This window comes from Opisthocomus hoazin, chromosome 34 (assembly GCF_030867145.1).
Source record: "Opisthocomus hoazin isolate bOpiHoa1 chromosome 34, bOpiHoa1.hap1, whole genome shotgun sequence".
NCBI classification, from domain to species: Eukaryota; Metazoa; Chordata; class Aves; order Opisthocomiformes; family Opisthocomidae; genus Opisthocomus; species Opisthocomus hoazin.
The window spans coordinates 3,482,772-3,626,950 of record NC_134447.1 but is presented as its reverse complement, the minus strand read 5'-3'; positions in this window follow the sequence as shown (position 1 = coordinate 3,626,950).

Genomic DNA, 144,179 nt, shown 5'->3' with positions numbered 1-144,179 from the left:
AGGTCTGGATGGAGATGCTTCTTGGACCATCCGTGGAGCACCATTTGCAGCATAACAATTCTGTAACAATTTTATCTACAAATGGAAGGGCAAGTTACCTACAGTACTTCTCAAAATATGCAGAAATAATAACAGCTTCTGACCAGTGACAAAGACACCGATTACTTGTTCAGTATTAGAAAAGCCTGACGTCAAAGTACCTTCCATTATCCTAGGAGCCTAGGCCAACTGCAGCTTTTCAGTACACAAAGAAAGCACTATATATTTTCTTATCAATAAGAAATCATATTTCTTACCATTCTGGTAAGAATAAATATTGCAAGGTGGAAAAAAATGTATACTTCCATCACTCACGCACAGGGAAAAACACCCAGCTTTTGTCTGTCAGAAATTTCATACAGGACTAATTTAGACTCAGGCTTTGAGGTCCCAAGTAAGGTCATAAAATTATTACCTTCTCCCCAGACTAGCTCAGGAACTGAGAGTAAGCACGCTCCCTCACATCCAGGAAAAAGGCATCGTCATTTAAAATACTCCTACTGCAAAACATTAACAATTTAACACTGAGCTTCAGGAGTCCCTGCTATTCTGCTCTGGTAAACTTAATTTACAAGCCACATTTTATCTGGATTTGTCCTTGCTGTGTTCCCCTAAGACACAAAAAACTCTCACGTGGTAGGTACTCGTAGTGGTATTCCCACATTCACCATCAAGACAGACAACTACTGCCCACGTCCTACAATTATTTTCATTGTCTTCTGCTGAGTTTATTCTTGCCAAAGTTCAGAGGGGGAGAGAACAAATAATTACCTGTTTGCTAGCGCTACAGCGTCCCTGCTCAGCTACTGGCTGAGAGCTAGCTCTACCACACTTCGCCTCAAGAGAACCTACATCACCTGTATAATCCCCAAACCACAAAACACTTCCAGCCTATCTTGCTTGGGAAGCCTACAGGCGTACCTTTCACAGAAGCTTTCAGTAACTCCATCTTCTCCATCAGGCCTGCAGTCCTTCCATTCACATCTGTGCCCTCTAACTGTGAATCGCTCATATCAGCACCCCAGTAACAGGCTTCCTGGTCAGAGAAAAAACAGAAAGGTCATCTAGTTGCCAAGCAGGTGTATTTATTTTATAAAGCCTTCTCAGAACTGCCCTGCTGCACAGCCCTTCCACCACAAAATCCTTGCTGGGAGATCCAGTACCATTACACAGAGCAATACACAGACCCAGCGGACAGAAGAATGGCTGAAGCCTCTGCTGTCTTCACTCCTTCCATGCTCTGCTCTGCTCAAGACACTTGGGACTTACAGAAATATTGAGGCTATGTCCTAACAGCAAGACCCCAGCCAGCTACAGACAGCCACGCTGCCTCTAACACCGACAACCGAGCGCGCTGTCCCGCTGGCACCTCCGCTCCCAGGACGAGCCCAGGCAGTTTTCAAAGGCCACAGCTGCCTCACGCAGACCCTGCGGTATAAATCCAGGGCTGCCAGCACCTGCCTGCACAGCTACGCAGGACCTTGGTTTATGTTCCTACGGAGGAACATTTGCACTAGGACACTTCTGCTCACGGGCCACTCTTTGGCAGCTTCCAGCAGTACGGTCCCCAGCCCACACACGGGATCCAGCACAAAGGCACCCACCTGCACAAACAAAGGGGTTACGGCGTCCCACGCAAGACAGACTCCTCTCCCGGGACAGAGCCTCCTCAGGGACGCACAGGTCACCTACCAACTCCCACTGAATCCAGCCTAGGTAACAACCACCACTGGTTTACCGGGCCAAACCTGCCCATGAGAGAGCAGAGCAGAAAGCATCGACAGTTTCGCTAAAGCCAGTGCATCAGTGCCTCTAGCCTGGAGGTGACGTTTAGGGAAACAAATTACAAGCGGACTGCAGACAGGTAATGGCACCAAATTCATCCGTGGAAAACATCACACTTGCTTCTGTTCTCTTTTGGGAGAACAACCCCAAACACGGTTTGAAGCCCGCACAGTGAAAAACTCTTGCCATTTAGACATACACACCCATACAAGGATATATGGATCCTGAGGAGGACCCGGGAATACAGCAGATATCTGGCTGAACAGCAGGTGACAGCGCGCTCTGACCACAGGTAAGGCAAACCCTGCCCACAGCCATTAGAGCGCGGGGCATTAAAATCACCACACTTCTCCCAAGCTTCCAGCACCAGCCCTGACAAGCAGCAACCCCCTTCTTCATTCAGGACTCCACATCTTTGCCACAAGCACCCACTGATGCTGATTTCAGCCAGAGATGCCATGGCCCACGCAGCTGTGGACCGCAGCCCTGCCGGTTTGATATACTCTCCGTTTGCCAGCGGAAGCCTGCAGACAGCAAAAAATCAAGGGAAGATAACGGTACAACCACCCAGAAAAGCCCCTGTAATAAGAACGACCAAATGAACTGGACAGATCTGCAGACAGACAGATAGAAACCACAGTCTGCTTTTATCCATAACTCCCTGCAAAGTCTGGCCTACGTGCTCAGCTCAGCTCCAGACAGACCACAAGACCAGTGTGACAGTCCAGTGAATATTAAACCAGAAGACAAATACTCACAGCAAGAGCATTTAGAAATTATGCCCATTCTGACACTGCCGAGACAAATCCGGTGAGGAGAATGCCCACCTGAAAAGAGGAATCCCCACCACAGAGTGAATGTCATTAAGATGTACAAAGATCGGAAAGAGGAAAAAAATTACATTAGAAACCCTCAACCTGAAACAGCAACAGCTTTAACTCATTTAAACCAGACACAGAAGATGTTTCTACAAACTTCTGATCCTACTTTTTAAGAACAAAAACGCACACTTTCGACAATTGTGATTAGCTGGAAGAAATCACACTAGGTAACCTGAAGGCCACTTTAAAGAGGATTTAATATCCAAGCAAGCAGGGAGGGGGATTTTGTCAGCCAGGAATCCATCAGCAAGCACTTGAACCTAAGGGAGCCGAGTTTTGTAACACTGAATGGGTATTTTTAATTATAAAACCACTCACTCTAAGCAGGAGAAGATTCTTCACACTATGCTAGCTACTAGCACTGAGCTGTTCACACATACACCCCCTTTTCAAAAAAACACACAAAACCCCAAAACAAACCCCCATCAAAAAGTGAGTGCCACCAAGCCATATTTCAGATGGAAGGCAGGTGTGGGTAATCCTTCCAGAAGTACAGGCACCTCAAAGAAATTGTCCTCCTGTGCCGTTCAGAGCATCCCAAAAGCAGACTGAGCTCCCCAACGCGTCTTGCATGACCGCAGTCCCTCCCCGGGAAGCCCACAGAGAAACACGATGCTTTTGAAATGTCCCAGTCCTCAGCACCTGAACGTTTTCAGAGCAGAAACGTGGACAAGACCAAGAGCCCCACTTGAGGCTCAGCAAAGCCGTATTTGATGCAGAGCCTGGGAAAACCGGAGCCAGTGGATGAACTCGGAGCTTTCACAGGCGGCCTCAGCATCAGTGCTGAGAGCAGCTTCCACACGCCAAGCACAGGCATGGAGAAACAGCTTGTCACAAACAGCCAGTCCTCTACGAGGTCTCCAGGCAGCTTGGCACCAGGGAGGGTTCCTCAAGCAAGCTCCTTGTCGGGGAGAGGGTCTAGGAGGAGGCTCTCCCACCATGGGCATTCTCAAGTCCAGCTCCTCGAGAACATGGCCTTGCTGCCCGCTCTCTTCCCCTACAGAGGCTGAACCAGCTGCCCAGTGGCTCGGGCCATCTCCGTTTCCAGCGGAGCCCAGCAGTCCGTAAGCATCCCAAGACAGCGCCTGTGTGGATCCTGCCCCTCTCGTACAGGCCCACGCTGGCCGGGCTGATGTTTGAGGGCTCTGCACGGCACGCACACAGCGCCTACCAAAAAGCTCTGCTCAGCGCTACCAGATCATTTCTAGCTCAACTCAGCGGCACAAAGACAAACAGGGAGAGGCCACGGCCCCACGTGCAAAGGGAGCAGAACACACAGCAAGAGATGTCAGGGGCAACCCTGGAAGCAGCCACAGGCCGTCCACCACGACCTCCAGATCGGGGTCCCGCAGCTCAGCCCGCCACCCACACTGCTTCGAGAGCGCTGCGCCAGCGGCTCTTCCCATCTCCTGCGAGGGGAGAGAACAGGCACAGGCAGCAGAAATAACGGGGTCAAGAAAACTACAGATCACAGCCTTGCCTGCACCATCCTCACAAACACCTGGGGAGAGAAAGGGTCTCTTTTATCCCTACAAGAACATTGGTACAAAGACCAGAAGAGGCACCCCAGGGCACAGCCAGCGAGCCAGGGGCAGAGCAGAGGCACGGCAGGACAAAACGACGGTCACTCAGCTCCAGCGCAGGAGGCCGAAGTTCAAGTCCTGCCCAAGCTACAACAAAAGCTGTCATCGTTTTAGAATTGTGTATCGCGCACAAAACATTTCTGGCGGCTGTAACCCAGAGAACCTAAGAGCAAACTTGTGAAGGCACAACCGCAACTCACAATTTTAATGCTGTTACGGTGTAACCAAGGTGATGGAATTAGTTAATCATAAAACATGAACAATGCTGCTATGTCCCTTGTACAGCCCTGCCCATCTGGACATTAGGTCTGGGAACAGAGGGTTTAGTCCCTAAGTAATCATTAATGTTAAACAATAATGGTGAAGGGGATTTTTAATAGAAATAGTGTTACCAAAAGGTTGCAGGTGTATTTGTGGTACCTATCTATTGTGTGAATTAATTGAAGCAAAAAGTCATACATCTCCCCCCAAAGAAGTTAGTTTCAATTAAAACCAGCAGGTGCCTAGAACTGGTCAAGACGACCCGTGCTGCAGGGACAAGAGCCAGAAGAGGACTGAGTTTGCGCAGAAACTGTGACGAAGAGGATAAGCCTTCATCTTGGGACCCCCGACGACCACCACTAGGAGGCACTGCGCAAGCGCGGGTGGGAGGAGTGTATGAAAATGGACTGATTTGACTACGAAAGAAAGGGCTTATGTAATCAGATGAATATGTATATTTTGATCTGTATAAACTGCACAAAAAGGGTATGGGGTATGCACGCTTGGTGGAATTATCCCCCGTGCATCCAGCGCTGCAATAAAGAATGCTGCCTTTTAACACTACATTGGTGTTACGACGTTTTCTTCCCGGATTTTCGGTGACAGTTTCTGGCACCCCAGATGGGACCCTGCTTGTGAAAACCGACGGATCCACGGGATCACGGGACCTCCAGCCGGCATCGAGGGATTCTCGAGGAGAACCTCTGATCCCCGGACCAAAGGATTCCAAGTAAGTCCCCTGGAATTTAATTAAGGCATTCTTTAAGTATAATATACGCCTGCTCGTAAATCGCGGTGAAAACCTCGTAGAGTTGGGCTGAAAGGTACCTTTGTGGAAAGTCTCTGCTCGGTGAAAGCCGGTGGAGCGGGGCCCAAGGGGGAGGTCTTCAACAGGGGGTTGAAGTCTCCAGGATCTCAGCAGGGGTCTGGGATCCCAAAAGGGAGCTCCAACAAGGGTTGGGGTCCCTTTGATTAGTGTTTGTGATATAGTGCACAATCACTACCACTGGTCACTTGAAGGATGGGCACCTTTCCGAGTAAAAGACCCATCCCAAGGGGCACGCCTTTGGGATGTATTTTAAAACACTGTAAAGAGCTGGGGGGGGACCCTTTAACTCGGAAACAGTTAATTGAATATTGTAATCCTTGGTGGCCGTTATATACTCTGGATGACGGGGAGAAGTGGCCGGAGGACGGGACACTGTGTTATAATACCATTTTGCAATTGATGTTGTTTTGTAAAAGGGAAGGTAAATGGGAAGAAATGACATATGTAGATTTGTTTTTCTCGTTGAGAAATCATCCGGAATGGCAAAGGCAGTGTGGGATACATCCGCATAGTTCTATGGTAATGGCTTTGGGAAAGGGAAAATGTAAGAAAGGTTCAAAGAAATGCTGCGCCGCTTGTAGCGTCGGGAAAGAATGTTTGAAGTTTGAGTCCGAGGAGGATGATGTCGAGCTAATGGTGGCACCGCGTCGGAAATGGGGGGATAATCATGCAGAGGGATCCGAGATCGGTAGCCCTTCCACCTCCCCTCTGGGGCAGGGTGCGGGAGAATTTAGCCCGGTTTCGGGAAGAACGCGGGGAAGGACAGGGGGGGCAGCGGAGCCAGCTCCCCTCCAGGCCCCTCTCCGAGAAGCAGTAGGAAATACTGGTCCGGTGACAGTAAAGGTTCCGTTTTCAATAACTGATTTAAGGTCGTGGAAGGAAATAGCAGGCACTTATCGAGAAGACCCTGAGAGAGTAGCAAAGGTCTTTGAGACAATAATTAGGACCTAGGATCCTGACTGGAATGATTTGCAGGTGATTTTAGATACTTTGCTTGATGGCACAGAGAAAAGGATGGTGCTGAATACTGCTAAGAAACAGGTAGAGGGAGCTCACGCCCACGGAGATTTGCAGGGAACGGTAGATCAGAACTTTCCCTCTTCAGATCCTGACTGGGACCCGAATCAGCCGGGACCCAGAGGAATGTTGACCAGATATCAGAGGTGGATTTTGTTCGATGTTAAACATGCAATGCCAAAGGCGATAAATTGCTCAAAAATTTATGGAATAAGGCAGGAGCTAAATGAGTCTCCTTCAGCTTTCATGGAGAGACTGAAGGAAACTGCCCGAAAGTATACTAATTTGGACCCAGAACAACCAGACGAAGCAATACAATTGGCCTCCATATTCATGGGTCAGTCGGCTCCCGATATTAGGAAAAAGCTCCAAAAACTGGAAGGACCTGAATCTAGAGATTTGGGAAAAATGCTTGAAGTAGCATGGACTGTGTATAATAATAGAGAAAAAGAGAAGGAAGGAAAACAGGCTCGGAGAGATGGAAAGTTATTGGCGGCTCTAGCTGGGAATAATAGAAAAGGCAGAGGAAGAGGAAGAGGAAGAGGGATGAATATTGGAGAAAGGGAAAGGATAAATCTTTGATTAGCACCAGACCAATGTGCTATTTGTAAGGAACGTGGGCACTGGAAAAGAGAATGTCCTAAGGCCGGGGAGTTAGATCCGACTCTTCGCGCGATTAAATTGATGACTTTAGATGAGGAATCATGAAGAGGACCGGGGGAGTCAACCATAGCTGAACCCCTGGTTACACTAGAGCTAGGGAATGAAGAAGTAGAATTTTTAGTAGATACGGGAGCCACTTATTCGGTATTGAACACATGTAGAGGAAAATGCAGTCATCATTTGGTAGATGTCGTTGGTGCGACAGGACAAAGGGAAAATCGGCCTTTTCTGGAACCATTAAAATTTAAATTGGGAAAACAGTGGGTAACACACCAGTTTTTATATATGCCTGAATGCCCTTTGCCTTTGTTAGGGCGAGACTTGTTAAGTAAATTGGAGGCACAAATAACTTTTAAAAATGGGGAAATTGAATTATTGATACCTGAATCAAAAGCCATAGAGGCGAAAGTATTTATGTTACAGGATTCTTTTAAAGAGGAACGAATTCCAGAAGAGGTGGAAAATGCTGTAACCCCCTTGGTTTGGGCAAGTGAGGTTCCAGGACGATCGAAACTGGCAGAACCGGTAAAAGTGACCTTAAAAGCCGGATCCAAACTGGTAAGACAAAAACAGTATCCTATTAAGTGGGAGGCACGAAAAGGATTAGAGGGGTTAATCATGAAATTTTTGGAATATGGGCTTTTGGTAGAATGCGAGTCAGAATATAACACACCTATATTACCGGTAAAGAAACCTGGGGGACGGGAATATCGACTAGTCCAGGGTCTAAGAGCTATAAATCAAATAGTTCAAGATATACACCCAGTAGCAGCCAATGCCTATAGTTTATTGACATCCCTGAAAGAGGAGCATAAATGGTTTACTGTACTAGATTTAAAGGAGGCCTTCTTTTGCATACCTCTGGATGCACAAAGTCAAAGCATATTTGCTTTTGAATGGGAGAGCCCTGCAACAGGACGAAAGATGCAACTGACGTGGACTGTACTTCCACAAGGATTTAAAAAGAGCCCCACAGTATTTGGAAACCAGTTGGCAAAGGAATTAGAAATATGGAAGAGACAAAACCAGGAAAAGGGGACATTGTTACAATATGTGGATGATATTCTGATAGCAGCAGAAAGCAAAGAAGAATGTTTTGAAATTACTATCAGTTTGTTGAATTTTCTGGGCCAAGGAGGATATAGAGTCTCCAGAAATAAGGCCCAGATAGGAAGAGAAGCAGTGATTTATCTGGGATTTGAAATATCTCAAGGGCAAAGGCAACTAAGCAACGAAAGGAAGGAAGCCATTTGCCAAATCCCAGAACCTAACAGTCCAAAGGAGCTGAGAACCTTTTTGGGAATGATTGGATGGTGTCGGCTTTGGATTCCAAACTATGGACTATATGTGAAGCCACTCTACAACGCTTTAAGAGAATCCAAAGACTTGTATCTGACATGGACACCTGAATGCCAAAAATCATTTAAAGAACTTAAAAAAGCATTGATGATGGCCCCTGCTTTGGGTTTACCTAATTTAACCAAACCTTTTGAACTGTTTGTCCATGAGAGGCAGCATCTGGCCCTTGGAGTGCTGGCACAACGTCTGGGATCCTGGAAGCGGCCAGTAGGATATTTCTCTAAACAACTTGACAACGTGAGTAAAGGATGGCCGGGACGTTTGCACGCTGTGGCAGCGACGGTATTGCTGATTCAGGAAGCTCGAAAATTGACTATGGGCCAAAAGATGGTGGTGTATGTACCACACATGGTGGTAACTGTTCTAGAACAAAAGGGGGGTCATTGGCTGTCCCCCAGCAGAATGCTGAAATATCAAGTTGTCTTACTGGAGCAAGATGATGTGGAATTAAAAACCACAACCATCGTAAATCCAGCAATGTTTCTGTCAACGGAGAATCCGACAGAAAATCTAGAACATGACTGCCTGCTAACTGTTGAACAAGTCTATTCCAGCAGACCGGACCTGAGGGATGAGCCTCTGGAGAACCCTGATCTGGAGTTGTTCACGGATGGAAGCAGCTTTGTGAAAGAAGGAAGACGAACGGCCGGATACGCTGTTGTCACCACCACCGAGGCACTGGAGTCAGGAACGCTGCCTGCAAATCCCTCGGCACAGAAAGCAGAACTGGTGGCGTTGAGGCAAGCCTTGCGAATGGCAGAAGGAAAAAGGGTAAATATATGGACTGACTCTAAATATGCATTTGGTGTGATTCACGCTCATGGAGCCATCTGGAAAGAAAGAGGACTGCTCTCAGCCCAAGGTTCATCGATAAAACACAAAGAAGAAATCCTTCAGCTCCTCGAAGAGGCGCAGAAACCAAAGGAAGTGGCAGTGATGCACTGCAAGGCTCATCAATTTGGTCAGACAGCTGTAAACATAGGTAATCGATTGGCAGACAAAACAGCAAAGGAGGCTGCTGAACAAGGTATCCTTGCTCTAGTACCAGTAAAACAAATAAAAATCCCAAATCTGAAACCAAAATACAGTAAACTGGATGAACAATTAGCAGAACAATTGAAAGCATCACAAAATATAGAAGGGTGGTGGGTAACGCCAGAAAAACAGGTAATTGTAACCCCGCAAGTTATGTTAGAACTTGCGAAAGAAAAACATGCACAGACACATTGGGGTGTAGATGCTATGGTCTCGAGCCTAAAATCATCTGTGGTGTGTGTAGGAATGACAGGAGTAATTAAATCCATAGTAACGAAGTGTCCAATTTGTCTCAAAAATAATTCTTTAAATCGGAAAAGGGCACCCCTAGGAGTAACAAAACAGGGTAACATTCCAGGAGATTACTGGCAAGTTGATTTTTCTGAACTCCCCAGGCAGAATGGATTCAGGTGTCTATTAGTATTCATTGATACTTTTTCTGGATGGCCGGAAGCCTTTCCTTGTCGCACCAGCAAAGCGAGAGAAGTAGTTAAAATATTGTTGAAAGAAATCATACCAAGGTTTGGGGTACCAATTGGCATGTCTTCCGATAGGGGACCACATTTTGTAGCAGAAATAGTTCAGCAAGTAAGTAAAATTTTAGGGATAAATTGGGATTTACATACCCCCTGGAGGCCACAATCAAGTGGGAGAATTGAAAGAATGAACCAAACATTAAAGCGACAAATAAGTAAAATTTGTCAAGAGGTGTCTTTGAAATGGCCACAAGCTTTACCATTAGCACTTCTGAGAGTCAAGAGTTCAACCTAGATCTAAAGATGGTGTAAGTCCATACGAAATTCTGTATGGCAAACCTTATCAGACTCCTCTAATCCCAGGGGATACGAAAATAACAGGGGAAACAGATTTAAAGATGTATTTGATTTCTTTAGGAAAAACACTTGAAGCACTCCGAAAATACGTTGTGCTGACCAGATCGCTTGCTTTGGATACACCTGTGCATCAATATCCACCTGGTGATTTCGTGTGCATAAAGACTTGGAACTCTGAACCACTGCAGGTGAAGTGGAAAGGACCTTTTCAGGTACTGTTAACAACTGACACTGCGATCAAAGTAGAAGGGGTGGAACCGTGGATACACTACACCCGAGTGAAGAAGGCCCCTTCGTGGAGAGTCATCAGTAGAGATCCAGAGACTGCAAAACTGACTTTGAAATATATCTAAAAAGAGTAGCTATTGCTGCAAAATGCGGGGAGACTGTATCTCGATCTGGAAACTGATGATAATAGGAGCACTGTTCAGTGTATTGGAAGTAAGAACAAAAGACATTACTACGCTGCCAATAAAAGCAGAACAATTAATATACCTCCCAAGGAGGACTCCAGAAGAAAATTTGATGATTGGGCTTATAAAAGAATTTGCAAATTTACAAAACGTGACCCAAATAACTGCGTGTCTTCCAATCCCAAGGGCAGTAGGAGAATCAGTTCCGTGGGGAATCTTGACAACAAATCGAAGTAACAAAGAACCCAACAAGAACGGTACTCATTGTGAACAAGTTCCCGTTGTTGAGTGGCAGGAACGAATAGATTGTGTTAGAAAACAATGGAAAACCCCTGGAAGTAAAGCAAATTGTGAGAAGTTACTAAATTATGTTTTTGTCCAAATAGTTTTTCCCAATATAGGTTGGTGTGCTCATGATGAACCCGTTAAGAAAAATGTTACTCGAACAATCATGAAATGGGAATGCAAAGAGCCCAATCAAACTAAACAAGAGATAACTTTGTGGGATTCAGTATGGTCAATGGCCATCACATCTCAGTTCCAGTACATGGCCAGTGCCCCCTGGTGTTTCACCTGGGATGGGATGATTTTTGCAGCTTTCCCATCGGTCGATGACAAAGGAAGTACTTCCCGGGAAAAGGAAATTGTAGTACCCTGGTGGAATTGTACAAAAATGTGTAATTGCAGTACAGTTAGTAAAGCAATCCAAAGTGTTCCACCTTTAGCAGCTGCCTTGAAATATGGATGCCAGTGTAGGGGACTTAGAAATGATTTACAGTTGACTGATACCTATAAGCCCCAAAGAGGAACATTCTTTAGTTGTAGAAAATCTACAATTCAAAGTCCAGGACACTTAGTTTGGGCAATGAGTGATGGAACCTGGTCCACTCACCTACCGGTTGATGGTAAGGTAAAACAAATTACTTTAGGAATGCCAACATTATGTCCAATTTGGAAAAAGACTCCCTTTAAGGGGAACTCTGAGAATTTGAAATTATTACGAATAAAAAGATCAGAAGTTGAAGAAGATGAAAACTGGAATGAGCCTTCAACAGGAGTAAAAATCGGACGGGCCTTAGAATCTTTATTGACTCCCTTATCGACTTATAGGAATAAAGCCTGGTTATATAAACTAACTGGTCAAGTAGAAAAATTAGCAAATGTAACAAGGAGAGGATTCAGACAGTTAAACCTACAGTTGCAAGCAACCTCAAGAATGACGCAGCAAAATAAAATGGCCTTAGACATGCTCCTGTTAAAAGAACATGGAGTATGTGAGTACCTAAAAGGTAGGAGAGATCATTGCTGTCTACATATCCCCAACGTCACTCAGGATGTTGAACATGACTTAAACTTACTAAAACAAATAGAAAAAGACACTCAGGAAATCCAACAGGACATGCAAGAAAATTGGCTTGATAAAATTTTTAACGGATTAGGGTGGAATAGTAGTTCTTGGGTCAAATCTTTAATCGGTACCGGACTGCTTTTACTGGTAGTAGTTTTAATAATACTGCTCATATATTATTGTCTGAAAAAGGAACTCACCAGCAGAACAGCTTTTAATCGAATGATTATTCAGGCTATTGCAAGAAGACAAAACCTTAGTGAGTCGGTTGTTACACTTCCACCACCCTATAGCGAAACAAGTGGACTATAAGTGTAGTGTTGTGATTCTGAAAAAAATATTATAATAATATTTAATCATTATATGATTAAGAAAAATTTAATTATGGAAGTATTGAAAAGAGAATTATTTCAAAACTTCCAAAGCGGGGAAATGTAACCAAGGTGATGGAATCAGTTAATCATAAAACACGAACAATGCTGCTATGTCCCCTGTACAGCCCTGCCCATCTGGACATTAGGTCTGGGAACAGAGGGTTTAGTCCCTAGGTAGTCATTAATGTTAAACAATAATGGTGAAGGGGATTTTTAATAGAAACAGCGTTACCAAATGGTTGCAGGTGTATTTGTGGTACCTATCTATTGTGTGAATTAATTGAAGCAAAAAGTCATACATCTCCCCCCAAAGAAGTTAGTTTCAATTAAAACCAGCAGGTGCCTAGAACTGGTCAAGACGACCCGTGCCGCAGGGACAAGAGCCAGAAGAGGACTGAGTTTGCGCAGAAACTGTGACGAAGAGGATAAGCCTTCATCTTGGGACCCCCGATGACCACCACTAGGAGGCACTGCGCAAGCGCGGGTGGGAGGAGTGTATGAAAATGGACTGATTTGACTACGAAAGAAAGGGCTTATGTAATCAGATGAATATGTATATTTTGATCTGTATAAACTGCACAAAAAGGGTATGGGGTATGCACGCTTGGCGGAATTATCCCCCGTGCATCCAGCGCTGCAATAAAGAATGCTGCCTTTTAACACTACATTGGTGTTACGACGTTTTCTTCCCGGATTTTCGGTGACAGTTTCTGGCACCCCAGATGGGACCCTGCTTGTGAAAACCGACGGATCCGCGGGATCACGGGACCTGCAGCCGGCATCGAGGGATTCTCGAGGAGAACCTCTGATCCCCGGACCGAAGGATTCCAAGTAAGTCTCCTGGAATTTAATTAAGGCATTCTTTAAGTATAATATATGCCTGCTCGTAAATCGCGGTGAAAACCTCGTAGAGTTGGGCTGAAAGGTACCTTTGTGGAAAGTCTCTGCTCGGTGAAAGCCGGTGGAGCGGGGCCCAAGGGGGAGGTCTTCAACAGGGGGTTGAAGTCTCCAGGATCTCAGCAGGGGTCTGGGATCCCAAAAGGGAGCTCCAACAAGGGTTGGGGTCCCTCTGATTAGTGTTTGTGATATAGTGCACAATCACTACCACTGGTCATTTGAAGGATGGGCACCTTTCCGAGTAAAAGACCCATCCCAAGGGGCACGTCTTTGGGATGTATTTTAAAACACTGGAAAGAGCTGGGGGGGGATCCTTTAACTCGGAAACAGTTAATTGAATATTGTAATCCTTGGTGGCCGTTGGATGACGGGGAGAAGTGGCCGGAGGACGGGACACTGTGTTAGAATACCACTTTGCAGTTGATGTTGTTTTGTAAAAGGGAAGGTAAATGGGAAGAAATGACCTATGTAGATTTGTTTTTCTCGTTGAGAAATCATCCGGAATGGCAAAGGCAGTGTGGGATACATCCGCATAGTTCTATGGTAATGGCTTTGGGAAAGGGAAAATGTAAGAAAGGTTCAAAGAAATGCTGCACCGCTTGTAGCGTCGGGAAAGAATGTTTGAAGTTTGAGTCTGAGGAGGATGATGTCGAGCTAATGGTGGCACCGCGTCGGAAATGGGGGGATAATCATGCAGAGGGATCCGAGATCAGTAGCCCTTCCACCTCCCCTCTGGGGGAGGGTGCGGGAAAATTTAGCCCGGTTTCGGGAAGAACGCGGGGAAGGACAGGGGGGGCAGCGGAGCCAGCTCCCCTCCAGGCCCCTCTCCGAGAAGCAGTAGGAAATACTGGTCCGGTGACAGTAAAGGTTCCGTTTTCAATAACTGATTTAAGGTCGTGGAAGGAAATAGCAGGCACTTATCGAGAAGACCCTGAGAGAGTAGCAAAGGTCTTTGAGACAATAATTAGGACCCAGGATCCTGACTGGAATGATTTGCAGGTGATTTTAGATACTTTGCTTGATGGCACAGAGAAAAGGATGGTACTGAATACTGCTAAGAAACAGGTAGAGGGAGCTCACGCCCATGGAGATTTGCAGGGAACGGTAGATCAGAACTTTCCCTCTTCAGATCCTGACTGGGACCCGAATCAGCCAGGACCCAGAGGAATGTTGACCAGATATCAGAGGTGGATTTTGTTCGGTGTTAAACATGCAATGCCAAAGGCGATAAATTGCTCAAAAATTTATGAAATAAGGCAGGAGCTAAATGAGTCTCCTTCAGCTTTCATGGAGAGACTGAAGGAAACTGCCCGAAAGTATACTAATTTGGACCCAGAACAACCAGACGAAGCAATACAATTGGCCTCCATATTCATGGGTCAATCGGCTCCCGATATTAGGAAAAAGCTCCAAAAATTGGAAGGACCTGAATCTAGAGATTTGGGAAAAATGCTTGAAGTAGCATGGACTGTGTATAATAATAGAGAAAAAGAGAAGGAAGGAAAACAGGCTCGGAGAGATGGAAAGTTATTGGCGGCTCTAGCTGGGAATAATAGAAAAGGCAGAGGAAGAGGAAGAGGAAGAGGGATGAATATTGGAGAAAGGGAAAGGATAAATCTTCGATTAGCACCAGACCAATGTGCTATTTGTAAGGAACGTGGGCACTGGAAAAGAGAATGTCCTAAGGCCGGGGAGTTAGATCCGACTCTTCGCGCGATTAAATTGATGACTTTAGATGAGGAATCACGAAGAGGACCGGGGGAGTCAACCCTAGCTGAACCCCTGGTTACACTAGAGCTAGGGAATGAAGAAGTAGAATTTTTAGTAGATACGGGAGCCACTTATTCGGTATTGAACACATGTAGAGGAAAATGCAGTCATCATTCGGTAGATGTCGTTGGTGCGACAGGACAAAGGGAAAATCGGCCTTTTCTGGAACCATTAAAATTTAAATTGGGAAAACAGTGGGTAACACACCAGTTTTTATATATGCCTGAATGCCCTTTGCCTTTGTTAGGGCGAGACTTGTTAAGTAAATTGGAAGCACAAGTAACATTTAAAAATGGGGAAATTGAATTATTGATACCGGAATCAAAAGCCATAGAGGCGAAAGTATTTATGTTACAGGATTCTTTTAAAGAAGAACGAATTCCAGAAGAGGTGGAAAATGCTGTAACCCCCTTGGTTTGGGCAAGTGAGGTTCCAGGACGATCTAAACTGGCAGAACCGGTAAAAGTGACCTTAAAAGCCGGATCCAAACTGGTAAGACAAAAACAGTATCCTATTAAGTGGGAGGCACGAAAAGGATTAGAGGGGTTAATCATGAAATTTTTGGAATATGGGCTTTTGGTAGAATGCGAGTCAGAATATAACACACCTATATTACCGGTAAAGAAACCTGGGGGACGGGAATATCGACTAGTCCAGGGTCTAAGAGCTATAAATCAAATAGTTCAAGATATACACCCAGTAGCAGCCAATGCCTATAGTTTATTGACATCCCTGAAAGAGGAGCATAAATGGTTTACTGTACTAGATTTAAAGGAGGCCTTCTTTTGCATACCTCTGGATGCACAAAGTCAAAGCATATTTGCTTTTGAATGGGAGAGCCCTGCAACAGGACGGAAGATGCAACTGACGTGGACTGTACTTCCACAAGGATTTAAAAAGAGCCCCACAGTATTTGGAAACCAGTTGGCAAAGGAATTAGAAATATGGAAGAGACAAAACCAGGAAAAGGGGACATTGTTACAATATGTGGATGATATTCTGATAGCAGCAGAAAGCAAAGAAGAATGTTTTGAAATTACTATCAGTTTGTTGAATTTTCTGGGCCAAGGAGGATATAGAGTCTCCAGAAATAAGACCCAGATAGGAAGAGAAGCAGTGATTTATCTGGGATTTGAAATATCTCAAGGGCAAAGGCAACTAAGCAACGAAAGGAAGGAAGCCATTTGCCAAATCCCAGAACCTAACAGTCCAAAGGAGCTGAGAACCTTTTTGGGAATGATTGGATGGTGTCGGCTTTGGATTCCAAACTATGGACTATATGTGAAGCCACTCTACAACGCTTTAAGAGAATCCAAAGACTTGTATCTGACATGGACACCTGAATGCCAAAAATCATTTAAAGAACTTAAAAAAGCATTGATGATGGCCCCTGCTTTGGCTTTACCTAATTTAACCAAACCTTTTGAACTGTTTGTCCATGAGAGGCAGCATCTGGCCCTTGGAGTGCTGGCACAACGTCTGGGATCCTGGAAGCGGCCAGTAGGATATTTCTCTAAACAACTTGACAACGTGAGTAAAGGATGGCCGGGACGTTTGCGCGCTGTGGCAGCGACGGTATTGCTGATTCAGGAAGCTCGAAAATTGACTATGGGCCAAAAGATGGTGGTGTATGTACCACACATGGTGGTAACTGTTCTAGAACAAAAGGGGGGTCATTGGCTGTCCCCCAGCAGAATGCTGAAATATCAAGTTGTCTTACTGGAGCAAGATGATGTGGAATTAAAAACCACAACCATCGTAAATCCAGCAATGTTTCTGTCGACGGAGAATCCGACAGAAAATCTAGAACATGACTGCCTGCTAACTGTTGAACAAGTCTATTCCAGCAGACCGGACCTGAGGGATGAGCCTCTGGAGAACCCTGATCTGGAGTTGTTCACGGATGGAAGCAGCTTTGTGAAAGAAGGAAGACGAACGGCCGGATACGCTGTTGTCACCACCACCGAGGCACTGGAGTCAGGAACGCTGCCTGCAAATCCCTCGGCACAGAAAGCAGAACTGGTGGCGTTGAGGCAAGCCTTGCGAATGGCAGAAGGAAAAAGGGTAAATATATGGACTGACTCTAAATATGCATTTGGTGTGATTCACGCTCATGGAGCCATCTGGAAAGAAAGAGGACTGCTCTCAGCCCAAGGTTCATCGATAAAACACAAAGAAGAAATCCTTCAGCTCCTCGAAGAGGCGCAGAAACCAAAGGAAGTGGCAGTGATGCACTGCAAGGCTCATCAATTTGGTCAGACAGCTGTAAACATAGGTAATCGATTGGCAGACAAAACAGCAAAGGAGGCTGCTGAACAAGGTATCCTTGCTCTAGTACCAGTAAAACAAATAAAAATCCCAAATCTGAAACCAAAATACAGTAAACTGGATGAACAATTAGCAGAACAATTGAAAGCATCACAAAATATAGAAGGGTGGTGGGTAACGCCAGAAAAACAGGTAATTGTAACCCCGCAAGTTATGTTAGAACTTGCGAAAGAAAAACATGCACAGACACATTGGGGTGTAGATGCTATGGTCTCGAGCCTAAAATCATCTGTGGTGTGTGTAGGAATGACAGGAGTAATTAAATCCATAGTAACGAAGTGTCCAATTTGTCTCAAAAATAATTCTTTAAATCGGAAAAGGGCACCCCTAGGAGTAACAAAACAGGGTAACATTCCAGGAGATTACTGGCAAGTTGATTTTTCTGAACTCCCCAGGCAGAATGGATTCAGGTGTCTATTAGTATTCATTGATACTTTTTCTGGATGGCCGGAAGCCTTTCCTTGTCGCACCAGCAAAGCGAGAGAAGTAGTTAAAATATTGTTGAAAGAAATCATACCAAGGTTTGGGGTACCAATTGGCATGTCTTCCGATAGGGGACCACATTTTGTAGCAGAAATAGTTCAGCAAGTAAGTAAAATTTTAGGGATAAATTGGGATTTACATACCCCCTGGAGGCCACAATCAAGTGGGAGAATTGAAAGAATGAACCAAACATTAAAGCGACAAATAAGTAAAATTTGTCAAGAGGTGTCTTTGAAATGGCCACAAGCTTTACCATTAGCACTTCTGAGAGTCAAGAGTTCAACCTAGATCTAAAGATGGTGTAAGTCCATACGAAATTCTGTATGGCAAACCTTATCAGACTCCTCTAATCCCAGGGGATACGAAAATAACAGGGGAAACAGATTTAAAGATGTATTTGATTTCTTTAGGAAAAACACTTGAAGCACTCCGAAAATACGTTGTGCTGACCAGATCGCTTGCTTTGGATACACCTGTGCATCAATATCCACCTGGTGATTTCGTGTGCATAAAGACTTGGAACTCTGAACCACTGCAGGTGAAGTGGAAAGGACCTTTTCAGGTACTGTTAACAACTGACACTGCGATCAAAGTAGAAGGGGTGGAACCGTGGATACACTACACCCGAGTGAAGAAGGCCCCTTCGTGGAGAGTCATCAGTAGAGATCCAGAGACTGCAAAACTGACTTTGAAATATATCTAAAAAGAGTAGCTATTGCTGCAAAATGCGGGGAGACTGTATCTCGATCTGGAAACTGATGATAATAGGAGCACTGTTCAGTGTATTGGAAGTAAGAACAAAAGACATTACTACGCTGCCAATAAAAGCAGAACAATTAATATACCTCCCAAGGAGGACTCCAGAAGAAAATTTGATGATTGGGCTTATAAAAGAATTTGCAAATTTACAAAACGTGACCCAAATAACTGCGTGTCTTCCAATCCCAAGGGCAGTAGGAGAATCAGTTCCGTGGGGAATCTTGACAACAAATCGAAGTAACAAAGAACCCAACAAGAACGGTACTCATTGTGAACAAGTTCCCGTTGTTGAGTGGCAGGAACGAATAGATTGTGTTAGAAAACAATGGAAAACCCCTGGAAGTAAAGCAAATTGTGAGAAGTTACTAAATTATGTTTTTGTCCAAATAGTTTTTCCCAATATAGGTTGGTGTGCTCATGATGAACCCGTTAAGAAAAATGTTACTCGAACAATCATGAAATGGGAATGCAAAGAGCCCAATCAAACTAAACAAGAGATAACTTTGTGGGATTCAGTATGGTCAATGGCCATCACATCTCAGTTCCAGTACATGGCCAGTGCCCCCTGGTGTTTCACCTGGGATGGGATGATTTTTGCAGCTTTCCCATCGGTCGATGACAAAGGAAGTACTTCCCGGGAAAAGGAAATTGTAGTACCCTGGTGGAATTGTACAAAAATGTGTAATTGCAGTACAGTTAGTAAAGCAATCCAAAGTGTTCCACCTTTAGCAGCTGCCTTGAAATATGGATGCCAGTGTAGGGGACTTAGAAATGATTTACAGTTGACTGATACCTATAAGCCCCAAAGAGGAACATTCTTTAGTTGTAGAAAATCTACAATTCAAAGTCCAGGACACTTAGTTTGGGCAATGAGTGATGGAACCTGGTCCACTCACCTACCGGTTGATGGTAAGGTAAAACAAATTACTTTAGGAATGCCAACATTATGTCCAATTTGGAAAAAGACTCCCTTTAAGGGGAACTCTGAGAATTTGAAATTATTACGAATAAAAAGATCAGAAGTTGAAGAAGATGAAAACTGGAATGAGCCTTCAACAGGAGTAAAAATCGGACGGGCCTTAGAATCTTTATTGACTCCCTTATCGACTTATAGGAATAAAGCCTGGTTATATAAACTAACTGGTCAAGTAGAAAAATTAGCAAATGTAACAAGGAGAGGATTCAGACAGTTAAACCTACAGTTGCAAGCAACCTCAAGAATGACGCAGCAAAATAAAATGGCCTTAGACATGCTCCTGTTAAAAGAACATGGAGTATGTGAGTACCTAAAAGGTAGGAGAGATCATTGCTGTCTACATATCCCCAACGTCACTCAGGATGTTGAACATGACTTAAACTTACTAAAACAAATAGAAAAAGACACTCAGGAAATCCAACAGGACATGCAAGAAAATTGGCTTGATAAAATTTTTAACGGATTAGGGTGGAATAGTAGTTCTTGGGTCAAATCTTTAATCGGTACCGGACTGCTTTTACTGGTAGTAGTTTTAATAATACTGCTCATATATTATTGTCTGAAAAAGGAACTCACCAGCAGAACAGCTTTTAATCGAATGATTATTCAGGCTATTGCAAGAAGACAAAACCTTAGTGAGTCGGTTGTTACACTTCCACCACCCTATAGCGAAACAAGTGGACTATAAGTGTAGTGTTGTGATTCTGAAAAAAATATTATAATAATATTTAATCATTATATGATTAAGAAAAATTTAATTATGGAAGTATTGAAAAGAGAATTATTTCAAAACTTCCAAAGCGGGGAAATGTAACCAAGGTGATGGAATCAGTTAATCATAAAACACGAACAATGCTGCTATGTCCCCTGTACAGCCCTGCCCATCTGGACATTAGGTCTGGGAACAGAGGGTTTAGTCCCTAGGTAGTCATTAATGTTAAACAATAATGGTGAAGGGGATTTTTAATAGAAACAGCGTTACCAAATGGTTGCAGGTGTATTTGTGGTACCTATCTATTGTGTGAATTAATTGAAGCAAAAAGTCATACATCTCCCCCCAAAGAAGTTAGTTTCAATTAAAACCAGCAGGTGCCTAGAACTGGTCAAGACGACCCGTGCCGCAGGGACAAGAGCCAGAAGAGGACTGAGTTTGCGCAGAAACTGTGACGAAGAGGATAAGCCTTCATCTTGGGACCCCCGATGACCACCACTAGGAGGCACTGCGCAAGCGCGGGTGGGAGGAGTGTATGAAAATGGACTGATTTGACTACGAAAGAAAGGGCTTATGTAATCAGATGAATATGTATATTTTGATCTGTATAAACTGCACAAAAAGGGTATGGGGTATGCACGCTTGGTGGAATTATCCCCCGTGCATCCAGCGCTGCAATAAAGAATGCTGCCTTTTAACACTACATTGGTGTTACGACGTTTTCTTCCCGGATTTTCGGTGACAGTTTCTGGCACCCCAGATGGGACCCTGCTTGTGAAAACCGACGGATCCGCGGGATCACGGGACCTGCAGCCGGCATCGAGGGATTCTCGAGGAGAACCTCTGATCCCCGGACCGAAGGATTCCAAGTAAGTCTCCTGGAATTTAATTAAGGCATTCTTTAAGTATAATATACGCCTGCTCGTAAATCGCGGTGAAAACCTCGTAGAGTTGGGCTGAAAGGTACCTTTGTGGAAAGTCTCTGCTCGGTGAAAGCCGGTGGAGCGGGGCCCAAGGGGGAGGTCTTCAACAGGGGGTTGAAGTCTCCAGGATCTCAGCAGGGGTCTGGGATCCCAAAAGGGAGCTCCAACAAGGGTTGGGGTCCCTCTGATTAGTGTTTGTGATATAGTGCACAATCACTACCACTGGTCATTTGAAGGATGGGCACCTTTCCGAGTAAAAGACCCATCCCAAGGGGCACGTCTTTGGGATGTATTTTAAAACACTGGAAAGAGCTGGGGGGGGATCCTTTAACTCGGAAACAGTTAATTGAATATTGTAATCCTTGGTGGCCGTTGGATGACGGGGAGAAGTGGCCGGAGGACGGGACACTGTGTTAGAATACCACTTTGCAGTTGATGTTGTTTTGTAAAAGGGAAGGTAAATGGGAAGAAATGACCTATGTAGATTTGTTTTTCTCGTTGAGAAATCATCCGGAATGGCAAAGGCAGTGTGGGATACATCCGCATAGTTCTATGGTAATGGCTTTGGGAAAGGGAAAATGTAAGAAAGGTTCAAAGAAATGCTGCGCCGCTTGTAGCGTCGGGAAAGAATGTTTGAAGTTTGAGTCTGAGGAGGATGATGTCGAGCTAATGGTGGCACCGCGTCGGAAATGGGGGGATAATCATGCAGAGGGATCCGAGATCGGTAGCCCTTCCACCTCCCCTCTGGGGCAGGGTGCGGGAGAATTTAGCCCGGTTTCGGGAAGAACGCGGGGAAGGACAGGGGGGGCAGCGGAGCCAGCTCCCCTCCAGGCCCCTCTCCGAGAAGCAGTAGGAAATACTGGTCCGGTGACAGTAAAGGTTCCGTTTTCAATAACTGATTTAAGGTCGTGGAAGGAAATAGCAGGCACTTATCGAGAAGACCCTGAGAGAGTAGCAAAGGTCTTTGAGACAATAATTAGGACCTAGGATCCTGACTGGAATGATTTGCAGGTGATTTTAGATACTTTGCTTGATGGCACAGAGAAAAGGATGGTGCTGAATACTGCTAAGAAACAGGTAGAGGGAGCTCACGCCCATGGAGATTTGCAGGGAACGGTAGATCAGAACTTTCCCTCTTCAGATCCTGACTGGGACCCGAATCAGCCGGGACCCAGAGGAATGTTGACCAGATATCAGAGGTGGATTTTGTTCGATGTTAAACATGCAATGCCAAAGGCGATAAATTGCTCAAAAATTTATGGAATAAGGCAGGAGCTAAATGAGTCTCCTTCAGCTTTCATGGAGAGACTGAAGGAAACTGCCCGAAAGTATACTAATTTGGACCCAGAACAACCAGACGAAGCAATACAATTGGCCTCCATATTCATGGGTCAGTCGGCTCCCGATATTAGGAAAAAGCTCCAAAAACTGGAAGGACCTGAATCTAGAGATTTGGGAAAAATGCTTGAAGTAGCATGGACTGTGTATAATAATAGAGAAAAAGAGAAGGAAGGAAAACAGGTTCGGAGAGATGGAAAGTTATTGGCGGCTCTAGCTGGGAATAATAGAAAAGGCAGAGGAAGAGGAAGAGGAAGAGGGATGAATATTGGAGAAAGGGAAAGGATAAATCTTCGATTAGCACCAGACCAATGTGCTATTTGTAAGGAACGTGGGCACTGGAAAAGAGAATGTCCTAAGGCCGGGGAGTTAGATCCGACTCTTCGCGCGATTAAATTGATGACTTTAGATGAGGAATCACAAAGAGGACCGGGGGAGTCAACCCTAGCTGAACCCCTGGTTACACTAGAGCTAGGGAATGAAGAAGTAGAATTTTTAGTAGATACGGGAGCCACTTATTCGGTATTGAACACATGTAGAGGAAAATGCAGTCATCATTCGGTAGATGTCGTTGGTGCGACAGGACAAAGGGAAAATCGGCCTTTTCTGGAACCATTAAAATTTAAATTGGGAAAACAGTGGGTAACACACCAGTTTTTACATATGCCTGAATGCCCTTTGCCTTTGTTAGGGCGAGACTTGTTAAGTAAATTGGAGGCACAAGTAACTTTTAAAAATGGGGAAATTGAATTATTGATACCGGAATCAAAAGCCATAGAGGCGAAAGTATTTATGTTACAGGATTCTTTTAAAGAAGAACGAATTCCAGAAGAGGTGGAAAATGCTGTAACCCCCTTGGTTTGGGCAAGTGAGGTTCCAGGACGATCTAAACTGGCAGAACCGGTAAAAGTGACCTTAAAAGCCGGATCCAAACTGGTAAGACAAAAACAGTATCCTATTAAGTGGGAGGCACGAAAAGGATTAGAGGGGTTAATCATGAAATTTTTGGAATATGGGCTTTTGGTAGAATGCGAGTCAGAATATAACACACCTATATTACCGGTAAAGAAACCTGGGGGACGGGAATATCGACTAGTCCAGGGTCTAAGAGCTATAAATCAAATAGTTCAAGATATACACCCAGTAGCAGCCAATGCCTATAGTTTATTGACATCCCTGAAAGAGGAGCATAAATGGTTTACTGTACTAGATTTAAAGGAGGCCTTCTTTTGCATACCTCTGGATGCACAAAGTCAAAGCATATTTGCTTTTGAATGGGAGAGCCCTGCAACAGGACGAAAGATGCAACTGACGTGGACTGTACTTCCACAAGGATTTAAAAAGAGCCCCACAGTATTTGGAAACCAGTTGGCAAAGGAATTAGAAATATGGAAGAGACAAAACCAGGAAAAGGGGACATTGTTACAATATGTGGATGATATTCTGATAGCAGCAGAAAGCAAAGAAGAATGTTTTGAAATTACTATCAGTTTGTTGAATTTTCTGGGCCAAGGAGGATATAGAGTCTCCAGAAATAAGACCCAGATAGGAAGAGAAGCAGTGATTTATCTGGGATTTGAAATATCTCAAGGGCAAAGGCAACTAAGCAACGAAAGGAAGGAAGCCATTTGCCAAATCCCAGAACCTAACAGTCCAAAGGAGCTGAGAACCTTTTTGGGAATGATTGGATGGTGTCGGCTTTGGATTCCAAACTATGGACTATATGTGAAGCCACTCTACAACGCTTTAAGAGAATCCAAAGACTTGTATCTGACATGGACACCTGAATGCCAAAAATCATTTAAAGAACTTAAAAAAGCATTGATGATGGCCCCTGCTTTGGCTTTACCTAATTTAACCAAACCTTTTGAACTGTTTGTCCATGAGAGGCAGCATCTGGCCCTTGGAGTGCTGGCACAACGTCTGGGATCCTGGAAGCGGCCAGTAGGATATTTCTCTAAACAACTTGACAACGTGAGTAAAGGATGGCCGGGACGTTTGCGCGCTGTGGCAGCGACGGTATTGCTGATTCAGGAAGCTCGAAAATTGACTATGGGCCAAAAGATGGTGGTGTATGTACCACACATGGTGGTAACTGTTCTAGAACAAAAGGGGGGTCATTGGCTGTCCCCCAGCAGAATGCTGAAATATCAAGTTGTCTTACTGGAGCAAGATGATGTGGAATTAAAAACCACAACCATCGTAAATCCAGCAATGTTTCTGTCGACGGAGAATCCGACAGAAAATCTAGAACATGACTGCCTGCTAACTGTTGAACAAGTCTATTCCAGCAGACCGGACCTGAGGGATGAGCCTCTGGAGAACCCTGATCTGGAGTTGTTCACGGATGGAAGCAGCTTTGTGAAAGAAGGAAGACGAATGGCCGGATACGCTGTTGTCACCACCACCGAGGCACTGGAGTCAGGAACGCTGCCTGCAAATCCCTCGGCACAGAAAGCAGAACTGGTGGCGTTGAGGCAAGCCTTGCGAATGGCAGAAGGAAAAAGGGTAAATATATGGACTGACTCTAAATATGCATTTGGTGTGATTCACGCTCATGGAGCCATCTGGAAAGAAAGAGGACTGCTCTCAGCCCAAGGTTCATCGATAAAACACAAAGAAGAAATCCTTCAGCTCCTCGAAGAGGCGCAGAAACCAAAGGAAGTGGCACTGATGCACTGCAAGGCTCATCAATTTGGTCAGACAGCTGTAAACATAGGTAATCGATTGGCAGACAAAACAGCAAAGGAGGCTGCTGAACAAGGTATCCTTGCTCTAGTACCAGTAAAACAAATAAAAATCCCAAATCTGAAACCAAAATACAGTAAATTGGATGAACAATTAGCAGAACAATTGAAAGCATCACAAAATATAGAAGGGCGGTAGGTAACGCCAGAAAAACAGGTAATTGTAACCCCGCAAGTTATGTTAGAACTTGCGAAAGAAAAACATGCACAGACACATTGGGGTGTAGATGCTATGGTCTCGAGCCTAAAATCATCTGTGGTGTGTGTAGGAATGACAGGAGTAATTAAATCCATAGTAACGAAGTGTCCAATTTGTCTCAAAAATAATTCTTTAAATCGGAAAAGGGCACCCCTAGGAGTAACAAAACAGGGTAACATTCCAGGAGATTACTGGCAAGTTGATTTTTCTGAACTCCCCAGGCAGAATGGATTCAGGTATCTATTAGTATTCATTGATACTTTTTCTGGATGGCCGGAAGCCTTTCCTTGTCGCACCAGCAAAGCGAGAGAAGTAGTTAAAATATTGTTGAAAGAAATCATACCAAGGTTTGGGGTACCAATTGGCATGTCTTCCGATAGGGGACCACATTTTGTAGCAGAAATAGTTCAGCAAGTAAGTAAAATTTTAGGGATAAATTGGGATTTACATACCCCCTGGAGGCCACAATCAAGTGGGAGAATTGAAAGAATGAACCAAACATTAAAGCGACAAATAAGTAAAATTTGTCAAGAGGTGTCTTTGAAATGGCCACAAGCTTTACCATTAGCACTTCTGAGAGTCAGAGTTCAACCTAGATCTAAAGATGGTGTAAGTCCATACGAAATTCTGTATGGCAAACCTTATCAGACTCCTTTAATCCCAGGGGATATGAAAATAACAGGGGAAACAGATTTAAAGATGTATTTGATTTCTTTAGGAAAAACACTTGAAGCACTCCGAAAATACGTTGTGCTGACCAGATCGCTTGCTTTGGATACACCTGTGCATCAATATCCACCAGGTGATTTCGTGTGCATAAAGACTTGGAACTCTGAACCACTGCAGGTGAAGTGGAAAGGACCTTTTCAGGTACTGTTAACAACTGACACTGCGATCAAAGTAGAAGGGGTGGAACCGTGGATACACTACACCCGAGTGAAGAAGGCCCCTTCGTGGAGAGTCATCAATAGAGATCCAGAGACTGCAAAACTGACTTTGAAATATATCTAAAAAGAGTAGCTATTGCTGCAAAATGCGGGGAGACTGTATCTCGATCTGGAAACTGATGATAATAGGAGCACTGTTCAGTGTATTGGAAGTAAGAACAAAAGACATTACTACGCTGCCAATAAAAGCAGAACAATTAATATACCTCCCAAGGAGGACTCCAGAAGAAAATTTGATGATCGGGCTTATAAAAGAATTTGGAAATTTACAAAACGTGACCCAAATAACTGCGTGTCTTCCAATCCCAAGGGCGGTAGGAGAATCAGTTCCGTGGGGAATCTTGACAACAAATCGAAGTAACAAAGAACCCAACAAGAACGGTACTCATTGTGAACAAGTTCCCGTTGTTGAGTGGCAGGAACGAATAGATTATGTTAGAAAACAATGGAAAAACCCCTGGAAGTAAAGCAAATTGTGAGAAGTTACTAAATTATGTTTTTGTCCAAATAGTTTTTCCCAATATAGGTTGGTGTGCTTATGATGAACCCGTTAAGAAAAATGTTACTCGAACAATCATGAAATGGGAATGCAAAGAGCCCAATCAAACTAAACAAGAGATAACTTTGTGGGATTCAGTATGGTCCATGGCCATCACATCTCAGTTCCAGTACATGGCCAGTGCCCCCTGGTGTTTCACCTGGGATGGGATGATTTTTGCAGCTTTCCCATCGGTCGATGACAAAGGAAGTACTTCCCGGGAAAAGGAAATTGTAGTACCCTGGTGGAATTGTACAAAAATGTGTAATTGCAGTACAGTTAGTAAAGCAATCCAAAGTGTTCCACCTTTAGCAGCTGCCTTGAAATATGGATGCCAGTGTAGGGGACTTAGAAATGATTTACAGTTGACTGATAGCTATAAGCCCAAAAGAGGAACATTCTTTAGTTGTAGAAAATCTACAATTCAAAGTCCAGGACACTTAGTTTGGGCAATGAGTGATGGAACCTGGTCCACTCACCTACCGGTTGATGGTAAGGTAAAACAAATTACTTTAGGAATGCCAACATTATGTCCAATTTGGAAAAAGACTCCCTTTAAGGGGAACTCTGAGAATTTGAAATTATTACGGATAAAAAGATCAGAAGTTGAAGAAGATGAAAACTGGAATGAGCCTTCAACAGGAGTAAAAATTGGATGGGCCTTAGAATCTTTATTGACTCCCTTATCGACTTATAGGAATAAAGCCTGGTTATATAAACTAACTGGTCAAGTAGAAAAATTAGCAAATGTAACAAGGAGAGGATTCAGACAGTCAAACCTACAGTTGCAAGCAACCTCAAGAATGACGCTGCAAAATAAAATGGCCTTAGACATGCTCCTGTTAAAAGAACATGGAGTACGTGAGTACCTAAAAGGTAGGAGAGATCATTGCTGTCTACATATCCCCAATGTCACTCAGGATGTTGAACATGACTTAAACTTACTAAAACAAATAGAAAAAGACACTCAGGAAATCCAACAGGACATGCAAGAAAATTGGCTTGATAAAATTTTTAACGGATTAGGGTGGAATATTAGTTCTTGGGTCAAATCTTTAATCGGTACCGGACTGCTTTTACTGGTAGTAGTTTTAATAATACTGCTCATATATTATTGTCTGAAAAAGGAACTCACCAGCAGAACAGCTTTTAATCGAAAGATTATTCAGGCTATTGCAAGAAGACAAAACCTTAGTGAGTCGGTTGTTACACTTCCACCACCCTATAGCGAAACAAGTGGACTATAAGTGTAGTGTTGTGATTCTGAAAAAAATATTATAATAATATTTAATTATTATATGATTAAGAAAAATTTAATTATGGAAGTATTGAAAAGAGAATTATTTCAAAACTTCCAAAGGGGGGAAATGTAACCGAGGTGATGGAATTAGTTAATCATAAACCACGAACAATGCTGCTATGTCCCTTGTACAGCCCTGCCCATCTGGACATTAGGTCTGGGAACAGAGGGTTTAGTCCCTAGGTAGTCATTAAACAATAATGGTGAAGGGGATTTTTAATAGAAATAGTGTTATTAAATGATTGCAGGTGTATTTGTGGTACCTATCTATTGTGTGAATTAATTGAAGCAAAAAGTCATACATCTCCCCCCAAAGAAGTTAGTTTCAATTAAAACCAGCAGGTGCCTAGAACTGGTCAAGACGACCCGTGCCGCAGGGACAAGAGCCAGAAGAGGACTGAGTTTGCGCAGAAACTGTGACGAAGAGGATAAGCCTTCATCTTGGGACCCCCGACGACCACCACTAGGAGGCACTGCGCAAGCGCGGGTGGGAGGAGTGTATGAAAATGAACTAATTTTATTATGAAAGGGATAAGTTATGTAACCTAATAAATATGTATATTTTGATCTATATAAACTATACGGAAAAGGTATGGGGTATGCACGTTCGGTGGAACTATCCCCCGTGCATCCAGCGCTGCAATAAAGAATGCTGCCTTTTAACACTACATTGGTGTTATGAGGTGTTATTCCCGGATTTTCGGTGACACCCTCATCATCTTCGTAACCCTTCACTGGACTCTCCAGTAGTTCCTCATCTTTCTTGAAGTGGGGAGCCCAGAGCTTGAACACAGCACTCAAGACGGGGCCTCCCCAGGGCAGAGCAGAGGAGGAGGATAATCTCCCTCAACCTCCTGGCCACACTTCTCTTGATGCACCCCAGGATCCCCTTGGCTTTCTTGGCAGCCAGGGCACGCTGCTGGCTCATGGTCAGCCTGTCGTCCACCAGGACACCCAGGTCCCTCTCCCAGAGCTGCTCTCCAGCACGGCCGCCCCAGCCTGTACTGGTGCCTGGGGTTGTTCCTCCCCAGGTGCAGGACCCTGCATTTGCCTTTGTTGAACCAGCAAGGGGGAAAGAAAAGAAATAATTAAAACAATCACCGCACCAGACACCAAGTGCAGGGAAACTTCATCTCTCCTTATTGCCCATTTCCCAGGCAAACCTCCAAACCCTGGGGCCAGCCAAGACAAAGGCGGCTTTGGGAAGCGGCATCTCCCCTCAGGCTCTGGCCACAAGCTCTCTGACCAAGGCAATGCCTTCTGCAGGAGCACTTGAGGAGCACTGCAGAGCTCTCCGGCCTCCACCCCTGCACAGCCAGGGCCAGCAGCCGTAAGAAATCGCAGGCAGACATCTTGCAAATGATCCCCGCGCTTTGGAGCTCCCACTGGTTTTTCCTCCTCGGTGCTAGGTGACACTGCTGACAGTTGTTTCTTCTCAAAGGCTGAAAGGAAAGAAGAATTTAGAAGGAGAAAAGGAATTCTAATCTAGGTGGGGCAATGTTTTCAGGGCTTTTTTGGATGCTGCAATGAAAACTGATGTGAAAAAAATTCATTACAAAAAAAGAAAAAACAGAGAGAAACCACAATCCTGAAAGTTTTCCTTTTCTTCTTCAGAGCACAGCCTTTGTGCATCAGTCATTCACCAGCTCTCCTCTTCCTGGCAAAGGTTCATATTTTCTCTAACCAGACGAGGTACGCGTCCGCCTCGCCACTCGACGCAGAGAGAAAAGGAATTGTTAAAGCAAGAAGACAGTCAAGTAACACTTGTACTTCCAAAAAAATCATCCATCTCCATTGGCTAAAAAGAAAGGAGATGGCCTAGTGGATGTCTACTACTGATCGCCCAGCTGCAATGGAAGCACCCACGAGTTCTTCCTTAGGCCACCAGGAGAAAGTTCCAGACCTCATCCTTACGGGAGATTTCAACCTCCCACACATCAGCTGGCAACATCCCACTGCTCTGACGCCACCAGCGCTGCTCCTCAGGGCTCAGCTCCAGGGCCAGCTCCGTCATGTTTCGTTACCAGCCATCTGGAAGCAGGGGTTCAACGCACCAGGAGCCACCTTGCTGATGGTACCAAACTGGGAGGTGCTGTTGACTCTCTGGGGGGACAAGAGGCCTTGCTGAGGGATCGAGACAGATGGCAGCGCTGGGCTAGGATTAATGGGATGGCGCTGAGCGACTCCAAATGACGCATTCTGCGCCTCGGACGGAGCCCTGCCAGGCACAAGTCTGAACTGGGAGACAAGTGGCTGGAGAGCAGCCCTGCAGAAAGGCATCTGGGGCTGCTGCGCGACACCAGGCTCAGCGTCACTCAGCAGTGTGCCCTGGCCGCAGAGAGGGCAAACCGCACCCGGGCTGCATCCAGCACAGCATCACCAGCCGCTCAAAAGCGGTGAGCATCCCGCGGGATGCAGCGCTCCTGCAGCCTCAGCAGGTCCAGTCAAGAAACAAACGACAACTGGCCTGAAGCAGCCATCGTCAGGGGTTTCTCTGCTTCCTACGTACCGGCTGACTTGTCACGGGAACCCTCTGCAGCGCGTCATCAAGTCCCACATGGCCTGAAATGGGCAGCAGAGCTCGGGGGTACTACTCACTCGATCGTGACCTTCATTCATCTGAAACAAATGACGAAAACTTCAGCAGTATTCCCAACAAAACTGCTTTTCTGGATACCGCTTTGCTACTGAGAAGAGGGGTGGCCTAAGGAGAAAGGGACAACAAACACAGCTCCCCATCATATGTACTTGCTCATGCTCTTGTCCATTCACGGCCAACACTGGGTTTCCTTGCAGCAGGCGTTTCTACACGCTCCTCAGGTTCTACACGACACCAGGGAATTCAGACCTGTCAGGGAAATTCCCTTCCCCAACTCTGCTCTCGGTCAGGCTGTACAGCAGGAAAGTCTCTTACCTTGGTGAACACCTCTCAGGTCCCATCACACCCTGCAAAGTAACGAGCTCGTGGAACTTCCCTGGCGACTCTGCTGTCGAGAGGCAGCGAGGTGGAAGCAGGCCGTCCTGAACACACCCGGGCAGGAGCAGGGCTGCTCTTCCCACCCAGTCCCTCTGCAGACAAGGGCAGCCCCACCTCAAAACTGCCCTTCTCCAGGCTTGGAGGAGAAAAAGGGGATCCATTTGCTCTCCCTCATCACGCAATGCGCATCACTCAGCACTGTATTCTTCCCACTGACTGCAGCCTTTGGTGCCTTTGCATTGACTGAAAAGGCCCTAAAAGCTGCTCTGACCAATTCCCCATCTCACCGGAGGTTCCGAGGGTGCCTCTGTATCACCCGCAAATTTGGCCTAACTCCTGCTCCCTTCGGACACGATCAGCAGCACCTGACACAACTTCCATCCCAGTCGGGCAGTCTGGAGCAGGTCTGCAGACACCCAGGGCCTGACTCCTTCCAGATGTGCCTTCAGCAAGCACTGCAATTCACAGCTGCAGTCTCCATCCAGCACAGCAGACTGGGGACATGTTCACAGGAGCCACTGGAGCACGTGACTCACCAGGGAGGAGCCTCCAGCTCTGGCCTCCAGCTCGGACAGCCACACCGCTGGGGCAATGCAGGGACTGCAGAAAGGCAGACCCCATGCACAAAGGGACGGTCCTGAGCACGAGCAGCTCTGCGGTTGGTGACATGGGCCTGAGAGACACAGCAAACACAAAGACACTGCAAACTGCCTGAAGGCTGCCTCACTTTCTGCTTCTTCTCAGTAACGTAAATGAGGGCTGTCAGAAAACCAGAACAGAGAGTTCTCACGTTAACATGGAAGTCGCGCGGCAGAATAAAATACAAGGGTACGGAATAACAACTGCTCCATCCAGCTAGGAACTGTCACCCCGACGCATCTCTTCACCATCACTGCACCATCAGCTGGCCACCTCTGACACTCAGCGCTCAGCCTGCCTCCAAAACCTGCTTGCTGGTTTGTGTCTCACTGCTCACACACCTCTCCCTTCTCAGAAATATGCCAGGTTCCTGCTGCCTATTTTCCACCTTTCCTACAGCACAGTTTGGCAGGGAAGATGGCTTTTTCTTTAGCGTACAGCTTAACAACAACAAAAATCCATTGCTCTGCAAAGACAGAGAGATGCCACCTGTCCTCGTTTAACCCATCGGCCAGCAACCAAGCACCAGGCAGCCGCTCGCTCACCCCTCTCCTTCCCTCACAGGGCGATGGGCAGGAGAAACGGACACCAGGGAAAGCTCCCGGGTTGAGACAAAGACACGTTAATACGACAACACTGGAAACACTCGTACCAATACTACTGCTGCTAACAACCAACATGCCAAACAAACGCTACACAAGACCGTTTTCTCACTGCCCGATGACTGATTTGCAGCCAGTTCCTGAGCAGCGACAGCGGAACCCGCGGGCTTCCCCGAGCTCACGAATTTCACCCATTTCCCCAAACTCACAAAATCCATAGAGTTTGCCAAACTCTGGGAAAAAGACCAACCTCTCGGAAAAGTTCGAACCCCCACAAGAGAGAGACAAGAGAATTTGAAAAATAAAGGGTTCCTGACCCCCACAAAACCTGCCTTTACCACCCGAGCATGACATCCATGGTACAGACTCTTTCCATGGGCCACCTTGGCCTCGCTGCCTGGCTCTGCTCCCTCCCAGCTCCAGCACACCCGCTCAGCAGCCAGCACGGGAGGCTGCAGAAAGCCCTGCATTTCTCAGCAACAAATACAACCACCACTCTGATCAACACTCTTCTCATACGCAACCCAAAACACAGCAGCTGCGGGGAGGAAAACTAGCTCTAGCCCAGCCGAAACCAGGACACCATCTTTGGGGTCCTGGCCACACGGCGCAGACGCATTTCCCACGCTCTTTGGTAGCAGAAACACGAGGAAGCACTTCTTTACTTTGAGGGTGGCACAGCACCCCAACAGCCTGCCCGGACGCGTTGTGGACTGTCCTTCTCCGGAGATCTTCACAACCCGCCTGGACGCCGTCCTCTGCAGCCTGCTCTGGGGGAACCTGCTTTGCCAGGGGGGTTGGAGCAGATGATCCCCAGGGGCCCTTCCAACCCCTGCCACTCGCTCATTCTGAAAACAGAAACCTCTGCTCTTTGGCAGTAAAGGACCAAGTCGTTTCTCCAGTGCCCTGGGCTCACTGTTGTTGGCCACATTGGTGTGGAGAATGCCTGCGTGTTTGCTCAACAAACTTGTGGTCCTAAAGCCGGAACACGCGTTGGGGAGGGGGAACTGGTGAAATACACTGATACAGAAATGCAAAGCACAAGAGCAGCTCCACCGCTGCTCACAGCGTGGAACTGGTATCCCCCAGCACAGCTGACCTGGACCAGCTACTGCAGGCTGTTCCTCCAGCCAGGCCTTGCTCTTGCCCAAAGCAGGCAGGTGCCCAGCACAGCACATCAGGAGCGAAGCTCAAATCCCTGCTGCTAGAGCAAGAAGCGCAGGCTTTCTTCCCCACGGGCCAGAGCCCTGACAGCAGGGGAACTCCCAGGCCACTCCAAACGGCACAGTGCCCATGCTCAGCTCCCACTGGCACTTGCTGGCATCCTTCCTCTTCCTCCTCGGAAGGAAAGGACAATTCCCAGCAGCACTGCTGAGAAGCAAAGGTGCCAGGTACTGCGTGACGCCATCACGGCCACGGGCAGGCATTTCAACTGCTTTGTTCTGGACACCAGAAAACTCAAGTTTACTCGCACTGCCTGGGCTGAACCGTGCTCCTGCTCCAGGGAGAGACAGTCTGCCTGCGAGGCTTTTCCTGCAGACGGCAGAGGCAGAAAACAACGTGAACCAGAAGCCGTCGGTGACCGCACGACGTCCATACTCATCCCTCGGCAATGAGGTCGGTTCGGAAGCCAGTTGTCCTCGGAAGGGTTTCTCGCAATGCATTTTCCTGAACACACGATCACCTCTACTCCCAGCCCCTTGTACCAAGCTTCTGCAGACCTCCACAATGTTCTAACTCTCGGCCATGACCCCAGCCCTCGCAGACCACACTTACTGGCCCCCCGGCTTCCCTTCCAGAAAGGTCTCCCGGGAGGCTCCGCTGCTCCTCACACAGCTTCAGCCACAGCCCAGCACTCGGTGGCCACAGCTGCCCCAGTCGCCCTCCCTGCCTGGGCACCGGCTGCAGCACGCTCGGGGCACGGGGCAGAGCCCAGCTCTGCACCTCCAGCGCTGTGCCGGGACGCGGCCGAGCACACACAGCCCCAGCACCTCCTCAGCCGACGCTGCGCACAATCCAGTCCGGTGCTGGGAGCACGCAGCGGCGGGTGCCGTCTCCTCCCGGCTGCCATGCACACGGGGAAAGCACGGCCCCTCCAAGGGCGACCCGAAGCTGTGTGCCCACCAGGAGACCAAAAGACCTGGCAGCAGCACTCGACCGAGCGCTGGGGAAGAGCAGGCCACTGATAGAGGGGATTGTAAGAAATGTGAAACTATAACAAAAAGCCTTAATATTTTCTAGTTTTTAGTAGTCTTTAGTACTGTAACTTGTATTCCTGCATGCACAGTGATCTAACGATGTAACTGTTACACTAATCCCTGCTTTCTCATTAAGGAATGTAGTGGAAGGACATGGGCACAAGCTATCACTTAGGCGTTAGACAAAATAATTAAGTGAAACAAAAGTGGTCTTGGTTCTCAGCAAATAATTGGGATAATTGTGGGATAAAAGAGACTCCTAAATAACTCTACTCCAGACAGCTCGGCCTTGGGAGGGCAAATGCGCCAAGCTACAGAGATCAGGAGGCACCAAGAGGGCAACAAGACCGGAGCCAAACCACCTGAAGCACACGATATACGTGATCCTGGAACGGAGTTTGCGCAGAGACAAATGTCAATCAGTGAACAGCGTGATGAAGAGGATGGGCCTTCATCTTGGGACCCCCAAAGACCACCCAAAGATGCTAACAGACATGCGTGAAAGATATTTACATATGCTAATTAGTTCCTAGAAATATAATGAGTATTTACATGTGTGATTGTATTTAACCTGAAGCAACAGGGTGTCTGGTGTGCACGTTTGGAGGAGAAATCCCCGGTGTGCCCGGCGCCGCAATAAAGAATCCCTGCTGAGCAGTGTACATTGTGCTGTGAGGTTTTCCTACCGGATCTTCGAATCAGTTTGGCACCCCAGATGGGACCCATTCTGTTCGGCTGCGGGACCCGGTAAGAAGAGGACCCCCTTGGGCCCTCGGGAGCCTTTTCCCGAAGGGGCTCCTCGCCTTATCTGGATCACCGCGGGAACAGACAAGGACCATCTGTGAGTAAAGGTATTCTTTTACTACTCTTTACTACCGACGGGGTTCGAGTCCACTGAGTCGTAATTTAATTACACAGGGAGAGTATACCGGGCTGCCAGCGCCTTAGAGGTATACAGGGGTTCAAGTCCCCACTGTAGGGGTTCAAGTCCCCACTGTAGGGGTTTGAGTCCCCACTGGATGCGGTCTTGACTGATACATGGATCATTATTCTGGAAATTGCCTACGATTCTGGCAATCGGTTCGGATTGCAGTAACTCCGGATTAAAATTGTGTGACTGTGTGTGAGGCCTCTGTGTGAATGAGACATAGAAACAAGGGTGAGTGTGGAGTTTTGACCTGCGGTTCTGTTCTCCCACGAGGGAAGCAGCCAGTGAAAAACAAAGCGTAAGAAAACAGTGAATGTTTATTTTAAAGTAATTATCCTATGTTGTTATTATACTACTAGTGATAATCATAATAGTATGTTGTATTTGTTATAAGTGTCATACAACATTCCGGTGTAAAATTGCGGTTCAGTAACTATTTCTCGTAGCTTAAAGTATAGAATTTTGGTTAAGTAATTAGAGCTGTCGGCGTCAGAAGGGTTGGTTTAGGCTTGTTTGTTAGGGTTTGCTGTACATTGATTGGGGAACAGAGGTGGACGTGCTGCATAATGGGAACTTCACAGAGCAAAGAGATCCTGAAGAAGAGCCCCTTGGGCTGTATTTTGCATCATTGGAAGGAGATAGGGGGACCCCCGGGAGGTAGTGTGAATAAAAGGACGTTAGTTAAGTATTGTAATCAATGGTGGCCGTTGTACAAGTTAGATGATGAGGCAAAGTGGCCTGAGAATGGCACCCTGGATTATAATACTTTGCTACAGGTAATGTTGTTCTTGAGAAGAGAAGGAAAATGGGATGAGGTCTCCTATGCCAAAATGTTTTTCACTTTGTGAAATCACCCCGAGTGGCAAAAAGAAAGTGGTATAAATCTAGCCCCGCAGACTGGCATTAGAAAGGGATAGAAAGAACGAGCTGGGAAAACTTAAGCGGTGTTGTTCTGCATGCAGCATAGGGCAAAGGTGTCTGAAAACAAAAGGGAATCAGAAGAAAGTGGAGGAGCGCAGGGAGGATTTTGTGTCACCCCCCCCCTCCCCGATGCTGGGTCGGCTGCGGGAACCCCCGCCCGCGCAGACAGGGACGAGGCCTCTGATGAGGGCGGAGCGCCACCTAGCGGTCAAGTCCCGTCACTGCTCGGACTCGCAGTGAGGTGGGACCCATCATCCAAGCCCCTTTAAGACAGGCGATGGGGCCGGGGGGGCCGACCCTGATAAGAACACCCTTCCAAATGGAAGATACAGACAAATGGAGAGAAACTGTAAGGGAATCCAGGGAAGATCCTAGCTGGGTAGCCAAGAAATTTGAACGGATAGTTAAGAATTTGGATCCGGATTGGAAAGATGTGGATTTGATGGTCGAGGCAATGACAGAGACTGAGAAAGGAATTGTGTTAAAAACAGCAGGGGATCATGTGAGGGCACAAATTACTGCAGGTACTTTACAAGGGACCGAGGAGCAACATGTTCCACTCAGAGACCCGGGGTGGGGCCCTAATGATCACACGCAGTATCGACTGTTACAGCAATACGGTATTTGGGTTCAGTGTGGGCTGGAACACGGGATCCCGAAAGCAGTAAACTGGTCAGCCTTGTATGAAGTAAAACAAGGTCCGACAGAGACCCCGAGAGAATTCCTGGATAGATTACGAACAGCAGTGCGGAAACACACAACCATAGATCCGACATCAGATGCAGCTAGACAGCAGCTGGTATCTCTGTTTATAGGACAGGCTGCTAATGATATTAGAAAGAAGCTGCAGAAGCTTAAAGAACCAGATGTAAGGAATTTAGAGACACTAGTGGAAGAGGCGTGGCGAGTGTATCGTAACAGGGATGAGAACAGTAAGAGGAATTACGATCAAAGGAGACTAAAAAGCAATGAGTGCGTTCATTGTAAGGGATTCGGACATTGGCAGAGGGAATGTCCACAGAAGAGAAAGGCACCCTGCCCCACAATAGCTGCTGACCTACAGGACACTGAATGACGGGGACCTGGGGAATCCACCCTAGCGGATCCACTGGTTAATATCAAGCTAGGGAAACGCAGTGTGGAATTTTTGGTAGACACTGGTGCGTCGTTTTCTGTTTTAAATCAACAACTGATGCCTTTGGGTAAGGATTTTATAACCGTTGTGGGCGCTACAGGCCAATCGGAAAAGGCATATTTTCTAAAACCATTAAAGTACAAATTAGGTAAGCAAATTGGAATACACAGATTTTTGTACCTGCCTGGGGCCCCTAAGTCCCTTCTAGGACGAGACATGTTGGAACAACTGAATGCCACAATCATTTTCAGAAAGGCACAAATAGAATTTAAAATTGAGGATACTAAATTAACCAAAATTCTGAGCCTGGCATTGATTCAAATTTTAGAAAAAGGAGAAATACCTCAGGATATACTGGACCAAGCGTATCCAGGGGTATGGGCTTCGGGAACCCCAGGCAGAGCCAAAAATGCAGACCCAATAGAGATAAAATTGAAGCCTGGAGCTCGACCAGTTAAGATCAAACAATACCCCCTTAAGCTAGAGGACCAAAGAGGAATTAAGAAAATAATTGATAGTTTTATAAATTTTGGATTGTTAGTGTAATGTGAATCTGAATACAACACCCCCATTTTGCCAGTGAAGAAGTCGGATGGGAAAAGTTACAGGTTAGTACAAGATTTGAGGGCAATTAATAAAATCGTGGAAGATCTCTACCCAGTAGTAGCTAATCCCTATACCTTGTTGAATAAACTGGAAGATAGCCAGGGATGGTTTACCGTACTGGATTTAAAAGATGCCTTTTTCTCTTTACCTCTGGCCTCAAACAGTCAGAACCTATTCGCTTCTGAATGGGAAAATCCAGATTCTGGACGAAAAACCCAGTTAACCTGGACAGTGTTACCCCAAGGTTTCAAAAATAGCCCTACCATCTTTGGAAATCAGCTAGCTCGGGATCTCGAAAAGTGGAATCCTCTGACACAAAAGGGGACTTGGTTACAATCTGTCGATGATCTCCTCATCGCTGCAGAAACAGAGCGGGATTGCAAAAAATGGACAGTGAGTCTTCTTAATTTCCTGGGACTGAATGGTTATCGAGTTTCTCAACAGAAAGCTCAGATGATTCAACAACAAGTGACTCACCTCGGACTCAAAATCTCAAGAGGACAACGAGAACTGGGAAGAGAGAGGAAAGAAGCAATCTGCCGGACTCCAGAACCACAAACGGTAAAAGAATTAAGAGCCTTTTTAGGAATGACAGGATGGTGTAGACTATGGATATATAATTATGGGCTAATGGTAAAACCCTTGTATGAACTGTTGAAAAATAATGCCAGATACCTGATTTGGACCGGAGATGCAAAAAGGGCTTTTGAACAATTAAAAAGGGAACTTATGAGAGCCCCGGCTCTTGGACTTCCAAATGTTCTAAAACCCTTTTGGCTACTTTCTCACGAGAGACAAGGCGTTGCCCTGGAAGTGCTCGCTCAACAGCTGGGGCCGCACAAGGGAGCAGTGGCATATTTCTCCAAGCAATTGGATGGGGCAGGCAAAGGATGGCCTGGGTGTCTGCGAGCTGTTGCAGCAGTTGTCCTTAACATTCCAGAAGCTCCTAAGTTCACTATGGGCCAGAAAACGACAGTCGTAGTCTCACACACAGTTTCTGCAGTATTGGAACAAAAGGGGGGCCATTGGCTCTCACCATCCCGATTCCTGAAGGACCAGGCTGTTTTGGTGGAACAAGATGATGTTAATATTGTGACAGCTAACATCGTAAATCCAGCATCTTTTCTTAGTAAAGATTCCGCCACTATGGAACCCCTAACGCACGACTGCTTGGAGACTATTGAAACAGTCTGTTCCAGCAGACCTGATTTAAAGGAGGAACCGTTGGAAAGCGCAGAGGACTCCTGGTTCACCGATGGTAGCAGCTTCATAAAAGACGGAGCTCGTAAAGCAGGGTATGCAGTAACCACCGCACACAAGGTAATCGGGGCAGAACCTTTACCTGCAGCTACGTCTGCTCAAAAGGCAGAGATAATCGCTTTAACCAGAGCCTTAGAATTGGCGAAAGGAAAGAAAATAAATATTTGGACAGACTCCAAATACGCCTTCGGGGTCGTCCATGCTCATGGAGCATTGTGGAAAGAACGAGGACTGCTCACAGCTCAAGGTAAACAGATCAAGCATGCCAAAGAAATCTTGCAGCTTTTGGAAGCTATAAATCTACCAGAACAAGTGGCAATAATGCATTGCAGAGGGCATCAAAAAGGTAACACTGAACAGGAACTGGGAAATAAACTGCAGATCAAGAGGCTAAAAGGGCAGCAGACAGAAATTCTGTAAAAACCTTGGCACTGGTACCAGGCGGTAAGCTCGTAGATACAGAAATGGAATTTAAATATTCAAAAGAGGATATGAAATTAGTAAAAGATTTGGGAGCCAGTGAGCAAGGTAAGATGTATTTAACACCAGATAATCGTATAGTTATACCTTCAAACCTATTATGGGAAGTAGTCAGAACAGAACACAACAAAACTCACTGGGGAGCAGATGCATTGTATAAAGATTGAACAAGAGAACAGTAGGCAGAAACCTGTACACTACTGTAAAACAAGCAACCCAAATGTGTGAAATTTGTCTGAGAAATGATCCAAATACAACATGCAAAGTACACTTTGGGAAAACTGGAAAGGGGAACATAGCAGGACAACACTGGCAAATAGATTTTTCAGAACTTCCAAGAAAAGGGGGGTATCGATACTTACTGGTTATAACAGACACGTTTGCCGGATGGCCTGAAGCGTTTCCCTGTAGAACAAATAAGGCTCGGGAAGTGGTACGAATTCTGTTAAATGAAATCATACCCCGGTTTGAGGTGCCAGCAATCATATCCTCGGATAGAGGGTCACATTTTTGCGCACTAGTAGTACAGCACATCAGTAAAATTCTGGGTATTGATTGGCAGCTACACACCCCCTACAGACCGCAGGCAAGTGGCCAAGTAGAAAAAATGAATCATTGGATCAAACAACTGGCAAAAATCGGTCAGGAGGCAAATTTGTCTTGGGACAAAGCTCTACCCTTAGCTTTACTGAGAATCAGAGTAAAACCCAGGAGCAAAGAGGGCATTAGTCCATTTGAAATTTTGTTTGGAAGGCCTTATCAATTGTCATATCAAGCGGGGGACATGGTGCAAATTGGGGAGGGGTACTTACAAGAGTATCTGTTAGCTTTGGGAAAGCAGATAAATAATGTTCAAAAATGAGAAGCACGGGGTAGGAGCCTAGACCAACCAATACACTTAATCAAACCTGGAGACTGGGTTTTTGTTAAGACTCTTTCAGGTGATCCCCTTGGAGAGAAGTGGAACGGACCTTATCAAGAGCTGCTAACCGCTTGTACTGCAATCAAAATCCGAGAACAACCAGCTCGGATTCATTATTCAAGGGTCCAGAAAGCCTCTGTTCCCTGGACTGTACAACAACAGTCGCATCTCAAGATAAAAATAACAAGACGACCACGATGGGTCTAACTCCGTGGGTAATGATGGTAGCCATGAGTCCAGCTATTTGATAAACTCACCTCATGGCTACCAAATTTATCCTGGTTAAAGAACCTGTTTCTCCTAGCTCTTGTGACAGGAGGTGTATGTGTTTTGGCCTGCATAATGATTCAATGCTGCAAGTGCTGTGATCGATTATGTTGGGAATGTAAGAATGGACTGATCTGATGATTACTAAGACTTTTTGATCTAAAAGAAACAAAAGTCTTAAAGAGAAGGGGGGAATGATAGAGGGGATTGTAAGAAATGTGAAACTATAACAAAAAGCCTTAATATTTTCTACTTTTTAGTAGTCTTTAGTACTGTAACTTGTATTCCTGCATGCACAGTGATCTAACGATGTAACTGTTACACTAATCCCTGCTTTCTCATTAAGGAACGTAGTGGAAGGACATGGGCACAAGCTATCACTTAGGCGTTAGACAAAATAATTAAGTGAAACAAAAGTGGTCTTGGTTCTCAGCAAACAATTGGGATAATTGTGGGATAAAAGAGACTCCTAAATAACTCTACTCCAGACAGCTCGGCCTTGGGAGGGCAAATGCGCCAAGCTACAGAGATCAGGAGGCACCAAGAGGGCAACAAGACCGGAGCCAAACCACCTGAAGCACACGATATACGTGATCCTGGAACGGAGTTTGCGCAGAGACAAATGTCAATCAGTGAACAGCGTGATGAAGAGGATGGGCCTTCATCTTGGGACCCCCAAAGACCACCCAAAGATGCTAACAGACATGCGTGAAAGATATTTACATATGCTAATTAGTTCCTAGAAATATAATGAGTATTTACATGTGTGATTGTATTTAACCTGAAGCAACAGGGTGTCCGGTGCGCACGTTTGGAGGAGAAATCCCCGGTGTGCCCGGCGCCGCAATAAAGAATCCCTGCTGAGCAGTGTACATTGTGCTGTGAGGTTTTCCTACCAGATCTTCGAATCACCACCTTCCCTCGCGCCCTCGAGGCCCTTGTTCCTGCCTCTGCCTCGCTCCACGCAGCGCAGCACGCAGCAGCACACGCAGCCGTCACAAATGCATCTGCCGGGTGGCACAAGGGGGCTGCGGATGCAGCTTGGGCCGCACGCGGCTCGGCTGAATCCACTTCTTCCCCCACAAAAATCCTCTTTAAACACAACAGCACTTGCACCCACCGCCCCCGAGAGCCGCCGGGAGGGGCCAGGGACACCCCAGCCCCCTTCACCCTCTCCTCCCCACCACGCCCTGGGGAGCCTGCTGGGGCGGGACGGAACACGGGAGCCCCCACGTCCCTTCCTGGAGACGCCACAGAGTCCCCAGCACCCAACAGCCACCACAGAACATGGCGCGGCCACCGCTGTGGCTCCCACCCCGCGGCCCCCGCGCCCCGGACCCTGCACACTTTTCTGCTCCCCGAAACCTTCTGCCCCCCAGGCAGGCACCCACCCCGACCCCTGCAGCCCGCGGACGCTCTCGGGGACAAGAGCGGAGGTGACCGCCGGCCATCGCTCCCCTCTCTCCTGCAGCCTCAGCCAACCTCTGCCAACCGCCCGCGCAGCAGCAGCCCTTCCCCGCAGCCTGGGCACCCCCGCTCTGGGGGGCTCCCCCGGCACGGGGGGCACCCCCGGCCCCCCAGCCACCACCACCACCACCTACGGCAGCCCTGCCTGCTCTGCCACCCCGACACCTTCGCCAGCCCCACCAGCCCCAGACCCCGGGCACCCTCAGCACCCCCAGACCCCGGGCACTCCCACCACCCCACCACCCCCGTCCCCACCGCACTTTTCGCACGGGGCTGCAGCAAGACCGGCCGAGCGGCCCTGCCCTCGCCTGCCTGATGCGCGCCCAGGAAATCCCATTCCCAGACCATTCCCCAAGCACTTGGGGCCATCTCTCCCGGTTCACCTCCCAGCAGCGACTCTCCTCCCCGATTCCCAGCCCCGTCCCACCAGCACAGCAGCTCGTCCCACGGGGACCACCCTGCCCACCACCTCCCCATGCGCCTGGCGCAGAGCCGGGGGACGTCGGTGATGGGGGACGGCTCGGCAGGTGCCCCTCGAGGGTCCCCCCGGCCCACCGCCGCTCCCCCTCGCCGACCCAGGGCTGCAGATGGCTCCGTGCAGCTGCTGCTTCGACCCCCGCCTCTTCCACATCCTGTGGACCAGCTCCCACCTGCCTCCACCGGCCCACACTGCGCTGGACCCCAGCACCGTTCCTCTGCCGGCTGCTGCCCTGGGGGGCCCCGGGGTTCCTCCGTCCTGGGCAGCCCCTGGGACCCCTCAGGGCCGCCCACACCACCGGGCACCCGGCAGAAATCAGAGCGCAGTGGTGGCCCCAGCCCCCCTGCTGCAGCCAATGTCCGTCCCCGGTGACCAGGACATCGTGGGGCAGCCGGCACAGAACACCATTGCCGGCACGGCCACCACCGTGGGGGCACAGCCGGGCAGGGACATCCCCCCAGGCAGCGACGTCACCCCCAGCCCCTCTGCTTGACCCCCAAAGCCTTGGTGACCTGGCAGATGACGTGGAGGTGTCCGAGGAGGAACTTCTTCGAGAGGCCCTAAGGCTCTTCGGTTCCTCCTCGGACACCCTGGGGGTCAGCCAGGAGGGGCCCGGCAGCGTCCCCCTGCCTGGGGACCCTGCGGGCACCGGCAGGGAGGGGGGAGCGGTGGCCCCAGCACCACTGGAGAAGCCAGCGTCCATCCCTGGCTACCTGGACGTCGAGGGGCAACCGGCAGACACCACCACTGCCGGCACAGCCACCCCCGCAGGGGCATCCCCGCGCAACGACGTCCCCCCCAGCCCCTCTCCTGCGCCCCAGAACCAACACCCTGGGGACCCGGCTGACCACCTTGAGGTGTCCAAGGAGGAACTTCTTCAAGAGGCCCAAAGGCTCTTCCGTTCCTCCTCGGACTCCCTCGGGCTCAGCCGGGACGGTGCCAGCAGCGTCTCCGTGCCTGGGGACCCTGCGGGCACCGGCACAGCCATCCCCCCCGCGCCTTCCCCTCGCTGTCGCTGCCCCAGGACCTGCTCAGCCCCAACTCCAGCCCCCTCGGCTCTGGCAGGCAGCACGGGGGTCCCAGGGGGGGATTAGACCCAGAGAAGGGAAGAGAGGGAGGGGGGAGGAGTGGGGGGGAAGCGGGGGAGGACGGGAGGTGTATTTTTGGGGGGGAGGGCGGTTAGAGAAGCTTTAGAGGGGGGTGTCTTTTGGGAGGGAGGGGGGTTAGAATAGCCCTATGGGGCCTTTTCCCTTGATTTCTCGTTTTTCCATTAAAAGTTGTTTCTCCACAACGGCTCCGTGATTGTGTGGGAGGGGGAGGGAGCGCAGGGGGCACCGGGAAACAGCACCCAGGAGGTGCAAAAGCCTCGCTGAGCCCCAGATCGCAGCCGCCGAGCCCCAAAGGGCAGCCGGCCGGCCCCAGGCCCCAGCACCCCCAGCGGGGCAGGCAGTGCCGGGGGGCACTCCCCTGTCCCCCTCCCCAGGGGAAGCAGCCCTGCAGCGGGGCAGCCAGCACCCACGCGTCCTCGCGGGACTCACCGACACGGCCCCACGCACCAAGCAGCACGCGGCCCTGGGACAAGGACAGACCCTGGGGGCCGGCACGGGGATGGACACACGACAACAAGGGCTCCAGCGCCTTCGTCTGCAGCACAACCAGTGTCCCCTCCGGCTGGGACCGGGCTCGCTGCAAAGCCCTGCAAAGTGATACCCGTAAATGTAAAATTTCCACTTCCCAGAGAGATTGGCATTAACCTAAACGAGATCCTTGCTGTTTTGAGAAGACAGGAAAGCTCTAAGACAGAGAGTCTCCTCAATAATTCTACCCCAGACAGCTCAGCCTTGGGAGGGCAGATGCACCAAGCTACAGAGAGAAAGAGGCACCAGGAGGGCAACAAGACCGGAGCAAAACAACCTGGAAGGACACGGGATACGTGATCTTAGAACGGAGTCTGCGCAGAAACAAAGGTCGGCCAGCGGACACTGTAACAGACTGGAAGATGATTCCTGTCAAGTGCACATATTGTGCACCTGTGGAAACCAGCATCCTGTGAAATAACAAAACCGCCTAAGGCATGGAACAACAGACAGCACAGCTGTGGGGTTGAGACCGGGCTAACTATATCGCTTGTGCAAGGAAAAAACCAAGTGTGCATGCGCTTACAGGAAAAGGACATTTAGAGGACACCGAGGAAGAAGAGACTCTTCATCCCGAAGACCGCCAGAAGAACTATAAAGACCACCAACATCATGAAATGCATGCGTCAATAAACGATGCCACGTAAGCACAGAGAATCAAAAGGAGGAGGAGACTTCGACCACTACATCGAGAAGGAGGAGACCAAGAGCCCCACTTGAGGCTCAGCAAAGCCGTCTTTGATGCAGAGCCTGGGAAAACCGGAGCCAGTGGATGAACTCGGAGCTTTCACAGGCGGCCTCAGCATCAGTGCTGAGAGCAGCTTCCACACGCCAAGCACAGGCATGGAGAAACAGCTTGTCACGAGCAGCCAGTCCTCTCCGAGGTCTCCAGGCAGCTTGGCACCAGGGAGGGTTCCTCAAGCAAGCTCCTTGTCGGGGAGAGGGTCTAGGAGGAGGCTCTCCCACCATGGGCATTCTCAAGTCCAGCTCCTCGAGAACATGGCCTTGCTGCCCGCTATCTTCCCCTACAGAGGCTGAACCAGCTGCCCAGTGGCTCGGGCCATCTCCGTTTCCAGCGGAGCCCAGCAGTCCGTAAGCATCCCAAGACGGCGCCTGTGTGGATCCTGCCCCTCTCGTACAGGCCCACGCTGGCCGGGCTGGTGTTTGAGGGCTCTGCACGGCACGCACACAGCGCCTACCAAAAAGCTCTGCTCAGCGCTACCAGATCATTTCTAGCTCAACTCAGCGGCACAAAGACAAACAGGGAGAGGCCACGGCCCCACGTGCAAAGGGAGCAGAACACACAGCAAAAGATGTCAGGGGCAACCCTGGAAGCAGCCACAGGCCGTCCACCACGACCTCCAGATCGGGGTCCCGCAGCTCAGCCCGCCACCCACACTGCTTCGAGAGCGCTGCGCCAGCGGCTCTTCCCATCTCCTGCGAGGGGAGAGAACAGGCACAGGCAGCAGAAATAACGGGGTCAAGAAAACTACAGATCACAGCCTTGCCTGCACCATCCTCACAGACACCTGGGGAGAGAAAGGGTCTCTTTTATCCCTACAAGAACATTGGTACAAAGACCAGAAGAGGCACCCCAGGGCACAGCCAGCGAGCCAGGGGCAGAGCAGAGGCACGGCAGGACAAAACGACGGTCACTCAGCTCCAGCGCAGGAGGCCGAAGTTCAGGTCCTGCCCAAGCCACAACAAAAGCTGTCATCGTTTTAGAATTGTGTATCGCGCACAAAACATTTCTGGCGGCTGTAACCCAGAGAACCTAAGAGCAAACTTGTGAAGGCACCACTGCAACTCACAATTTTAATGCTGTTAGGGCATCCAGAAAGCTCTGAACACCTTCAGAGCAGGAGAGCTCAAACGCACAGCACAAACTGAAGCAAACATTCCTGCTGGCAGGCTGATGCGTCCCACCTTCCCAAGGCACCAGCTTTAGCAGCAAAGAAAGAAAGATCTCGCTAAACGACTGTTACCTTCAAGTAAGAGAAATCTGCATAAATTGCAGCTACACTGGGTTTCTTTTCGATTTTTTTTTTTCCTTTTCCTCACAGTAGAAAGATACCGTAGATGGGTGAAGTGCTGCATGGAAAGGGCCCCTGGAGGTGTCTGTGCCACCACCCTCTCCCAGCCACTAATGCCATCTGGCCCCCAGGGCACCTCCCAGGGCTGCACCACCCTCCTGGGGAACAAGATCTCCCCAACACCCACCCAGAGCACAGCGAAGCTGCACATTCTGCCTTTTGCCCCATCTTCTCCACTGTCTGCCACAACTGAGAGGAATCCGGCTCCATTGTCCTCGCAATGGCCCTTTAAGCACCTGCAAACCACCATCAGATCACTCCTCAGGCTCCACGAGCCCAGCCACCCCAACCTCTTGCCTTTACTTGTCCACAATAACAGGCATTGATTGGAAACAAATTCAGGGTAACAGTGCCCACAAATTAACAACAGCCCTTGGATTTCTACTTGTTTAAGGTAAATGCAGGTTAAGGGCTTTTCTGAGAAAATGCAGAAAAAGCTTCAATCCGCTTGCTGTTCTAAAACAGACAACACACAGCTGAAATGACAAATGAACTACACATCTCTCTTCACCTTCGCTACCTCCTTCTAACACGCAGACACTTTAGCATAGAGCGTACCTGTGAAGGAAGTATTCTGGCAATCGGCCCGCGACAGCCACGAGAAACTCCGAAACTGCAGCCAAGCTGCTCATTCGCAGCAGGTTTCTCCCCCTGCTTCTGGGAGGGTCTCCTAAGGAAGCCTGGCTTGCAGCCCGGCAGCCCTGAGGGCTCTTTCTCTCCAGTCCCACACACCTCTCTCCAGCTTCCACTCAACCCTCCTCAGGCACGGGCTCTCTCACCTGTTCCATTTGCTGCCTTTTCGCTGCAGGATTTGTCTCTTCTGCCGATTTCCTCTGCAGAGGCAAGCGGTCTTCTGGAGAGACGCTGTCTTTCTTCCCCTCACACCCGTGAAGGTTTCTCCAGGTGGAGAGAACATCCAGCCAATACCTTGGCTCCTCAGTGACAAGGCTTTGAACCTCATGCAGCATTTTCCCTGGAAGAAAAAGCAGCTTCAGGTTCAGTAGTTCAGGCTCAGCATTTGGTTTTCCTGCAGACCGAGAACAGCTGTTAGCAGAGACCGTGTTCAGATTTCATTGATGTGTGAGCCCAGGAACCGCAGCAGCAGCCATCACAGGCACAGCTGAGCTCTCAGCGCCCACCTACCCCCCAGCAGAGACCCAGCCCTCCCTCTGGTTACGAGCTCTGCAGAACCAAGAGTAAATCGTGCAGGGGTCGAACTCTGCACAAGAATTCAGCAGCCCTAGAAACCAGCCCAGCCCTGAGAGTCACTCCCAGGGACGGAGGACCAGCCTAACGCACCATCCTCCCCGAAAGCCCTTGGTCCAGGATGAGAGATGTGGGGCACTTTCCAGGGCTGAAACACAGACACGAACGGGAATCGCACTGATCCAGCCGGGGCCTCCCGCGCCCGCCCTGCCCGCAGCCCGGGGGGGCCGGGCCGCGCCTCCGCTCCCGGCCCCCGCCCGCGGGGCCGGCCCCGCAGCAGCGGAACAGCCGCTCCCCGCAGCCGGGTCTCCGCCGCTCCCCCGCCGCCCCGCGCTGGACAAGACCTTTCCCGGCCGCAGCCCGCCCCGCAGAGCCGCACACCCAGCCCCGCCGCCGAGGCGTTTCGGGCGGGCCCCTCCCGCAGCCCCGCAGCCCGCGGGGAGGGGGGCGGCGCGGCCCCGCGGCTCGGCCGAGCGGAGACGGCCCGGCCCTGGGGGACCCTTCCCGCCCCGGCCCCGGCCCGGCCCGACCCGCGGGACCCCCGCAGGCGGCGGCACCGCCCGCGCCGCGCCCGCCCGGCTCCGGGGCGCCCGGCGAACGGGGCCGCGCTCCCCGCCGCTCCGCTCCGCACCGCAACGGGCCGGGCGGGCCCCGGCGCCCGCGGCCCCCGCGCCGGGAGAGGCTCCGGCCCCCCCCGCCGCCATCTCGGCCCCCCCGCCGGGACCGGGCCTTGACGGGCGGCAGCGGCCCCGGGGCGCGGAGGCGGTGTCCGCACCCAGGCGGCGGGGGAGGGCGATCCGCAGGCACCCCCACCCCCCCCCGGGAGCGGGTCAGCAGCCGCGGCCCGGGGGAAGCGCCGGGAGGGCGGGGGGGCCGTCAGCTGCCCCCCACGGGCGACCTTCTGCGGCCCCGCAGGCACCTGCGGGGGTTTGACCGGGGGCAGGCGGGGGCTGGAAACCCGACGGGACAGCCGCTGGGACAGAGAAGGGGGGGACGGGCCGGCGGGGCGAGCACCGGCACAGCCGGCAGCAGCAGCTGAGCCCCGCGAGCGGCAGCAGGAGCAGCCTCCTGTACGGGGGGGGGGGGGGGGAAGCCCCCATCCCTGGGGCCAAACCCCCTCCGGCTGCTGCGGCAGAGCGGCCGAGGAACAAACTCAGCTCCCTCGGCCAGCGGGGGAGATGGGGGGAGGCTGCGTGCTGGCTCGCTCCTCCTCTCCTGTCCTTAGTGCACAAATTTCACTGCCTTCCCGGCACCCAGCTCCGCCTGAACTTCACCAGAGCTCTGTCACAGCAATTCAATATCTCGTTTTTGAGGCGGGAGGTGGTAATTTTTTTGTGCTGGTTTTTTTTTGTTTTTGACAGCCTTTCCCCCCCCACCCCTTTTTTCCTCCTCTCTACTTCCAGTGACAGAACTTAACAGATGTAAATTCTGAACAAATGCCCGAAGGTATTTCTTAGTTTCCTCCCACTGTTTTTGTTGCTGAACTTTTGCACTGAGGCTCATTATTTAATAGCCACAAAACATACCGAGAAATTGAAAACCTAACCATTAAGTACAGGATTTTTACCATGATTTGTAACAGAAGTCAGTACTGAGCTTTGATCTACTGATAACACAAGCCAATGGTTCTCTAATCAAGCTAACAGATTCCCTTCTGAAAGTCACTCCTCAAATGCGACATCAGAAATGCTCCCTGGGCCCGCTGGCCTCTGACGGCACGCTGATTAACCCAGCAGGCTTGTCCGTGCTGCCAAACACCCACCGGACTCACGGCAGCACTGGGCCAGAGGCTTCACCTCCATCCGAACACCACAAGCTTTGATTCAAGCTTCAGAACCCTCCACTCTTCAGTCTGCCAGCAAGAGACCCCGAGGGGGGGCAGAGTAACAGATACAGCGTTAGCACTGCGGAACAGACACCAATCTCAATACAAAAGTGCGGCAATTTCCAGGCACATTCACCTCATTGCTCACTCAAATCCCGCTGGAAGGTTACATTAGCATTTATTAAGCAAGTTCCATGGGGAGGGAAGGCCACGAGGCTCTGGGAGAACCCTGTACAATGTGAAAGCTGTGCAATCATACTACGTAAATATTCTACAAGTAAAAAGTCGGGGGGGGGGGGTGTCCCCGCAAACCCACAATATCACATTTTTCTTACCACTATGAGCAGTCCACCATTTTGTTCCACTTCAGCTGTTTCCACAAGCAGTTCAATAGCTTTTCTCTTCCCAATTATTTTCACTACTCGGGCAATTAAATCTTTCTTTGGCTCACAAAGCCTGAGAGGAGGGGAAAAAAAAGATACACTTATTGTCAGCATAATTTCTTGAGTAAAACTGACCATGGAACTTCCATAATGAGTAGTTCATTCTGTGGGAGATAAAACTGTGCTAAAATGACAGAGTCCATACATTTCAATGTGTTTCAGTGGCTCCTTGAACCAGATTTCTTTTTCTAAAGCATACATTTTAAAAATTTGTTTCAATTAAAATGCACTGAGTGATTATTATTTTCTATTGATGTGTGAAAGATTAAACCAAATGAGAAACTCTAATAAATCTCTGAATTGAACTATAAAAGTCTGCTGTGCATTTAGCAGTTGACAGTACAGCACCTTTTATAGTTAAATCTACACTTGCTGTTGTCTGTAGCTAGTTGTTGAAGTTCTCCTGTATCGTGTGCCATTCAGACAAACATACAGAATAAAAATTAAACCATTCTGTTGACTAATCTATGACAACCTACAAAATGCAAACAAGAACAAAACACTGCAATATGACCGAGTTAAATTGGGTTCTTTTGTTAGCAACAACGTCCTCGTACAAAAGTTCTCATCCTCAGTCTGCATGAAGGGAGAGGCTCTCACAGCATCAATTCACTGTGCCGAAGCACGTGCTCCCACTGGAAAACATCATCACCCCACACACCAACACCTCCTGTCCAGAGCAAGAGTTCAGATGCTAAAGTCTCATGTTCTCAGTGGCAAAGCTCCTCACTAAGCACAGTCCCGAGCACGACAGCTCAGTGGTTTTACACTTCAGGGACCAACAGGCGACCACCACCTCCTAAGTTTCTTGAAGACTGCTGTCTGGCCTCCTTGCTTCCGATGACATTACCATGCTCTACAGCTGCATACATTACAGTGACTGCATAACAGAAGGGATCTGACCGCAGATGTGAACAACCAGCCTAGCTTCAACCGTATGATTGAAGTTACCTGAAATTAAATGTTAAAACTCACATTTTAGTGACAATTGTCCTCATCACAAAAGGGATTACCCAACCCGCTCAACTTTACACTTTGTGTTTAGTCTCACCGAGTTCAACGAATGATCAGGCACCAGCATGTACATGCTTTCTTAAATATTTATAGGATTGAGTTCTAAATTATGAATTATTGGAAGAGATGGAAGCATTTCTCAAAGATGGAGAGAACTTTAAGATAACCAGGAGTCCTCAGAGAGCTGGTGAAACAGACCTTCTGTTAGTAGCAGCAGCAGCTTAAACAGTCAAATCCCCACCCTGCGCTCATTGTGGCCCTGCGCAACCCTCCCGTACGCTGCTTTAAACAAGCAGCTGTGCACTGCAACAGGAAAACAAGAGAAAGGGCAAAACATTGCAACAGACAGTCAGAAAACCCCTTGGATTTCAGTTCCCTGTGTGGGCCACCACAACAAAAGGTCAGGAATCCAGGCACAGACGGTGCAGCACAGATCAAGCAACAGTGCTGTGATGCCTATAAACACAATCCTACTGATGCTATTCAGTGCCACTACTGCGATAAACAATCAGAAAAAAAGAGCCTTCTGCCCTATTTTGATGAAGCTCAATACAACAAAGAAGAGTTTATTACAAGAGACATACTCAAACTTTCCAAATCCATAAAGGAGAAGCTACTGAGAACTGATAACAGCATCAATAATTCAATAATGGTCTAATTGCTGTATTTCAGCATCTGGCAATACTATGTATCCCATGTAAGAAATCAACAATGATCAATAAACCCAGCTTTTATCTAAACATCAAACTTATGGTCAGTAAATCTTGTAACTGCTTTTCCCCTGTTTAACATCATTTTCTTCCCCTGAACCACCGAAAAAGGATTGCGTGGCTGTTTAAGTCAATCTAAGGAAGAACGACTGCAGTCAGGTGCCCTCTCTCACACCACCAGCGCTGCCAGTGCCAGCTCTAAGGAAACTGTACAGCAAATTGGGTAAGGAAACAAATCTCTCTCCAAACTAACTCCTTAAAAAAAGCAACAGGCTTTTGGACAGTTCAGTTTTCTGACTCAGCTCAGTGTACAACAATTCAATAGCAGGACTGTGAAAAAGAATTGGAGCGCGGCAAGCGCGCACACGGCTGGAGCTTGGTAACCCCAACAGCGGCTTCCATGACCTAGCACAGAACTGCAGCTCAGCTTCTCAACAGAGCAGAGGCAAGGCTGGATTTCAGTTCTGCTGTCTCATCCTGGTGCAGCCCTTCATTACTACAGCAGCAAAACATTTTGTTCAGACAAGCAGGTTCCACGTAAAGAACAGGGATTTCAGAAGCTGTGCTCTCCAAAACAGTACACAGGCCCAGTCACCTACAGTTCCAAAGGTTTATAACTTAGCCAGACTTTCATGGTGACCACTGCAGGTGTTCACTGGTGTCCAACTCCAAACACACATCTTTACTCACGGGGTGTTTCCTAAAAATGTCACTACTAAATCTGTATCATGACAAACAATGTTTTTCCTTGCCACTGTTCTCAAATAACAAACTATCTGGTGGATCTTTAAAAAAAAAAAGAAATTAGAACAGTACTATTGGATGCTTCTACAAGGTACCAGCCCTAATGCTGCATTTTAATCCCAGATTTTGGAAATACACACAAGGCACTCACACTTTTTGTAATCTGGTAAGACACCTTACATATTTAGCAGAAAGAAAGCTTTTTTCCCCCAAGAGGGGGAAAACTACTACTCCATCAGCAGTTTACCAATACTTAAGGAAGTGAAGATATGGGGTTACTAAACTTACCGATAAGCCATCTGCCACTTTTTCCTCTGAATCTTCTTCTGTTGTGTCATACCTTCCTTTATATTTCATTTCTTGTCTTTCACCCAGTCTATCTTTCACAGGCCGCTCCCGTTTGAGAAAGCCTTGCCCATTTTCCTCTTCCACTGGCAATGTTGTCTTGTCATCGTGCATGTATTCATCCAGTTCTTTACCTAAAGTGTCTGCCTCCTTTTGCTGAGCTTCCTTCATCAGCTTTTTAGCCAAGAAATAACTGTAAGTCTCAGGCTGCCTGCTTCTGTCAATACTACCATCCATGCCTAGAATCCCAAGCTCAGTAGCCACTGCATCCCGATTCTGCTCCTGGAGCACCACACCCACCGAGAGCAGTTTGGTTTTGGTGGTTCTGGCCAAGCTGAAAAGGCTCAGATTTCGCAGGAGGAAAGCTGAAACATTTCTGCCGTTTTCCTTTCCACAAACAGCTGTCATCAGCAGATTCAGAAAAGCTTTCATCACTGAATCCACACTTTTGGTTGTCCGATGAGTAACACTCGGTGCACACGATGAAATGCTGCTCTGGAATGGTCTGCCGGAATCATGGCCATCATGCGATTGCTGAAATGAAGAAGTAAACGTCCATTAATTTAATCACTCCCGTAAACTACAAGAGCTATGAAGTGAAGCCAGAGATTTGATTAGCTAGTAAACTTAATTTGGACTCATGCGATGGTTTGGGCAGTCCTCCACGAGCATCTTTTGGACTGCAGTCGACAGCAGCACGCTGTGAAACTTGTGTGTTTTGAATGCTTGTACACGAAAGGCAGCACGGCTGCTACAGAAAACACACAGTGACACGAGTCACTAATCTACTTCACACACCCTTTGCTGAATGAAATGACAATTATTACCAGACCAGAAAAGCTATTAAAATTCCCAAATCAGACAAAGACACAACATGCACAGCAGTTCTAAGAAAGATTAAAAAAACAAAACACCACGGCCACTTACCAGGAGGTTTTTCTAACAGCACAGAAACTCATATTCTCTCCGGAGTCTAAAAGGGGTCAAGACTAGTGGCTTGCAACCACAGTAGTGTTCCCAGAGACTCAACCGAGAAGAAAAAATGATGAAAAACCACAAAAACCAAGCGCACAAAACTGGGATGCAGCTCAAACTTTGAAAAGCTAACGGTGTATTGGGATTCTGGTTCAATCCAGACAGCACATGAGCAGCTTTAAACCCAGAAGACATCACGGACTCACTACGGCTTCTCATTAATTAGGACAAAAACCCTAAAGGCTTCAACGTGCCTTACAAAAAAAAGTCCCACTGATATAAAAATATTCAAGAAATACTGTTTCCCGTGCACTGACAGATAAACTACAACACGAAAGCCAGACCTGCTCAGCTGTACATAACCTACAAAAGCACCACGGGGAACTGAACCCCGAATTCTTCCTCCCAATTGCTGGAAACTTCTGGCCATGCTGTCTGTGCCGACCTGCGGGAAGCATTTTCTATACTCGCAATTCCAGCTTCTCCCCCACTAATCTGCTATCGTTACGTTACCTTATCCTCTGATCTTTAAAAATAAGATCTCTTCCTCCAGTTTCAGGTGAAATAAGAGTCCTTTCTTCAACCACACAGCTTTCACCGCCATTATGGCACCATTTCTTCTTCCTCCTATCAGCAAACAGAAAACAGAAATCTTCAACTCATTTTACTGCATTACGGAGTACAAATTTTTAATTTAAAATGCATTCCGTAACGCTAAACACTAACAACTCCATGAATTTAAACAATCCCCCCACGCCTGCCGTCACTTATTTTGCCCTACACACCCCAGGACCGCACCGCAGATCAATCACCATAACTCGAGAGCCCCGCCAACCCTCGCCCCTGCGGCGCCCACCCCGAACCATCTCAGTTCGAAACCTTTTCCCGCCCCCCCGCGCCGCAGACGCCCCGCGCCCCGCACGCCGGCGGGAACCGAACCCCCCGCGGCAGCGCGCGGGGCCGGAAGCCGCGGGGCAGCGCCCGTCGCCGCTCGCCGCCTTCCCGCGCTCCCGCAGCCGCCGGCCGCACCGGCGAGCGCTCCCCCCCCTCACCAAGCCCCGGCCCGGCGGCAGCGAACGCCTCCCCCGCCCCGCCCCGCCCGCGGCCTCCCCAGGCGAACGGGCCCCGGAGGAACACGCCGGGCCCGGGGCACGGAGCCCCCGCCGGGGAAGGGCCCCCCGGCCCGGCCGCCCGGCCCTCGCCGGGACCCGCTCCCGCAGGCGCCGCGCACCGCCCCGGCTCGGCCGCCCTCGCTCCCCGCCGGGCCCTCCGGCCGCCAGCCGGGCCCTCTCGCCGCGCGGCTCCGGCCGGAGCCCGGGCCGCCCCTCCCTCACCCGCCGCGGGCCCCGGGGCAGCCGGCGCCGGGCAGCCGCGGGCCGAGGCGCAGCGCCCGCCGCCCGGTGCTATTCACGATGGCACCAGCGCTGCTCCCGCCCCCTCTTCCCGGTGCTGCGGTCTCCAGTGACCTGAACAACAGGCTTCAGCCTGCGGCCAGCCCTGCAGCGGTCAGGCAGCCGCGTTAGATGATGGTTTCAGCTTCCTTTCCAGCCGGAATTATTCGATTATATTCTATTTCGAACTTTTGTAAGGGGTTGCGGGAAGATCCTGGTGATTTCACTCTTAGCAATTTCTTGGACAGGGACAAGAGTCCTTAGACATCACACAATCATAGAACCTTTTGGGTTGGAAGGAGCCTTTAAAGCTCATCAAGTCCAAACTCCTGCAATGAGCGGGGACATCTTCAGCTGGAGAAGTTTGCTCAGAGCCCCGTCCAACCCAGCCTTAACGGGTCCATGTCCTTCTTGTGCTGGGGCTCCAGAGCTGGATGCAGGATTCCAGGTGAGGTCTCACCAGGGCAGAGTAGAGGGGCAGAATCCCCTCCCTCACCCTGCTGGCCACCCTTTTTTCATGCAGCCCAGGACACGGTTGGCCTTCTGGGCTGCCAGCGCACACTGCCAGATCACGTCCAGCTTTTCATCCATCAGGACCCCCAAGTCCTTCTCCACAGGGCTGCTCTCAATTCCTTCATCCCCCAGCCCGTGTTGATAGTGGGGACTTGCCCTGGCCCAGGTGCGGGACCTTGCAATTGGCCTTCTTGAACCTCATGAGGTTCACACAGGCCCACTTCTCCAGCTTGTCCAGGTCCCTCTGGACGGCATCCCGTCCTTGTGCCGTGTCAGCTGCACCACTCAGCTTGGTGTTGTCTGCAACCTTGCTCAGTGAGAACTCAATCTCTCTAAGCCATTGATGAAAATATTAAACAGTGCCGGTCCCCGTGCAGACCCCTGAGGGACACCACTTGTCACCACTGTGCATCTGGACATCGAGCCATTGACCACCACCCTCTGGTTGCAGCCTTCCAACCAACTCCTTATCTACCTGAACGGTCTACCCGTCAAATCCATACCTCCCCGATTTAGAGAGAAGGATGTTGTGGGGGACCGTGTCGAAGGCTTTACAGAAACCCAGGTAGATGACATCCCCTTGTCCGCTGATGCAGTCGCTCCACCATAGAAAGACCAACCACTAGGTTGGTGAGGCAGGACTTGCCCTTGGTGAAGCCATGCTGGCTGTCTCAAATCACCTCCCTGACCCCACCTGCCTTAGCATAGCTGCTAGGAGGATCTGTTCCATGATCTTCCCAGGCACAGAGGCGAGGCCAACAGGTCAGTAGTTCCCAGGGTCCTCCTTTCTACCCTTTTCAAAAAAGGGCACCATGTTTCCCATCCTCCAGTCACCAGGGACTTCATGTGATTGTCATCACCTTGCAAATATGATGGAGAGTGGCTTGGTAACTACAGCAGCCAATTTCCTCAGGACTCTGGGATGCATCTCATCAGGTCCCATAGACTTATGTCTGTTCAGGTTCCTCAGGTAGTCACGAACCTTTCCTCAGAGTGGGGGGGGCTTTGCCCCTCCGGTCCCCATCTTGCAGTCCATGGACTCGGGACAGGCAAGCAGAGAGGCTGCCAGTGAAGACTGAGCCAAAAAAGTTGCTGAGTACCTCAGTCGTCTCCTCGTCTGTTGATACGGGGTCACCACTCTTGTTCATCAGGGGGGTACGCTTTCTTTAACCTTCCTTTTCTGGCTGACGTACCTGTAGAAGCCCTTCTGGTTATTCTGTGCATCCCTTGCCAAGTTCAGCTCCAGCCACGCCCTGGCCCTCCTGACCCCGTCCCTGCACAACCGGGCAGCATCCCTATACTCTTCCCAAGACACCTGTCCCTGCTTCCACTGCCAGGGCAGTTCCCTCTTGCCCTTTGGTCTGACCAGACGGTCTCGGCTCAGCCATGCCGGTCCCTTCCCTTCCTTGCCTGACTCCTTTCACCTGGGCACTGAGAGCTCCTGCGCTCTGTGGAAAGCATCCTTAAAGATCCGCCAGCTCTGTTCTGCCCCCCTGTCCCTGAGGGCAGTTTCCCAGGGGGTCCTACTGAGTAGCTCCTTGAAGAGCTGGAAGTTGGCTTTCCTAAAATTTAGGGTCGTGACTACATTCCTCGCCTTTCCCACACCCCTCAGGACTGTGAACTCTACCATTGCGTGGTCACTGCAACCCAGGCTGATAATGAAATGATAATTCATGGTAATGAAAAAATTGTTTGGAGATGCTGTGAATTAGCTTTCATCACAAAAAATAGTTTCAACTGGAAGACAGTAGCATTTATGAGGGGAAAAGTGTGGTTTTCTTCCTTTGTTCACCAACTACATACAGCAAATGTATAGTTTAAATTTGATTTTCATGGCCTCAATAATTTTCCATAAAGGGACCCAGCGTATCAGCAGAGCAAAGCTTGGGTCCCACAGTCTACAGATAATATACTGAAAATGTCCAGAAATCTATGTCATCATTCAGACGTATTTTCTGGTGTGTAAGGAATAGTACGCATTCTGCTCATCAATGCAAAACCCTCTAGCTTCAGCAGTATAAGGTTTGCAGACAAAATACTGAGCTTGACACCTTCAGGAGCAGCAGAGGAGATGGCTGAACTGTCTCATGCTCAGTACCGTCGAGTTGAATCTGGACACCAGTGTTACCTCGAGGTGATTGTCTCAGCATGATTCCTTGAGATACTCAGGCAACTGGAAGATATATTGGTGAGAACTGGTATGGAGGACAAGTGTACCACCATTTCCTTGGATAAAGTCAGTAGAATGGATTTATCTTGTCCCCCAGGATCTTCTGCTTCAGCGAGACATACGTACGTAAAGCAGCTCAGGCCGTTAGCTTGGAATCACGTCTTCAGTCCCACTGTTCAAATTTTGCACAAATCTGTTTAAAAAAAGAGGTAAATCATGACAGGCTCAGTCCCCATGTCAGATAGAGCATTCATCTGAGTCATCTGGAAGAGGTGACAAAGTTTGCAGATGACACTGAATCATACAGAATAGTAATGTAAGGACTAATGGTGAGTAACTGTGAAAGAACCTCCTAAGACTCGGGTTTTAAGGACCAGGTCAGGAAGCTTGGTGCAGAGAAATGAGAAGGGATGGCTGTGGGAAAAGAGACGCACACAACTTGGCATACGCAGCAGTGGATGCTGAGATGATCGTTCTAATAGCTGCTCCCATGAAAACACAGTTCAGTGCTCAGGTGGAGTTCAAACACAAATGAAATGTTAGGAACTATTAGGAAAAGAAAGCAGCACAGAATTCAAAATGTTCACATGGTGAAGTCTATAATGCATCTCCAGTTTCCGTACTGGGTACTGCTTTGGGTTGTCTCCTTTCAAAACGTAGAAGAGCAGGGAAAAAATAGAGTAAAGGGTGGCAACCATGTCGAGCCTTTCGGAAAATAAAGACGACGGAGTAAGCGTATGACAGAGATCGGCAGAATAGTGATGGAGTGGGAAAGATGCTTTGGGGATATTTGTTCACCATCTCCACGCCCGGCCCCAGAGCCACTGAAGGATTTTCCCCGGCCCTGCCAGCTTCAGGCAGCCGGGGCGCCCAGGAGCCGCGCTCGCAGCAGCAGAGGTGAGCTGGCGGGGAACCTCACCCTGGGCAGCTGGGAGGGTTTCCTTCTGGAGGGACCTGGCCACTTCTTCCACCCCTCCCCGGGCCGGCCAGTGACCGTGGCCTCTCTTCCTTTTCTAGCGTGACACCCGCTGCTGCAGCACCCATGAGAGGGAGCAGTTTGTCATCCCCAGCTCCCCCCAGCCCACTGCAGCCAGTGAAGAGCAGGGCCATGGAGCTGGAGAAGCGCTGCCCTATCTGCCTGGGCAGCTGCGAGGAGGCCAGCTACGTGACGCCATGTCTCCACCGGTTCTGCCATGAATGCATCCTGCGGTGGGCTGAGAGCAAGCCCGAGTGCCCCCTCTGCAAGAGGGGCATCCAGTCCATCTTACACTCGGTGCGGGCAGATGATGACTACACGGAGCACGTCATCTCGCCGTCCATGCCACCATCAGATGTTATCGACCAGGCAGAACCAGCTCCCAGCAACCCAGATGATGATAACCTCCAGGACCGTGGGTCACCCGAATGGTGGGCTGCAGAAGAGGTTCCCAGGAATCCTCTCAGCCTCCTCCAGCACCCAAACTGGCTGAACGCTTTCCAGGACCAGCCATCACTCCTCCAGACCCTGCAGTCCTGGTTCCATCAGGAGATGGTGGAGACCTTTGGCAGCCAGGTGTTGGAGGCAGCCATGGGCATCCACACGATGGACACAGAGCTGCCGGTCTGGATGCTGGGGGTCTCCCTCCAAAACCCCAGTGCCCCCAGCCCTGCTGCCTCTCGAGGAGGATCTCCAGGCCCTGGCCCAGCCCCCCCCGGCAGTCCTGCAAGTTACAGCGCGGACGAACTGCCCGGCACCTCATCTGCTGCCCTTGCTGGGGGTCCCAGCAGCCACCCCTCTGCTCCCATTGCCATCCCTGTGGAGCAGGAAGAGCCGCAGGAGGAGCCAGGGGAGGCTGTGCCCGGTCCGTCCACTTCCTGCCGGGGCAGGGGACGCTCCCCTGGGAGGCCATGGCGACCCCGAAAGAGGAGGACTGGCAGCTCCCAGGGCTCTCCAGCCAGCAAGAGGCCAGCACCACGTCGCTGACCCTGCAGGGTGCCTCGGGCGATGGCCACACCGGAACTGGGCCATCCGCTGGGTCCTGTGCCAGCCCTCAAGGGCTCCCAGCCCCCCCATCCATATATCCTAATAAAATAAGTGCCTGAAAACTACAGAAAAAGTGTCACTAACAGTGCAGGTGGTGTTGCTCTCCTCGCTCTTTTTTGCTTTTATGCCGCGAGGGGTGGGATGTTAATGCTGAGGGGTCCTTCTACGCGTGCCAGCTACTATTTTGTTGTTCCCCCTGAAGGCAAGTCCTGCGTCCAGGCCTGCAGCTCTGCAGCTGGTCCCGGGGCAGATGATTCCAGCTGGGGGGTCTCCAGGGCCAGCCTGTTCCCCACCGCTCATCTCCCCAGCCCTGTCCTCCTCCCCACCGCACCCTCTGCCCCCATGGCCCAGTGCTCTGCTCTCCTACCAGCCTGCAGCGCCCAAATCCCTCCTCCTGCCCGGAGTCACGGCTTGGGGCTGCTCTCGGCATCACCCCAGGCTCATACCCTGCCGAGGCAGGAGCCCCAGCAAGTTCAGCCAGGGGAAGCGCAAAGTCCTGCGCCTGGGGAGGGACAACCCCAGCCACCAGCACACAGAATCACAGAATCACAGAAAGGGAACGTTTCCAAAGGGAGCCTAAATCCTGATTCGCAGAGCTTTTTTCTTTTGCAGTACACTATAGTGTGAACGCAAGCTGATGTCCTTGCAGCAGACCTCTCCTCACCACAAGGCTGCCTTCGGCAGCTGCTTTGTTTTCCTCCGTTGTCCCTGTGTGCCAGGGCCATGGGTAGAGCAAGACCTGCAGACGAGAGCTGTCAAAGAGCAGTCAGAGTGACAGAGTTGGAGGACACAAACACACAGCAGTGGAAGAGAAAGCAGGAGAGCTACTAGTTTACACAGCCAAGCACTGCATAATTCTCTGTCCTGACACATTATCCCCTCCAATACCTCCACCCTGGTTACAGCTTTACATCACCCGGTTTCGCTAGACCTGCGCCCGTGTGCTGCCACACTACAGAGCAGAACAAATTCATTCCAGACCAGGCGTGAGGGCACCATCTAATTTCCTTCAGTCTAGTCACACCACAAAACTGAGAGCTTATGGCAGCTTTCTTGCCAGCTGCAGGAGACAAGCATCAGAAGAACTCACCATGGCTTTGCAACAGGCACCAGCGACTTTTGCGAAAGGTTTCTACAGGCTCCGAGGCCACACTTGCCATAGTTGCACGCTGTTTGTTTGCTCTCCACAGTTCCGTTACCAGCCAGTTTCACCGTGGGTATGTTACTAGGACTAGGAAAGGGTGAAAGTACCACTCAGGAGAACAAAGCAGGGAAGAGGCCGAAGGAACACAACGGGCAAGCACTGGGACAAAGTTAGCAGTGTTTCATGTAAGTCAAGAGCTGGTTGATCTCAAGGGGCATTCTGCCCGAGTAACAACCGTGGGCCCACGCCCGTAAAATAAAAGCACTGTGAGTCTGGATCATAAATAGCAAGGTATTCGCCAGTCGTTCCAAACCCCAGGACTGCACACCAGCGGAGATCAATGCCTGCTCCTCTGCAGCGCTGTGACGCGTCTCCGTGCCTTTGGCAACAGTCCCCACGTGCAGGCACAGCCCTGGACTCTGAGCCACACGTGACAACAAATTCACCTGTGTTCTTTGACGCTGAAGCTGCCCAAACCGCAGGCTGCTGTTCTGAACAAAGCACAGAGCAGGAGGGTGGTACTTGCACAAACCTTCTTTTCCCCAGATTCTGCAGGATGCTCACGTAACACAAATTCAGGAGCCCCTCCAATGAAACTCCGTGCACTCGCAGGGCAGTTTTTAGCCTGCGTTTGCTGAAGGCGAAGCACTACAAGCAAAACCAGCATTCCGAGATGTATTGCTGTGGAAGGTATGTCATTTTTGTGACAGTCTTTAACATTAGCCAAGTCTGGGCAGCAAACGTGAAAGGAACCTGCAATTTCCATTTGCCTGACTTCAACTACTTTTGAAGGACAAATTGGAATAGAGTTCAATGCAAATACTCTCACAACTCCTCTCAGGATGTAAAGCAAAAACTGCAAGCCTCCTAATGGCACAAAGCAATTCCCTTGCAAACTGGTTTTGCTTAAACTCACTGTAACACCCGACGTTCTCAGAACAACCTAGTGTCTCCTTCGCTCCTAGCAGGAAAAGGATTCTTCACCTGTGGGCAGCTCAAGTGAACCAGCCCTGTTCTCTGCAAGCGCTCTGACACAAACACATGCAATGTTCACGCGTGCCTTCATCCCTCCTTGTTTTGGGCTGTGTGGCAGCTCTGCACGTGAAACCCTGTCCCGTGCACGCTGCCTAGAAACAAGGAGAGGAAGCACACGCATTGCTTCTCCTCCAGGCTGTGGGAAGCTCTCAGTCTTGTAACTGTGCCCGTCCTTGAAGGACTCAGAGAAAGCACCTTCCCCAAGTGATTTTCTGCGTAGTGACTAAATCACTTTCAATGCTGTGAAGTATCATATTTGGGCTTAGGGGCCTCAAAATCAATTTGTGCAGCATTTGGGAGGTATCTACCATTACTTACTGGAAATGCTTCCATTAATAGATTGATCTAAAATCCAGCTGCCTAAGAAGCCTGCAGTGACAACTGTTCTGCCACAGCTACTACTGCTGTTGGCTCCGCCTGCAGATCTCAGCTGTCGGGTTCCCAGCCTGTTATTTCACCTCTTCTCCTGGTAGGAAGTTAGGGCTCAATTCTGACCCCAGTTTGATGCACCCTCTCCTGAATCTAAACTGTGTCACTACGGTGCTGAGGTCAACCAGGCAAACAGCTCGTGCCCATTTCATGTCCTAAAAAGGGACTATCTCCCGCCGCAGGGTGCTCAAACATTGTCACGTCCCAAGCTGCAGGGAAGACAGGAACGAAGGGGACTCATCTGGGCCACCAGTTTCACTTCTTCTAACGCAGTAGTGCTGCAGAAGGTCTCACGGAACAGCCTCTACAAAATATGCTCTGTTGATGGCTGGCAGCAGCGTTAAGATTGTGGAGGGCTAACCATGGGGAAGGGCCAAACTCTCACCCAGGCCCTCCTCAGCAGGAAGGGGCAGGACATGGGATGAGAAAGCTCCCGGGTCCAGACAGCCGCAGGGAGGTTGCTTGCCAGCTGCTGTTGTGGGCAAGAGAGGCTCCACTTGGGGAAAATCCAGTCTAACTTAGTGCCCGATAAAACAGATCTGGCTGGAGAGCAGCCGAGGCGCACACTCCGGCAGCACCTTTCCTCCCCGCCCGGCCAGGCCCCGCGCCCCCTTCCCCCAGACTCCCCCAGCCCCGCCGGGCACCGCAGGGCCGGGGCTCGGCAGCACCGAGCGGTGTCTCTCGGCCGCCCCGTCCCTCTCCCAGCTCCCCCTGCTCCGGCGCGGGCTCCCCACGGCCGCAGCGGGTACCTCCTGGCGCTGGGGTCGGCTGGGGCACGGCCGTGGCGGGACGCACCCCTGACGCAGGGGTTTCAGCAAGCGGAGCCACAGCTCTGGAGCACAGCCGGCTGCTGGAGCCGCTGCCCCGCACGAGGCCCGGGCTTGTTCACATTAAATCCTGCGCTGCTGTCACAGCCAGTAGCAAAGGGCCTGTGCTTTTCACGCTACAAAAATCTGGGCCATTGTGGAGGGAGTTCAGCCAAGGGGAATGAAGATGACGAAGGATGGGAGCATCTCCTGTGCGAGGACAAACTGGGAGAGCTGGGCCCCTTCAGCCCGGAGAAAGCACAGCTCAGGGGACCTTACCAAGGAGTACCCGACGGGGACGGTAACGATGGCAGAGCCAGAGCCTAGTATAAACGCTTATTTGTTACGAGCAGATGCATGTTTGTGTTTGGAAGAGCAATTCCACAAACAGTGAGGGGATCGGAAGCCTTGTTCAGACGGGAGCACTGCAAACCCCCACCTCTGAGTTAATGACCTGCCTCCCAGCCTAACCAGTGGGGAGAAACAGGATTTCTTTGACACGATCCCAGTGACTCCAGACATGTGTTGGGATAGATGTGGACTTGATACACAGAGACCCACTTTTCTTTCCACTGAAAGAGAGTTTAGGTCATGGAGAGGCACAAAATTGCAGTCATTAACGTTAGGTGAGATTGTATCCGCCATGAACAACCACACAAAAACAACGGTGGTTTTGAGAAGACTCAAAATTTTTATCACAATTCCAATAAAATTCACCGTCCTTCTGAAAGCTGAAGAGTAGGAGGCTATGGTCACTACGGACGACTACCACGTTTGATTTCAGATTTATTCCCCCCAACACACTATTATGGAAATAAGCTTGAAAATGACCATGAGACATTTAGAAAGTGGATACGCCAAATGGAATATTTTGCATGCAGTTGGAGCTTAGACTCAAGCTTGGATGCTCGGCTTGATATTATTAAACACAACACACGACTAAACTTGTAATAAGGGAGAATTTCGGGGGAAAAAAGGTTCTATGAAGCTGCTTTTCTCCCTCATTTTCGTCAGTTCCTAGGAGCTTTTATCTAAGTTCTGATACAACTGATTATTTTCATCCTCTCTTTCTGTTTCCTTCAGATACTGATTTGTAGTCGGATACAAAAAGATATTTGCCTACAGAAAACCAAAACAAAGAAAGGATTTTCCTTAAAAAGCAGAACTGATGCTGGATGCAAACCTGCTTCTCAGATTTCTTGGTTGCAGTGCATGTATTTGGCAGGAGATAAAATAAAAAATGTTCGGGGAAAAAAAGAGCATTATTTGGGCTTCTGCGTACACAGGGACATTCCAGGAAATCTGTCTGCGAGGGTCTCTGCCATGGCCGGTGTTTGTTCTGGGCAGCAGAGACGGAGGACACCCTTCCTGCTCCCCTTTCCCCGTTTCCCTTGGCCCAAGCCCCTGAGCTGAGGTTCATCACCGTCCTTTGACACCGTGCCAGGCAGCGCAGGTTCTAACCTGTGCTTTTTGGTGAGATGAAAATGACCAAGGAAAGAAAATTCCTCCACCAGAAACAGCAACTTTTCAGGGGGCCCGGCGGACATCTGACTGAAAATAATGCGTGTATCTCCATGTCCACACGCACGTCTGCACATTTACATCCACAATAGGAACGGCAAAGTTCAGCGACGCGTTCCCTCGTCCGCACGGCCTCACAGCATGGCATGGCGACACGGGCAGTACCAGCAGCGCTGTGCTTTCCGGCAGGGTTTGGAGGGCACCCTGAGTCCGGTCGAGAGCACGTCCTGCCCGAGGACAGCGCTGTGGGGAGTTTGTCCTCTCTGTGTGGCTGTGGCTCTCTGGCTGACGCCTGCGTCCCCACAGGGCTCTGGCGTCCGTGGGGGTGACGCGGCTGCCAGCTGGAGGCCACCCGGCTCCCCTCACGGCCAGCCCCAGCCCTCCCCTCCGCCGGGGCCCGGAGCAGGGCCTGCGCCTCCACAGACCAACATGGCCGGCGGCAGCCCCGGGCCCACAGCTCCCGCCATGCCCCGGGAACCAACATGGCCGGCGGCAGCCCCGGGCCCACAGTTCCCGCCATGCCCCGAGATCCAACATGGCCGGCGGCAGCCCCGGGCCCACAGCTCCCGCCATGCCCCGAGATCCAACATGGCCGGCGGCAGCCCCAGGCCCGCAGCTCCCGCCATGCCCCGGGAACCAACATGGCCGGCGGCAGCCCCGGGCCCACAGCTCCCGCCATGCCCCGGGAACCAACATGGCCGGCGGCAGCCCCAGGCCCGCAGCTCCCGCCATGCCCCGGGAACCAACATGGCCGGCGGCAGCCCCGGGCCCACAGCTCCCGCCATGCCCCCCGCGCCCCTCCCCGCGGTCTGGCCCTGCCTGCCCGGACACCGTCCCCAGCCCGTCCCCGCCCCCCCAAGCCCCATGGCCGCCTCCCCGCGGCTGCCCGGCCTGGGTCCCGGAGGAGCCCGGGGGAGCGGGAGGAGGAGGAGGAGGGGAGAGGGGCAGGGCACGGCACGGCAGCCGCAGAGGGCCGGCAGCCGGACAGACGGGCGGGGAGGGCGCGGGGGCTGGGCAGGGGGCGGGGGAAGGGGCGGTTGGAGCTGAAGGGTCATTGACAGCGTCACTCAGTACTGACTTAGTTAATGAAGACTTTGATTAAAAACGTAACACACAAGTGCCACTTCCTAAAAATGAGAAATACACATTTTTATTAATTTTTTAAGCAATATGAGCAATAAGCTTTAAAACTTGCCATGATCCTTAGCAGAAATAAAAAAATAAGCAGAAATTCATGAACAGCAACCCCAAATCAAGTGTGCAGAGCAGGTGCTGTTTAGGTCCGCACGGTAACAAACGCAAAGCACTCACACCTGCCCCTGGAGCGACGGCCAACGGGGTTTCAGCCAGGCCCCTTTCAGCAGAGGAGGCTGAAAACAGAACGGAAACGAGTTCTTACTGTAAACTATAAGAAACTTTGCCAGATATGGAGTCATGACCTACAAGGTTGTTCATTTATTACACTTCCTTTATAAAGAATAAATCACTTCAAAAGCATTTGTTTACAAAAATCTTTAGATTCGACTGGTCTGCCTTTAGTAAAAGATCCAGCTGCCCCCATCAAGGCAGCTCTGCACCCAGTGAGCAGTTACAGGGAGTAACAGACACTTCCTTGCAAAAACGTGAAATACTGACAGAAAAAGACTGTTATTGTTTAACGTCCTAAAATGGGGTAGAATCCCGTATGTGATTATTATGAATTCTTTCGCTGGCAGAATGTTCTCCCAGGGTGAAACAGCCTTGCACACCCTAAGTACTGGCCACTGCCCAGAAACAAGTTTCCATTCGCTGTCTGTGAGATACACCCATCCGGTTCGTGTCGATACGAAGCCAGGCTAGGGCAGCACGGTAAGATGGGGTTTTCTGTCTTGCCTGCCCTTGTGTAACCCCAAACCCAGAGAACACAGGGCTCTGGGGAACAGACCGTGTTTCTGTGTCTTGCACAGTTCCCTGACAAACACCGTGGTGTCCCAGCTCAAACCAGTTTCGTTGTGACATCGCGTTACACAAGAGAGGCCCATAGGGCAGGTGGGAAAGCCCAGAACCTTCTCTGTGGACATGTACCAACAGAGCACATATGACCCGGAGACGGGCACTGCAGGGCGTGCGCCTTGGTCGCGCAGAGACTCCCTGCACACCCAGCGCTGTTCGCTTGCCTCTGTTCGCCTCACAAATTGGACACTTTAACGGAAACCCTGCTTGGGATGACATCATTTATCGCACTGCCCAGAGCCCCACTTTGAGGCTGAAATCCTCATTTCCAGGGCCCAAGCCTCTCTTTGGCCACCCACAGCCCTTCTTCAGCGCCCACAGGCTCGTCTGGGGGGTCCAAGCCCCAGGGGCGGAGCCAGTCACTTGGCAACGCCCACCCAGAAGGTGGTGGGGAGTCAGTCAACTCAGGACAGCCAATCGCATTTGAGAAGGCGGGGGCGAGGCATGTGGTTTGATCTGTAACCTGCCAATCAAGCTTGGAGGTGTGCAGGAAAGGTGGCATGAGTGGAAAAAGGTGGGCAACATGGAGAGGTGGGGCATTCCACCTCCACCAATCACAGCTGGCAGGAGAGCTTCACAGGGATGATTGAAAAGCTTTGTGAGCTATCATTTGATGGGAGGAGCAAGGGGCAAATCTGAGTCAGCCAATCAGAGGAAACATCCCTTCAGAGAAGGCGGGCACTGGGGGGCAGTTACCTTTCAGACAGCCAATGAGCACCTCAGGGGAGGGCAGGCCACAAACCATGACAGAGTGACAGCCCAAGCGGCCAATTAGAGCTCAGCACCCCAAATCCAGGGCAGGCACTGCAGCCCATCAGCCTGAGCCCCTGGGGGCCAATCAGAGGCAGCATCACCTCAGGGGAGGAGACTGACAGCCCTCCCGACCTATGCCGGAGAAGGCTGGGGTCAGAAGAAGGCGGGCTCTGCCAGCAGCCAGGCCGACCTTCGCCATGGCGCCCGGGGGGCCTGCCCTGAATCTGAGCAGCTCCCGGCCCAGGCCCGGGGCCTCTCTTCCCCCCTCCCAGCACTCCCCGCCCTCTCCCCTCCACCCCTGGGCCCCCCCCCCCCCCCCCCCATGCCGTGGAACCCCGTGTCTCCATGGAAGCCGACGGCTCCCACACAGTCAGCACCCCGTGGCTGCGCCACTGGGAGGCAGCCATGGGCCACGGGCTGCTCAGCGCCATCGCCGCTGGCACCCGGCTGCTGGTCCCGAGGACGTGACGGTGAGGCCGCGGGGATGGCGGTGGGGTGGGAGAGGCTGGGTGGGGGTGAAGCTTGCCGTGGGGCCGCCCGCCATCGCCTTCCCACATCCCCTCCCCGCAGCCCCAGCGACCCCGCAGCAGCCTGCAGGGTGGTGAGGAGGGGCAGGACGTGGCTGCCGCCCAGCGTCTGCCCTGAGGTGGTGAGGACGGGGGCGCGTGGGGCTGGGGTCTCCCCCCCAAAGCACGGCGGTCCCAGGGCTGATGCTCTCCCCCGTCCCCACAGCTCCTGCACGTCATCTCCTTCCTGACGCTGCCCGCCCTGCTGAGACGGCAGCAGCACGGGCACCGCTCCTGGCTCTTCCCCGCCGGGCAGCCCGCCGCGTGTGCTGGTGCCTGGCGTTGTCCCTCCCCAGGGGCACCGCTGGCGGCCGGAGGGCCCGGCGGGGAGCGAGGGCGGCCGAGCCGGGGCGGTGCGCGGCGCCTGCGGGAGCGGGTCCCGGCGAGGGCCGGGCGGCCGGGCCGGGGGGCCCTTCCCCGGCGGGGGCTCCGTGCCCCGGGCCCGGCGTGTTCCTCCGGGGCCCGTTCGCCTGGGGAGGCCGCGGGCGGGGCGGGGCGGGGGAGGCGTTCGCTGCCGCCGGGCCCGGGGCTTGGTGAGGGAGGGGAGCGCTCGCCGGTGCGGCCGGCGGCTGCGGGAGCGCGGGAAGGCGGCGAGCGGCGACGGGCGCTGCCCCGCGGCTTCCGGCCCCGCGCGCTGCCGCGGGGGGTTCGGTTCCCGCCGGCGTGCGGGGCGCGGGGCGTCTGCGGCGCGGGGGGGCGGGAAAAGGTTTCGAACTGAGATGGTTCGGGGTGGGCGCCGCAGGGGCGAGGGTTGGCGGGGCTCTCGAGTTATGGTGATTGATCTGCGGTGCGGTCCTGGGGTGTGTAGGGCAAAATAAGTGACGGCAGGCGTGGGGGGATTGTTTAAATTCATGGAGTTGTTAGTGTTTAGCGTTACGGAATGCATTTTAAATTAAAAATTTGTACTCCGTAATGCAGTAAAATGAGTTGAAGATTTCTGTTTTCTGTTTGCTGATAGGAGGAAGAAGAAATGGTGCCATAATGGCGGTGAAAGCTGTGTGGTTGAAGAAAGGACTCTTATTTCACCTGAAACTGGAGGAAGAGATCTTATTTTTAAAGATCAGAGGATAAGGTAACGTAACGATAGCAGATTAGTGGGGGAGAAGCTGGAATTGCGAGTATAGAAAATGCTTCCCGCAGGTCAGCACAGACAGCATGGCCAGAAGTTTCCAGCAATTGGGAGGAAGAATTCGGGGTTCAGTTCCCCGTGGTGCTTTTGTAGGTTATGTACAGCTGAGCAGGTCTGGCTTTCGTGTTGTAGTTTATCTGTCAGTGCACGGGAAACAGTATTTCTTGAATATTTTTATATCAGTGGGACTTTTTTTTGTAAGGCACGTTGAAGCCTTTAGGGTTTTTGTCCTAATTAATGAGAAGCCGTAGTGAGTCTGTGATGTCTTCTGGGTTTAAAGCTTCTCATGTGGTGTCCGGATTGAACCAGAATCCCAATACACCGTTAGCTTTTCAAAGTTTGAGCTGCATCCCAGTTTTGTGCGCTTGGTTTTTGTGGTTTTTCATAATTTTTTCTTCTCGGTTGAGTCTCTGGGAACACTACTGTGGTTGCAAGCCACTAGTCTTGACCCCTTTTAGACTCTGGAGAGAATATGAGTGTCTGTGCTGTTAGAAAAACCTCCTGGTAAGTGGCCGTGGTGTTTTGTTTTTTTAATCTTCCTTAGAACTGCTGTGCATGTTGTGTCTTTGTCTGATTTGGGAATTTTAATAGCTTTTCTGGTCTGGTAATAATTGTAATTTCATTCAGCAAAGGGTGTGTGAAGTAGATTAGTGGCTCGTGTCACTGTGTGTTTTCTGTAGCAGCCGTGCTGCCTTTCGTGTACAAGCATTCAAAACACACAAGTTTCACAGCGTGCTGCTGTCGACTGCAGTCCAAAAGATGCTCGTGGAGGACTGCCCAAACCATCGCATGAGTCCAAATTAAGTTTACTAGCTAATCAAATCTCTGGCTTCACTTCATAGCTCTTTTAGTTTATGCGAGTGATTAAATTAATGGACGTTTACTTCTTCATTTCAGCAATCGCATGATGGCCATGATTCCGGCAGACCATTCCAGAGCAGCATTTCATCGTGTGCACCGAGTGTTACTCATCGGACAACCAAAAGTGTGGATTCAGTGATGAAAGCTTTTCTGAATCTGCTGATGACAGCTGTTTATGGAAAGGAAAACGGCAGAAATGTTTCAGCTTTCCTCCTGCGAAATCTGAGCCTTTTCAGCTTGGCCAGAACCACCAAAACCAAACTGCTCTCGGTGGGTGTGGTGCTCCAGGAGCAGAATCGGGATGCAGTGGCTACTGAGCTTGGGATTCTAGGCATGGATGGTAGTATTGACAGAAGCAGGCAGCCTGAGACTTACAGTTATTTCTTGGCTAAAAAGCTGATGAAGGAAGCTCAGCAAAAGGAGGCGGAGACTTTAGGTAAAGAACTGGATGAATACATGCACGATGACAAGACAACATTGCCAGTGGAAGAGGAAAATGGGCAAGGCTTTCTCAAACGGGAGCGGCCTGTGAAAGATAGACTGGGTGAAAGACAAGAAATGAAATATAAAGGAAGGTATGACACAACAGAAGAAGATTCAGAGGAAAAAGTGGCAGATGGCTTATCGGTAAGTTTAGTAACCCCATATCTTCACTTCCTTAAGTATTGGTTAACTGCTGATGGAGTAGTAGTTTTCCTCCTCTTGGGGGAAAAAAGCTTTCTTTCTGCTAAATATGTAAGGTGTCTTACCAGATTACAAAAAGTGTGAGTGCCTTGTGTGTATTTCCAAAATCTGGGATTAAAATGCAGCATTAGGGCTGGTACCTTGTAGAAGCATCCAATAGTACTGTTCTAATTTCTTTTTTTTTTTAAAGATCCACCAGATAGTTTGTTATTTGAGAACAGTGGCAAGGAAAAACATTGTTTGTCACGATACAGATTTAGTAGTGACATTTTTAGGAAACACCCCGTGAGTAAAGATGTGTGTTTGGAGTTGGACACCAGTGAACACCTGCAGTGGTCACCATGAAAGTCTGGCTAAGTTATAAACCTTTGGAACTGTAGGTGACTGGGCCTGTGTACTGTTTTGGAGAGCACAGCTTCTGAAATCCCTGTTCTTTACGTGGAACCTGCTTGTCTGAACAAAATGTTTTGCTGCTGTAGTAATGAAGGGCTGCACCAGGATGAGACAGCAGAACTGAAATCCAGCCTTGCCTCTGCTCTGTTGAGAAGCTGAGCTGCAGTTCTGTGCTAGGTCATGGAAGCCGCTGTTGGGGTTACCAAGCTCCAGCCGTGTGCGCGCTTGCCGCGCTCCAATTCTTTTTCACAGTCCTGCTATTGAGTTGTTGTACACTGAGCTGAGTCAGAAAACTGAACTGTCCAAAAGCCTGTTGCTTTTTTTAAGGAGTTAGTTTGGAGAGAGATTTGTTTCCTTACCCAATTTGCTGTACAGTTTCCTTAGAGCTGGCACTGGCAGCGCTGGTGGTGTGAGAGAGGGCACCTGACTGCAGTCGTTCTTCCTTAGATTGACTTAAACTGCCACACAATCCTTTTTCGGTGGTTCAGGGGAAGAAAATGATGTTAAACAGGGGAAAAGCAGTTACAAGATTTACTGACCATAAGTTTGATGTTTAGATAAAAGCTGGGTTTATTGATCATTGTTGATTTCTTACATGGGATACATAGTATTGCCAGATGCTGAAATACAGCAATTAGACCATTATTGAATTATTGATGCTGTTATCAGTTCTCGGTAGCTTCTCCTTTATGGATTTGGAAAGTTTGAGTATGTCTCTTGTAATAAACTCTTCTTTGTTGTATTGAGCTTCATCAAAATAGGGCAGAAGGCTCTTTTTTTCTGATTGTTTATAGCAGTAGTGGCACTGAATAGCATCAGTAGGATTGTGTTTATAGGCATCACAGCACTGTTGCTTGATCTGTGCTGCACCGTCTGTGCCTGGATTCCTGACCTTTTGTTGTGGTGGCCCACACAGTGAACTGAAATCAAAGGGGTTTTCTGACTGTCTGTTGCAATGTTTTGCCCTTTCTCTTGTTTTCCTGTTGCAGTGCACAGCTGCTTGTTTAAAGCAGCGTACGGGAGGGTTGCGCAGGGCCAGAATGAGCGCGGGGTGGGGATTTGACTGTTTAAGCTGCTGCTGCTACTAACAGAAGGTCTATTTCACCAGCTCTGAGGACTCCTGGTTATCTTAAAGTTCTCTCCATCTTTGAGAAATGCTTCCATCTCTTCCAATAATTCATAATTTAGAACTCAATCCTATAAATATTTAAGAAAGCATGTACATGCTGGTGCCTGATCATTCATTGAACTCGGTGAGACTAAACACAAAGTGTAAAGTTGAGCGGGTTGGGTAATCCTTTTGTGATGAGGACAATTGTCACTAAAATGTGAGTTTTAACATTTAATTTCAGGTAACTTCAATCATACGGTTGAAGCTAGGCTGGTTGTTCACATCTGCGGTCAGATCCCTTCTGTTATGCAGTCACTGTAATGTATGCAGCTGTAGAGCATGGCAATGTCATCGGAAGCAAGGAGGCCAGACAGCAGTCTTCAAGAAACTTAGGAGGTGGTGGTGGCCTGTTGGTCCCTGAAGTGTAAAACCACTGAGCTGTCGTGCTCGGGACTGTGCTTAGTGAGGAGCTTTGCCACTGAGAACATGAGACTTTAGCATCTGAACTCTTGCTCTGGACAGGAGGTGTTGGTGTGTGGGGTGATGATGTTTTCCAGTGGGAGCACGTGCTTCGGCACAGTGAATTGATGCTGTGAGAGCCTCTCCCTTCATGCAGACTGAGGATGAGAACTTTTGTACGAGGACGTTGTTGCTAACAAAAGAACCCAATTTAACTCGGTCATATTGCAGTGTTTTGTTCTTGTTTGCATTTTGTAGGTTGTCATAGATCAGTCAACAGAATGGTTTAATTTTTATTCTGTATGTTTGTCTGAATGGCACACGATACAGGAGAACTTCAACAAGTAGCTACAGACAACAGCAAGTGTAGATTTAACTATAAAAGGTGCTGTACTGTCAACTGCTAAATGCACAGCAGACTTTTATAGTTCAATTCAGAGATTTATACAGGTCTTTAGAGTTTCTCATTTGGTTTAATCTTTCACACATCAATAGAAAATAATAATCACTCAGTGCATTTTAATTGAAACAAATTTTTAAAATGCATGCTTTAGAAAAAGAAATCTGGTTCAAGGAGCCACTGAAACACATTGAAATGTATGGACTCTGTCATTTTAGCACAGTTTTATCTCCCACAGAATGAACTACTCATTATGGAAGTTCCATGGTCAGTTTTACTCAAGAAATTATGCTGACAATAAGTGTATCTTTTTTTTCCCCTCCTCTCAGGCTTTGTGAGCCAAAGAAAGATTTAATTGCCCGAGTAGTGAAAATAATTGGGAAGAGAAAAGCTATTGAACTGCTTGTGGAAACAGCTGAAGTGGAACAAAACGGTGGACTGCTCATAGTGGTAAGAAAAATGTGATATTGTGGGTTTGCGGGGACACCCCCCCCCCCCGACTTTTTACTTGTAGAATATTTACGTAGTATGATTGCGCGGCTTTCACATTGTACAGGGTTCTCCCAGAGCCTCGTGGCCTTCCCTCCCCATGGAACTTGCTTAATAAATGCTAATGTAACCTTCCAGCGGGATTTGAGTGAGCAATGAGGTGAATGTGCCTGGAAATTGCCGCACTTTTGTATTGAGATTGGTGTCTGTTCCGCAGTGCTAACGCTGTATCTGTTACTCTGCCCCCCCTCGGGGTCTCTTGCTGGCAGACTGAAGAGTGGAGGGTTCTGAAGCTTGAATCAAAGCTTGTGGTGTTCGGATGGAGGTGAAGCCTCTGGCCCAGTGCTGCCGTGAGTCCGGTGGGTGTTTGGCAGCACGGACAAGCCTGCTGGGTTAATCAGCGTGCCGTCAGAGGCCCGCGGGCCCAGGGAGCATTTCTGATGTCGCATTTGAGGAGTGACTTTCAGAAGGGAATCTGTTAGCTTGATTAGAGAACCATTGGCTTGTGTTATCAGTAGATCAAAGCTCAGTACTGACTTCTGTTACAAATCATGGTAAAAATCCTGTACTTAATGGTTAGGTTTTCAATTTCTCGGTATGTTTTGTGGCTATTAAATAATGAGCCTCAGTGCAAAAGTTCAGCAACAAAAACAGTGGGAGGAAACTAAGAATTACCTTCGGGCATTTGTTCAGAATTTACATCTGTTAAGTTCTGTCACTGGAAGTAGAGAGGAGGAAAAAAGGGGTGGGGGGGGAAAGGCTGTCAAAAACAAAAAAAAACCAGCACAAAAAAATTACCACCTCCCGCCTCAAAAACGAGATATTGAATTGCTGTGACAGAGCTCTGGTGAAGTTCAGGCGGAGCTGGGTGCCGGGAAGGCAGTGAAATTTGTGCACTGAGGACAGGAGAGGAGGAGCGAGCCAGCGCGCAGCCTCCCCCCATCTCCCCCGCTGGCCGAGGGAGCTGAGTTTGTTCCTCGGCCGCTCTGCCGCAGCAGCCGGAGGGGGTTTGGCCCCAGGGATGGGGGCTTCCCCCCCCCCCCCCCCCGTACAGGAGGCTGCTCCTGCTGCCGCTCGCGGGGCTCAGCTGCTGCTGCCGGCTGTGCCGGTGCTCGCCCCGCCGGCCCGTCCCCCCCTTCTCTGTCCCAGCGGCTGTCCCGTCGGGTTTCCAGCCCCCGCCTGCCCCCGGTCAAACCCCCGCAGGTGCCTGCGGGGCCGCAGAAGGTCGCCCGTGGGGGGCAGCTGACGGCCCCCCCGCCCTCCCGGCGCTTCCCCCGGGCCGCGGCTGCTGACCCGCTCCCGGGGGGGGGTGGGGGTGCCTGCGGATCGCCCTCCCCCGCCGCCTGGGTGCGGACACCGCCTCCGCGCCCCGGGGCCGCTGCCGCCCGTCAAGGCCCGGTCCCGGCGGGGGGGCCGAGATGGCGGCGGGGGGGGCCGGAGCCTCTCCCGGCGCGGGGGCCGCGGGCGCCGGGGCCCGCCCGGCCCGTTGCGGTGCGGTGCGGAGCGGCGGGGAGCGCGGCCCCGTTCGCCGGGCGCCCCGGAGCCGGGCGGGCGCGGCGCGGGCGGTGTCGCCGCCTGCGGGGGTCCCGCGGGTCGGGCCGGGCCGAGGCCGGGGCGGGAAGGGTCCCCCAGGGCCCGGCCGTCTCCGCTCGGCCGAGCCGCGGGGCCGCGCCGCCCCCCTCCCCGCGGGCTGCGGGGCTGCGGGAGGGGCCCGCCCGAAACGCCTCGGCGGCGGGGCTGGGTGTGCGGCTCTGCGGGGCGGGCTGCGGCCGGGAAAGGTCTTGTCCAGCGCGGGGCGGCGGGGGAGCGGCGGAGACCCGGCTGCGGGCAGCGGCTGTTCCGCTGCTGCGGAGCCGGCGCCGCGGGCGGGGGCCGGGAGCGGAGGCGCGGCCCGGCCCCCCCGGGCTGCGGGCAGGGCGGGCGCGGGAGGCCCCGGCTGGATCAGTGCGATTCCCGTTCGTGTCTGTGTTTCAGGCCTGGAAAGTGCCCCACATCTCTCATCCTGGACCAAGGGCTTTCGGGGAGGATGGTGCGTTAGGCCGGTCCTCCGTCCCTGGGAGTGACTCTCAGGGCTGGGCTGGTTTCTAGGGCTGCTGAATTCTTGTGCAGAGTTCGACCCCTGCACGATTTACTCTTGGTTCTGCAGAGCTCGTAACCAGAGGGAGGGCTGGGTCTCTGCTGGGGGGTAGGTGGGCACTGAGAGCTCAGCTGTGCCTGTGATGGCTGCTGCTGCGGTTCCTGGGCTCACACATCAATGAAATCTGAACACGGTCTCTGCTAACAGCTGTTCTCGGTCTGCAGGAAAACCAAATGCTGAGCCTGAGCTACTGAACCTGAAGCTGCTTTTTCTTCCAGGGAAAATGCTGCATGAGGTTCAAAGCCTTGTCACTGAGGAGCCAAGGTATTGGCTGGATGTTCTCTCCACCTGGAGAAACCTTCACGGGTGTGAGGGGAAGAAAGGCAGCGTCTCTCCAGAAGACCGCTTGCCTCTGCAGAGGAAATCGGCAGAAGAGACAAATCCTGCAGCGAAAAGGCAGCAAACGGAACAGGTGAGAGAGCCCGTGCCTGAGGAGGGTCGAGTGGAAGCTGTCGCGGGGCGATTGCCAGAATACTTCCTTCACAGGTACGCTCTATGCTAAAGTGTCTGCGTGTTAGAAGAAGGTGGCGAAGGGGAAGAGAGATGTGTAGTTCATTTGTCATTTCAGCTGTGTGTTGTCTGTTTTAGAACAGCAAGCGGATTGAAGCTTTTTCTGCATTTTCTCAGAAAAGCCCTTAACCTGCATTTACCTTAAACAAGTAGAAATCCAAGGGCGGTTGTTAATTTGTGGGCACTGTTACCCTGAATTTGTTTCCAATCGATGCCTGTTATTGTGGACAAGTAAAGGCAAGAGGTTGGGGTGGCTGGGCTCGTGGAGCCTGAGGAGTGATCTGATGGTGGTTTGCAGGTGCTTAAAGGGCCATTGCGAGGACAATGGAGCCGGATTCCTCTCAGTTGTGGCAGACAGTGGAGAAGATGGGGCAAAAGGCAGAATGTGCAGCTTCCCTGTGCTCTGGGTGGGTGTTGGGGAGAACTTGTTCCCCAGGAGGGTGGTGCAGCCCTGGGAGGTGCCCTGGGGGGCAGATGGCATTAGTGGCTGGGAGAGGGTGGTGGCACAGACACCTCCAGGGGCCCTTTCCATGGAGCACTTCACCCATCTACGGTATCTTTCTACTGTGAGGAAAGGAAAAAAAAATCGAAAAGAAACCCAGTGTAGCTGCAATTTATGCAGATTTCTCTTACTTGAAGGTAACAGTCGTTTAGCGAGATCTTTCTTTCTTTGCTGCTAAAGCTGGTGCCTTGGGAAGGTGGGACGCATCAGCCTGCCAGCAGGAATGTTTGCTTCAGTTTGTGCTGTGCGTGTGAGCTCTCCTGCTCTGAAGGTGTTCAGAGCTTTCTGGATGCCCTAACAGCATTAAAATTGTGAGTTGCGGTTGTGCCTTCACAAGTTTGCTCTTAGGTTCTCTGGGTTACAGCCGCCAGAAATGTTTTGTGCGCGATACACAATTCTAAAACGATGACAGCTTTTGTTGTAGCTTGGGCAGGACTTGAACTTCGGCCTCCTGCGCTGGAGCTGAGTGACCGTCGTTTTGTCCTGCCGTGCCTCTGCTCTGCCCCTGGCTCGCCCGCTGTGCCTTGGGGTGCCTCTTCTGGTCTTTGTACCAATGTTCTTGTAGGGATAAAAGAGACCCTTTCTCTCCCCAGGTGTCTGTGAGGATGGTGCAGGCAAGGCTGTGATCTGTAGTTTTCTTGACCCCGTTATTTCTGCTGCCTGTGCCTGTTCTCTCCCCTGGCAGGAGATGGGAAGAGCCGCTGGCGCAGCGCTCTCGAAGCAGTGTGGGTGGCGGGCTGAGCTGCGGGACCCCGATCTGGGGGTCGTGGTGGACGGCCTGTGGCTGCTTCCAGGGTTGCCCCTGACATCTTTTGCTGTGTGTTCTGCTCCCTTTGCACGTGGGGCCGTGGCCTCTCCCTGTTTGTCTTTGTGCCGCTGAGTTGAGCTAGAAATGATCTGGTAGCGCTGAGCAGAGCTTTTTGGTAGGCGCTGTGTGCGTGCCGTGCAGAGCCCTCAAACACCAGCCCGGCCAGCGTGGGCCTGTACGAGAGGGGCAGGATCCACACAGGCGCTGTCTTGGGATGCTTACGGACTGCTGGGCTCCGCTGGAAACGGAGATGGCCCGAGCCACTGGGCAGCTGGTTCAGCCTCTGTAGGGGAAGAGAGCAGGCAGCAAGGCCATGTTCTCGAGGAACTGGACTTGAGAATGCCCATGGTGGGAGAGCCTCCTCCTAGACCCTCTCCCCGACGAGGAGCTTGCTTAAGGAACCCTCCCTGGTGCCAAGCTGTCTGGAGACCTCGGAGAGGCCTGGCTGCTCGTGACAAGCTGTTTCTCCATGCCTGTGCTTGGCGTGTGGAAGCTGCTCTCAACACTGATGCTGAGGCCGCCTGTGAAAGCTCCGAGTTCATCCACTGGCTCCGGTTTTCCCAGGCTCTGCATCAAATACGGCTTTGCTGAGCCTCAGGTGGGGCTCTTGGTCTTGTCCACGTTTCTGCTCTGAAAACGTTCAGGTGCTGAGGACTGGGACATTTCAAAAGCGTCGTGTTTCTCTGTGGGCTTCCCGGGGAGGGACTGCGGTCATGCAAGACCTGTTGGGGAGCTCAGTCTGCTTTTGGGATGCTCTGAACGGCACAGGAGGACAATTTCTTTGAGGTGCCTGTACTTCTGGAAGGATGACCCACACCTGCCTTCCATCTGAAATATGGCTTGGTGGCACTCATTTTTTGATGGGGGTTTGTTTTGGGGTTTTGTGTGTTTTTTTTGAAAAGGGGGTGTATGTGTGAACAGCTCAGTGCTAGTAGCTAGCATAGTGTGAAGAATCTTCTCCTGCTTAGAGTGAGTGGTTTTATAATTAAAAATACCCATTCAGTGTTACAAAACTCGGCTCCCTTAGATTCAAGTGCTTGCTGATGGATTCCTGGCTGACAAAATTCCCCTCCCTGCTTGCTTGGATATTAAATCCTCTTTAAAGTGGCCTTCAGGTTACCTAGTGTGATTTCTTCCAGCTAATCACAGTTGTCGAAAGTGTGCGTTTTTGTTCTTAAAAAGTAGGATCAGAAGTTTGTAGAAACATCTTCTGAGTCTGGTTTAAATGAGTTAAAGCTCTTGCTGCTTCAGGTTGAGGGTTTCTAATGTAATTTTTTTCCTCTTTCCGATCTTTGTACATCTTAATAACATTCACTCTGTGGTGGGGATTCCTCTTTTCAGGTGGGCATTCTCCTCACCGGGTTTGTCTAGGCAGTGTCAGAACGGGCATAATTTCTAAATGCTCTTGCTGTGAGTGTTTGTCTTCTGGTTTAACATTCACTGGACTGTCACACTGGTCTTGTGGTCTGTCTGGAGCTGAGCTGAGCACGTAGGCCAGACTTTGCAGGGGGTTATGGATAAAAGCAGAGTGTTGACGTGCGGAAAGCAGACTCCCCAATCTGTCAGACTGCAAAGCAGGGATGTTTATTCGGCGCCGGGCAGCACGGGGGGCAGTCCCACCAAAGTCGTGCGCGCCGAGCAGCAATGTGTCTCTTCAATTTATACAATCGAATATTACATATACATTAGATTTCCCAATACGCCTATACATATGCATCTATCCTCGTTGCATATCAAAATCAGTTCCGAGAAATAATTTCCATATTATAATCAGTTCCAAGAAGTAATTTCCATAGACTCCTCCCAGCTGCGCTTGCGCAGTGCCTCCTGGTGGTGGTCGTCGGGGGTCCCAAGATGAAGGCCCATCCTCTTCATCACGGTGTTCGCTGATGGCCCTTTGTTTCTGCGCAAACTCAGTTCTCCCCTGGCTCCCATCCACACAGCAGGGCCGGTCTTGACCGGTTCGAGGCGACTCCCAGCCCCTGTCAGGAACTGACCCCTTTGGATGGAGATGCCAGACTCTCTGCTTCAGTTAATTTAGACAATAGATAGGCACTATCAATTCTCTTTAAATGCATAGCAACTATTAGGTAATGCCACTTCTGTTAAAATCCCTTTTAACCCCTTCCTCCTTCAGTCCCCCCTTTTCAAAGAAGTCAGTAAATTCTTTTACTACTCTTAATTCTATTATAGTACATCATTATTCAGCATCTTCTCAAAATACTTATTGGACTCCAGCTTTCATCGTAATTGGTTCCTTTTCGATTCACTATAAGAATCTCCCGTACTCCTGCAACACCAAAGGCTACACCTAATCAAAATACACAAAATGATACCTAGCATTATGATCCAAACCATTGTAACAAATAATTGCCTCAGCCATCCTAAATTAGGTAACCAAGAGGTGAGCTTTTCCCATATTTCCGAGAAACCCCAGGATGTATCATCTTGGGCAACGATGTAACACCTTGGTCTTTTCCCAGATTTCATTCAAATCTGTTTCTATTCTTTTATTCTGGTTTACATAGGTGCAACAGGTTTGATTAATAACCAGGCACAATCCTCCTTCCTCAGCTAAAAGCATAGCTAATCCCATTCGATTTTGCTTTACCACCTTGCTTAAAGATTCTACTTCTAATTGTATTCCTGGTATGGCATCCAATGTTAAATTTTCCGGAGTTTCGACAGTAGCCGATATATTAACTATAGCTTTCTCTAACTCGCTTACTCCCAAAGAGGGGATTAACCATCGCACAAAGCTATGAAAGCCGGTGCCTCGAATTACCAACGGATTCTCCGCTCTCTTAAAACGAATCCAGGGGGTTCTTAAAAGTCCCGTAAGAGGGGAGGTACCTTTGTGAATGCTTGCTCCAGGCGTAAGGTACGCTCTAGTACAATGTCCTTTCCAGCTTAAAGGTAAGCTCTTTCTAGCCCTTCCGTCACCGCAAAGCCACCAATATCCAGGTCCCATGTTGCATCTTGGACCCTTGTTCTGTTCTCTACCATCTTCCCTACCTTTTTCCTTTCTTGGTGTTTGAATGAGGTATAAACTTGAAGTCAAGTTTAATCTGTTTCAGTCTTTCCGCATCAAAAGTGCCTAAATCTTTGGCAGCAGGACAGTCTTTCGTATCTATCCATGTTTTGTCTTCGAATCCTAAACAACGACCCAAAATCACTACCTTTTCTGAGAGCGGGAGGTCTAGGTCAAAACTTGGTCCTTCTCTTGCATTCCCCTTCCCATACACACGTGATCCATTCGTGTTCATTCCATTAGTGTAAATGGCCCAATTTCTAGTTGATATTCCTATTAAAGGGAGTTGTAGCCCACCCCGAGGGAGAGTATTGCATATCCAACAATCGGATAAGTTCAGTATTCTTGACATATTTTCAGTTATTTGTAAATAGGTGTTTTGGCTCCAGGCTTCCCCTCTAGGTAATGTCCATCCTAAAAATACAATTTTTATCAATGCCTTGATACTTTGAGCTTCAAGGGTCCAATTTCTCGCGATGCCCGTGGCTGTTTAGGTGCCCTTTTGACTCTGGTGTGATGAATCCAGGCGTTCTGTTCCTTGATCCTGATGGCCGTGAAGGAGGTGAGCAGTACTTGGTATGGTCCTTCCCACTGTGGCTCTGAAGTTTTTTCTGCAAGAGACTTTATATATACATAATCTCCAGGGTGTATATTAAGTACAGGTCCATCTAGACCCCTCCCCCGGGTTCCAACCACATGTTTCCTGATTTTGCTTAATTGTTTGCTCAATGCCACCAAATAAGAAGTCATAATTTCATCCCCAATTTGCGTGGATATCCCCTTCTGTATCCCGTAGGGTCGTGCATACAGGATCTCAAAGGGGCTCAGTCCCTCCCTTGCCCTTGGCCTTGTCCGTATACACAGGAGGGCTAGAGGGAGGGACTGAGGCCATGCCAAATTTGCTTCTTGCCCTAATTTCACAATTTGTTGCTTGATGAAGTGGTTCATTTTCTCCACTTGGCCGCTCAACTGAGGGCGGTATGGGGTGTGGAGTTGCCAATCTATACCCAGGTGACGGCTAGTTTGTTGTAGTATTTTTGAAACAAAATGTGGTCCCCTATCAGAAGACATAGTTGCTGGAACCCCAAAATGTGATGTTATCTCTTGTATTAATACTTTAGTTACTTGCCGAGCTTTAGCTGTCCTGGTTGGGAATGCCTCCGGCCAACCTGAAAAGGTATCGGTTAATACCAGTGGATATCGGTACCCCGCTTTTCTTGGGAGTTCCGTGAAATCAATTTGCCATTGTTGTCCAGGCCCATTACCTTTTCCAGTCTGACCCATTTCTGGTTTAGGGTTATTTTTTGGATGAGTCTGGAGGCAAAGATCGCACTGCTGAGTCAGCTGTCTCACCGTGGTGTATAGGTTTCTGGCCACAATCTCTCTAATTAGATGTTTATACAGAGCCTCTGTCCCCCAGTGCCTTTTCCTATGTTCTTCCCTTACCAGATGCCATATCAGACAGGAGGGAATGATTAGTTTTCCCTATGGGGTTTGAGCCCACCCCTCCTCATTCTATGACCCTTCTAAATCTGTAATAAGTTTCTGATCTTCCTTAGTATATTCTGGCTTACCTTCTAGGGAGACTCGTCCATCAGGGATTAAAGCCCCTTCAGTTCTTCCCTCCGTTTTAGCCACCTGTTTTGCCTCTCTGTCCGCCAGCTCGTTTCCTTTTTCCAATTCTGAGCTCACTTTCTGGTGCGCCTTAATATGCGTGATTGCCACTTTCTCGGGGAGTTGAACTGCCTCCAGTAGTTTCAGAATTTCTTCTGCATGTTTGATGTTTTTCCCTTGAGAGTTCAATAGTCCTCTTTCCTTCCAGATCGCTCCGTGCGCATGCACAGCTCCGAAGGCACACTTCGAGTCTGTGTAGATATTCACCACTTTGCCTTGGGCCAATTCCAAGGCACGGGTTAAAGCAATTATCTCTGCCTTTTGCATGGAGGTGTTTATGGGCAAAGGTCCTGACTCTGTGATTTCTTGACTGGTGGTAACAGCGTGCCCCGCGTGTCTCCTGCCACTCAGAACATAGCTGCTTCCATCTGTGAACCAGTTTTCTCCGTTTTCCATAGGGCTGTCTCTCAAATCCGGGCGACTTGCATAGGTTGTTTCAGTGGTCTCCAAGCAGTCATGATGCACTGGTTCTCCTGTGTTTCCACTGAGAAAGGCAGCTGGATTGACATTGTTAGTAACTGCAATCTGCACATCATCCTGCTCTGCCAGTATAGCCTGATATCTCAGGAATCTTTGTGGAGAAAGCCAGTGTCCTCCTTTTGCTTCCAATACTGTGGATACCGTGTGGGACACCAAGACAGTCATTTTCTGGCCCAAGGTAAATTTTCGGGCTTCCTGTATATTTAATATTACAGCTGCAACTGCTCTCAGGCATCCAGGCCAACCCTTCGCAGTTGCATCCAGTTGTTTGGAGAGATAGGCAACTGCTCGTCGATACGGACCCAGATCTTGTGCTGATATCCCCAGAGCAATCCCCTGCTTTTCGTGAGAGAAAAGTAAAAACGGCTTACTCACATCTGGGAGCCCTAGGGCAGGGGCCGACATCAGAGCCTTTTTCAGTAGTTCAAAGGCTTGCGTGGTCTCCTTGTTCCATTCAAGGTGATTTTGTCCAGCAGCTGTTAGTGCATACGGTGGTTTAACAAGCAGCCCATAATTATAAATCCACAGCCGGCACCAGCCGGTCATTCCCAAGAAAGTCCGTAGCTCTGTCACTGTCTGAGGTCTCGGAGTTTGGCATATTGCCTCTTTACGGGCCTGTCCCAGAGTTCTTTGTCCAGCACTAATCTCATAGCCCACGTAAATCACCTCACGCTGCATTATCTGGGCCTTCTTTTTAGATACCCGGTACCCTTGGAGCCCAAGAAATTTAGTAGACTCACCGTCCAAGTGATACAACCACACTGTAGCAATTTCCCTTCTTCAGACGGGATTTCCCAGGACTCCAAGTCTTTTGCAAGTTGATTACCGAAGATGGTAGGACTGTTCTTAAATCCTTGTGGCAGCACCGTCCAAGTGAGCTGAGTCTTTCGACCAGTTTTGGGGTTCTCCCATTCAAATGCAAATAATTTCTGACTGGCTTCATGGAGAGGGAGGCAAAAGAAAGCATCTTTCAAATCTAAAACAGTAAACCAGGTTAATTTGGGAGCCAATACGGTCAACAAAGTATATGGGTTTGCTACTACTGGGTAGAGGTCCTCTGTTATTTTGTTTATGGCTCGCAAATCCTGGACCACCCGATACGACCCGTCAGATTTACAGACAGGTAGTATAGGGGTGTTAAAATCCGACTTGCACTCTTTCAATAATCCTAATTGTAAAAATCTTTCTATTTCTGGCCGGATTCCTTCTTTATCTTCCTGTCTTAGGGGATATTGCTTAACTCTTACCAGTTGCCGGCCTTCTTTGAGTCTGACTTCAACGGGTGGAGCATTCTTTGCTCTTCCAGGGACATCAGTGGCCCATACCCCAGGGTACACCTGGTTTAGGATCTCCTCGGGAATTTTTCCTTCTGTGGGAGGACTGGTTAGAAATAGACTCAGTACCTGAATATATTGTGGATCCTTTACCTCCAGAGTAATTTCTCCTTTTTCAAATGTAATTTTTGCACCCAGTTGTTCCAACAAATCCCTTCCCAGAAGTGCCTTTGGGGAGTTGGGCATATACAAGAATTTGTGGATGCCCCATTGTTTTCCTAATTTATACTTCAAAGGTTTACAAAAGTATGCCTTTTCACTGTGGCCAGTTGCCCCTTTTACCACGATATAGTCACTCCCCAGGGGCATCAAGGCTTGATTCAAAAGTGAGTATGTTGCCCCCATGTCAACCAAAAATTCTACCTCTCGTTCCTTCCCTAGCTTCATTATAACCAGTGGATCCGCTAGGGTGGATTCCACAGGTCCCCGTCAATCTTCCTTTACATGGGCTATTTTTTCTATCTGGCGGCCTCGTCCCTTTTCCTTATTTTTTGGACATTCCCTTTTCCAATGACCAAATCTTTTACACAGCGCACGTTGGTCTTTACCCAACCGGGACAATTCCTGTCTAGGCCTTCTTCCTTCCTCTTCCCTAACAACTGTCACTATTCTCTGGCCTTGCCTGCATCCCTCTTCTCTATTGCTAAACACTCTCCATGCTTCATCCAGCAGGACTTTCAAGTTCCTCCTTTTTGTAGGATGCAACTTCTGGAGTTTGCACCTAATGTCTCCCGTAGACTGACCCAAAAATAGGGAGACTAGTTGTTGTATCCCTGCCTCTGACCCAGGGTCCAGCGGTGTGTTACGGCGCATTACATCCCTCAGTCGATCCAGGAATTGGGATGGGGACTTGGAAGGACCCTGTTTAACTGCATATAAAGCTGACCGCTTTATAGTTCTGGGAATGGCCCTTTCCATTCCTTTAAAAATCCACTCTTGGTATGCCTGCAGTCTCTCCGTATGAGCAGACCTGTTAGCATCCCACTTTGGGTCTTGGAGGGGGAAATAATCCTTAACATCACCTTCCGCAGTCTTATAGTGATCTTCAGCCAGATCACCTGCAGTTTTTAGAATTAACTGTTTCTCTGTATCGGTTACATATTCTAATGGTAATTGCATATCATTCCAATCTGGATTATGTTGTTTCATTATGAATTGAAAGTGTTTAGCGACACCCACTGGGTCGACCCGATGTTCCCGGGCTACCTTTTTCCAGGCGTCTAAATCGGTGGTGGAAAAAGGTATTTTGATTAGCATAGTTCCACCATCAAGTCCTACTGCCTCTTGGAGAGGTGCTTGTAAGACCATTGTAGCGAATTTCTTCCTAGTCCGGGAAGATACAGGGCTGTCTGAAGGAGTGGGAATTTCATCCGAGTTCGCATCCGGTTCCTGTGGTTGAGGAGGAGGCTTAAACAAGTCAGTCAGATCTTGTTCTGGTGCCTGGTGAATTTTGTCAGCTTTAGTACATCTTTGCCGAATGCTACATGCCGAACAACACCGCCTCAGTTTTCCCCCGAGTTCTTTATTATTTTCTTGCTCGAGTGCGAGTACCGTGGGGTCCTGTGGTGGTATCATTCCACAGTCCCTTTGCCACTCCGGATGGTTTCCGTATCTGCGTATGAAACCTCATCCTGTTTTCCTTCTCTCCTTAAAACCAGCATTAATTGCAAGAGAGTATTATAATCTATTGACCCGTTTAATGGCCACTTGGCCCCATCTTCCAATTTATGTAGAGGCCACTATTAATTGCAATATTTGATAAGGGTCCTTTTACTTTCCGTGCCTCCGGTCCCAGCAATGTCTTTCCAGTGAGTGAGCACACAGCCTAAAGGACTCTTTTTCAAAACTCCTCCCTGATTGTTACCCATTTCGCGACTTATTGCCCCTTTAACTTGCCTTTTGCTATTCTTTTAATAAGTTTCCACGCGAATCGCTTCTTACAATTCACTATAGTTTCTTCCCAATCTTTCTCCCCCACGTCCCAAATTTCCGGAATCAAATTTTCCCTTCCACGCACCAGCTTCACTACCTTTCCCAGCTATAAAACCGTGGGGTCCGGGGAAGGCACTTAGGACACTGCGCTCCTCGCCTCCTAGATACACAGGACCTCTTTTTATCACAAGATTTACACTTCAACAGGACCCAAGCTTGGTGCCAATTCTGATATAATCTAGGAGCTAGCCCACGTGCGAAGCAGGGAATTATTCCTGCTTGCCCCCCAACCCCAGGACTTGTAAGGATTTCTGGAGGTTGTTCCCAATCTAAGGCTACCTGCCACCTGGTGGGAGTCACGAATGCCCCTTTCCAATAAAATCTCCCTTCTCCCCTTTGTATCCAGTTCCCCCCCTCATTCAAATACTCCCAAGGTTTGAGCCCAAACCACCTAAGGAGTGATTTCTTTTGCGCTGCCACTTTAATAATTAACCAGTTCCCACTCCCTGTCACTTAGGAGAGTGATTAGGCACTACCGCAGCCCAAGTTGCACATCACAAGATTTACAGGCTTTATAATTATTCCAAGCACTTTGTCCGTCTCTGGCCGTGCTCCTCGCGGAGTTACGGAACCGCAGATCGGGACTCCCACTCGCTTCACCGCAGTGCTGTGTCTCAGCCACACATACACACGCACAAAGGCAAAACTTTTCACATAAAATCCCCGGGTATTCAAATTATAATATTATCACTTCAGTTAACATTCGTATAAAAACCACCCAAACACAATTACAGTTAGCATTCATACAAAAACCACTCAAACGCAATTGCGTGCAGGTCGGCTTACCTTCTCCTGCTGCTTCTGTGCAAAACCCGCCCGAACGCAGCTGTGCAGAAGTCAGCATTATAAAACCCGCCCGAACGCAGCTGTGCGGAGGTCCGCTTCCCCTTCTGTACCAAACATGTAACCAGTGGGGTGCCCCAGGGGTCAGCACTGGGCCCGGCCTTGTTTAACTTCTTCATCAGTGACCCGGATGAAGAGTTAGAGTGTACCCTCAGCAAGTTTGCTGATGACACCAAACTGGGAGGAGTGGTGGATACACCAGCAGGCTGTGCTGCCATTCAGCGAGACCTGGACAGGCTGGAGAGGTGGCCAGAGAGGAACCTGATGAGGTTCAACAAAGGCAAATGCAGGGTCCTGCACCTGGGGGGGAACAACCCCAGGCACCAGTACAGGCTGGGGCGGCCCTGCTGGAGAGCAGCTCTGCGGAGAGGGACCTGGATGTCCTGGTGGACGACAGGCTGACCATGAGCCAGCAGTGTGCCCTGGCTGCCAAGAAGGCCAATGGCATCCTGGGGTGCATCAAGAAGAGTGTGGGCCAGCAGGTCGAGGGAGGTTCTCCTTCCCCTCTACACTGCCCTAGTGAGGCCCCATCTGGAGTACTGTGTCCAGTTCTGGGCTCCCCAGTTCAAGAAAGATGAGGAGCTCCTGGAGAGAGTCCAGAGGAGGGCTACGAGGATGATGAGGGGACTGGAACATCTCTCTTACAAGGAGAGGCTGAGGGAGCTGGGCTTGTTCAGCCTGGAGAAGGCTGCGAGGGGACCTAATAAATGCTTAGAAATATCTGCAGGGTGGGTGTCAGGAGGATGGGGCCAAGCTCTTTTCAGTGGTGCCCAGCGACAGGACAAGGGGCAATGGGCACAAAGTGAGGCACAGGAAGCTCCGTCTGAACATGAGGAAGAACTTCTTCCCTCTGAGGGTGACGGAGCCCTGGCCCAGGCTGCCCAGGGAGGTTGTGGAGTCTCTGCTTCAGTTAATTTAGACAATAGATAGGCACTATCAACGCTCTTTAAATGCACAGCAACTATTAGGTAATGCCACTTCTGTTAAAATCCCTTTAACCCCTTCCTTCACCGCCGCCTCATCCCGCGCTGCCGCTACTTCATCGCGGGCAAACCGGTGTCTGGACCCCGTTAGCCCCTGACTAAACTGGGGAAAAAAAAACCCAAACCACAGATGTCACCCCCCCCGCCCCCGAACCTCGCGGGTGAGGCGGGAACGCCGTGGGCGCTGCCGTCCCTCGCACGCCCTGAGGAGAAGCCCCGCGGCGGGGGTGGCCGGCAGCCGCCGGGCCTCGATGGCGCCGGGCTGGCCGAGCGGGACAGGCCCCGCTGTCACCGGCGTCGTGGGGACATGGGGACCTGCTGCTCCCGGGGGAAGCATGCGATGGCCCCCGGTGACTTCGCAGCCGCCTCTGTCACAGTCGGGTGGCCGGTGTGGCCATGGCCCCTGAGCCCGTGCCTCACGCGGCGCCTCAGTTTCCCCATTTGCAAAGGGCCGGGCAATGGCAGGAGGGGAGCTGGGCATCCCTCGGGGCGTCTCGGGCACTGGGGACATGGGGAAAGGGACAGCTGTCACCCCCCAGCTCAGCCCCGGCCACGCAGGGCTCTGGCCGGCCCCTCAGCGCTGGTGCCTGGCTCGGCGGGCGGATGGCTCCCGCTGAGGGGTCGGGGAGAGGCTCGGAGAGCCCGTCGGGAGGGCCGGGAGCCCTCGAACAAGGGCAGGAAAATGCCCAAAGCAGGCTCCTGGCTGCAAAAAGAGCGCGTTCGGGGGGACGGGGTGACGGCAGAGGGTGGCACCGGCTCGTCCCTGGTGCCCGGCCTGGCCCCGGCTGCTCTGCCCTGACCCGGCCTGTGGCTGCTGCTTCCCTCTGCATCCCCCGCTGCCGAGGGACAGGGGGGTGCTTCGGGGGGCACAGCGAGCCCAGGACCGTGGCAGCGAGCCCAGGATCTGCAGAGCGAGCCCAGGATCTCTGGCAACTTTCGATTCTGACCAAGAATGACTCCATCACATCAAGTAGTTTGTTTTTATTTAAAACCACATAAAAAAATAAGACTTCTGAATTCCCCTGTACAACATTATTAACAAAAAAAAATCCCCGCCGGCTCCGCAGTTGGTGACACGTAAAGACTCGACAGTGCAGACAGCCCGGGCCGGCTCCTCCTCTCCAGCCCCGAACAAGACACCTGTGAGGAAAACCAAAACTCAGCTGCGAACGGATCTGCCCGTGGCAAGGAAACCCCAGTGCCCAGCACAGCTGGGAGCAGGCGGGCGCTCCACACCTCCGCCAGACACCCGCCAGAAACACCGCGGGCCCGGGGCTGGACACAGGACAGACACGGAGGGGAGACCCGAACGGAAAACCGGGGCATCGGCAGCTGTAGCAGCAAGGCGTGGGTTGGAAACCCACCGGAATTATAAATAAATAAATAAGTTATCCTACTGGCTAGAACTTTGTTAAAAAAAAAAAGAAAGACAAATTCATGAAAATACATTAAACGACAAAAAGTGGAAAAGAGAAACAATGTAAAATCTTATCACTATTAACAACTGGATATCAAACTTTGCTCCTATATAACTTTGTACACGTTTCTAGCTCTGCTGCTTTGCACTGTTTGTGCATTCGTGAGGGCACAAAGAAGCAAAGAACCCCAGAAAATCCCCGCGAGATGGAGGCACAGGAGGCGAGCCATCGCCCGCTTGGCTCCCCAGCATCTTCTGACCTGTTTTTTCTTGAAAAGGGAAAAGGAACGGTATAGCCAGGCGAGTCTTGGAAAAGCGGCAGTGCAGGAAAATTCAAGTATTTCCTCCAGCGCAGCCCAGATCGCAACTGAAGGCACTCGAGCACGGTGACAGCGGAGAAGAGACAGCCATTCGGCCGCGGTTCCTGCTCTCCACCCCAACCAGTGCCCCCCCCCCCGGCCCCACTGAAGCTTTTCTCGCAATAAGGTGTCCGATCCTCTCGCGGTCCCAAAATTCAGCAGGTCAGGAAGACACCCGGGAGCCTCCAAACACAGAACCAAAACTCAAAAAATTGACTGGCAAAACACCAGATGAGACAGGGTCATTCAGATGGAGTCCAGGACAGCTGGGTTGGATGGTGGCCACCAGGTCTCCAGCCCAGCTCCAGGACAAGATGTGCGCGTTTCCATCTGATGATCCCTGCTCAGTGCTACGCTCACGAGGAGAAAAATCTGGTGTTCTTTGCTTCTTATGGCCAGGAGCTGTGTGGGGTTGTTACTTGCCAGGCTCCTGGATCCAACTGTGCAGGTGGATCTCGGATGACTCCTAGGGCAGGTGAGTGCCTTGCAGCCAAGGATGGTGGAAGATGTCTTCCAGAGTTGGCCTGTCCGAGGGGCACACGGACAAACACCATCTGATGAGCTGCTGGCACTCTGGGGAGAGAAACCAGAAACCGCCGGTCAGGCAGAGAAGGCTCTTGTCCACCTTGTGCCACCGTCCACGCTGCCCAGGCCATACTGAGTGTGCTCAGAGCTGCACCCAAGCCTCCCAAGTGATTATCCATTTTGGAGAGCAAGATGGGAGGACATGTGCCACCTCATCCAACCAACCGTGGGAGATGAACCTCCTCCTGGGCCATCTCCTCCAGCCACGGAAGATGAACCTCCTCCACAGCCATAAAAGCGGGAGGCTCATGTGCCTGGTGCCATCTCCCAAAACCCGCGATCCCCCCCTCGCCGCGGAGCCGGGTACCCACCTGGAGAAACCCTCCGCCGGAAGGAGAACTGCCCCTGGGCGATGTCGGCGTCCTGCTCGAAGGGGACGTCCCCGCAGACCATGGCGTAGAGCAGCACGCCCAGGGACCAGATGGTGGCCGTGCGCCCGTGGTAGCGGTGGTAGCGCACCCACTCCGGCGGGCTGTACACCCGCGTTCCTGCGGGATACAGGCGGAGCTCGTCAGGCGGACGCTGCGGGCTCCCGGCCCGAGCATCCTCACCCCCGGGGACGCGGGGTGACGGGGACACGGGACACAGCCGGTGTCACCACGTGGCTCTTGTTTACAAACTTTGGGTTGTAAAAAGCAGCCGCCAGTGCCGGAAGAGGTCAGCGCGCGCCCGGGGAAGGCCGGACCCTCACGAGGGTGGGGGAAAAAAACCCCAGACCACCCCACGGGTGGGGAACAACCACGCCTTGCCCCTCCCCACCCCCCTGGCCTTGGCCGAAAAATGAAAGAGAAATAAGCCAAGGCAATCAAAGGGAGCGGAGCAGCCCAGTCCCTTCTGTGGCTGCAGAGCGAGCGGGGCTTTGCAGCCCCCCCCCGGGGCGGTTGTTCTGCTGGGTGGGCTCCCCCCGCCCCAGCGCGGGGCAGGGTGGGGGGCCCAGGCTGCTGGCAGCGCTGGGAGCTGGCTCCCGTTTCACAGCATCCACCCCGGGCCAAAACGCAGCTCGGCAGCCGGCTGAATGTTTAAAAATTCTTCTTCCCCCCCCCCAGCAAATGGTGCCCGGGCAGGCTGGGCCGTGCAGTGCCCGGTACCGGCAGCACCCTCCTGGCTGTGGGCTCACCGTCAAATTCGGTGTAGACGGTGTCCTTGAGGAAGGTGCCGCAACCGAAGTCGATGAGCTTGAGCTCGCCGGTGGCCAGGTTGACGATGATGTTCTCGTCCTTGATGTCGCGGTGCAGGACGCCGCAGTTGTTGCAGTGTCGCACGGCCTCCAGCACCTGACGGAAAAGCTCCCGAGCCAGATCCTCGGGCAGGAACTCTCGTTCTGTGATGAAGTCAAAGAGATCCTGCGACGGCTCCGGACGCTCCAGCACCAGCACGTAGCAGTCGGGCAGCTCGTACCAGTCGAGGAGCTGGATGACGCCGCGGAACCCGGAGCCCACCTGCTTCAGGAGCACAATCTCCATCGGCACACGGGTGCCACAGGGCTGCCGGGGGGAACCACAATGCTGTCAGCGGGGCTGATGCTGCGCCGGTGGTCCGGTACCCCCTGCCTGGGATGCTCCGGTGCCCCCCTGCCTGGCCCCAACGGTCCTGGCATCCCTCGGTCCCCGTGACCCCCCCTGCCCGGCCCCAACGCTCCTGGCATCGCCCTGCCCCAGGCATGCTCCAGTGCCCCCCCCTGCCCCGGGGATGCTCCGGTGCCCCCCTCCCCTGCCCCAGTGGTCCTGGGCATCGCCATGCCCCGGGGATGCTCTGCGTCCCCCGGTGCCCCCCTGACCAGCCGCCACGGTCCTGGCATCTCTCAGTCCCGGTGACTCCCCCCTGCCCGGCCCCAATAGTCCTGGCATCTCCCAACCCCACACATGCTCCGGTGCCCCCCTCCCCTGCCCCAACGGTCCTGGCATCCCCCTGCCCCGGGGATGCTCCGGTGCCCCCCTCCCCTGCCCCAATAGTCCTGGCATCTCCCGACCCCACGCATGCTCCGGTGCCCCCCTCCCCTGCCCCAACGGTCCTGGCATCCCCCTGCCCCGGGGATGCTCCGCGTCCCCCGCTTCCCCCCCTCCCGGGCCCCGGCCTATCCCCCCCGCTGCCGCCCCGCTGCCCCCCCCCACTCACCAGTTCGCCCCACCGGCCGATGCTCTCCCGGGGCACGTGTTTGATGGCCACCTGCAAGCCAAGGGCAGCGCCGGGCTGAGCACGCCGCCCGCCCCGCCGCCTCTCCCCCTCCTTCCTCCTCCTCCTCCTCCTCCTCCTCCTCCTCCTCCTCCTCCTCCTCGCCGCCGTCCCCGCCACTTACCGGGCTGCCGTCGGAGAGCCGGACAGCCGCGTACACGGTGCCGAAGCCGCCGGAGCCCAGCAGCGAGCCCACCCGGTACAGGTGCTCCAGCGGCTCCTTCTCCTGCCCTGCGGGCGAGGCGGCCGCAAGCGCTCCGCCGGGGCCCCAACCGCCCCGCAGCCGTCCCCGGAGGGCGGCACCCGCCCGCTTCTCTCTTACCGGGCTGCCGCTTCCCGCCGCCGAGCTCCCCGCCGCTCCCGGGACGCGGACGAGCCGACGGGGTGGTGTTCGCCGGCAGCGTCCCGACTCGCTCGCCCGGTTTCGCAACCGCTGCCGGCTTCTGCCGAGCCCCTCCGCCTACCGGTAACCCGGTCCCGGCGGGCGCGGGCCAGCGCCGGGGGGGGGCAGCGGCGGCGGCGGCGGCGGCGGCGGCGGGGCGGCTGCCGGGCGCGGTGCCGGGCTCCCGGGGGGCTCGGCGGGGCCCGGCCGGCCCCGGCTGGAGCAGGGCCCGGGGGCGGGCCGCCCGCGGGCGGAAGGCGGTGCCGCCATGGCAGGCCCAGCCGCGGCGGCCCGCCCAGCGCCGCCAGAGCCAACAGGGGGAGCGGCGGGCGGAGGCGCGGCCGCGGCGGAGGGCGGCCGGGCGGGACGGAGCAGGCGCCGAGGGCGCGGGGGACGCGGCGGGCGCCGTCCCGGCGGCTTCGGGGGGGCAGCGGGAGGCGGGCGAAGGGGTCCGGCGGGCCGTGGGGAGCGGCTGCGCGGCGAGCGTCCGTCCGTCCGCGGCCGCGTTCCGAGCTCGAGTCCCGCCGCGTCCCGCGGTTGCAACGGATCACGGTGGAACGCGAGGCTGTCCGTTAAGCGCGCGGCTGCGGGGCGCGAGGGGGAGCGGAGCGGAGCCCACCCGAACGGCGCTGCGGGGGCGCGCGGGGCTCGGCGCGAGGATGCGGCCGCTGCGGGAGCGGGCGGGCCGGGGCCGGGGCCATGGCGGGGAGAGGCTCGGAGAGCCCGTCGGGAGGGCCGGGAGCCCTCGAACAAGGGCAGGAAAATGCCCAAAGCAGGCTCCTGGCTGCAAAAAGAGCGCGTTCGGGGGGGCGCGGTGACGGCAGAGGGCGGCACCGGCTCGTCCCTGGCGCCCGGCCTGGCCCCGGCTGCTCTGCCCTGACCCGGCCTGTGGCTGCTTTGCAGACTTTGCAGGGGGTTATGGATAAAAGCAGAGTGTTGGCGTGCGGAAAGCAGACTCCCCAATCTGTCAGACTGCAAAGCAGGGATGTTTATTCGGCGCCGGGCAGCACGGGGGGCAGTCCCACCAAAGTCGTGCGTGCCGAGCAGCAACGTGTCTCTTCAATTTATACAATCGAATATTACATATACATTAGATTTCCCAATACGCCTATACATATGCATCTATCCTCGTTGCATATCAAAATCAGTTCCGAGAAATAATTTCCATATTATAATCAGTTCCAAGAAGTAATTTCCATAGACTCCTCCCAGCTGCGCTTGCGCAGTGCCTCCTGGTGGTGGTCGTCGGGGGTCCCAAGATGAAGGCCCATCCTCTTCATCATGGTGTTCGCTGATGGCCCTTTGTTTCTGCGCAAACTCAGTTCTCCCCTGGCTCCCATCCACTCCGCAGGGCCGGTCTTGACCGGTTCGAGGCGACTCCCAGCCCCTGTCAGGAACTGACCCCTTTGGATGGAGATGCCAGACTCTCTGCTTCAGTTAATTTAGACAATAGATAGGCACTATCAATTCTCTTTAAATGCACAGCAACTATTAGGTAATGCCACTTCTGTTAAAATCCCTTTTAACCCCTTCCTCCTTCAGTCCCCCCTTTTCAAAGAAGTCAGTAAATTCTTTTACTACTCTTAATTCTATTATAGTACATCATTATTCAGCATCTTCTCAAAATACTTATTGGACTCCAGCTTTCATCGTAATTGGTTCCTTTTCCATTCACTATAAGAATCTCCCGTACTCCTGCAACACCAAAGGCTACACCTAATCAAAATACACAAAATGATACCTAGCATTATGATCCAAACCATTGTAACAAATAATTGCCTCAGCCATCCTAAATTCGGTAACCAAGAGGTGAGTTTTTCCCATATTTCCGAGAAACCCCAGGATGTATCATCTTGGGCAACGATGTAACACCTTGGTCTTTTCCCAGATTTCATTCAAATCTGTTTCTATTCTTTTATTCTGGTTTACATAGGTGCAACAGGTTTGATTAATAACCAGGCACAATCCTCCTTCCTCAGCTAAAAGCATAGCTAATCCCATTCGATTTTGCTTTACCACCTTGCTTAAAGATTCTACTTCTAATTGTATTCCTGGTATGGCATCCAATGTTAAATTTTCCGGAGTTTCGACAGTAGCCGATATATTAACTATAGCTTTCTCTAACTCGCTTACTCCCAAAGAGGGGATTAACCATCGCACAAAGCTATGAAAGCCGGTGCCTCGAATTACCAACGGATTCTCCGCTCTCTTAAAACGAATCCAGGGGGTTCTTAAAAGTCCCGTAAGAGGGGAGGTACCTTTGTGAATGCTTGCTCCAGGCGTAAGGTACCCTCTAGTACAATGTCCTTTCCAGCTTAAAGGTAAGCTCTTTCTAGCCCTTCCGTCACCGCAAAGCCACCAATATCCAGGTCCCATGTTGCATCTTGGACCCTTGTTCTGTTCTCTACCATCTTCCCTACCTTTTTCCTTTCTTGGTGTTTGAATGAGGTATAAACTTGAAGTCAAGTTTAATCTGTTTCAATCTTTCCGCATCAAAAGTCCCTAAATCTTTGGCAGCAGGACAGTCTTTCATATCTATCCATGTTTTGTCTTCGAATCCTAAACAACGACCCAAAATCACTACCTTTTCTGAGAGCGGGAGGTCTAGGTCAAAACTTGGTCCTTCTCTTGCATTCCCCTTCCCATACACACGTGATCCATTCGTGTTCATTCCATTAGTGTAAATGGCCCAATTTCTAGTTGATATTCCTATTAAAGGGAGTTGTAGCCCACCCCGAGGGAGAGTATTGCATATCCAACAATCGGATAAGTTCAGTATTCTTGACATATTTTCAGTTATTTGTAAATAGGTGTTTTGGCTCCAGGCTTCCCCTCTAGGTAATGTCCATCCTAAAAATACAATTTTTATCAATGCCTTGATACTTTGAGCTTCAAGGGTCCAATTTCTCGCGATGCCCGTGGCTGTTTAGGTGCCCTTTTGACTCTGGTGTGATGAATCCAGGCGTTCTGTTCCTTGATCCTGATGGCCGTGAAGGAGGTGAGCAGTACTTGGTATGGTCCTTCCCACTGTGGCTCTGAAGTTTTTTCTGCAAGAGACTTTATATATACATAATCTCCAGGGTGTATATTAAGTACAGGTCCATCTAGACCCCTCCCCCGGGTTCCAACCACATGTTTCCTGATTTTGCTTAATTGTTTGCTCAATGCCACCAAATAAGAAGTCATAATTTCATCCCCAATTTGCGTGGATATCCCCTTCTGTATCCCGTAGGGTCGTGCATACAGGATCTCAAAGGGGCTCAGTCCCTCCCTTGCCCTTGGCCTTGTCCGTATACACAGGAGGGCTAGAGGGAGGGACTGAGGCCATGCCAAATTTGCTTCTTGCCCTAATTTCACAATTTGTTGCTTGATGAAGTGGTTCATTTTCTCCACTTGGCCGCTCAGCTGAGGGCGGTATGGGGTGTGGAGTTGCCAATCTATACCCAGGTGACGGCTAGTTTGTTGTAGTATTTTTGAAACAAAATGTGGTCCCCTATCAGAAGACATAGTTGCTGGAACCCCAAAATGTGATGTTATCTCTTGTATTAATACTTTAGTTACTTACCGAGCTTTAGCTGTCCTGGTTGGGAATGCCTCCGGCCAACCTGAAAAGGTATCGGTTAATACCAGTGGATATCGGTACCCCGCTTTTCTTGGGAGTTCCGTGAAATCAATTTGCCATTGTTGTCCAGGCCCATTACCTTTTCCAGTCTGACCCATTTCTGGTTTAGGGTTATTTTTTGGATGAGTCTGGAGGCAAAGATCGCACTGCTGAGTCAGCTGTCTCACCGTGGTGTATAGGTTTCTGGCCACAATCTCTCTAATTAGATGTTTATACAGAGCCTCTGTCCCCCAGTGCCTTTTCCTATGTTCTTCCCTTACCAGATGCCATATCAGACAGGAGGGAATGATTAGTTTTCCCTATGGGGTTTGAGCCCACCCCTCCTCATTCTATGACCCTTCTAAATCTGTAATAAGTTTCTGATCTTCCTTAGTATATTCTGGCTTACCTTCTAGGGAGACTCGTCCATCAGGGATTAAAGCCCCTTCAGTTCTTCCCTCCGTTTTAGCCACCTGTTTTGCCTCTCTGTCCGCCAGCTCGTTTCCTTTTTCCAATTCTGAGCTCACTTTCTGGTGCGCCTTAATATGTATGATTGCCGCTTTCTCGGGGAGTTGAACTGCCTCCAGTAGTTTCAGAATTTCTTCTGCATGTTTGATGTTTTTCCCTTGAGAGTTCAATAGTCCTCTTTCCTTCCAGATCGCTCCGTGCGCATGCACAGCTCCGAAGGCACACTTCGAGTCTGTGTAGATATTCACCACTTTGCCTTGGGCCAATTCCAAGGCACGGGTTAAAGCAATTATCTCTGCCTTTTGCATGGAGGTGTTTATGGGCAAAGGTCCTGACTCTGTGATTTCTTGACTGGTGGTAACAGCGTGCCCCGCGTGTCTCCTGCCACTCAGAACATAGCTGCTTCCATCTGTGAAGCAGTTTTCTCCGTTTTCCATAGGGCTGTCTCTCAAATCCGGGCGACTTGCATAGGTTGTTTCAGTGGTCTCCAAGCAGTCATGATGCACTGGTTCTCCTGTGTTTCCACTGAGAAAGGAAGCTGGATTGACATTGTTAGTAACTGTAATCTGCACATCATCCTGCTCTGCCAGTATAGCCTGATATCTCAGGAATCTTTGTGGAGAAAGCCAGTGTCCTCCTTTTGCTTCCAATACTGTGGATACCGTGTGGGACACCAAGACAGTCATTTTCTGGCCCAAGGTAAATTTTCGGGCTTCCTGTATATTTAATATTACAGCTGCAACTGCTCGCAGGCATCCAGGCCAACCCTTTGCAGTTGCATCCAGTTGTTTGGAGAGATAGGCAACTGCTCGTCGATACAGACCCAGATCTTGTGCTGATATCCCCAGAGCAATCCCCTGCTTTTCGTGAGAGAAAAGGAAAAACGGCTTACTCACATCTGGGAGCCCTAGGGCAAGGGCCGACATCAGAGCCTTTTTCAGTAGTTCAAAGGCTTGCGTGGTCTCCTTGTTCCATTCAAGGTGATTTTGTCCAGCAGCTGTTAGTGCATACGGTGGTTTAACAAGTAGCCCATAATTATAAATCCACAGCCGGCACCAGCCGGTCATTCCCAAGAAAGTCCGTAGCTCTGTCACTGTCTGAGGTCTCGGAGTTTGGCATATTGCCTCTTTACGGGCCTGTCCCAGAGTTCTTTGTCCAGCACTAATCTCATAGCCCACGTAAATCACCTCGCGCTGCATTATCTGGGCCTTCTTTTTAGATACCCGGTACCCTTGGAGCCCAAGAAATTTAGTAGACTCACCGTCCAAGTGATACAACCACACTGTAGCAATTTCCCTTCTTCAGATGGGATTTCCCAGGACTCCAAGTCTTTTGCAAGTTGATTACCGAAGATGGTAGGACTGTTCTTAAATCCTTGTGGCAGCACCGTCCAAGTGAGCTGAGTCTTTCGACCAGTTTTGGGGTTCTCCCATTCAAATGCAAATAATTTCTGACCGGCTTCATGGAGAGGGAGGCAAAAGAAGGCATCTTTCAAATCTAAAACAGTAAACCAGGTTAATTTGGGAGCCAATACGGTCAACAAAGTATATGGGTTTGCTACTACTGGGTAGAGGTCCTCTGTTATTTTGTTTGTGGCTCGCAAATCCTGGACCACCCGATACGACCCGTCAGATTTACAGACAGGTAGTATAGGGGTGTTAAAATCCGACTTGCACTCTTTCAATAATCCTAATTGTAAAAATCTTTCTATTTCTGGCCGGGTTCCTTCTTTATCTTCCTGTCTTAGGGGATATTGCTTAACTCTTACCAGTTGCCGGCCTTCTTTGAGTCTGACTTCAACGGGTGGAGCATTCTTTGCTCTTCCAGGGACATCAGTGGCCCATACCCCAGGGTACACCTGGTTTAGGATCTCCTCGGGAATTTTTCCTTCTGTGGGAGGACTGGTTAGAAATAGACTCAGTACCTGAATATATTGTGGATCCTTTACCTCCAGAGTAATTTCTCCTTTTTCAAATGTAATTTTTGCACCCAGTTGTTCCAACAAATCCCTTCCCAGAAGTGCCTTTGGGGAGTTGGGCATATACAAGAATTTGTGGATGCCCCATTGTTTTCCTAATTTATACTTCAAAGGTTTACAAAAGTATGCCTTTTCACTGTGGCCAGTTGCCCCTTTTACCACGATATAGTCACTCCCCAGGGGCATCAAGGCTTGATTCAAAAGTGAGTATGTTGCCCCCATGTCAACCAAAAATTCTACCTCTCGTTCCTTCCCTAGCTTCATTATAACCAGTGGATCCGCTAGGGTGGATTCCACAGGTCCCCGTCAATCTTCCTTTACATGGGCTATTTTTTCTATCTGGCGGCCTCGTCCCTTTTCCTTATTTTTTGGACATTCCCTTTTCCAATGACCAAATCTTTTACACAGCGCACGTTGGTCTTTACCCAACCGGGACAATTCCTGTCTAGGCCTTCTTCCTTCCTCTTCCCTAACAACTGTCACTATTCTCTGGCCTTGCCTGCATCCCTCTTCTCTATTGCTAAACACTCTCCATGCTTCATCCAGCAGGACTTTCAAGTTCCTCCTTTTTGTAGGATGCAGCTTCTGGAGTTTGCACCTAATGTCTCCCGTAGACTGACCCAAAAATTGGGAGACTAGTTGTTGTATCCCTGCCTCTGACCCAGGGTCCAGCGGTGTGTTACGGCGCATTACATCCCTCAGTCGATCCAGGAATTGGGATGGGGACTTGGAAGGACCCTGTTTAACTGCATATAAAGCTGACCACTTTATAGTTCTGGGAATGGCCCTTTCCATTCCTTTAAAAATCCACTCTTGGTATGCCTGCAGTCTCTCCGTATGAGCAGACCTGTTAGCATCCCACTTTGGGTCTTGGAGGGGGAAATAATCCTTAACATCACCTTCCGCAGTCTTATAGTGATCTTCAGCCAGATCACCTGCAGTTTTTAGAATTAACTGTTTCTCTGTATCGGTTACATATTCTAATGGTAATTGCATATCATTCCAATCTGGATTATGTTGTTTCATTATGAATTGAAAGTGTTTAGCGACACCCACTGGGTCGACCCGATGTTCCCGGGCTACCTTTTTCCAGGCGTCTAAATCGGTGGTGGAAAAAGGTATTTTGATTAGCATAGTTCCACCATCAAGTCCTACTGCCTCTTGGAGAGGTGCTTGTAAGACCATTGTAGCGAATTTCTTCCTAGTCCGGGAAGATACAGGGCTGTCTGAAGGAGTGGGAATTTCATCCGAGTTCGCATCCGGTTCCTGTGGTTGAGGAGGAGGCTTAAACAAGTCAGTCAGATCTTGTTCTGGTGCCTGGTGAATTTTGTCAGCTTTAGTACATCTTTGCCGAATGCTACATGCCGAACAACACCGCCTCAGTTTTCCCCCGAGTTCTTTATTATTTTCTTGCTCGAGTGCGAGTACCGTGGGGTCCTGTGGTGGTATCATTCCACAGTCCCTTTGCCACTCCGGATGGTTTCCGTATCTGCGTATGAAACCTCATCCCGTTTTCCTTCTCTCCTTCAAAACAGCATTAATTGCAAGAGAGTATTATAATCTATTGACCCGTTTAATGGCCACTTGGCCCCATCTTCCAATTTATGTAGAGGCCACTATTAATTGCAATATTTGATAAGGGTCCTTTTACTTTCCGTGCCTCCGGTCCCAGCAATGTCTTTCCAGTGAGTGAGCACACAGCCTAAAGGACTCTTTTTCAAAACTCCTCCCTGATTGTTACCCATTTCGCGACTTATTGCCCCTTTAACTTGCCTTTTGCTATTCTTTTAATAAGTTTCCACGCGAATCGCTTCTTACAATTCACTATAGTTTCTTCCCAATCTTTCTCCCCCACGTCCCAAATTTCCGGAATCAAATTTTCCCTTCCACGCACCAGCTTCACTACCTTTCCCAGCTATAAAACCGTGGGGTCCGGGGAAGGCACTTAGGACACTGCGCTCCTCGCCTCCTAGATACACAGGACCTCTTTTTATCACAAGATTTACACTTCAACAGGACCCAAGCTTGGTGCCAATTCTGATATAATCTAGGAGCTAGCCCACGTGCGAAGCAGGGAATTATTCCTGCTTGCCCCCCAACCCCAGGACTTGTAAGGATTTCTGGAGGTTGTTCCCAATCTAAGGCTACCTGCCACCTGGTGGGAGTCACGAATGCCCCTTTCCAATAAAATCTCCCTTCTCCCCTTTGTATCCAGTTCCCCCCCTCATTCAAATACTCCCAAGGTTTGAGCCCAAACCACCTAAGGAGTGATTTCTTTTGCGCTGCCACTTTAATAATTAACCAGTTCCCACTCCCTGTCACTTAGGAGAGTGATTAGGCACTACCGCAGCCCAAGTTGCACATCACAAGATTTACAGGCTTTATAATTATTCCAAGCACTTTGTCCGTCTCTGGCCGTGCTCCTCGCGGAGTTACGGAACCGCAGATCGGGACTCCCACTCGCTTCACCGCAGTGCTGTGTCTCAGCCACACATACACACGCACAAAGGCAAAACTTTTCACATAAAATCCCCGGGTATTCAAATTATAATATTATCACTTCAGTTAACATTCGTATAAAAACCACCCAAACACAATTACAGTTAGCATTCATACAAAAACCACTCAAACGCAGTTGCGTGCAGGTCCGCTTACCTTCTCCTGCTGCTTCTGTGCAAAACCCGCCCGAACGCAGCTGTGCAGAAGTCAGCATTATAAAACCCACCCGAACGCAGCTGTGCGGAGGTCCGCTTCCCCTTCTGTACCAAACATGTAACCAGTGGGGTGCCCCAGGGGTCAGCACTGGGCCCGGCCTTGTTTAACTTCTTCATCAGTGACCCGGATGAAGAGTTAGAGTGTACCCTCAGCAAGTTTGCTGATGACACCAAACTGGGAGGAGTGGTGGATACACCAGCAGGCTGTGCTGCCATTCAGCGAGACCTGGACAGGCTGGAGAGGTGGCCAGAGAGGAACCTGATGAGGTTCAACAAAGGCAAATGCAGGGTCCTACAGCTGGGGAGGAACAACCCCAGGCACCAGTACAGGCTGGGGCGGCCCTGCTGGAGAGCAGCTCTGCGGAGAGGGACCTGGGTGTCCTGGTGGACGACAGGCTGACCATGAGCCAGCAGCGTGCCCTGGCTGCCAAGAAGGCCAGTGGCATCCTGGGGTGCATCAAGAAGAGTGTGGGCCAGCAGGTCGAGGGAGGTTCTCCTTCCCCTCTACACTGCCCTAGTGAGGCCCCATCTGGAGTACTGTGTCCAGTTCTGGGCTCCCCAGTTCAAGAAAGATGAGGAGCTCCTGGAGAGAGTCCAGAGGAGGGCTAAAAGGATGATGAGGGGACTGGAACATCTCTCTTACAAGGAGAGGCTGAGGGAGCTGGGCTTGTTCAGCCTGGAGAAGGCTGCGAGGGGACCTAATAAATGCTTAGAAATATCTGCAGGGTGGGTGTCAGGAGGATGGGGCCAAGCTCTTTTCAGTGGTGCCCAGCGACAGGACAAGGGGCAATGGGCACAAAGTGAGGCACAGGAAGCTCCGTCTGAACATGAGGAAGAACTTCTTCCCTCTGAGGGTGACGGAGCCCTGGCCCAGGCTGCCCAGGGAGGTTGTGGAGTCTCTGCTTCAGTTAATTTAGACAATAGATAGGCACTATCAACGCTCTTTAAATGCACAGCAACTATTAGGTAATGCCACTTCTGTTAAAATCCCTTTAACCCCTTCCTTCACCGCCGCCTCATCCCGCGCTGCCGCTACTTCATCGCGGGCAAACCGGTGTCTGGACCCCGTTAGCCCCTGACTAAACTGGGGAAAAAAAAACCCAAACCACAGATGTCACCCCCCCCCGCCCCCGAACCTCGCGGGTGAGGCGGGAACGCCGTGGGCGCTGCCGTCCCTCGCACGCCCTGAGGAGAAGCCCCGCGGCGGGGGTGGCCGGCAGCCGCCGGGCCTCGATGGCGCCGGGCTGGCCGAGCGGGACAGGCCCCGCTGTCACCGGCGTCGTGGGGACATGGGGACCTGCTGCTCCCGGGGGAAGCATGCGATGGCCCCCGGTGACTTCGCAGCCGCCTCTGTCACAGTCGGGTGGCCGGTGTGGCCATGGCCCCTGAGCCCGTGCCTCACGCGGCGCCTCAGTTTCCCCATTTGCAAAGGGCCGGGCAATGGCAGGAGGGGAGCTGGGCATCCCTCGGGGCGTCTCGGGCACTGGGGACATGGGGAAAGGGACAGCTGTCACCCCCCAGCTCAGCCCCGGCCACGCAGGGCTCTGGCCGGCCCCTCAGCGCTGGTGCCTGGCTCGGCGGGCGGATGGCTCCCGCTGAGGGGTCGGGGAGAGGCTCGGAGAGCCCGTCGGGAGGGCCGGGAGCCCTCGAACAAGGGCAGGAAAATGCCCAAAGCAGGCTCCTGGCTGCAAAAAGAGCGCGTTCGGGGGGACGGGGTGACGGCAGAGGGTGGCACCGGCTCGTCCCTGGCGCCCGGCCTGGCCCCGGCTGCTCTGCCCTGACCCGGCCTGTGGCTGCTGCTTCCCTCTGCATCCCCCGCTGCCGAGGGACAGGGGGGTGCTTCGGGGGGCACAGCGAGCCCAGGACCGTGGCAGCGAGCCCAGGATCTGCAGAGCGAGCCCAGGATCTCTGGCAACTTTCGATTCTGACCAAGAATGACTCCATCACATCAAGTAGTTTGTTTTTATTTAAAACCACATAAAAAAATAAGACTTCTGAATTCCCCTGTACAACATTATTAACAAAAAAAAATCCCCGCCGGCTCCGCAGTTGGTGACACGTAAAGACTTGACAGTGCAGACAGCCCGGGCCGGCTCCTCCTCTCCAGCCCCGAACAAGACACCTGTGAGGAAAACCAAAACTCAGCTGCGAACGGATCTGCCCGTGGCAAGGAAACCCCAGTGCCCAGCACAGCTGGGAGCAGGCGGGCGCTCCACACCTCCGCCAGACACCCGCCAGAAACACCGCGGGCCCGGGGCTGGACACAGGACAGACACGGAGGGGAGACCCGAACGGAAAACCGGGGCATCGGCAGCTGTAGCAGCAAGGCGTGGGTTGGAAACCCACCGGAATTATAAATAAATAAATAAGTTATCCTACTGGCTAGAACTTTGTTAAAAAAAAAAAAAGACAAATTCCTGAAAATAAATTAAACGACAAAAAGTGGAAAAGAGAAACAATGTAAAATCTTATCACTATTAACAACTGGATATCAGACTTTGCTCCTATATAACTTTGTACACGTTTCTAGCTCTGCTGCTTTGCACTGTTTGTGCATTCGTGAGGGCACAAAGAAGCAAAGAACCCCAGAAAATCCCCGCGAGATGGAGGCACAGGAGGCGAGCCATCGCCCGCTTGGCTCCCCAGCATCTTCTGACCTGTTTTTTCTTGAAAAGGGAAAAGGAACGGTATAGCCAGGCGAGTCTTGGAAAAGCGGCAGTGCAGGAAAATTCAAGTATTTCCTCCAGCGCAGCCCAGATCGCAACTGAAGGCACTCGAGCACGGTGACAGCGGAGAAGAGACAGCCATTCGGCCGCGGTTCCTGCTCTCCACCCCAACCAGTGCCCCCCCCCCGGCCCCACTGAAGCTTTTCTCGCAATAAGGTGTCCGATCCTCTCGCGGTCCCAAAATTCAGCAGGTCAGGAAGACACCCGGGAGCCTCCAAACACAGAACCAAAACTCAAAAAAAAAAAAATTGACTGGCAAAACACCAGATGAGACAGGGTCATTCAGATGGAGTCCAGGACAGCTGGGTTGGATGGTGGCCACCAGGTCTCCAGCCCAGCTCCAGGACAAGATGTGCGCGTTTCCATCTGATGATCCCTGCTCAGTGCTACGCTCACGAGGAGAAAAATCTGGTGTTCTTTGCTTCTTATGGCCAGGAGCTGTGTGGGGTTGTTACTTGCCAGGCTCCTGGATCCAACTGTGCAGGTGGATCTCGGATGACTCCTAGGGCAGGTGAGTGCCTTGCAGCCAAGGATGGTGGAAGATGTCTTCCAGAGTTGGCCTGTCCGAGGGGCACACGGACAAACACCATCTGATGAGCTGCTGGCACTCTGGGGAGAGAAACCAGAAACCGCCGGTCAGGCAGAGAAGGCTCTTGTCCACCTTGTGCCACCGTCCACGCTGCCCAGGCCATACTGAGTGTGCTCAGAGCTGCACCCAAGCCTCCCAAGTGATTATCCATTTTGGAGAGCAAGATGGGAGGACATGTGCCACCTCATCCAACCAACCGTGGGAGATGAACCTCCTCCTGGGCCATCTCCTCCAGCCACGGAAGATGAACCTCCTCCACAGCCATAAAAGCGGGAGGCTCATGTGCCTGGTGCCATCTCCCAAAACCCGCGATCCCCCCCTCGCCGCGGAGCCGGGTACCCACCTGGAGAAACCCTCCGCCGGAAGGAGAACTGCCCCTGGGCGATGTCGGCGTCCTGCTCGAAGGGGACGTCCCCGCAGACCATGGCGTAGAGCAGCACGCCCAGGGACCAGATGGTGGCCGTGCGCCCGTGGTAGCGGTGGTAGCGCACCCACTCCGGCGGGCTGTACACCCGCGTTCCTGCGGGATACAGGCGGAGCTCGTCAGGCGGACGCTGCGGGAGCGGGCGGGCCGGGGCCGGGGCCATGGCGGGGAGAGGCTCGGAGAGCCCGTCGGGAGGGCCGGGAGCCCTCGAACAAGGGCAGGAAAATGCCCAAAGCAGGCTCCTGGCTGCAAAAAGAGCGCGTTCGGGGGGGCGGGGTGACGGCAGAGGGCGGCACCGGCTCGTCCCTGGCGCCCGGCCTGGCCCCGGCTGCTCTGCCCTGACCCGGCCTGTGGCTGCTTTGCAGACTTTGCAGGGGGTTATGGATAAAAGCAGAGTGTTGACGTGCGGAAAGCAGACTCCCCAATCTGTCAGACTGCAAAGCAGGGATGTTTATTCGGCGCCGGGCAGCACGGGGGGCAGTCCCACCAAAGTCGTGCACGCCGAGCAGCAACGTGTCTCTTCAATTTATACAATCGAATATTACATATACGTTAGATTTCCCAATACGCCTCTACATATGCATCTATCCTCGTTGCATATCAAAATCAGTTCCGATAAATAATTTCCATATTATAATCAGTTCCAAGAAGTAATTTCCATAGACTCCTCCCAGCTGCGCTTGCGCAGTGCCTCCTGGTGGTGGTCGTCGGGGGTCCCAAGATGAAGGCCCATCCTCTTCATCACGGTGTTCGCTGATGGCCCTTTGTTTCTGCGCAAACTCAGTTCTCCCCTGGCTGCCATCCACACAGCAGGGCCGGTCTTGACCGGTTCGAGGCGACTCCCAGCCCCTGTCAGGAACTGACCCCTTTGGATGGAGATGCCAGACTCTCTGCTTCAGTTAATTTAGACAATAGATAGGCACTATCAATTCTCTTTAAATGCACAGCAACTATTAGGTAATGCCACTTCTGTTAAAATCCCTTTTAACCCCTTCCTCCTTCAGTTCCCCCTTTTCAAAGAAGTTAGTAAATTCTTTTACTACTCTTAATTCTATTATAGTACATCATTATTCAGCAAAGCCCTGCAAAGTGATACCCGTAAATGTAAAATTTCCACTTCCCAGAGTGATTGGCATTAAACTAAACGAGATCCTTGCTGTTTTGAGAAGACAGGAAAGCTCTAAGACAGAGAGGCTCCTCAATAATTGTACCCCAGACAGCTCAGCCTTGGGAGGGCAAATGCACCAAGCTACAGAGAGAAAGAGGCACCAGGAGGGCAACAAGACCGGAGCAAAACAACCTGGAAGGACACGGGATACGTGATCTTAGAACGGAGTCTGCGCAGAAACAAAGATCGGCCAGCAGACACTGTAACAGACTGGAAGATGATTCCTGTCAAGTGCACATATTGTGCACCTGTGGAAACCAGCATCCTGTGAAATAACAAAACCACTTAAGGCATGGAACAACAGACAGCACAGCTGTGGGGTTGAGATCGGGCTAACTATATTGCTTGTGCAAGGAAAAAACCAAGTGCGCATGCGCTTATAGGAAAAGGACATTTAGAGGACACCGAGGAAGAAGAGACTCTTCATCCCGAAGACCGCCAGAAGAACTATAAAGACCACCAACATCATGAAATGCATGCGTCAATAAACGATGCCACGTAAGCACAGAGAATCAAAAGGAGGAGGAGGCTTCGCGGAAACGAACAGCTCGGAGAGAATATAAAGACCGCAGGTGCCAGGAGCAGGTGTGCGCGTTGGTGGAGCAGCAACCCCCCGCGCACCCAGCGCTGTTTGCTTGCTTTTTATTGCCTGAAATATTAATAAAGAAAAAGATAACGCAAATGGCGTATTGTCATCTATAACAACACTGTGATGAGGAGTATAAGCCTTCATCTTGAGACCCCCAAAGACCACCCAGGACTCTAACAGACACGCCTGAAAGATATTAACATATGCTAATTCGTTCTTGGAAAAGCCATGAATATGCTAAGCATTTCTCGGAAATATAATGAAGATGTGTATTGTGATTGTGTTTAACCTGAAACGACGGGGTGTTTGGGGTGCCCGTTTGAAGGAGAGATCCCCCGTGTGCCCGGCGCCGCAATAAAGAATCCCTGCTTCATAGCCCTCTGACTATGGAGTCTGCAGCTCCGGCTTTTCACGGCGTCACTGCTGGCCCCCCAGATGGGACCAGCTCTGCTCGGCCGCAGGACCCGCTGGGAACAGGACACCCTGGGGTACCCCGGGATTCCCGAGGGACTCCTCGCCTTGCTCAGACCACTGTGGGAGCAGACAAGGACCCGCTCAAGGAGTATTCTCTTTTTTTTCCTTTCTTTCTCTGTTTTGCAGTGTGGGACCGGTCATTTGGGGAGTTCTCCTCAGTCGCAGGAGACGCCCTACGCTGAGCGCTGTGCCCAGGCTCCTGGTGCCGCAGGGTGTGCGGCTCGGTGCGGTGGTGCGGGCACGGGCTGTGCCCTGCACTGCTGTAAGAACGCACTGCTGGTGTCGGTGCGCTTAGGGAACCCGCGGGAGTTGTACTGCTGGCGATGCGGGTTTGTTGGCACTGAACTCGGATATGGGATAGCTCGGACACGGCTCGTGAACATCCCGTCCGGCATCGTAAAACGGGCAACTGAGTGTGAATGAGTGTGAATGCGAGTTAGCTGGTGAGCGAATGCGTGACCAAAAGGCGGTACGGCTGGAAAGTGGGGGTGGGAAAAACAAACAAAGAAAACAACACCAAACTCAAAAATCTGTGCATTTCGCCGTGAACCTCGTTTTCTTATAAATTGTTTTTTTTCTGCAACTAGAATATTAATTGTGACATTTGTGGAACGTGGTCAGAGCGGCACAGAAGGGGATGACAGGTTAAAGTTGTTAAAATAATCTGTGCAAAGACAACAGAAGTACAGAATAAGTAAAGTGGGGGGACAGTAAAGCAGCGGTATTTTAAAGAAAACCCCTTAGGATGTATCCTAGCACATTGGAAAGATTGTAGGACTGTGTGTGAAACCTCTGTGTGAATGACAAAGAACTCAAAGAAGTACAAATAAGGACGAAGCCAGTGTGGAGTTCTGCTCTCCCGTGAGAAAAGCAGCCAGAGACCAATGAAGCAGGGAAAAAAAAAAAAAAAAGGAAAAAAAAAGAAAAATCACAGAAAAAAAATAAAAGAGAAAAAAAAACAGAACAAGAAAACCCACGTACGTTTGGTATGTTCTGCATTGATTATTTACGGGTTTTGACTTAGGACTGTTGTATTTAGACTCTGATTTATTGGGGCTGCGGTTTATGATTTCTTCAGTATCAGTGCAAGGTCTTCCCATGGGGGGAATTTTGAGAAAGTCTCTCCTAGGATGGTTATTGAAACACTGGGAAAAACGGGGAGAATACAGCTTCATAATGTGTGGGATTTAGTTTGTTTAAAGAGAAATTGGCATGATTTAGGAATCGAATTGGGAACTTGGGAATTGGTTTGAAAATACTTACCAGTTGGTATATATTGTGGGGTTACAAGATCTCTAGTGATTTGCATTGATCGATCACTTTGGGACTCTGGTTTTGGGGTATGTATGAAATACACTGTATATATTGTTTTAAAGGAGCTCTATGTGTATATACATATAAACATATTAGCTGAAGTAATTTACCTGTATATATTGTTGTACTTGGGGATACACAAGTTGTAAACAGAAGGATTTTACAAGATCCCTTTTTGGGGGGGGGGGTGTGTGCATGTGTTGTGTTAACCGATCGGTGAAGAAATTAAGTTCTTTTTTTGTAACGTGAGCTTCGGGAGGAGGTGATCCCCTCACAAAGAAACAATTAATTGACTTATAATATGCTGTTACAGCTTTATAGACAATTAAGAGGTACAGAAGACAAAAAGTTTAATGTGGTATTGGAAAAAAAAATAAAGTAAAATCCCTCTGGATTTTATGAAGGGTTGTGTAAAGTGATTAAGACAAAATGGTATCAGGGTACCAGGTTCTTTAGCTGCTGCTCTGAATAGAAAAAAAAAATAAAGAAGAGCAGAGGAGAACTTTAAAGTCGAGAGACAGAAATATGGAATGAAAAAGGAGGGGGGCTGAAACAGGGCAGTCTTCCCCAGCAAAAAGGGGCAAAACCTCTACGACAAAAGCAACATCCCTTGAAACTACAGGACCCAAAAGGAATAAAAGGACCAATCAATAACTTTTTACAGCATGGACTACTAGTGGAATGTGAGCCAGAATACGATACACCTATATTACAGGTGAAAAAAAAGCAGATGGAACTTATCAGGCAGTACAGGATGTAAGAGAAGTGAATAAAATTGTTACAGACATACACCCTGTGGTGGCTAATCCCTAGATTTTACTTACTAAATTACGAGATAATCAAGTATGGTTTACAGTATTGGATTTAAAGGATGCATTCTTCTGTCTGCCTTTAGCCAAAGAGAGTCAGAATTTATTTGCATTTGAATGGGAAAATCCTACCACGGGTAGAAAAACCCGGCTTGCCTGGACAGTGTTACCCCAAGGTTTTAAGAACAGCCCAACGACCTTTGGAAACCAACTAGCACGAGAACCTGAAGCATGGAACTCCCCCATCCAGAGGTGGAACTCTTTTACAGTATGTAGACGATTTATTAATAGCAACTGAAACAAAACCTGACTGTATACAGTGGACTATCAGTTTGTGAAACATTTTGGGACTAAATGGGTATCGAGTCTCTCAACAGAAAGCTCAGATGGTGCGCCAGCGGGTAACCTACCTTGGATACGAGCTGTCTGGAGGACAGAGAGAACCAGGAACAGAGCAGAAAGCAGCCACCTGCAGGACTCCCCTCCCCGACAGTAAAGGAGCTCAGGACCTTTCTGGGAATGACAGGTTGGTGCCGGTTATGGATTTACAATTATGGAATAATAGCGAGACCTTTATATGAACTGTTGAAAAACAACCCCACCCAATTGATCTGGTCCAAAGAAGCTCAAAACGCATTTAGTTGCTTGCTGTGTAGGAAAATGGTACCTTAATTTAATCTTCTGTGTATAGGCAGGTCCTTGCTAATGTTGCTGTGTAGGCACTGAGTATGTGGAGGCCAGGTTTTCTGCCTGTTTGTGACCGATCTTTCTTGTTTCTTTTCATAAGGAAAAGCTCCTGAGGAAAGAAAGAAATGCAAAGAACTGATGAAGAACACGGTGCCAATCAAGGTTTCAGCGCAGGTTAGTTCTGGTTTTAAATTTTCTTGACTGTGTGCTATCCAAAAGCCTTGTCTTAAACGACTGAAACGAGCTGAACTGCTGGGTGTTTTTCATTCCTGCATGGTCATCCTGGATGGTCTCTTGGGTATGAGGCATTTGTCAAGCTACAGTATCTGTAGTAAAATACTTGCCTCTGTCAAAAGCATTTATGTCAACTGCAATTTCACAGCTTGGAAATGGTGTCTCCTGCAAGGCAGAGAAAGTTCATCAACCAGGATGGTCATAGCCTGGATAGTGCTTGCACCAAGCATCCCTACGGGGCAGTGCAGCGTGCTGGAGTTAGAGCCCAAGAGAACTTCTCCTTCGTGGGCCAAGAAGCCACCCATGGCAACAGAGGGATGGGGATAGGCTAGCAGGGGAGCGGCTCTGCATTTTCCAGTGCTTAATGGCTGGCCTTTCCCTTTGGAACCTGCAAAAGGTCTGTCCTTTCTGTGTGCCACTGGGCCTTAATGGCTTTCAAACCCAGGAAACAGAGGAAAAGTAACCACTGTTTGTCATCCATTTTTCTTAGTACATGAGCAAACATTGCACTTGGCTTTGAAAGAGGGGAAAAAAAAGAACTACCCTGGCTCTGTTCACAGCAAGGGGACTGAACAGTCTTATCGGTGGGGCTCTCGTGGTCATGGTCCCTTTCTCACCTCCACCTCCCCAAGGAAATATTCTGCTTACGATGGCCCAATAGAGCAAGTGACACCAGAAGACAAGCACGGCCAAAGGGAAGGATGGTCAGCACAAGCCGACATAAGATTGCCCTGCCACTCTCTGGAGCTACCTCACCTTCCTCACCATCTTCCCACCCCCTTCCTGTATTGGGTGAGCGAGAGCAACACCCACTGAAGACCAGTCCTACAGAAAGGGCTCCTTTTCAGCCAAGAAAAGAAATACAGGGGCAGATGGTTTGAACTGCCCGTTACAAGCAGCCCGCTATTAGCTTGGCTCAACCCTGCCACAAAATGACAGGGTGAGAGATGCAAGGAGGCATCTAAAAGCAGACCAGGTGGGTAGCTGGACGTTCCAGGATCCGCTAACAGAAAGGAAAATGCATACCGCCACTTTCTGGTCTGAGATCCTTCCTGCCAAGGCAGGAAGCTTGGTAAAAGCTGGGTTGTGAACCCAAAAGGAAAGCCTAGGATTTTATACAATCAGACCTCAGCTGAGAAAGGACTGCTGCTTTATTCGCCTGGCCATGCTTTCAGTTTGTCTAGGTCATTCTCTCCTCTTCCCCCATCCTGCCTTGTAGAAAGTATTTGCGTGTGTGGCTCACACATTTCCCTGTCAGGCCTTGTAGAGAGTCTTTGTGCGTGTGGCTCGCACAAGCAGCTCGTTCCTTGCCAGCTGGCGCTGCCATCAGCACTGCCACGGCTTGCACGACAAGCCACAACAGCCTCTAAGGGACAAGCAGAGGACTCGGACTCCCACAGCCTGCACAGGATCGGATTACAGAGCTGGAGAGTGCTGGGAATAAAGCAAACATAAAGCTGACTGACCGGTTAGGATCGCAAACCAAACCCCAAGCCTGTCAAAGGCCACACGGACCTCTCCATTCCCTGGAGAATATCCGGTAGGAGCTGTATGTCTTTTGTGATCTTGAACTTCTTCCCAAACAGAATATCCGAAATCACAGCATCAAAGCTTTCTGAAGGCACTGGCAACGCTGCAGAATAAAGGCAGGTCTTCACAGCCGACTGTGGGGAAAAACCAACAGCAGCTACGCTTCCACTCACCTTACAAAACTGCCTGCCAGCTCTTTCACAGGTTATGCACCCAGATTCGTGGCTCCTTCTGCACCTATCCTCACCAAAAGCACGAGGAAGCCACCAACTCGATGCAGACTGGGAAGAAACAAATGCATGAGAGCACGGTTTAGCTTGCAGATTCCCTGTTACTGGTGATCTGTTTGCCCCAACAGCGCAATTCTCCGAACAGGGACTGCATGGGTCCAAGCTAACTGCCTCTTCTCAACACGCAGCACATCTTTACAAGCAAAAGGCAAAAGAGGAGCTAAGCTTGCAAGCAACTTACTCCAGATGTTCACGTGCACCCGTACGAATGGCAAGGAAACACAAGTTAAATTCCTCTCTGCCCCCATTTTTCCCCCCCAAGAATCTGGTTACAGCCAGAATCCCTTGCATTCTCTCCGAGCTTGCGTCTCTGAAGCATCTCCCCAGAGTCTGTGCACCCTGGGAACAGTCAGTTCTCTTGACCGTGAGGCAGCACTGCATCCCTGCGGTGATGAAGGCCGGCCACACACCATGCTGTGCTGGCCAGAGCGTAGCCAGCACGTGAAAGGACGAGACTATGGGTTCTCCATCCCTCAGCATGCTCCAAACTCGACAGGACAAGGCCCTGAGCAACCTGACCCAGCTTTGGGCTTAGTCCTGCTTCGAGCAGCTGACAGGACTAAAGACCTTCGGCGGTCCCTTCCCACCTAAACTCTGCTGTGATTCTGCGCCAGCCTTTCTAGGTCTGGATGGAGATGCTTCTTGGACCATCCGTGGAGCACCATTTGCAGCATAACAATTCTGTAACAATTTTATCTACAAATGGAAGGGCAAGTTACCTACAGTACTTCTCAAAATATGCAGAAATAATAACAGCTTCTGACCAGTGACAAAGACACCGATTACTTGTTCAGTATTAGAAAAGCCTGACGTCAAAGTACCTTCCATTATCCTAGGAGCCTAGGCCAACTGCAGCTTTTCAGTACACAAAGAAAGCACTATATATTTTCTTATCAATAAGAAATAATATTTCTTACCATTCTGGTAAGAATAAATATTGCAAGGTGGAAAAAAATGTATACTTCCATCACTCACACACAGGGAAAAACACCCAGCTTTTGTCTGTCAGAAATTTCATACAGGACTAATTTAGACTCAGGCTTTGAGGTCCCAAGTAAGGTCATAAAATTATTACCTTCTCCCCAGACTAGCTCAGGAACTGAGAGTAAGCACGCTCCCTCACATCCAGGAAAAAGGCATCGTCATTTAAAATACTCCTACTGCAAAACATTAACAATTTAACACTGAGCTTCAGGAGTCCCTGCTATTCTGCTCTGGTAAACTTAAGTTACAAGCCACATTTGATCTGGATTTGTCCTTGCTGTGTTCCCCTAAGACACAAAAAACTCTCACGTGGTAGGTACTCGTAGTGGTATTCCCACATTCACCATCAAGACAGACAACTACTGCCCACGTCCGACAATTATTTTCATTGTCTTCTGCTGAGTGTATTCTTGCCAAAGTTCAGAGGGGGAGAGAACAAATAATTACCTGTTTGCTAGCGCTACAGCGTCCCTGCTCAGCTACTGGCTGAGAGCTAGCTCTACCACACATCGCCTCAAGAGAACCTACATCACCTGTATAATCCCCAAACCACAAAACACTTCCAGCCTATCTTGCTTGGGAAGCCTACAGGCGTACCTTTCACAGAAGCTTTCAGTAACTCCATCTTCTCCATCAGGCCTGCAGTCCTTCCATTCACATCTGTGCCCTCTAACTGTGAATCGCTTCTATCAGCACCCCAGTAACAGGTTTCCTGGTCAGAGAAAAAACAGAAAAGTCATCTAGTTGCCAAGCAGGTGTATTTATTTTATAAAGCCTTCTCAGAACTGCCCTGCTGCACAGCCCTTCCACCACAAAATCCTTGCTGGGAGATCCAGTACCATTACACAGAGCAATACACAGACCCAGCGGACAGAAGAATGGCTGAAGCCTCTGCTGTCTTCACTCCTTCCATGCTCTGCTCTGCTCAAGACACTTGGAACTTACAGAAATATTGAGGCTACGTCCTAACAGCAAGACCCCAGCCAGCTACAGACAGCCACGCTGCCTCTAACACCGACAACCGAGCGCGCTGTCCCGCTGGCACCTCCGCTCCCAGGACGAGCCCAGGCAGTTTTCAAAGGCCACGGCTGCCTCACGCAGACCCTGCGGTATAAATCCAGGGCTGCCAGCACCTGCCTGCACAGCTACGCAGGACCTTGGTTTATGTTCCTACGGAGGAACATTTGCACTAGGACACTTCTGCTCACGGGCCACTCTTTGGCAGCTTCCAGCAGTACGGTCCCCAGCCCACACACGGGATCCAGCACAAAGGCACCCACCTGCACAAACAAAGGGGTTACGGCGTCCCACGCAAGACAGACTCCTCTCCCGGGACAGAGCCTCCTCAGGGACGCACAGGTCACCTACAAACTCCCACTGAATCCAGCCTAGGTAACAACCACCACTGGTTTACCGGGCCAAACCTGCCCATAAGAGAGCAGAGCAGAAAGCATCGACAGTTTCGCTAAAGCCAGTGCATCAGTGCCTCTAGCCTGGAGGTGACGTTTAGGGAAACAAATTACGAGCGGACTGCAGACAGGTATTGGCACCAAATTCATCTGTGGAAAACATCACACTTGCTTCTGTTCTCTTTTGGGAGAACAACCCCAAACACGGTTTGAAGCCCGCACAGTGAAAAACTCTTGCCATTTAGACATACACACCCATACAAGGATATATGGATCCTGAGGAGGACCCGGGAATACAGCAGATATCTGGCTGAACAGCAGGTGACAGCGCGCTCTGACCACAGGTAAGGCAAACCCTGCCCACAGCCATCAGAGCGCGGGGCATTAAAATCACCACACTTCTCCCAAGCTTCCAGCACCAGCCCTGACAAGCAGCAACCCCCTCCTTCATTCAGGACTCCACATCTTTGCCACGAGCACCCACTGACGCCGATTTCAGCCAGAGATGCCATGGCCCACGCAGCTGTGGACCGCAGCCCTGCCGGTTTGATATACTCTCCGTTTGCCAGCGGAAGGCTGCAGACAGCAAAAAATCAAGGGAAGATAACGGTACAACCACCCAGAAAAGCCCCTGTAATAAGAACGACCAAATGAACTGGACAGATCTGCAGACAGACAGATAGAAACCACAGTCTGCTTCTATCCATAACTGCCTGCAAAGTCTGGCCTACGTGCTCAGCTCAGCTCCAGACAGACCACAAGACCAGTGTGACAGTCCAGTGAATGTTAAACCAGAAGACAAACACTCACAGCAAGAGCATTTAGAAATTATGCCCGTTCTGACACTGCCTAGACAAACCCAGTGAGGAGAATGCCCACCTGAAAAGAGGAATCCCCACCACAGAGTGAATGTCATTAAGATGTACAAAGATCGGAAAGAGGAAAAAAATTACACTAGAAACCCTCAACGTGAAACAGCAACAGCTTTAACTCATTTAAACCAGACACAGAAGATGTTTCTACAAACTTCTGATCCTACTTTTTAAGAACAAAAACGCACACTTTCGACAACTGTGATTAGCTGGAAGAAATCACACTAGGTAACCTGAAGGCCACTTTAAAGAGGATTTAATATCCAAGCAAGCAGGGAGGGGGATTTTGTCAGCCAGGAATCCATCAGCAAGCACTTGAATCTAAGGGAGCCGAGTTTTGTAACACTGAATGGGTATTTTTAATTATAAAACCACTCACTCTAAGCAGGAGAAGATTCTTCACACTATGCTAGCTACTAGCACTGAGCTGTTCACACATACACCCCCTTTTCAAAAAAACACACAAAACCCCAAAACAAACCCCCATCAAAAAATGAGTGCCACCAAGCCATATTTCAGATGGAAGGCAGGTGTGGGTCATCCTTCCAGAAGTACAGGCACCTCAAAGAAATCGTCCTCCTGTGCCGTTCAGAGCATCCCAAAAGCAGACTGAGCTCCCCAACAGGTCTTCTATGACCGCAGTCCCTCCCCGGGAAGCCCACAGAGAAACACGACGCTTTTGAAACGTCCCAGTCCTCAGCACCTGAACGTTTTCAGAGCAAAAACGTGGACAAGACCAAGAGCCCCACTTGAGGCTCAGCAAAGCCGTATTTGATGCAGAGCCTGGGAAAACCGGAGCCAGTGGATGAACTCGGAGCTTTCACAGGCGGCCTCAGCATCAGTGCTGAGAGCAGCTTCCACACGCCAAGCACAGGCATGGAGAAACAGCTTGTCACAAACAGCCAGTCCTCTACGAGGTCTCCAGACAGCCTGGCACCAGGGAGGGTTCCTTAAGCAAGCTCCTTGTCGGGGAGAGGGTCTAGGAGGAGGCTCTCCCACCATGGGCATTCTCAAGTCCAGTTCCTCGAGAACATGGCCTTGCTGCCCGCTCTCTTCCCCTACAGAGGCTGAACCAGCTGCCCAGTGGCTCGGGCCATCTCCGTTTTCAGCGGAGCCCAGCAGTCCGTAAGCATCCCAAGACGGCGCCTGTGTGGATCCTGCCCCTCTCGTACAGGCCCACGCTGGCCGGGCTGGTGTTTGAGGGCTCTGCACGGCACGCACACAGCACCTACCAAAAAGCTCTGCTCAGCGCTACCAGATCATTTCTAGCTCAACTCAGCGGCACAAAGACAAACAGGGAGAGGCCACGGCCCCACGTGCAAAGGGAGCAGAACACACAGCAAAAGATGTCAGGGGCAACCCTGGAAGCAGCCACAGGCCGTCCACCACGACCTCCAGATCGGGGTCCCGCAGCTCAGCCCGCCACCCACACTGCTTCGAGAGCGCTGCGCCAGCGGCTCTTCCCATCTCCTGCGAGGGGAGAGAACAGGCACAGGCAGCAGAAATAACGGGGTCAAGAAAACTACAGATCACAGCCTTGCCTGCACCATCCTCACAGACACCTGGGGAGAGAAAGGGTCTCTTTTATCCCTACAAGAACATTGGTACAAAGACCAGAAGAGGCACCCCAGGGCACAGCCAGCGAGCCAGGGGCAGAGCAGAGGCACGGCAGGACAAAACGACGGTCACTCAGCTCCAGCGCAGGAGGCCGAAGTTCAAGTCCTGCCCAAGCCACAATAAAAGCTGTCATCATTTTAGAATTGTGTATCGTGCACAAAATATTTCTGGCGGCTGTAAACCAGATAACCTAAGAGCAAACTTGTGAAGGCACAACTGCAACTCACAATTTTAATGCTGTTACGGTGTAACCAAGGTGATGGAATTAGTTAATCATAAAACACGAACAATGCTGCTATGTCCTTGTACAGCCCTGCCCATCTGGACATTAGGTCTGGGAACAGAGGGTTTAGTCCCTAGGTAGTCATTAATGTTAAACAATAATGGTGAAGGGGATTTTTAATAGAAATAGTGTTATTAAATGATTGCAGGTGTATTTGTGGTACCTATCTATTGTGTGAATTAATTGAAGCAAAAAGTCATACATCTCCCCCCAAAGAAGTTAGTTTCAATTAAAACCAGCAGGTGCCTAGAACTGATCAAGATGACCCGTGCCGCAGGGACAAGGGCCAGAAGAGGACTGAGTTTGTGCAGAAACTGTGACGAAGAGGATAAGCCTTCATCTTGGGACCCCCGACGACCACCACTAGGAGGCACTGCGCAAGCGCGGGTGGGAGGAGTGTATGAAAATGGACTGATTTGACTATGAAAGAAAGGGCTTATGTAATCAGATGAATATGTATATTTTGATCTGTATAAACTGCACGAAAAGGGTATGGGGTATGCACGCTTGGTGGAATTATCCCCCGTGCATCCAGCGCTGCAATAAAGAATGCTGCCTTTTAACACTACATTGGTGTTACGACGTTTTCTTCCCGGATTTTCGGTGACAGTTTCTGGCATCCCAGATGGGACCCTGCTTGTGAAAACCGACAGATCCGCGGGATCATGGGACCTCCAGCCGGCATCGAGGGATTCTCGAGGAGAACCTCTGATCCCCGGACCGAAGGATTCCAAGTAAGTCCCCTGGAATTTAATTAAGGCATTCTTTAAGTATAATATACGCCTGCTCGTAAATCGCGGTGAAAACCTCGTAGAGTTGGGCTGAAAGGTACCTTTGTGGAAAGTCTCTGCTCGGTGAAAGCCGGTGGAGCGGGGCCCAAGGGGGAGGTCTTCAACAGGGGGTTGAAGTCTCCAGGATCTCAGCAGGGGTCTGGGATCCCAAAAGGGAGCTCCAACAAGGGTTGGGGTCCCTCTGATTAGTGTTTGTGATATAGTGCACAATCACTACCACTGGTCACTTGAAGGATGGGCACCTTTCCGAGTAAAAGACCCATCCCAAGGGGCACGCCTTTGGGATGTATTTTAAAACACTGGAAAGAGCTGGGGGGGGACCCTTTAACTCGGAAACAGTTAATTGAATATTGTAATCCTTGGTGGCCGTTATATACTCTGGATGACGGGGAGAAGTGGCCGGAGGACGGGACACTGTGTTAGAATACCACTTTGCAGTTGATGTTGTTTTGTAAAAGGGAAGGTAAATGGGAAGAAATGACCTATGTAGATTTGTTTTTCTCGTTGAGAAATCATCCGGAATGGCAAAGGCAGTGTGGGATACATCCGCATAGTTCTATGGTAATGGCTTTGGGAAAGGGAAAATGTAAGAAAGGTTCAAAGAAATGCTGCGCCGCTTGTAGCGTCGGGAAAGAATGTTTGAAGTTTGAGTCTGAGGAGGATGATGTCGAGCTAATGGTGGCACCGCGTCGGAAATGGGGGGATAATCATGCAGAGGGATCTGAGATCGGTAGCCCTTCCACCTCCCCTCTGGGGGAGGGTGCGGGAGTGTGGAGGAATGGCTAGCGGAGCAAGGGCATTTCGACATAGAAAAGCTAAGTCATCAGGATCTCAAGAAGTATCGAAAACAACTAGTTTAGGAACCAATCAGGGACAAGGTTAGACTGTCCTTGTTTAGCAGATAGGCACGGTATCAGGAACTTGTGGTTACGAAGTTATGAGAAGAATCCGTTAGAACAGGATATCGAGGCGGGACTTGACTTTTAGACTAACAGCCAATAAGGAGCTTAGCTTTTGCAATATGTATGAGCTAGTTAAGACTGTTATAAATTGTGTAACCAAACTGCAATAAACGAAGCTTGCTGATCTCTCATATTGAGTGACTGCTTCTTCCCTCCGTTCCGGCAAATGGCACGACAAAATTGGCGCCCGAACAGGGACACCGGCGACCTGATAGCAGAGTCCGGAACCCCGGCGACCTGATAGCAGAGTCTGGGAGCCACGGTCGGCGGAGAAGTTTCGTGCGGTCCTGTAAGCAGCGCAGGAGGCGAAAGGGATACATTCCCCGCGCTCGGGAGCACCTAGAGAGGCTGTCCCGCCAGCCACGCGCCGCCGGAGTCTTGCAAAGGCTTCAACAGCGCGCTGATTGAGGTATGAATAGACAAGCGGCGTATAATCTGCTCAAATGCTTCTTAGAGAAGCGGAGCATTGATAGAATAGATTTGAAAAAGGAACTTCCTGATCTGTTAGACTATGGCGTACTTAGGGGGGTCTTTACCGACCCCAGTACGGTCTTCGAGGAGGAGGAGTGGCGAAAGCTAGGGGATAAGTTGTTTGATGCCGTTATTAACGAAGAAAAGGCAGCGAAAAAATTGATGAAACCATGGCGGGCAGTAACAAATACTCTCACCATGCATAAAGCTGAACAGCGAGTCGTTGCCGCTGCGGCCGAAAGGTGGAGTAGTGCGGCCCCTGCTGGAGTGTCCTCCACACAGCCGACGGCCCCTGATTGTCCCTTGCCCCCTTCGGTACGGACCGTAGTCGTCCCGCACAGCTCCTCCGCTGGGGCTTGGGACTTGTCCCGCCTGGGCTCTGCGTTGGAGGGCAATTCGGCGGAGCCTCCGCCGTCAGAACGGGTGACCCAGGGGGAAATGGCGGCGGCGAGGAGCCCCTGGACTCCGGCAGGATGAACCCGAAGCGGAGCGGGCGCGCCGCGGAAGAGGAGAGCCGGAACAAGCCCAAGCTGCATGACAGAATAACAAGCTTCAGAAAATCAGCAGTGAAAAAGGAGAGACCTCTCATTCAGCATCCAATTGACTCTCAACCTTCTATAAGTGAAATCCCGCTTGCCCAGGCACTTGTTGATGAGCGTTGTATGAACTTATCAGAAAAAGAAGTTATGGATCATTCACAAAAGATACAAAAAGATGTTGGGTTCTTTGGCCTAGAAGGCATAGCTAATTGGTTGGGGTTGGGAGGATGGCTCAAAGGGATAATTCAAAGTCTATTGTTGCTATTAATAATTGTTATAGTAGGGCTTGTTATATTTAGTTGTACAATATCGTGTATTAAACGGATAATAATACAAACTACACACAATATTTGGCTTGCACAAAATAAAAATGGGGGAATTGTGGAGGAATGGCTAGCGGAGCAAGGGCATTTCGACATAGAAAAGCTAAGTCATCAGGATCTCAAGAAGTATCGAAAACAACTAGTTTAGGAACCAATCAGGGACAAGGTTAGACTGTCCTTGTTTAGCAGATAGGCACGGTATCAGGAACTTGTGGTTACGAAGTTATGAGAAGAATCCGTTAGAACAGGATATCGAGGCGGGACTTGACTTTTAGACTAACAGCCAATAAGGAGCTTAGCTTTTGCAATATGTATGAGCTAGTTAAGACTGTTATAAATTGTGTAACCAAACTGCAATAAACGAAGCTTGCTGATCTCTCATATTGAGTGACTGCTTCTTCCCTCCGTTCCGGCAAATGGCACGACACGGGAGAATTTAGCCCAGTTTCGGGAAGAACGCGGGGAAGGACAGGGGGGGCAGCGGAGCCAGCTCCCCTCCAGGCCCCTCTCCGAGAAGCAGTAGGAAATACTGGTCCGGTGACAGTAAAGCTTCCGTTTTCAATAACTGATTTAAGGTCGTGGAAGGAAATAGCAGGCACTTATCGAGAAGACCCTGAGAGAGTAGCAAAGGTCTTTGAGACAATAATTAGGACCCAGGATCCTGACTGGAATGATTTGCAGGTGATTTTAGATACTTTGCTTGATGGCACAGAGAAAAGGATGGTACTGAATACTGCTAAGAAACAGGTAGAGGGAGCTCACGCCCACGGAGATTTGCAGGGAATGGTAGATCAGAACTTTCCCTCTTCAGATCCTGACTGGGACCCGAATCAGCCGGGACCCAGAGGAATGTTGACCAGATATCAGAGGTGGATTTTGTTCGGTGTTAAACATGCAATGCCAAAGGCGATAAATTGCTCAAAAATTTATGAAATAAGGCAGGAGCTAAATGAGTCTCCTTCAGCTTTCATGGAGAGACTGAAGGAAACTGCCCAAAAGTATACTAATTTGGACCCAGAACAACCAGACGAAGCAATACAATTGGCCTCCATATTCATGGGTCAATCGGCTCCCGATATTAGGAAAAAGCTCCAAAAATTGGAAGGACCTGAATCTAGAGATTTGGGAAAAATGCTTGAAGTAGCATGGACTGTGTATAATAATAGAGAAAAAGAGAAGGAAGTAAAACAGGCTCGGAGAGATGGAAAGTTATTGGCGGCTCTAGCTGGGAATAATAGGAAAGGCAGAGGAAGAGGAAGAGGAAGAGGGATGAATATTGGAGAAAGGGAAAGGATAAATCTTCGATTAGCACCAGACCAATGTGCTATTTGTAAGGAACGTGGGCACTGGAAAAGAGAATGTCCTAAGGCCGGGGAGTTAGATCCGACTCTTCGCGCGATTAAATTGATGACTTTAGATGAGGAATCACGAAGAGGACCGGAGGAGTCAACCATAGCTGAACCCCTGGTTACACTAGAGCTAGGGAATGAAGAAGTAGAATTTTTAGTAGATACGGGAGCCACTTATTCGGTATTGAACACATGTAGAGGAAAATGCAGTCATCATTCGGTAGATGTCGTTGGTGCGACAGGACAAAGGGAAAATCGGCCTTTTCTGGAACCATTAAAATTTAAATTGGGAAAACAGTGGGTAACACACCAGTTTTTATATATGCCTGAATGCCCTTTGCCTTTGTCAGGGCAAGACTTGTTAAGTAAATTGGAGGCACAAATAACTTTTAAAAATGGGGAAACTGAATTATTGATACCGGAATCAAAAGCCATAGAGGCGAAAGTATTTATGTTACAGGATTCTTTTAAAGAAGAACGAATTCCAGAAGAGGTGGAAAATGCTGTAACCCCCTTGGTTTGGGCAAGTGAGGTTCCAGGACGATCGAAACTGGCAGAACCGGTAAAAGTGACCTTAAAAGCCGGATCCAAACTGGTAAGACAAAAACAGTATCCTATTAAGTGGGAGGCACGAAAAGGATTAGAGGGGTTAATCATGAAATTTTTGCAATATGGGCTTTTGGTAGAATGCGAGTCAGAATATAACACACCTATATTACCGGTAAAGAAACCTGGGGGACGGGAATATCGACTAGTCCAGGGTCTAAGAGCTATAAATCAAATAGTTCAAGATATGCACCCAGTAGTAGCCAATCCCTATAGTTTATTGACATCCCTGAAAGAGGAGCATAAATGGTTTACTGTACTAGATTTAAAGGAGGCCTTCTTTTGCATACCTCTGGATGCACAAAGTCAAAGCATATTTGCTTTTGAATGGGAGAGCCCTGCAACAGGACGAAAGATGCAACTGACGTGGACTGTACTTCCACAAGGATTTAAAAATAGCCCCACAGTATTTGGAAACCAGTGGGCAAAGGAATTAGAAATATGGAAGAGACAAAACCAGGAAAAGGGGACATTGTTACAATATGTGGATGGTATTCTGATAGCAGCAGAAAGCAAAGAAGAATGTTTTGAAATTACTATCAGTTTGTTGAATTTTCTGGGCCAAGGAGGATATAGAGTCTCCAGAAATAAGGCCCAGATAGGAAGAGAAGCAGTGATTTATCTGGGATTTGAAATATCTCAAGGGCAAAGGCAACTAAGCAACATAAGGAAGTAAGCCATTTGCCAAATCCCAGAACCTAACAGTCCAAAGGAGCTGAGAACCTTTTTGGGAATGATTGGATGGTGTCGGCTTTGGATTCCAAACTATGGACTATATGTGAAGCCACTCTACAACGCTTTAAGAGAATCCAAAGACTTGTATCTGACATGGACACCTGAATGCCAAAAATCATTTAAAGAACTTAAAAAAGCATTGATGATGGCCCCTGCTTTGGGTTTACCTAATTTAACCAAACCTTTTGAACTGTTTGTCCATGAGAGGCAGCATCTGGCCCTTGGAGTGCTGGCACAACGTCTGGGATCCTGGAAGCGGCCAGTAGGATATTTCTCTAAACAACTTGACAACGTGAGTAAAGGATGGCCGGGATGTTTGCGCGCTGTGGCAGCGACGGTATTGCTGATTCAGGAAGCTTGAAAATTGACTATGGGCCAAAAGATGGTGGTGTATGTACCACACATGGTGGTAACTGTTCTAGAACAAAAGGGGGGTCATTGGCTGTCCCCCAGCAGAATGCTGAAATATCAAGTTGTCTTACTGGAGCAAGATGATGTGGAATTAAAAACCACAACCATCGTAAATCCAGCAATGTTTCTGTCGACGAAAAATCCAACAGAAAATCTAGAACATGACTGCCTGCTAACTGTCGAACAAGTCTATTCCAGCAGACCGGACCTGAGGGATGAGCCTCTGGAGAACCCTGCTCTGGAGTTGTTCACGGATGGAAGCAGCTTTGTGAAGGAAGGAAGACGAACGGCCAGATACGCTCTTGTCACCACCACCGAGGCACTGGAGTCAGGAACGCTGCCTGCAAATACCTCGGCACAGAAAGCAGAACTGGTGGCGTTGAGGCAAGCCTTGCGAATGGCAGAAGGAAAAAGGGTAAATATATGGACTGACTCTAAATATGCATTTGGTGTGATTCATGCTCATGGAGCCATCTGGAAAGAAAAAGGACTGCTCTCAGCCCAAGGTTCATCGATAAAACACAAAGAAGAAATCCTTCAGCTCCTCGAAGAGGCGCAGAAACCAAAGGAAGTGGCAGTGATGCACTGCAAGGCTCATCAATTTGGTCAGACAGCTGTAAACATAGGTAATCGATTGGCAGACAAAACAGCAAAGGAGGCTGCTGAACAAGGTATCCTTGCTCTAGTACCAGTAAAACAAATAAAAATCCCAAATCTGAAACCAAAATACAGTAAATTGGATGAACAATTAGCAGAACAATTGAAAGCATCACAAAATATAGAAGGGTGGTAGGTAACGCCAGAAAAACAGGTAATTGTAACCCTGCAAGTTATGTTAGAACTTGCGAAAGAAAAACATGCACAGACACATTGGGGTGTAGATGCTATGGTCTCGAGCCTAAAATCATCTGTGGTGTGTGTAGGAATGACAGGAGTAATTAAATCCATAGTAACGAAGTGTCCAATTTGTCTCAAAAATAATTCTTTAAATCGGAAAAGGGCACCCCTAGGAGTAACAAAACAGGGTAACATTCCAGGAGATTACTGGCAAGTTGATTTTTCTGAACTCCCCAGGCAGAATGGATTCAGGTATCTATTAGTATTCATTGATACTTTTTCTGGATGGCCGGAAGCCTTTCCTTGTCGCACCAGCAAAGCGAGAGAAGTAGTTAAAATACTGTTGAAAGAAATCATACCAAGGTTTGGGGTACCAATTGGCATGTCTTCCGATAGGGGACCATATTTTGTAGCAGAAATAGTTCAGCAAGTAAGTAAAATTTTAGGGATAAATTGGGATTTACATACCCCCTGGAGGCCACAATCAAGTGGGAGAATTGAAAGAATGAACCAAACATTAAAGCGACAAATAAGTAAAATTTGTCAAGAGGTGTCTTTGAAATGGCCACAAGCTTTACCATTAGCACTTCTGAGAGTCAGAGTTCAACCTAGATCTAAAGATGGTGTAAGTCCATACGAAATTCTGTATGGCAAACCTTATCAGACTCCTTTAATCCCAGGGGATATGAAAATAACAGGGGAAACAGATTTAAAGATGTATTTGATTTCTTTAGGAAAAACACTTGAAGCACTCCGAAAATACGTTGTGCTGACCAGGTCGCTTGCTTTGGATACACCTGTGCATCAATATCCACCAGGTGATTTCGTGTGCATAAAGACTTGGAACTCTGAACCACTGCAGGTGAAGTGGAAAGGACCTTTTCAGGTACTGTTAACAACTTACACTGCAATCAAAGTAGAAGGGGTGGAACCGTGGATATACTACACCCGAGTGAAGAAGGCCCCTTCGTGGAGAGTCATCAATAGAGATCCAGAGACTGCAAAACTGACTTTGAAATATATCTAAAAAGAGTAGCTATTGCTGTAAAATGCGGGGAGACTGTATCTCGATCTGGAAACTGATGATAATAGGAGCACTGTTCAGTGTATTGGAAGTAAGAACAAAAGACATTACTACACTGCCAATAAAAGCAGAACAATTAATATACCTCCCAAGGAGGACTCCAGAAGAAAATTTGATGATCGGGCTTATAAAAGAATTTGCAAATTTACAAAACGTGACCCAAATAACTGCGTGTCTTCCAATCCCAAGGGCAGTAGGAGAATCAGTTCCGTGGGGAATCTTGACAACAAATCGAAGTAACAAAGAACCCAACAAGAACGGTACTCATTGTGAACAAGTTCCCGTTGTTGAGTGGCAGGAACGAATAGATTATGTTAGAAAACAATGGAAAACCCCTGGAAGTAAAGCAAATTGTGAGAAGTTACTAAATTATGTTTTTGTCCAAATAGTTTTTCCCAATATAGGTTGGTGTGCTTATGATGAACCCGTTAAGAAAAATGTTACTCGAACAATCATGAAATGGGAATGCAAAGAGCCCAATCAAACTAAACAAGAGATAACTTTGTGGGATTCAGTATGGTCAATGGCCATCACATCTCAGTTCCAGTACATGGCCAGTGCCCCCTGGTGTTTCACCTGGGATGGGATGATTTTTGCAGCTTTCCCATCGGTCGATGACAAAGGAAGTACTTCCTGGGAAAAGGAAATTGTAGTACCCTGGTGGAATTGTACAAAAATGTGTAATTGCAGTACAGTTAGTAAAGCAATCCAAAGTGTTCCACCTTTAGCAGCTGCCTTGAAATATGGATGCCAGTGTAGGGGACTTAGAAATGATTTACAGTTGACTGATACCTATAAGCCCAAAAGAGGAACATTCTTTAGTTGTAGAAAATCTACAATTCAAAGTCCAGGACACTTAGTTTGGGCAATGAGTGATGGAACCTGGTCCACTCACCTACCGGTTGATGGTAAGGTAAAACAAATTACTTTAGGAATGCCAACATTATGTCCAATTTGGAAAAAGACTCCCTTTAAGGGGAACTCTGAGAATTTGAAATTATTACGAATAAAAAGATCAGAAGTTGAAGAAGATGAAAACTGGAATGAGCCTTCAACAGGAGATAAAATCGGATGGGCCTTAGAATCTTTATTGACTCCCTTATCGACTTATAGGAATAAAGCCTGGTTATATAAACTAACTGGTCAAGTAGAAAAATTAGCAAATGTAACAAGGAGAGGATTCAGACAGTTAAACCTACAGTTGCAAGCAACCTCAAGAATGACGCTGCAAAATAAAATGGCCTTAGACATGCTCCTGTTAAAAGAACATGGAGTATGTGAGTACCTAAAAGGTAGGAGAGATCATTGCTGTCTACATATCCCCAACGTCACTCAGGATGTTGAACATGACTTAAACTTACTAAAACAAATAGAAAAAGACACTCAGGAAATCCAACAGGACATGCAAGAAAATTGGCTTGATAAAATTTTTAACGGATTAGGGTGGAATAGTAGTTCTCGGGTCAAATCTTTAATCGGTACCGGACTGCTTTTACTGGTAGTAGTTTTAATAATACTGCTCATATATTATTGTCTGAAAAAGGAACTCACCAGCAGAACAGCTTTTAATCGAAAGATTATTCAGGCTATTGCAAGAAGACAAAACCTTAGTGAGTCGGTTGTTACACTTCCACCACCCTATAGCGAAACACGTGGACTATAAGTGTAGTGTTGTGATTCTGAAAAAAATATTATAATAATATTTAATCATTATATGATTAAGAAAAATTTAATTATGGAAGTATTGAAAAGAGAATTATTTCAAAACTTCCAAAGCGGGGAAATGTAACCAAGGTGATGGAATCAGTTAATCATAAAACACGAACAATGCTGCTATGTCCTTGTACAGCCCTGCCCATCTGGACATTAGGTCTGGGAACAGAGGGTTTAGTCCCTAGGTAGTCATTAATGTTAAACAATAATGGTGAAGGGGATTTTTAATAGAAATAGTGTTATTAAATGATTGCAGGTGTATTTGTGGTACCTATCTATTGTGTGAATTAATTGAAGCAAAAAGTCATACATCTCCCCCCAAAGAAGTTAGTTTCAATTAAAACCAGCAGGTGCCTAGAACTGGTCAAGACGACCCGTGCCGCAGGGACAAGGGCCAGAAGAGGACTCAGTTTGCGCAGAAACTGTGACGAAGAGGATAAGCCTTCATCTTGGGACCCCCAACGACCACCACTAGGAGGCACTGCGCAAGCGCGGGTGGGAGGAGTGTATGAAAATGGACTGATTTGACTATGAAAGAAAGGGCTTATGTAATCAGATGAATATGTATATTTTGATCTGTATAAACTGCACGAAAAGGGTATGGGGTATGCACGCTTGGTGGAATTATCCCCCGTGCATCCAGCGCTGCAATAAAGAATGCTGCCTTTTAACACTACATTGGTGTTATGAGGTGTTATTCCCGGATTTTCGGTGACACCCTCATCATCTTCGTAACCCTTCACTGGACTCTCCAGTAGTTCCTCATCTTTCTTGAAGTGGGGAACCCAGACCTTGAACACAGCACTCAAGATGGGGCCTCCCAGGGCAGAGCAGAGGAGGAGGATAATCTCCCTCAACCTCCTGGCCACACTTCTCTTGATGCACCCCAGGATCCCCTTGGCTTTCTTGGCAGCCAGGGCACGCTGCTGGCTCATGGTCAGCCTGTCGTCCACCAGGACACCCAGGTCCCTCTCCCAGAGCTGCTCTCCAGCACGGCCGCCCCAGCCTGTACTGGTGCCTGGGGTTGTTCCTCCCCAGGTGCAGGACCCTGCATTTGCCTTTGTTGAACCAGCAGGGGGGAAAGAAAAGAAATAATTAAAACAATCACCGCACCAGACACCAAGTGCAGGGAAACTTCATCTCTCCTTACTGCCCATTTCCCAGGCAAACCTCCAAACCCTGGGGCAAGCCAAGACAAAGGCGGCTTTGGGAAGCGGCATCTCCCCTCAGGCTCTGGCCACAAGCTCTCTGACCAAGGCAATGCCTTCTGCAGGAGCACTTGAGGAGCACTGCAGAGCTCTCCGGCCTCCACCCCTGCACAGCCAGGGCCAGCAGCCGTAAGAAATCGCAGGCAGACATCTTGCAAATGATCCCCGCACTTTGGAGCTCCCACTGGGTTTTCCTCCTCGGTGCTAGGTGACACTGCTGACAGTTGTTTCTTCTCAAAGGCTGAAAGGAAAGAAGAATTTAGAAGGAGAAAAGGAATTCTAATCTAGGTGGGGCAATGTTTTCAGAGCTTTTTTGGATGCTGCAATGAAAACTGATGTGAAAAAAATTCATTACAAAAAAAGAAAAAACAGAGAGAAACCACATTCCTGAAAGTTTTCCTTTTCTTCTTCAGAGCACAGCCTTTGTGCATCAGTCATTCACCAGCTCTCCTCTTCCTGGCAAAGGTTCATATTTTCTCTAACCAGACGAGGCAGGCACCCGCCTCGCCACTCGACGCAGGGTACTGACGACGCTCTGGGGCTCTCCCTTTCCTTTCCCACGCTCCAAGGGATTTTTTTTTTTGTAAGCTAAACTGAGGACTGCATCAGCCTGCTCCTGGCTAGACGTGCACACCCTGTCAATGTCTGTGAGCATCTGCTCTGAAAGAGATGCAGAACAAGACAATGAATCCTGTTCACACTGGTAACCTTTGTGAGATGTGTCCTTGTGAGTACTTTGGAGCTGAAAACTCCCTGGCGTTTCAGGCAAATAACAGCCTCATCCTTATTTGATTCATCGGGAGGGAAGGGAAAAGGAAGGGTGGAGAGTGGAAGGGAAATCACAAGATTCTTTGACCAATTCTGGTGTTAGTGAAATGGAGGGGAGGGGAAGGGAGGGAAGGAAAAGGTGAAAAGGGGAACGGACAAAGGGGAAGGAGACACAGAAGAAGAGAAAAGAAAAAAGGAATTGTTAAAGCAAGAAGACAGTCAAGTACCACCCATACTTCCAAAAAAATCATCCATCTCCATTGGCTAAAAAGAAAGGAGATGGCCTAGTGGATGTCTACTACTGATCGCCCAGCTGCAATGGAAGCACCCACGAGTTCTTCCTTAGGCCATCAGGAGAAAGTTCCAGACCTCATCCTTACGGGAGATTTCAACCTCCCACACATCAGCTGGCAACATCCCACTGCTCTGACGCCACCAGCGCTGCTCCTCAGGGCTCAGCTCCAGGGCCAGCTCCGTCATGTTTCGTTACCAGCCATCTGGAAGCAGGGGTTCAACGCACCAGGAGCCACCTTGCTGACGGTACCAAACTGGGAGGTGCTGTTGACTCTCTGGGGGGACAAGAGGCCTTGCTGAGGGATCGAGACAGATGGCAGCGCTGGGCTAGGATTAATGGGATGGCGCTGAGCGACTCCAAATGCCGCATTCTGCGCCTCGGACGGAGCCCTGCCAGGCACAAGTCTGAACTGGGAGACGAGTGGCTGGAGAGCAGCCCTGCAGAAAGGCATCTGGGGCTGCTGCGCGACACCAGGCTCAGCGTCACTCAGCAGTGTGCCCTGGCCGCAGAGAGGGCAAACCGCACCCGGGCTGCATCCAGCACAGCATCACCAGCCGCTCAAAAGCGGTGAGCATCCCGCGGGATGCAGCGCTCCTGCAGCCTCAGCAGGTCCAGTCAAGAAACAAACGACAACTGGCCTGAAGCAGCCATCGTCAGGGGTTTCTCTGCTTCCTACGTACCGGCTGACTTGTCACGGGAACCCTCTGCAGCGCGTCATCAAGTCCCACATGGCCTGAAATGGGCAGCAGAGCTCGGGGGTACTACTCACTCGATCGTGACCTTCATTCATCTGAAACAAATGACGAAAACTTCAGCAGTATTCCCAACAAAACTGCTTTTCTGGATACCTCTTTGCTACTGAGAAGAGGGGTGGCCTAAGGAGAAAGGGACAACAAACACAGCTCCCCATCATACGTACTTGCTCATGCTCTTGTCCATTCACGGCCAACACCGGGTTTCCTTGCAGCAGGCGTTTCTACACGCTCCTCAGGTTCTACACGACACCAGGGAATTCAGACCTGTCAGGGAAATTCCCTTCCCCAACTCTGCTCTCGGTCAGGCTGTACAGCAGGAAAGTCTCTTACCTTGGGAGACACCTCTCAGGTCCCATCACACCCTGCAAACTAACAAGCTCATAGAACTTCCCTGGCGACTCTGCTGTCGAGAGGCAGCGAGGTGGAAGCAGGCCGTCCTGAACACACCCAGGCAGGAGCAGGGCTGCTCTTCCCACCCAGTCCCTCTGCAGACAAGGGCAGCCCCACCTCAAAACTGCCCTTCTCCAGGCTTGGAGGAGAAAAAGGGGATCCATTTGCTCTCCCTCATCACGCAATGCGCATCACTCAGCACTGTATTCTTCCCACTGACTGCAGCCTTTGGTACCTTTGCATTGACTGAAAAGGCCCTAAAAGCTGCTCTGACCAATTCCCCATCTCACCGGAGGTTCCGAGGGTGCCTCTGTATCACCCGCAAATTTGGCCTAACTCCTGCTCCCTTCGGACACGATCAGCAGCACCTGACACAACTTCCATCCCAGTCGGGCAGTCTGGAGCAGGTCTGCAGACACCCAGGGCCTGACTCCTTCCAGATGTGCCTTCAGCAAGCACTGCAACTCACAGCTGCAGTCTCCATCCAGCACAGCAGACTGGGGACATGTTCACAGGAGCCACTGGAGCACGTGACTCACCAGGGAGGAGCCTCCAGCTCTGGCCTCCAGCTCGGACAGCCACACCGCTGGGGCAATGCAGGGACTGCAGAAAGGCAGACCCCATGCACAAAGGGACGGTCCTGAGCACGAGCAGCTCTGCGGTTGGTGACATGGGCCTGAGAGACACAGCAAACACAAAGACACTGCAAACTGCCTGAAGGCTGCCTCACTTTCTGCTTCTTCTCAGTAACGTAAATGAGGGCTGTCAGAAAACCAGAACAGAGAGTTCTCACGTTAACATGGAAGTCACGCGGCAGAATAAAATACAAGGGTACGGAATAACAACTGCTCCATCCAGCTAGGAACTGTCACCCCGACGCATCTCTTCACCATCACTGCACCATCAGCTGGCCACCTCTGACACTCGGCGCTCAGCCTGCCTCCAAAACCTGCTTGCTGGTTTGTGTCTCACTGCTCACACACCTCTCCCTTCTCAGAAATATGCCAGGTTCCTGCTGCCTATTTTCCACCTTTCCTACAGCACAGTTTGGCAGGGAAGATGGCTTTTTCTTTAGCGTACAGCTTAACAACAACAAAAATCCATTGCTCTGCAAAGACAGAGAGATACCACCTGTCCTCGTTTAACCCATCGGCCAGCAACCAAGCACCAGGCAGCCGCTCGCTCACCCCTCTCCTTCCCTCACAGGGCGATGGGCAGGAGAAACGGACACCAGGGAAAGCTCCTGGGTTGAGACAAAGACACGTTAATACGACAACACTGGAAACACTCGTACCAATACTACTGCTGCTAACAACCAACATGCCAAACAAACGCTACACAAGACCGTTTTCTCACTGCCCGATGACTGATTCGCAGCCAGTTCCTGAGCAGCGACAGCGGAACCCGCGGGCTTCCCCGAGCTCACGAATTTCACCCATTTCCCCAAACTCACAAAATCCATAGAGTTTGCCAAACTCTGGGAAAATGACCAACCTCCCGGAAATGTTCAAACCCCCACAAGAGAGAGACAAGAGAATTTTTAATAAAAAAAGGGTTCCTGACCCCCACAAAACCTGCCTTTACCACCCGAGCATGACATCCATGGTACAGACTCTTTCCATGGGCCACCTTGGCCTCGCTGCCTGGCTCTGCTCCCTCCCAGCTCCAGCACACCCGCTCAGCAGCCAGCACGGGAGGCTGCAGAAAGCCCTGCATTTCTCAGCAACAACTACAACCACCACTCTGATCAACACTCTTCTCATACGCAACCCAAAACACAGCAGCTGCGGGGAGGAAAACTAGCTCTAGCCCAGCCGAAACCAGGACACCATCTTTGGGGTCCTGGCCACACGGCGCAGACGCATTTCCCACGCTCTTTGATAGCAAAAACACGAGGAAGCACTTCTTTACTTTGAGGGTGGCACAGCACCCCAACAGCCTGCCCAGACACGTTGTGGAGTCTCCTTCTCCGGGGATCTTCACAACCCGCCTGGACGCCGTCCTCTGCAGCCTGCTCTGGGGGAACCTGCTTTGCCAGGGGGGTTGGAGCAGATGATCCCCAGGGGCCCTTCCAACCCCTGCCACTCGCTCATTCTGAAAACAGAAACCTCTGCTCTTTGGCAGTAAAGGACCAAGTCGTTTCTCCAGTGCCCTGGGCTCACTGTTGTTGGCCACATTGGTGTGGAGAATGCCTGCATGTTTGCTCAACAAACTTGTGGTCCTAAAGCCGGAACACGCGTTGGGGAGGGGGAACTGGTGAAATACACTGATACAGAAATGCAAAGCACAAGAGCAGCTCCACCGCTGCTCACAGCGTGGAACTGGTATCCCCCAGCACAGCTGACCTGGACCAGCTACTGCAGGCTGTTCCTCCAGCCAGGCCTTGCTCTTGCCCAAAGCAGGCAGGTGCCCAGCACAGCACATCAGGAGCGAAGCTCAAATCCCTGCTGCTAGAGCAAGAAGCGCAGGCTTTCTTCCCCACGGGCCAGAGCCCTGACAGCAGGGGAACTCCCAGGCCACTCCAAACGGCACAGTGCCCATGCTCAGCTCCCACTGGCACTTGCTGGCATCCTTCCTCTTCCTCCTCGGAAGGAAAGGACAATTCCCAGCAGCACTGCTGAGAAGCAAAGGTGCCAGGTACTGCGTGACGCCATCACGGCCACGGGCAGGCATTTCAACTGCTTTGTTCTGGACACCAGAAAACTCAAGTTTACTCGCACTGCCTGGGCTGAACCGTGCTCCTGCTCCAGGGAGAGACAGTCTGCCTGCGAGGCTTTTCCTGCAGACAGCAGAGGCAGAAAACAACGTGAACCAGAAGCCGTCGGTGACCGCACGACGTCCATACTCATCCCTCGGCAATGAGGTCGGTTCGGAAGCCAGTTGTCCTCGGAAGGGTTTCTCGCAATGCATTTTCCTGAACACACGATCACCTCTACTCCCAGCCCCTTGTACCAAGCTTCTGCAGACCTCCAGAATGTTCTAACTCTCGGCTGTGACCCCAGCCCTCACAGACCACACTTACTGGCCCCCCGGCTTCCCTCCCAGAAAGGTCTCCCGGGAGGCTCCGCTGCTCCTCACACAGCTTCAGCCACAGCCCAGCACTCGGTGGCCACAGCTGCCCCAGCCGCCCTCCCTGCCTGGACACCGGCTGCAGCACGCTCGGGGCACGGGGCAGAGACCAGCTCTGCACCTCCAGCGCTGTGCCGGGACGCGGCCGAGCACACACAGCCCCAGCACCTCCTCAGCCGACGCTGCGCACAACCCACTCCGGTGCTGGGAGCATGCAGCGGTGGGTGCCGTCTCCTCCCGGCTGCCGCGCACACAGGGAAAGCGCGGCCGCTCCAAGGGCGACCCGAAGCTGTGTGCCCACCAGGAGACCAAAAGACCTGGCAGCAGCACTCGACCGAGTGCTGGGGAAGAGCAGGCCACTGATAGAGGGGATTGTAAGAAATGTGAAACTGTAACAAAAAGCCTTAATATTTTCTACTTTTTAGTAGTCTTTAGTACTGTAACTTGTATTCCTGCATGCACAGTGATCTAACGATGTAACTGTTACACTAATCCCTGCTTTCTCATTAAGGAATGTAGTGGAAGGACATGGGCACAAGCTATCACTTAGGCGTTAGACAAAATAATTAAGTGAAACAAAAGTGGTCTTGGTTCTCAGCAAATAATTGGGATAATTGTGGGATAAAAGAGACTCCTAAATAACTCTACTCCAGACAGCTCGGCCTTGGGAGGGCAAATGCGCCAAGCTACAGAGATCAGGAGGCACCAAGACGGCAACAAGACCGGAGCCAAACCACCTGAAGGACACGATATACGTGATCCTGGAACGAAGTTTGCGCAGAGACAAATGTCAATCAGTGAACAGCGTGATGAAGAGGATGGGCCTTCATCTTGGGACCCCCAAAGACCACCCAAAGATGCTAACAGACATGCGTGAAAGATATTTACATATGCTAATTAGTTCCTAGAAATATAATGAGTATTTACATGTGTGATTGTATTTAACCTGAAGCAACAGGGTGTCTGGTGCGCAGGTTTGGAGGAGAAATCCCCGGTGTGCCCGGCGCCGCAATAAAGAATCCCTGCTGAGCAGTGTACATTGTGCTGTGAGGTTTTCCTACCGGATCTTCGAATCAGTTTGGCACCCCAGATGGGACCCATTCTGTTCGGCTGCGGGACCCGGTAAGAAGAGGACCCCCTTGGGCCCTCGGGAGCCTTTTCCCGAAGGGGCTCCTCGCCTTATCTGGATCACCGCGGGAACAGACAAGGACCATCTGTGAGTAAAGGTATTCTTTTACTACTCTTTACTACCGACGGGGTTCGAGTCCACTGAGTCGTAATTTAATTACGCAGGGAGAGTATACCGGGCTGCCAGCACCTTAGAGGTATACAGGGGTTCAAGTCCCCACTGTAGGGGTTCAAGTCCCCACTGGATGCGGTCTTGACTGATACATGGATCATTATTCTGGAAATTGCCTACGATTCTGGCAATCGGTTTGGATTGCAGTAACTCCGGGTTAAAATTGTGTGACTGTGTGTGAGGCCTCTGTGTGAATAAGACACCTAAACAAGGGTGAGGGTGGAGTTTTGACCTGCGGTTCTGTTCTCCCGCAAGGGAAGCAGCCGGTGAAAAACAAAGCGTAAGAAAACAGTGAATGTTTATTTTAAAGTAATTATCCTATGTTGTTATTATACTACTAGTGATAATCATAATAGTATGTTGTATTTGTTATAAGTGTCGTACAACATTCCGGTGTAAAATTGCGGTTCAGTAACTATTTCTCGTAGCTTAAAGTATAGAATTTGGTTAAGTAATTAGAGCTGTCGGCGTCAGAAGGGTTGGTTTAGGCTTGTTTGTTAGGGTTTGCTGTACATTGATTGGGGAACAAAGAGGTGGACGTGCTGCATAATGGGAACTTCACAGAGCAAAGAGATTCTGAAGAAGAGCCCCTTGGGCTGTATTTTGCATCACTGGAAGGAGACAGGGGGACCCCCGGGAGGTAGTGTGAATAAATGGACGTTAGTTAAGTATTGTAATCAATGGTGGCCGTTGTACAAGTTAGATGATGAGGCAAAGTGGCCTGAGAATGGCACCCTGGATTATAATACTTTGCTACAGCTCATGTTGTTCTTGAGAAGAGAAGGAAAATGGGATGAGGTCTCCTATGCCAAAATGTTTTTCACTTTGTGAAATCACCCCGAGTGGCAAAAAGAAAGTGGTATAAATCTAGCCCCGCAGACTGGCATTAGAAAGGGATAGAAAGAACGAGCTGGGAAAACTTAAGCGGTGTTGTTCTGCGTGCAGCATAGGGCAAAGGTGTCTGAAAACAAAAGGGAATCAGAAGAAAGTGGAGGAGCGCAGGGAGGATTTTGTGTCACCCCCCCCTCCCCGATGCTGGGTCAGCTGCGGGAACCCCCGCCCGCGCAGACGGGGACGAGGCCTCTGATGAGGGCGGAGCGCCACCTAGCGCTCAAGTCTCGTCACTGCTCGGACTCGTAGTGAGGTGGGACCCATCATCCAAGCCCCTTTAAGACAGGCGATGGGGCCGGGGGGGCCGACCCTGATAAGAACACCCTTCCAAATGGAAGATACAGACAAATGGAGAGAAACTGTAAAGGAATCCAGGGAAGATCCTAGCGGGGTAGCCAAGAAATTTGAACGGATAGTTAAGAATTTGGATCCGGATTGGAAAGATGTGGATTTGATGGTCGAGGCAATGACAGAGACTGAGAAAGGAATTGTGTTAAAAACAGCAGGGGATCATGTGAGGGCACAAATTACTGCAGGTACCTTACAAGGGACCGAGGAGCAACATGTTCCACTCAGAGACCCGGGGTGGGGCCCTAATGATCACACGCAGTATCGACTGTTACAGCAATACCGTATTTGGGTTCAGTGTGGGCTGGAACACGGGATCCCGAAAGCAGTAAACTGGTCAGCCTTGTATGAAGTAAAACAAGGTCCGACAGAGACCCCGAGAGAATTCCTGGATAGATTACGAACAGCAGTGCGGAAACACACAACCATAGATCCGACATCAGATGCAGCTAGACAGCAGCTGGTATCTCTGTTTATAGGACAGGCTGCTAACGATATTAGAAAGAAGCTGCAGAAGCTTAAAGAACCAGATGTAAGGAATTTAGAGACGCTAGTGGAAGAGGCGTGGCGAGTGTATCGTAACAGGGATGAGAACAGTAAGAGGAATTACGATCAAAGGAGACTAAAAAGCAATGAGTGCGCTCGTTGTAAGGGATTCGGACATTGGCAGAGGGAATGTCCACAGAAGAGAAAGGCACCCTGCCCCACAATAGTTGCTGACCTACAGGACACTGAATGACGGGGACCTGGGGAATCCACCCTAGCGGATCCACTGGTTAATATCAAGCTAGGGAAACGCAGTGTGGAATTTTTGGTAGACACTGGTGCGTCGTTTTCTGTTTTAAATCAACAACTGATGCCTTTGGGTAAGGATTTTATAACCGTTGTGGGCGCTACAGGCCAATCGGAAAAGGCATATTTTCTAAAACCATTAAAGTACAAATTAGGTAAGCAAATTGGAATACACAGATTTTTGTACCTGCCTGGGGCCCCTAAGTCCCTTCTAGGACGAGACATGTTGGAACAACTGAATGCCACAATCATTTTCAGAAAGGCACAAATAGAATTTAAAATTGAGGATACTAAATTAACCAAAATTCTGAGCCTGGCATTGATTCAAATTTTAGAAAAAGGAGAAATACCTCAGGATATACTGGACCAAGCGTATCCAGGGGTATGGGCTTCGGGAACCCCAGGCAGAGCCAAAAATGCAGACCCAATAGAGATAAAATTGAAGCCTGGAGCTTGACCAGTTAAGATCAAACAATACCCCCTTAAGCTAGAGGACTGAAGAGGAATTAAGAAAATAATTGATAGTTTTATAAATTTTGGATTGTTAGTGTAATGTGAATCTGAATACAACACCCCCATTTTGCCAGTGAAGAAGCTGGATGGGAAAAGTTACAGGTTAGTACAAGATTTGAGGGCAATTAATCAAATCGTGGAAGATCTCTACCCAGTAGTAGCTAATCCCTATACCTTGTTGAATAAACTGGAAGATAGCCAGGGATGGTTTACCGTACTGGATTTAAAAGATGCCTTTTTCTCTTTACCTCTGGCCTCAAACAGTCAGAACCTATTCGCTTTTGAATGGGAAAATCCAGATTCTGGACGAAAAACCCAGTTAACCTGGACAGTGTTACCCCAAGGTTTCAAAAATAGCCCTACCATCTTTGGAAATCAGCTAGCTCGGGATCTCGAAAAGTGGAATCCTCTGACACAAAAGGGGACTTGGTTACAATCTGTCGACGATCTCCTCATCGCTGCAGAAACAGAGCGGGATTGCAAAAAATGGACAGTGAGTCTTCTTAATTTCCTGGGACTGAATGGTTATCGAGTTTCTCAACAGAAAGCTCAGATGATTCAACAACAAGTGACTCACCTCGGACTCAAAATCTCAAGAGGACAACGAGAACTGGGAAGAGAGAGGAAAGAAGCAATCTGCCGGACTCCAGAACCACAAACGGTAAAAGAATTAAGAGCCTTTTTAGGAATGACAGGATGGTGTAGACTATGGATATATAATTATGGGCTAATGGTAAAACCCTTGTATGAACTGTTGAAAAATAATGCCAGATACCTGATTTGGACCGGAGATGCAAAAAGGGCTTTTGAACAATTAAAAAGGGAACTTATGAGAGCCCCGGCTCTTGGACTTCCAAATGTTCTAAAACCCTTTTGGCTACTTTCTCACGAGAGACAAGGCGTTGCCCTGGGAGTGCTCGCTCAACAGCTGGGGCTGCACAAGGGAGCAGTGGCATATTTCTCCAAGCAATTGGATGAGGTAGGCAAAGGATGGCCTGGGTGTCTGCGAGCTGTTGCAGCAGTTGTCCTTAACATTCAAGAAGCTCCTAAGTTCACTATGGGCCAGAAAACGACAGTCGTAGTCTCACACACAGTTTCTGCAGTATTGGAACAAAAGGGGGGCCATTGGCTCTCACCATCCCGATTCCTGAAGGACCAGGCTGTTTTGGTGGAACAAGATGATGTTAATATTGTGACAGCTAACATCGTAAATCCAGCATCTTTTCTTAGTAAAGATTCCGCCACTATGGAACCTCTAACGCACGACTGCTTGGAGACTATTGAAACAGTCTGTTCCAGCAGACCTGATTTAAAGGAGGAACCGTTGGAAAGCGCAGAGGACTCCTGGTTCACCGATGGCAGCAGCTTCATAAAAGACGGAGCTCGTAAAGCAGGGTATGCAGTAACCACCGCACACAAGGTAATCAAGGCAGAACCTTTACCTGCAGGTACGTCTGCCCAAAAGGCAGAGATAATCGCTTTAACTAGAGCCTTAGAATTGGCGAAAGGAAAGAAAATAAATATTTGGACAGACTCCAAATACGCCTTCGGGGTCGTCCATGCTCATGGAGCATTGTGGAAAGAACGAGGACTGCCCACAGCTCAAGGTAAACACATCAAGCATGCCAAAGAAATCTTGCAGCTTTTGGAAGCTATAAATCTACCAGAACAAGTGGCAATAATGCATTGCAGAGAGCATCAAAAAGGTAACACTGAACAGGAACTGGGAAATAAACTGCAGGTCAAGAGGCTAAAAGCGCAGCAGAAAGAAATTCTGTAAAAACCTTGGCACTGGTACCAGGCGGTAAGCTCGTAGATACAGAAATGGAATTTAAATATTCAAAAGAAGATATGAAATTAGTAAAGGATTTGGGAGCCAGTGAGCAAGGTAAGATGTATTTAACACCAGATAATCGTATAGTTATACCTTCAAACCTATTATGGGAAGTAGTCAGAACAGAACACAACAAAACTCACTGGGGAGCAGATGCATTGTATAAAGATTGAACAAGAGAACAGTAGGCAGAAACCTGTACACTACTGTAAAACAAGCAACCCAAATGTGTGAAATTTGTCTGAGAAATGATCCAAATACAACATGCAAAGTACACTTTGGGAAAACTGGAAAGGGGAACATAGCAGGACAACACTGGCAAATAGATTTTTCAGAACTTCCAAGAAAAGGGGGGTATCGATACTTACTGGTTATAACAGACACGTTTGCCGGATGGCCTGAAGCGTTTCCCTGTAGAACAAATAAGGCTCGGGAAGTGGTACGAATTCTGTTAAATGAAATCATACCCCGGTTTGAGGTGCCAGCAATCATATCCTCGGATAGAGGGTCACATTTTTGCGCACTAGTAGTACAGCACATCAGTAAAATTCTGGGTATTGATTGGCAGCTACACACCCCCTACAGACCGCAGGCAAGTGGCCAAGTAGAAAAAATGAATCATTGGAGCAAACAACTGGCAAAAATCGGTCAGGAGGCAAATTTGTCTTGGGACAAAGCTCTACCCTTAGCTTTACTGAGAATCAGAGTAAAACCCAGGAGCAAAGAGGGCATTAGTCCATTTGAAATTTTGTTTGGAAGGCCTTATCAATTGTCATATCAAGCGGGGGACATGGTGCAAATTGGGGAGGGGTACTTACAAGAGTATCTGTTAGCTTTGGGAAAGCAGATAAATAATGTTCAAAAATGAGAAGCACAAGGTAGGAGCCTAGACCAACCAATACACTTAATCAAACCTGGAGACTGGGTTTTTGTTAAGACTCTTTCAGGTGATCCCCTTGGAGAGAAGTGGAACGGACCTTATCAAGAGCTGCTAACCGCTTTTATTGCAATCAAAATCCGAGAACAACCAGCTCGGATTCATTATTCAAGGGTCAAGAAAGCCTCTGTTCCCTGGACTGTACAACAACAGTCGCATCTCAAGATAAAAATAACAAGACGACCACGACGGGTCTAACTCCGTGGGTAATGATGGTAGCCATGAGTCCAGCTATTTGATAAACTCACCTCATGGCTACCAAATTTATCCTGGTTAAAGAACCTGTTTCTCCTAGCTCTTGTGACAGGAGGTGTATGTGTTTTGGCCTGCATAATGATTCAATGCTGCAAGTGCTGTGATCGATTATGTTGGGAATGTAAGAATGGACTGATCTGATGATTACTAAGACTTTTTGATCTAAAAGAAACAAAAGTCTTAAAGAGAAGGGGGGAATGATAGAGGGGATTGTAAGAAATGTGAAACTATAACAAAAAGCCTTAATATTTTGTAGTTTTTAGTAGTCTTTAGTACTGTAGCTTGTATTCCTGCATGCACAGTGATCTAACGATGTAACTGTTACACTAATCCCTGCTTTCTCATTAAGGAATGTAGTGGAAGGACATGGGCACAAGCTATCACTTAGTCGTTAGACAAAATAATTAAGTGAAACAAAAGTGGTCTTGGTTCTCAGCAAATAATTGGGATAATTGTGGGATAAAAGAGACTCCTAAATAACTCTACTCCAGACAGCTCGGCCTTGGGAGGGCAAATGCGCCAAGCTACAGAGATCAGGAGGCACCAAGAGGGCAACAAGACCGGAGCCAAACCACCTGAAGGACACGATATACGTGATCCTGGAACGGAGTTTGCGCAGAGACAAATGTCAATCAGTGAACAGCGTGATGAAGAGGATGGGCCTTCATCTTGGGACCCCCAAAGACCACCCAAAGATGCTAACAGACATGCGTGAAAGATATTTACATATGCTAATTAGTTCCTAGAAATATAATGAGTATTTACATGTGTGATTGTATTTAACCTGAAGCAACAGGGTGTCTGGTGCGCAGGTTTGGAGGAGAAATCCCCGGTGTGCCCAGCGCCGCAATAAAGAATCCCTGCTGAGCAGTGTACATTGTGCTGTGAGGTTTTCCTACCGGATCTTCGAATCACCACCTTCCCTCGCGCCCTCGAGGCCCTTGTTCCTGCCTCTGCCTCGCTCCACGCAGCGCAGCACGCAGCAGCACACGCAGCCGTCACAAATGCATCTGCCGGGTGGCACAAGGGGGCTGCGGATGCAGCTTGGGCCGCACGCGGCTCGGCTGAATCCACTTCTTCTTCTTCCCCCGCAAAAATCCTCTTTAAACACAACAGCACTTGCACCCACCGCCCCCGAGAGCCGCCGGGAGGGGCCAGGGACACCCCAGCCCCCTTCACCCTCTCCTCCCCACCACGCCCTGGGGAGCCTGCTGGGGCGGGACGGAACACGGGAGCCCCCACGTCCCTTCCTGGAGACGCCACAGAGTCCCCAGCACCCAACAGCCACCACAGAACATGGCGCGGCCACCGCTGTGGCTCCCACCCCGCGGCCCCCGCGCCCCGGACCCTGCACACTTTTCTGCTCCCCGAAACCTTCTGCCCCCCAGGCAGGCACCCACCCCGACCCCTGCAGCCCGCGGACGCTCTCGGGGACAAGAGCGGAGGTGACCGCCGGCCATCGCTCCCCTCTCTCCTGCAGCCTCAGCCAACCTCTGCCAACCGCCCGCGCAGCAGCAGCCCTTCCCCGCAGCCTGGGCACCCCCACTCTGGGGGGCTCCCCCGGCACGGGGGGCTCCCCCGGCCCCCCAGCCACCACCACCACCACCTACGGCAGCCCTGCCTGCTCTGCCACCCCGACACCTTCGCCAGCCCCACCAGCCCCAGACCCCGGGCACCCTCAGCACCCCCAGACCCCGGGCACTCCCACCACCCCACCACCCCCGTCCCCACCGCACTTTTCGCACGGGGCTGCAGCAAGACCGGCCGAGCGGCCCTGCCCTCGCCTGCCTGATGCGCGCCCAGGAAATCCCATTCCCAGACCATTCCCCAAGCACTTGGGGCCATCTCTCCCGGTTCACCTCCCAGCAGCGACTCTCCTCCCCGATTCCCAGCCCCGTCCCACCAGCACAGCAGCTCGTCCCACGGGGACCACCCTGCCCACCACCTCCCCATGCGCCTGGCGCAGAGCCGGGGGACGTCGGCGATGGGGGACGGCTCGGCGGGTGCCCCTCGAGGGTCCCCCCGGCCCACCGCCGCTCCCCCTCGCCGACCCAGGGCTGCAGATGGCTCCGTGCAGCTGCTGCTTCGACCCCCACCTCTTCCACATCCTGTGGACCAGCTCCCACCTGCCTCCACCGGCCCACACTGCGCTGGACCCCAGCACCGTTCCTCTGCCGGCTGCTGCCCTGGGGGGCCCCGGGGTTCCTCCGTCCTGGGCAGCCCCTGGGACACCTCAGGGCCGCCCACACCACCGGGCACCCGGCAGAAATCAGAGCGCAGTGGTGGCCCCAGCCCCCCTGCTGCAGCCAATGTCCGTCCCCGGTGACCAGGACATCGTGGGGCAGCCGGCACAGAACACCATTGCCGGCACGGCCACCACCGTGGGGGCACAGCCGGGCAGGGACATCCCCCCAGACAGCGACGTCACCCCCAGCCCCTCTGCTTGACCCCCAAAGCCTTGGCGACCTGGCAGATGACGTGGAGGTGTCCGAGGAGGAACTTCTTCGAGAGGCCCTAAGGCTCTTCGGTTCCTCCTCGGACACCCTGGGGGTCAGCCAGGAGGGGCCCGGCAGCGTCCCCCTGCCTGGGGACCCTGCGGGCACCGGCAGGGAGGGGGGAGCGGTGGCCCCAGCACCACTGGAGAAGCCAGCGTCCATCCCTGGCTACCTGGACGTCGAGGGGCAACCGGCAGACACCACCACTGCCGGCACAGCCACCCCCGCAGGGGCATCCCCGCGCAGCGACGTCCCCCCCAGCCCCTCTCCTGCGCCCCAGAACCAACACCTTGGGGACCCGGCTGACCACCTTGAGGTGTCCAAGGAGGAACTTCTTCAAGAGGCCCAAAGGCTCTTCCGTTCCTCCTCGGACTCCCTCGGGCTCAGCCGGGACGGTGCCAGCAGCGTCTCCGTGCCTGGGGACCCTGCGGGCACCGGCACAGCCATCCCCCCCGCGCCTT